The sequence below is a fragment of the Uloborus diversus genome, chromosome 4 (assembly GCF_026930045.1).
Source record: "Uloborus diversus isolate 005 chromosome 4, Udiv.v.3.1, whole genome shotgun sequence".
Lineage (NCBI taxonomy): Eukaryota > Metazoa > Arthropoda > Arachnida > Araneae > Uloboridae > Uloborus > Uloborus diversus.
Window position 1 is genome coordinate 126,083,295 of NC_072734.1, and position 144,179 is coordinate 126,227,473.

The window sequence follows — 144,179 nt, forward strand, 5'->3', positions numbered from 1 at the left end:
TTTATTTGCACTTATTCTACATTTCGTTTTGTAACGAGCAATAACTGAAATTTAGTTCAATTCTTAATACAGCTTTACAGATCAGAGCAAGGAATATACAGTTAAAAATTAACACATTAAAATTGCAAAAGTCTAAATAGAGACTAAAAACATGAAAAAACTTTAAAAGATAGTTTGAGTTAACATGATGCTGACACACCGCGAGAGAACCCCCCAGTCGTTTTGCAATTTGCTGTTCTATCACCATCTCAAAACCATACAGTCTTCCCTTTACTTCTTTATTTTTCTAGATTTACGTTTTTCTATGTATTCACTATTCCGCATTAGGTAAAAAATGCACCAAGTGAAATTTATAGTTATTTATAATTAATCGTATCACAAATCAATATTGTAGCTGCACACTGTTATTCTACTTCATTTTACATAGTACTGAATGATACCGATCAACAGTGAAAAAAAAATTAAAAGTTTTAAAATAGGCATTTTTGAGTTCAAAAACATATTATTAAAATGTTTTTTTTTTTTTTTTTTTTTTTCATAAGGGTGTTACAAGAAAACATAAACTAATATTTCCAGAAGTTGCAGATTTTTTTTAAAAAAGAGAATATAAATATCTTTTAAATAATTAGAACCTGCAGCAAAATATCGTGCGCTCTTCCGGAGATAAAGTGATTTAAAATGTTTTTTTAAAACCGCAAATGGGAAATGGTGCCCAGGTTACCATCTTTGGCATCCTGGATCTCGGGCTGAGATTTTCTTGGGAGGAAAAAAAAATATATGCTTACCTTTTTTCTAGAATTTAAAACATGTTAAGTTACAAAAGCTCTAAGACTATAGGTAAGATATTTTTTTTTCTACCAAAATTGACATGGACTCAATACTTTTTTAAATCTCTCCATTGGCATTTTTTTTTAACTTTTCGACTTTGTCTAGCCTTTATTTTGATTTGGAGGAGGAGGGAGCATTTTTTTACGTGTAATTCTTCTGAAGAGCTAGAGAAGTGAACAGGTCAGAAACATAAAAATTTGTAGCAACAAGGGAGACTTGGGGAGTATTCACCAGTAAAATATTTGAAAAATCATCAAAAAACGATCATCTTTTCTGGTTTTTTCCACTTTTTTCTTTCGTTTACTTTTTTGTGTAAAACCAGGATATCGGTCTCACTCGTATAAGTCACGTATTCAAAAACATGTGTGTAAAAATTATTTGGTTGTAAACATTTTTTTAAAACTAACAAGCAAAAGCAGCAAAAAAACGTAACCATATAACAGCAAACCAAAATTTTAATTTGAGTTGTGAAAATGATTTCTTTGATTTTTAATTTTATTCTCAAACTCAATCATTTAGAATCGTTTGGCTTGCTTGAGGTAAGCTTCGGATTCCGATTTTCTAAAAACAATACCGTAACTTTCCTAATATTCGTACAAAGAAATGATCGAAACAGACATATGTACAGAAATGATTTTTTTCCGTTCATTGCGCGTTATAAAGATGTTGCATACGAATTACATCGCAAAATTTCTAGTAAAGAAACTTACATTCACATGTGTAAATGAGATTGGAAATGGAATTAAGTATGTTTATATTACAGTTTTAATGTACTATATTTGTTTCTGGTTTTTGTGTCGAATTTTATTATTCAGTTTCTAAAATAATATGTTGCTAGGTAATAAAATTAAGATAACACTTGAAGAGCTATTTTATACTCTTTTTCTTTGTAACTTTTTTTTACAGTCTAATCAAAAAAAGAAATCCAAATAATTTTTATTCATAAAATAACGTAAAACTTTCACTAATAATAGTTCATTAGTAAACATTTTTTAAAAACTAACATTTACGATAGAACAAAAACTAATCATGTGTTTTCCATGAAACAATCAAAATACAAAAAATCCTCATTAACAGCATATTATTACAAGAAATAAATATGGAAACATATAACAAAAACCAGAAATATAACAAGTTATAACTCAATCTCATTTTCAATCTTAATTACATTTGTGAATGAAACTTAAGTAAATAATCTGGGACTTTTCTTTATTGAAGATCTGTGATGTGTCTCGCATGCAACGTGCGAAGATTTCAAGTTTTTTATTTTATTATTATCATTTTTACGAAGTTTTATATTAATACATATTAGCAGAAATGGTGTCAGAAGCATTTTTCATGCCGTGCACTGTAACTAGTTTGTTAATAATTAAAAATTTAACATAAACTTTAAAAACTTCTTATTTTTGGGTACTGTTCGGGAGTCCAAAGTATTGCATTAGAGCAAAACGTTTACATAAACAATAGTATTCAAGAGTTAAATTATAAACAGTAGGCCTCTTGCAGGGAAGACCTGCATATTTTTGAATTGAACAAAATGTTTTGTTGTGTATGTGGGTCTGTAGGATTTTATCCACTCAAACTTTTGAATGTCCAAGAAAAAATTTTTTGATACAACCTATTGAACATGTTATACATGCGAATGTATATAAGTCTTTGACACAAATCGTAGACAATTATAGAAAGCAGTCACAAAACTAATGTTAAAAACATATCTTTTTTTTTTTTTTTTCATTTTTGAACAAGGAACGTTTTTTTAACATAGACACTTCAAAGTTTCTATGGCCCGCTCAAATTTTTCTCCGGACTGACGCGAAGGATAATCAGTGATTTAACTGATTCTGTAGATATTTTTTCCCCCTTGTAATACATAAAGAGGGGCAAGAATTTTCTGTACATATGTTTTTTCCTTTACTGCTTTAAAACTGCGGAGAAAACCAGTTCCGTGCACTTTGTTTACTTCCTTCATGAATAAGAACTAGGACTGTGGAGTCAGAGTCGGACTGATTTTGGGGTGAAGGAGTCTGAGTCGGAGTCGTTAGAAAACATTCCGACTCCGACTTCGAGCTTCTTTTTTTCTTTAATTTTCACTTACTCTCTTTGCATTTTTAAAAAAACTGTCTACCCATTAGTTCGATTGCGTGTATAAAGGACTACTAATAAGAAAATAACTGCCGTTGGCAACCAGCTGGCTTGATTGTTTATTCAACTTTATGTATCCGTCTCCTAGTCTGCTTGTTTTATAGCTTTCTTTAACTAATAGCAACTGTCAGCAAACGGTTTTGCTGCCTAACACTTTCAAGTAATCACTTTTAAATAAAAATAGTAATATACATTTTACTTAGATCTCAGTTAAAAAATAGTAAAAGGAGTACATCCCTTGAGCGAGTCGGGATCCGTAGCTGGCGAGAAAACATCTGGTGGTTTTCTGTAAATTCAAATAAGTGTTGGCGCGAAAGCGCGAATTCAAAAGATCCTATAAAATATTTATGTTGCTTACTTCCTTTTACAAAAAAAGAAAGCATTGTATTCGCGAAAAAATTTTCACTCAAAAACTGACCTCGATTTCCATTTTATTCACCCCCAAATGAATATTGAGTTTTTTTTTTTTTTTCGACTCGACCATACGTGGATAAGTGCCTAAGAACGTATAGAAACGCAAAATATCCATAATGACGATTCCCGAGTTAATTAAAACGAATTTTCTCGTGACGTCTGTATGGGCGTATGTGCGTATGTATGTCGTGTAGCTCAAGAACAGTAAGTCCCAGAAAGTTGAACTTTGGTACGTAGACTCCTAGTGTGCACCTCCCTTTTTGGTTGCATTCGGGTGTTTCTAAACGGGTCTTTTGCCCCTTTCTGGGGGGAAATCATTGTTAATTTCGATTTAAATTCAAGTAGTGTTATAATTTGGTGGACACTTAGCAATATATCGCCAGTCTTTTGTTGCCAAGTTTTGTCGCCAACTTGGCAACAAATTTGGCGATTTTTTTCTTTTTCTTTTTTTAAAAAATATGTTTCAATTTGGTCACTGTTGGTGATATTTAGAGAGTAAACTAATGAATCACATTAAAATTGCAAGTAATGGGGAAATGACATTAAATTGGAGCAAAAGGAAGTCATGTGATGCACACATCAGCTCGTTTTAATCCAAAGACTATTTCTATTAGCATAGTTCTCACTGAAAAGTATGAAACAAGATAAGTACAAGAGTCCCTCGTATAACACGGTACTTGTACAACACTGTTTGGATATTACACGGTACGAAACATGAATTTAATACTTCATGGCTTTGATATAACACGAAAGTTATGTTTAAAAAAGATGATATTTTTCATTTTTGTTTAATAGATTCTGTTAACGTTAGAAAATAACTCTAATAGTTTTTTACTTTGTTTTATGAAACTTGGTTTTGATATAACACGGTACACATCCCTTGATTCACATTATTTCTAAGTCCTGTATAACACTGTTTCGATATAACACGAAACACGGTTTTAATGGAGCACGATACATATTGACATGATTTTTACTATGTGCATGATTAATTAGTGTAAAAAAAAAGTTAAAAAGTTATTTTTAAAAAAGTCTCGTCTAACACGGTTTCGATACTACACGGAACGTATAAACCATGTTATACGAGGGACGCCTGTATATGATTTCTTGGTTACAACACTCAATAATTGCAGTTAACCTTAAAATCTTCACATTAAGGTTGATTCTAAAGCAGCCAATAATATTTAATTTAAGAATAGAGCAAAGAAGAAATATAGATATAGTAAAAGCTAATTGTACAAAGCTGTATGCCGCCGCATTTTGCTTAAAGCTTTTTTGACGTGCATGTATCCGGCCTTTCCCCTTATTGCCCTATTTTCGTTGAAATTTTATAGATGAAGTATAATTTAAGATTTATTGTGTCAAATTTTCAAAATTAAAGTATTTATATCTTTCATAAACTCTGAAATTAACTTGTGTTGTCACTTACCAAATGGGTGTCCCCTGGGGTGGACTGCCGCCTCTTAAGAAAGGTTTTTTTGACTTAGAAAGGAAGCTTTTTTTTCTGTCATGTTACAGCTTTCAAAAATTAAAAGCGCACGATTTGATCAACATCTATTTGTTGAACATTAAAAGAGGAGCAAATTAATCCCTTTTATTTTTCTTTTAAATGAGATTTTTAAGTAATCTCACTTAAAAAATCACAACTATTGGAAAATTTGTTTTTCAAATAGAATTTCTAACGTGTTATACATCTTAGGTTTACTATAAAATACAACGCGAAAATTTTCATAAAAAGGAATTAATTATTCAACCTATGTTTAGGGGTTCCCCTTCCCCCTTCCCGTGAGGATGGAAAATTGAAAAAATAAATAAACAAATGAATAAATAAGCCGGATTTGAAGTTGGAGTCGGAAGTTTCAAAATGCAGGAGTCGGAGTCGGCCATTTTCCTTCCGACTCCGCAGCCCTGATAAAACACAAGCCATGTCTGTACATATGTTTTCTCCTTTATAAAGCGTAACGAACGGAAAAAAAATCATTTCTGTACATACAGTGGCTCCCAAAAGTGTTCGTACACCTACGACTTTCAATGAAATAGGCCCCTATGCATTGGTTAGAATTAATATTTCGAAATAGGTATTTAATTATAATATCAATGATCTATTTTTAACAAAACTACACGAAAACTTTTAATAAAACATTAAAACTTATTTTTTTTAAATCAAAAAACAAAAAGTGCCGAAAATTTTATCTCACAAAAGTTTTCGTACACTTTGAAAAAATGTCAAAAAATTAATAAATAATCTAACTTTTTACAAAATTATTATTTAGCAGAATATCATGCAGTATCAACAACAGCTTTTAAACGTCTGGGAATAGAATTCATTGGTTTTTTTTCTTTTTTTATGCAATTTCTGAATACGTGTTCAGTCGCACTTCGAGTCTTACTGTTTCTAGTTCGCTTTTCGTTTCAGTGGTGTATTTTCGTAATCCAGCCACCAGATATCTCCAAATATGTTCCATTAAGTTTAAATCTGGCGATTGAGGAGATATTTCTAAGTTTAAGGACAATTTTTGAGGCACCGAACGCAAACGTGTACTTCTTATCGTTATTTTGATAAAAAAAACAAAGTTGTTTCTGATTACCAAATTTTGGGCTAATAGTTTAAAATTGTTTTTTGAAATATTTAAGTGAACAGCATGATTCATTATTTCATCAAAAAATTCCTAATTTCCAAGTCTTTATGCTGTTATGCACCCTCACACAAGAACATCTTCACCGTCCTGATTAACTGATCCAGCTAAGTTCTTAAGATTAAATTCCTCATTTTTTCTTCTATTGACAATTATATAACAACTAGCAAAAATACCCGGCGTTGCCTGGGTCAGTAATAATTATGAGAAAAAATCGTTACTTGCTTTTGTTTTCTGTTTTAAATGAAAGAATTTAAAACACATCTTTTTGACATGATTAAAAATCGAGTTTCTTCCTTACCCATATAACTAAAATAACAATAAGTATAAAGAATAAAATAGTATTGATTTAGAAACGAAAGCACTATATTTAAGCATATACAAATTTCCAAAGCATGAAATTAATCTTCTCATGTTTAAAAAGATTAATCTGTTGATACTTTTTTTTAACATGGAGTCTAAAACCTTCTCTGTATGGCTAATGAAGTGCGAAGTGATTAAAAAAAATTAGCTGCGCTCGTAATCCCCTTATACTTGCTTTAGTTATTTTGGGAAATTTCAATCATTGTGGGCTCTTGGTGCGATTTTACCGAATTTGCGAAAGTCGTTTTGGGGTACCTTCGATGATGCTCCCCCATTCTTTCCTTATTTTGTAAAACGATATGATATTAATTTTCGTTACAGAGATATCGTCACCAGATGCTGAGATACTTTTGGTCACCATAAAATAGCGCTAAACAGTTTCATCCGAAATGTTTCCAAAATAAGTAGTAAAATTTGGTGATTGTTTGAAATTGTGCAAACAAGGAAAATTAATGGAAGTTTTTGTGCTATTTATGGATTTGCCTAATTTAGTTGCTGGATTATTTAACATAGTAAAAAAAGTCTTTTGAAAATTCTTTGATTGGCGATATTTTGTTTACATGGTGAAAGCTGAGAAACATTATGACATAGTCTTCGGCTTCAAAAACAGCGACGTTGAAAAAACTGCCAAATGCATCAGCTACGGAAATCTTTCTGCAAAAATTTTGGCGATATTTCTGCTGGTTGATTGGATAATGAGTAAGTGTTCAATCAGCATAAATAATAATAAAAACCATTAACATTGAAGTTCCGTTTAAGTGAAAAATGATCAGCCAAATCATGTATTATATGCCAATCTTGTGCAAAAATCTTACTTCAAGATTTGACTTGAGAAAAGCCTTGAACAGTCACGAAAAGCAAAGATAGTCAACAATACAACAATTGTCGCTATCGTCAGGGAGTTGAGATGATACACTAAATACTGTATTGAGTTGAGGAAAGCCTTCGAACATGGATCTAAAAAGCTCATAACTCGTTTTTTATTCTACTTAGAAATTTCGAACAGGTGCCATCTTCAGCAGAAAAATCAGAGCTTTCGATGGACATATAATGTAAATATGTGCAAGTATTTTTTCATCCCAATATTAGAGAATTTATACAAAAATTGTGTTTTATTGCCCCCCTAAGGGGGTTTTGCCCCCCATAACGGGACAAAAACTACCCTATGTGTTATTCTGATGCATAAGCTTGATGCATTGTAAAGTTTCATCAAAATCCGTTTAGTAGTTTTTGCGTGAAAGAGTAACAAACATCCATACATCCAAACATCCATACATCCATACAGACAAACTTTCGCATATATAATAGTAGTAAGATTTAAAATAAAATATTGAATTTATTTTTATCTATAAGTAAGACGTTGTTCCAAAACGTTTTGAGCTTATTTATCATTGATTCTACGACGGAAAGCGTAAGTCTACTGTTTTTCGCACGAACAAGAAAATTTCTGTGGGAAGAGGTCAACTTTAATCCAGCTAATCAGAAAACTTGGCGAACAATTTTAGGTGAAAATTAAACGTAAAATGTTTCATTCAATTCTGCAGAAACTTTTTCAGCGCTCAAATGTGTATTTTTCATATTTTTTTAACTGTTAACCTCCGATCACGCTTTGTTGACTTTGCCAGTTGACCTTTTCTTACCTTGTTTTCGATCCGATTCTTGTCTTTAAAGCATTTTATAAAGCACTTCACTATAGAATGGTATAAATTAACTAATTTAGAGACATTCGCAACTCCAACAAACTATAGGGGGCGCTGCAGTCAGTCTAATGGCGGATGAAAAAACTAAAACAAACGCACGCTGTAACGTATAATTGCTTCTAAACTTACGAAATGAGAGAAATTTTTGTTCGCATGCATGATTTTTTGTTCTTTATTCATTTGAAAAGATTTTTCAAAGTCTTTTGGTTATTCTGACCCATGTAGAAAGAGATTAGAAACCAAAAAGTATTAAGAAAGTAAAAAATTAATGCAGAACACACAGTAAGTTGTTCTGAAGCAGCCATTTTCACGATGTTGAATTCGGAATTCATAAATTTTTGGTTCGGTTCGAGCAGCATTTTCATTTTGTACCTTTTTTTCTATACATTAGTACATATTATGTCCAGTTTCGTGACATTTCCGGCATTTGTTGACATTTTTGTCACATAGTGCACATACGTGACAGACTGTCAAGAGTAGCATTTAACACTAGATAATTTATTTCTATGACTATATGATTGGATATCAAAAGAAATCATCATGCATTTAATTCATTTGTCATGGAAATGATTTAACTGATATGCGAAATCTTGTCACGATACATCATTCTTTCACACAATTTTAAAACCATAACCCTGTAAACAGATTTTTGGCGAAACTCTTCCACCGATAATGACAGCTTTTGGAGAGCAATAAAGTTAAGTTGGCGCGATATTTTAGCGATAAAAATTCCAAACTTTTATTTTTTATTGTTCAAATTCTTAACGTTCTTTCTGGATTTTTCAATCTGTTCTGCGATAAATATTTTCAAGAAAATTTATTTGCATACTGTCCATTTCAGTTGGATGCTGTAGTAACAAAGGTATTTTAAATCATTTATGTGGAATTAGGTTAAGGAAAAGAGTAATTTTTCAGCATGGTCCTAGTGTCCAGTCAATGTTGTTAAGTCCGCTTTTTTTCATTGAATTGAGAAACTGATATTTATTCAAATTCACTCAGAACAAGATAAATAAAATGTGTTCTCACAGTTTATGTCAGATATTTTTGATGTTAACCTGTTGCGGATGACGATTCCAAATGTTGAATTACGTAAATAAAAAAAATACACATAGCAAACTGTTTGTTTTGCCCAAAATGAACACATGGAACGCAATGTTTTAGTTTTTTCGGCAGTTTTGTAAATATCCGCAAGGTAGCGTATTCGAGCTCTGGAGTTGCGAATTTCAAACCAATTTATGGCTACTGTGAGGGAAAAATATCATATTTCGAATCGTGTTTTTGTTTTCTACACATACCTGCCATTTTAAAATAATAAGCAGAATATTAGGAAATAAATACACAAAAAATTAAAGGCTAATGATTTTATAGTATCATTACAATACAAAAATTATAAAAAAAACCACATGTGATAATTTTAATTATGAATTTATTCGAAAATGTTTCAGTGTACGATGACTTTTGTTGCGTATCTTTTCTCTGTCTCTTCGTTTTTTGACAAATTTCAAAAATAAACTCTGGCAATATTTTGAAAAAAAAAGTTACTGGGTTTTATGCAGAGTGGCATAGGAATGGTGTGAAAAAAAAATTGGACTTCATATTCGAATTCAGTTTTGCGTTATTTTGGTTTGACTACAAAAATTCAACGACGAACACTTTTGGGAGCCACTGTATGTCTATTTTCATCATTTCTTTGTACGAATATTAGGAGAGCTACGAGAATTGCTTTTCGAAAACCGGAGTCCGAAGCTTAACTCAAACGATTCTAAATGATTATGCTTGAGAATAAAATTAAAAATCAAATATCAATAGAATTCATTTTCACACCTGAAATTAAAATTTTGGTTTGCTGTTATGATTACGTCTTTTTGCTGCGTCGTTTGTTTGTTAGTTTGGTTTTAAAAAGCTTAGTTTAAACATTTTTTAAAAGTATTTCACTCCACGGTGATATACTAAGCCTTTCTTTATTATTAAAAGTGAATGAATTGAAATATTTTCACAACAAAATAAAGGTCGTCTGCTTTTTTTCCCGCAGTTTAATGATTTATTTATGTTTAGTAAAGCATTACAAATGAAGTGTGCCTAATGAACGTATTTGCGATGTTCTTTCTAAAATGCTAAATTTCGGAAGTACCTTTTTTATTTTGCTTTTCAAGCTAGAAAGGAATTAAAACTTTTGCTAGGCTTCTGCTCAGTTCTGTGAGCAACAATTTGTTTTTTCTTTTGTATAACTTTTATACATTTAATGAAATATTGTTGAATTATGCATAAAGTTGAAACTTCTGTGTAGTATCGGTTTCTTACTGCTGATTCTAATTTACAATGTTAAAATTTCTTTTAAAATAATAAAACGTTTTTTAATTTAAGTCGATTTCAGGAACAAATGTTCACTTTGTGTTTCATTTAAAGTATGTATAGTTTACGGTTTGGTGCTTGATTTATTATTAAACTAACAACAATACCCGGAGTTACCTGTGTCAGAAATAATTGTGAGAAACAATCGCTACTTCCTTTCGTTTTCTATTTTAACTGAAAGAACTCAAAACATATCACTTTGACGTGATTAAAAATCAAGCTTCTTCCTTACCCATTAAAGTAAAATAGCAATAAGTATAAAAAACGATCGAATATTCATTTAGAAACGAAAGCACGAATTTAAGCATATAGAAATTTGAAGAATTTCCAAAATATGAACTAACAAAAACAAAGATCACTGAAAAAACCGTACGCTTTTTTTAATTAAATAGTACACACTCAAAAGAAAAAAAAGCTCTCTACTATGTTTCTTTAAGGATGCAAAAAGTAGAGTTTCCAAATGTTTAAACGACTTTAAACTCATGTCTGCTCCGGAGAAGCCTTGATTCAAAAATTTCATTATGATTACTTTTATTATTGCTGTTGTTAGGCAACGAATTTTTGTAACAATGGGTTTTATATTCGCAACCATAGACTAATAATAAGAGTAGACCGAGCTATGGTAACCCTTTTGCTGCTCATAAACCAAACCATGTGACTGGTGGATATCCTAGCAACAGCGGGCGTTAATCGTAGCAGACGATCAATAAATAAAATAAATAGAATTGCGAATCAGCGAAATAAAATAAATAGAATTGATGAAACACGAAAGAATGATCTTTTATGGAGTCCGATTTGTAAATTTGTTATTCTAAGTTGTAAATATTTTGTTAATATAGTGAGTTTTTCGTTTAGATAGTATTGTGCATTTTCTTTTGTCAATTTCAATAACTCTCTAAGCAATAAAAGATGCAAGCGACCAAGAAGAATCAGCAAACGGTAAGATTTTTACCTACAGTTTCAATTTAAGATACCGATTAGTACATTTTTGCGTTAACGCAAAACGTTTACGCCATTTCGTTCACGCCAACGCTGACAGCTCCAAATGAAATAAAAGTTACCGAAAACTGATCAAAAACTATTACTAATGTCAAAATAATGCATAACTAAAAGAAAAACAGTTCAATCTCTGCATCTGGAAGTTTTTTTAATGAAAACACATTGTCTTAAAATACATGTCGAGTGCCAAACTATAGATAATGCTGCCATCTAGCAACCATGCTGCCAAAGTCTTCGCCAAGCCCTTCCACTAGTCACATGATACATCTATGAAACAATTTTCTTCATCAGCAAGAATGAGAAAGCTCGGTCTACTCTTATTATTAGTCTATGTTCGCAACTTCAAAGCTCGAATACGCTACCTTGCGGTGATTACCCATACTAAAGAAAAAGGTAAAACATTCCATTACACGAGTTTTCTTTGGGGTAAATTTCCGGCTTCAAGCAGTTTGTGGTGTAATGTAATTTCAGAAGAATAAAAAAGAAAGCTTCGCATAAATACGATGAAAAAATACTGTCATTCACTAAACGTCAAAGCAAGTTATAAGTTATGGCATTTGTTTGTTTCACCTTTTTTCATCCGCCATTAGACAGTGGCTGCTGCGCCCCCTATAATTTATTGGAGTTGCGAATTTAATTATTTAATGGGGAAATGATATGAAATTTACTGTTTTCCACCATGACTTTTTACAACTAAGTTTTTAAGGAATAAATTACAGCCTAAGTTGCTCCCTCATAATGTATCTATCTATGGTGAAAAAATGGTTAAAATCCGTCCAGTAGTTTTGAAGTTTACCCCGGACATCCGGACAGAGATTAGCCCTTTATGTATAATGATGAGGATGCAATTCCTAAGAAAGCAATGTCATGCTTGCTCCAGAGAGGCCTTGTTTCAAAATTTACATTATGATTACTTTTAATGTTGCTGTTGTTAGGCAACGAATTTTCGAAACAATGGGTTAAATCTTTAATCATATGATGTGAAAATTACATGACATTTACTGTTTTCGATCACGACCTTCTAAAACTAAATTTTTTAGCGATAAATTATAGCCTAAGTTGTTCCCCGATGATGTAGCTATCTATGGTGAAAAAATGGTTAAAATCTGTCCAGCAGTTTTGAAGTTTACCCCGGACATCCGGACAGAGATTATCCCTTTATGTATAAAGATGAGCGTATTACACTGTAAAAAAAAATCCGTAAAATTTACAGAAAAAAACTGTCAGCCAGGACGCCAGTTTTCTTCCGTTTATTTTACAGAAATCTTCCGTATTTTTATTATTTATTCAAGCTGATTTATTATTTTATGAAGATTAAAAGATGAAACTATACTTTCATAAATACATTTCAATATTTACTATACTACTACGAAATACATGTATACAAAGGTACATTTCCGAATATGCCTCAGTAACAGATGACAAAAAAACATAATAATAAAATATTGATTAGGATGCAATGAAATGGAAGTTGCAAACGATTAAGACTTACTCGCTTTAAATAAATATAAGATCAAAAACTCGAGCACGAGAACCAAAATCCAAACACGCGCTCGAAATTTCGAAGATTCGAAGAAAAACAAAGTATAACCGGTTACAGATTCAAAAAAACAGAGAAATCCTGTATTTTATTACGAACAGTTTTTTTCTGTAAAAAATACGGATAACTTCTTCAAAATTTACAGTTTTTTTTTACAGTGTAATGTCAAATACTATATTTCTTATAAACGAACTGTAGTAATCAGTGGTTGGAAGTAGCGCGCTACAAGTAGCGACGCTACTGCAGTAGCTACATTTTTTAGTAGTTTGTAGTGTAGCTTCCTACTTTAAAAAAAAAAAGTAGTACAGTGAGTAGTTCGACACAAAAAAAAAGTATCTTGTAGCGATTTCTGGAAAATACTTTTAAATGAAATTAAGAAAAAAAAGAGTCAAGGTTCAAATGAATTTAACGAGTGCAAATTTTATACAAGTACATCAGCTGATGGAATGAGAAAGAAGACTCATAAAAATACGAGATGACCTCAGGCATGTCATTTTGACGCCATACGTTCTATCTGTTTGATGCCATTAGTTTGTTTGCCACCGTATATGTATTGAATAGTAGAGCTTAAAGAAAAAAAGTATATGAATTAGCTATAACTGCCAATTTAGTAATTCCTTTGTTTTTTCTGACTGCCGAGAATGTCCCGTGGATGGACGTTTGCGGTTACTAAGAGATTATTGTTCCAATACTGTAAAAGCGCTTATTTTCGTGAAAATGAAGATATCGGTGGTTTCGCGAGTTGAAAATTTCATGAATTTTATATGAACAGACCGAAAGCTGAAAAACAAAATGGTTCTCGCGGAGTTAAAATTTTCGAGACTACGACCGGCACGCAAAAATTGCGAAAATTCAAGTTTCGCGAAAATAATTGATCTTACAGTATTTAAGACATACAGAAGCTACTGCAAATGTTACAAAAGAGGATGATAATTAACTGCCCTGGTCAGCTTTCAATAAATATGAGCATTACTGTGTTATATAACAGTATGATAGCGGACATTTTTGAAAAGAAATGAAGAAAAAAGAAATAATGATAATCCTTAGTAATATTCTGTGTTTCGATGAGCGATGTTTTAAGGTAAATCTTTTTTTCGTTCACTCCTTTTACGGTGTGTGTGTGTGCATTAAGGTGTCATAAAAAATTCGAAAAATAATTTTTTAAATCGCACACCCTCTTATATTTTTCCTTTTACGTCAAAACGATTGTAAAAAAAAGTTTCATATAATTTGAACAACTACAACCCGCGCCGACCTTACGTCTCAAAGTGTGAACATAAAACGTTGCCCCTATACTCCACATGCAGCACAAAAGCATTTATTCAAATTTAAAAACATCTAGGTATCCCACACTTGGACTATAAAATTTATAATTTTTTTCAAATCATTTATTTTTTTTGATGAATATTTTTAAAAATGTAAGGTAATTTTTTCGAAATTATTAAGCTGAAAAATATAAACAGTTAAATAGGTAATTAGCATTAAACATAAGTTTTTGCTCTCCTGTAATATTTAAGTCTCACACATAGCACTCAAATATATGGATGTTTTTAAGGTTAAGTTAAATTTTTCATTTTAATATATTACTTTTTTTTTAACTATTCATTTGCAAATGTTGATATGAAAATGTGTTCGCTAATATTTTTTGAACTTGATATTTTATTTAAATTTATATGTATTTTTTAAAAGATAAATAGAAAAAAATCAGTTTTTTGAAGAAATTATAAATTTTAGGTCAAGTGTGAGATATCTAAATGTTATCTACAGAAATGTCGAGTTTCTATTAAAAATTTATTTGTTCGATTTGGCCTAGCATACAAGTGCTGGTTTAGACTTTCAGACGCAAGTCAGCACGGATTGACCGTTGTTCAAATTATATGAAACTTTTTTTCACGATTGTTTTGACATAAGAGGAAAAATATGCGACTTGAAAAATCGACTTTCATTTTTTGGGGGACACCCTAGCGTGTATGCTTTTATTTACTTATTTTTTGAAAAGTAGCGATGTAGCGACTACATTTTAAAAGTAGTTTGTAGTTGCTACATTTAAAAAAGAAAGTAGTTTGTAGTTGCTATATTTTTTAAAAAGCAGTTATAATTAACTACATTTGTAACAAATTAGTTGCAGTTCACTACAAAGGAAATGTAGTTTTTCCAACCACTGGTTGTAATGAATCTAAATTCAAAAAACTGAGCAAACGTTTTTGAATCCGTTAGAGATTTTTTATTACTAAAACAAATTTTTTAACGAAGGAGTTGAAGTCATTATGATAAGAAAATATTAATAGTATTACAAGAAAGTTAATTTTGATTAGACACAAAGTTTAGAAGAATTAAAATGTAAACTGAGTATCATCTGCACCCAGTTTTCCCTACATATCTGCAGATATCCAGGAAAAAAAATCGAATCGCAGTTGAAAAACCATGGCAAGAATAATTGATTGTCTCAGAGTTAATAAGGTACAAAGGATATAAATAGTTTCAGCTCTAATTTATGGATTGCCTCATAGATATATGTGGATGTAATAGTGTAACAAACGTTTGCTTACATATTTTTGAAGCTTGCGGAACATTGAGCAACCTGGAGGTTTAAGTGTATTTATAGGCATATCATTTACTCATTCTCTTGGCTGATTAATGTAAATGAAAGTATACAGATGTCTTACAAATATCAAAGTCACATTCGGGATACAACGAGGAAATTTTTAAATATACGGACTTTTCTCAAGTAGAAATATCAATTCCTAGTTGTCTTTGAGGCTATGAATGGGCATTCTAAGGATGAATAAACTGAAAGTGACTATTTTATTTCACTCGCTTAGATGTCTTTTTAAATCTAGCTTTTTGTGGTTTGTCATTAAACCAATGTTTTAGAAACAATCTGTCTGAACGTAAAGATACGTACTTTTCCTAAAATTGCATTCAGGTAAAATGCTACATATGTCTTCTCATATCTCTTCACGGAAAAGTAACACTATGTCTTTACCAATATTCAGTATTAACATTGTTAGGATTTTTCTTTGTGACATAATTAAATTTTTATGCGCTTTTTTTTTACAGGAAAGATGGTTGACAGAAAACTGCTGCACCTCTTTTGGACGGCAATGATGTGGTCTGCTGCTGAGTGTAATAGTGAGTATAACGTTTTCACGACTGCTTCATTTCTTGCTCAAAAATACACCCATTAACATCGAAAAAAAATGACTACCAACTCAAAGTTATCATTAATCAATCTTACGCTCTTTTCTGCAGTACCTTATTAGCTCTTTAAGCAAGCGTATCTAGAATTCTGAGGACCCAATCAGAAGAATTTTCAATTCAGATTCTACCCAGGACATGTTGAAATTCGCTCTTTATAACTGGGGTAACCTGCAAAGGTAGACTCTACTTTTATATACAAATTTATTGGAAGAATGAGAAACTCTGAGAATAAACATTTGGAAATGAAGTTACCACGAGAGAGAAACACAAGACATAAGTGATAAACATTGTTTCATTCCATAAAAATTTAGCAATTTCACTGTTAAGAAAAATCACAGGAGCAGTGCAATGTTTCGGCCACTAACTCTCTAACTCTAATAAAAGCCGAATACACACTGAAAATTCCAGGTACACAGTGGAATCACGTTTGAAACACTTCAACTCAGAAAAACTCTTGCAGTTACCTGCACTAAAAATGCCTTCTGAATGTTCTCCGTTAAAAAGAAAGTGCAGTAAAGTGTGCTCAGAATCTGTTCCACATTCGTCCCACTCAGGATATCATCATCATCATCATCATCATCATCATCATCATCATCATCCATGGCGCGACAGACCAGTGTGAACCAAGGCCTTCTGTACCAGCAGGTTCAAGCCTCCTCTATTCGCAGCTATAAGCTCTTCCAGTTCTTAAACTTAAGAACAATGCAATCGTCTCCCTCAGACGTCCACACAACGTAGCTTTGCCTCCCATGTCTTCTCGTACAATATGGTTTAGCCGTGAAAACTCTCTTTAGAATGCTGCTACTGTCACGATGGATAACGTGGCCGAACCATTTTCGGCGGCTAATCTTTCTAGTTTGGTAAATATCTGAGTCTCCCTTTTCTCGAATTCCTCCAAAGATGCTTCTTAGGATTCTACTCTCAAAGGTACCGAACAGTCTTTCCTTCCTCACAGTGAGGGTCCAAGGCTCTGAGTCGTAAGTCAAAACGAGACGTACAAAAGTTTTGTCGAGAGACAACCACTTAGGATATTTGTTAAATTTAAACTTGGAAACACATTTAAATACAGATTGGGGTCTCGTTTGAAAACAAATTGGGTACGAATTTGGGCGCACTTTTGAAATCATCGCTTTCTTTTGTCCATGTTTAATTTCAACAGCGTTCCAATCAATAGAATCTCTTAATATGATGCAACTTGAAAGAATACGAATCTCAAAGCTTGATTGTTCGTGTCCAAGCGTAAGATGAGCATCGAAAATAAACGATAAGAACTAAAATTATGTAAGAAACTCTACAAAAAAAGTTTTTGTCACTGTTACAGTCGGGGTAATACCAGCATTATTATTAAATTGACTTCAGGATCGACTTACTAAGTCGACATTTTATATTTTCAATAGCTTCATTGCTGATAAAAGGCTATTCTGCTTTTGCTGAAAAAGGGTTTTTATGCTAGTATACAAACGCCCGTATTCACTAGACAATTCAATCCCTGTCAGAAGGAAAAAGGGACGGTCGAAGCTTGCTTGTAACCATTAAAATTTTAATCAAACAGCAGAAAGCACATTTTTTGATCTTCACATTTAATACATGCTCCTGATGCGTTTTTCTTTTTTAAAATAGCTAGAAAATTGCCCGTCAAGGTATTACGGCCGTCTCTTCATTTTTTTGAAAAAAATACAGTGACTTACACATCAGAACTTTTTTCGAAAAAAATAAGCTTTCTTTCTGTAAAATTTTACTTCGGTATTGAGAAAAGAGTCTACTTAAAGTAGAGAAAAAAATCCATGATTGTATCTTCAATAGATTTTCAGAAAAAGGTACATGAACCTGTGCAAATTAACATTGACGATATAGGGGGTACCGACTCCCCTTAAGCTACCGTATCCAGTTCAGCCTTGTCAAAATAAGGATTATTTTCCTGCATGTCAAACATTTCCAAAAAAATATTATCAAATTATCCTACTGTTGCGCGAGTTTCATCGTTGCTGAATCAGGAGTGTTATTCGATCAGTAAATTGGCTATTATTATTTCGGGAATCAGTTTTCTAAAGTTTAATCTAGTTGCATGCTTCAGGTACGGGTCATCTAAAGTAAACTTCTTATAATTTGCTGTATGAGTTAGTTAATATTATTACTCTATTGATATTGCAGTGACGAAATGAATTATAGGTTTTGAAAGTTAAGGCCCTAATGTAAGGGAAACATATTTCATCTGTTGAGGAATAATAACACTAGTCTAAAAAAAAGACCTTTTTTTCTGTTACACCAAGGAAAGTACCTGATCTTAATGTAGAATGATACGCTGAGTTCAAATATGCAAACGTTTTTCTCCATCACCCACACATTTTTTGTAACACTAGATAGAAGTTTGAAAGAAATGTGCAAATTCACATGCATGACTAACACTGAAATAATGACCTAAAACTTAGCTATTGTTCTTTTCTTTCTATATTTGGCATGAATAACATCCCTCTCAAGTGTCTATCATTAAACAGCAAGAGTTTATTCACTTTGAAAATGTGGGCCTCTCCAAAGATGCGATTTTTTAACTCTACTTTAATAACACGTAGAAATTCTGGTTTTAAGCGTATTCAAATTCAGCACTAGTGTTACAAAGTCTTAACAAAATTTTTAAAAAGACCTAATCTATACTAATATTATAAAGAAAGAGGGCTGATTTTTGCGTGTTTATATGTTCGAGGTAATCTCCGGAACCATTGCATCTATTTGAAAAATAATTTCACTATATGAAAGGTGCATTCTTACTGAGTGACATAAGCTATAAATTATGCTTATATGTACTTATACTAATTTTTTAACCAGTAGTTTCTGTTCGCTACCAGTTTTTGTTTCGTACTGATCAGTGGTGCACACAGGAATTTTGCAAGGGGAGGGTCCGAGATCAAAAGCCTCATTTTCATATTATACCCCAATACGTCGTCAAACATATTGACTTGGTTTTGTCGATTCGCGAGAACGGAAAACAGTAAAAAATAAACTATTGAATAAATAATTAGCATTTTGTAATGAAATATACTTAAATAAATTACCAGAAAGTAAAATAATTTTACGCTTTTACTTTTCTTATAGTTAAGAAATGGATGCAGCAAAGCAAATTCATCGTTGTAGAAGCACCATCAGAAGTTCATAGAATCCTATTTTAATCTATAAATACAAAACTAAAAACATCGTTATTATAGTGTGTTCATTTATAATCACCATTCTGCTTCTTTTAGGTCATTTGTTATACAAAAAGTGCGTAATATTTTTAAAAATCTTTTAGCATATGGATTTTATTTTTTCATTTATTAAAACTGAAATTATTGTTCGCTTTGTTTGGAAATATTTTACGTACAAAATACATAGAATCGTAATCAATCGGGGAAAAACAAAAAGACTTATGGGAGGGGTCCGGACCCCCTGGACCCCTCCCTTGTGTGCGCCACTGGTACTGATCTATTGTTATATATGTAAACACAAGCGCTGGTTGTCTTGCACTTGCATTGATAAAATAGTTAAAGGTTCCCTATGAACTGAATGCTAAGGAATAAAAATAAGTGAAACAAATAACGATGATGGCATACGAACCACCATAACCTATACATATAATTGAGGCTGCAGAGGATAAGGTATATAGCATTCTATTAGCCTTAGGAATCGCGAAAAATTTAGACACGCAGAAGAAAGTTAATGCATCAAAATTGATTCAAATGAATTGTAACTGGGATTCGCTTCCAGTAAACTAATTTTTAAATTCAAGTAGTGCAGGTAGATAATATTAATCCGTGATTCTAAAAGCTGAAATTTTGCCTGCATTTCGAGCTACCCTTTGAGGTATTTTATCGATAGTAATATTATAAAGAGAGAGGGTTTGTATTGTATGTTTATATGCTCCGGACAAGATTAATACATGATTGCAACCTACTGAAAGAGTACGTTTCCAATCAAGCAACTAAATTAGTAACCGATCAGCGACTCGCCTATGATACCAGAACGCAAATTAATGTTTATCGGCATACCTGGTGAAATTGAAAAAAGTTTAATAAATTTAACAAAAATCAACAGGCAGACTGAGGATGTGTTTGTAGTTTTTTTTAAAGCTTAATTGCAGGAATTTTTCACAATGGTAGAAAAACTGACCACTCCAGGTTTAAACTACTTTGAATGGCTCCCTTCAGAAAGACTCCGTACGTTTCATAAGAAAAAAAAACGGGCCATTTGGATAGCGTCTTCAAAAGGTATGCCGCAAAATGTATTACTGATGATCGATGAGCCACTGTTTGTGTATAGAAGCCGTGGATTCTAAATGAACTAAAAGATTAAGACAATATTGAGAGAGATTTTCGCATTTGCCGGTGACTCTTGCCGAACTATTCCTGTGGTTCCCTTGATAAACGCGTGTAGATATACTTTAAGCCTGTTTAAAGTGGTCTCCTTTTAGGGACTCTGTACGATCTCTGTATCTTAAGAATACTTTTAAGAGCCCATATTCATTCTATTAAAATATAAGGCGGTATTCCAATAATTTCGTTGTGAAACTTAAATTTGTCTTACGTATGCAATGGAACTGGACCCCAAGTAAAATAAATATAGACTAATATGATTTACCGTAATATTCTTACTGGACCAGCCGCAGGTCAGTCAGGAAATGAAGTGAATCCATTTCTTTCAAAACCTCAGAAAAACGAAACAAAAAGCGTGTGTACGAGTATATTATGATAACATGTATACCATTATATTTTAAAACAAAAAAATCTGCAAAATATATATTTAAGACAGATAATTTTTATTGAACCCGAACAAGTTCTGGACGGGCTCCTAGTTTGATATAAAAGGCCAGTGGAATAACGGGTCCAGTCTTTTTTTAAATTCTTCTTGCCATTTTAATCTCATTTGCATAGGAGAAAACAGCATTTTATTAATAAAATTTAGGAGTTAATAAAATTTGTTCAATTTAATTTTAGGCAAGAAATAATTTTCCCATGATATGTGTTCTACTAAATTTTATATAAAAAAGACTTACAAATCTCCATATGTTTCATTCATTTCGATTGAATATGCTAGTAATATCCAAGGCAACGTGTTTCAAGCATGCAATAGTATAGCTTTTAAACTAAAGTTTCGAAAGAGTTAATAACAAGTTTCATCTGTTTGATATTAAAATACAAACATATCTATTACAGAGTCAGTACCCTAAATTATGTTCCTTAGAGTAAAATCTATGAATTATTTATGTTTGCATTCAAATTAAAAAACACGGAAAAGGATTCGATTCAGGTAGCATATACCCCAAAAATGGGGTGCCATTAAGACTGACTACCATGTTATCACAGCAGTACCAGCAAACCTCACTATTTATCTCCACATTTCTTGTCTTTATGACAAAATTTTAGTTGTTAATTATGAGTTTTTATCATTACGTGATATAGGAAAACAACGCGAAAAATAAGTCACTTAAAACTTATGATTACACGAAAACTATAGGCGATGGAAAATTTTTGATCAAATATTTGAAATCAGCGTCAAAAATTACTCTAGAAAAGGCCTAAATGTTTCATTTAACAAAGTCTTTGTTTACCAGTCTATTAATTTTTATCATTACGTGTTATTGGAAAACATGGGAAAAATAAATAACTTAAAACCTATAATTACACAAAAACTGTGGGTGATGGAAAAAATCTAAGTAGATATTTGAAATCAGCGTCAAAAAACTTCCCTAGGAACATATAAATGTTTCATGTAACAAAATCTTTGTTTACCAGTGTAATTTAAATCGTTGAAAAAAATTATGTGTATTTGATCAAAAAGTAATAATTTTAAAAGGTAACGAACAATTCTTTTGCGCAATAAATCATATATACGTTTATGATTCTTTAAGCAGCAAAATTTTGCTCATTACCCGTTCATGCTAATGACATAGAAGAGTTGTCTAGCGCAAGAATAAATGACCGTTTTCCGTGGAATGGCCCTATAGGGGGTAAAGTCTTCCAATATGATGGTATTTTCTAATATGGGGCTACTATATATTTTTTATGCATGCAAATCTACGAAGAATGTCTAAACTAACTGTATAAGAGTTTATGCTTTGTGTTGTGACCAGAAGCAGTGGTCTGAACTACAGTTTGTGGACTTGTTTTACTGTTCTGAATTTTTTCTATAGTACTGCATCAGTAGTCAGATTATGCCGTTCTTATAAGTTGATAATTATAGTTTTAAAGTTATAATTTCTTCGGTGTTAACTTTACGTACATGTTTTTCAGTATTTATTAAATTTCAAACATAATTAATGCGAGTAATTAAGAATGAAAATTAAATCAAATAAGTGCATAATATGAGTTAGGGCACAATATCGAGAGAAGCAAGTTTCTTTACCTCGAAACAAGAAAGAAAGGAGAAGGGATAGTGAAGATGAAAACTCTGCTATGTGCTTTGTAGTAAGTTACCACCCAAAGCCAAGCTAAGGCAGAAATACATAAAATACACCTCCAGCTCAGTTATTTCATCCGAGATGGAATAACTGAGCCTGCGGTGTATTTTATGCATTTTTGCTATGTGTGTTTACTGCTCAAGGTCATCTTCAAATGTTCAGGGACTGAACAGTACGTTTGGTGTCAAAAATGCCCGAAATAGGCTCATATAGACTAGCCGGTAAATGAAAAGAAAAAAGCTTTATTTGTTTAAAATGCATGTATTTTTTTATGAAATTCAAACACCAGTTTTCTAATTCTGTTTTTGTTGTACTCCATAATAGGAGGTAACCCGTGTAAAACCTTTTCTGTTTTTTTTTTTTTTTTTTCAAATTTAAAGCTAAATTTTCCGTTTCACGCTTTTAAATTAATATGATCCTAATAGAAGAATCTTAAATTTGATTATTCGCTAAATGTTCTTATTTTTCCCTTATCCTTGTCAGTTGTTGGCGAAAAAGGCAAAAGGTGCACCATATTCGGTGCCTTCACCCTACACTGTACTGCGCCATCACTTTTGTGGATTCATGGGGAGGGTGGGAGTGACCGCCTTCTTCGGACTACCCGACATGCAAGAGCACCTCGGTGACCAACCTCCTGAAGATGGACGCAATTGGGTGTTTCGAAAGCACGGTAATGAAGCTATGCAAAAATAAGCACCTTTTTTTGCGTTCAGGTGGCACTGTAATGCATGCACCCCCTGGACACGCAATCTCCATTATTTAAAGTGACAGCGTGAGAAGAGGAGGAGCCAGAAAAACATGCGGCCTGCCGGGATCACGTGAGGTGCCTTTTTTTCCCCTTTCGCACTCCACTTCTGCGGAATACTCCGAGATGGAGTTTAATTAGAAACGAGTTCTCGTTTCAACTTTCATCCTCAAAAAGAGGAGATAATGCGCATTCTTTTGCTCGCATTTCTTCTTCTACGAGCGGAATATGTCCAGGTGTTTCTTGATCCGCTAGAACCGCCAGGACGGAGCTAAGAGACGGGTTTTATACATCCACACACATGTACAGAGTGACCCAATAAAATAAACAGTTTTTGAATGAGAAATTTAAATGTGACAAATAAAGTTCACTTAAGGTTCAGGCATTAATATATTCCTCATTAATGATTCGATTGGCTCCAATTTTTTCATTCATCAAATGAAACAAGAAAAATAACAAAAAAAAATCACTTTATGGGAAAATTTAAGTTTAAATTATGTTTGCCAGCAGTTTAGCAAAATATGTCAATTGGTCTTTTTAGGAACATGTTTCCCCAAAAGGTCAACTCTGAAAATACTCCAACAATAATAGGAAACTAAAAAAAAAAAAAAAAGAAAAATTGTTAAATATATTCCATATTTACTTCAATGGAAAGGAGACAGATTAATCGTCACATTCGGGGCAGTTATAAATCGATATATTCAGTTTTTGGGTTCCTTCTGCTCACAGTTCATGCACATATGTGCAGCATATGCTGCAAAGGATGATGTCCACCACCCGATCCTTTGAGGTTTTAATATGGACACCACGGTACTTCTAATACCAATCATAATCTTATTGGGTTACCGTCTACTTTCAGATTATCAACTAATTCACAGGGAAAAATGATAGAAGCCAATTTTTCTATTTGAATTCGTCACCTACATAAATTAGATTTATTAGAACAACGAAAAAAAAACCTACTTTTTTGTGCTAGTAAAGTGCAATGAGCCATAAAGGAGCAAAATGTACTGTAAAATAAGATCAGGCAATTCGGACAAGGCTCTTTTGCATGAACTGTTTCTACACTTTTAACTGTTGAAAAAATAATCGTTGAAATAGTAAGGCTGTACCATCAATTAGGTTTCTACTGAAGATTAAATCACGAAGCAACGCATTTTTGCTATCCTGCATAGGAAAACGGGGTGTTGGCCTTAATGGTCTACATGACCCTATTTGTCGTACCCACCTTATGACATTACCATTAATTTTACAGATGAAAAGATCATATGAAACCGGAACGAAATAGTGTTGCCGAAATATGCGCATCATTGCATCAATTAGACATTGAAGTGTAAAAATGTTTGCGTCAAATGAAAACAACAAAATGAAATATGCGCTATAAAAGTGTCCGCAGAGCACGCTAGAGGAGAAAAACGAAACTCTCCTGAACGGGGGATGATCCCGGAAAATGCTCTTTAAAAGTGAACTGATAAACGGAGAAACATCTGACGATGAGGGCGCGAAGATGGTGCGTGGGAGTATACACGAAGTGGAATCGATGAGGCGGGACGGGGAGGGGGATAACGAGAAGTTTCTCCATGCTTGTGGAGAAGCTGAAGGCGTTCCAGGGGAAGAGACAGCTTTTTGATTGTCTCAGAAGAGTGTCCGTCGGTTGTATGCGGCAGCACGCAGCATAAGCACGAGCGGAAACTTTTGCGTGCACTTTTCGCAGCTCTCAGGCACTTGCAATGAAAGGGAGCGACTTGGAGGATTTGCTTCCAGTCCCGTTACCCAAAAGTCTGCACATGAGGGTTAGAAATTTCCCGTGACATCGTTGAGAAGGAAAGGGGGAGAGGAGTGTCCAAATAGAGACTCTGCCCCAAGTCTCCGTTACCACAAAGGATCTAGCCGAAAATTACTCCCTGTTTTATGAGAACACTTAAAGGGACACGGTTCACTGCTAAAATTTGGGGAACTTTTATATTAAATATTACTGTAAAATGGAGTGTTCACAGTACAGAAAAAAATTACAGATAATTGTATCGAAAAACGATTGCTGTGCCGATTGATACACCACGTGACTTACAGCGCTAAGCATATAACACGGTATTTGCCATCACGCGATGTGTCCAAACTGGTATGATGGGCAGCACAGTCGCCTACCAAAGCGAAGAGCCCGAGATCGATCCTACTGCTCGCATGTTACGTTTTTCAACTCTCGTTTATTCTAACGCAAAATTCTACAAAAAAAAAAAAAATAGGATTTTACAGTAAAAGTTACTGGCAACATGATGCCTGTAACTTTTACCGTAAAGTTTCAGGAATTTTTTTTACAGTGAAGTAAAATTATGCTCATCCAGAATATACTCTTCTTCTGTTAGAGCAAGGTATCTATTCAAATATAGCTTCCTTCGCTTAAGTAGTGCCATAGATTGCAATGAAAGTACAAGAAAACTGTGTTAATACAGAATTCCGTCTTTTCCTGGTATTTCTAAAAGGATTATAACAAACGCTTCTCCAAAAGAAGCGCGGAGTGAGTGTCTAATGATGGGCTAAAGATTAACACCCTTTCACTGCAACTTTTACTGATGCTAGCAAACCGTACTCCAAGCATCAAAAACAGTGATTATAGGTGGTTAAAATTAATTTTCCACAAAAAAAAAAACTCATTTTGATTTTAAATTGATAGATTCTTTTAAAGAGCGACTACTCAAACTTTGTTCACTTTGTAAACAAACTGATGAAGCAATAAATGTTATGGATTGCCGACTCTTATCTATCAAAAAAGAAGACGAGATCATAGACTAAAAACAACGCCAAATAAGAGGAAATCATTGAAAAGATCATAATACAGTGTACTAAACTCAACTGAATTCGATTTTCCCTTACCGGGATTAAGTAAATGATTTGAGATAGAATTGTTTACTACAATTCTTACCGAAAATTTATTGCGTTAAAGGTATGAATTGGAGGCCTAAAAAGTATTACGTGTGATTAGTAAACGCCAAACTGATATTGTAAATGAGTTTAGGTTGATTCAATATCAATTCTTTAGAGGAAATCTCGGAAGCAGTAACAGCTCGTCTATTTGTACACATGAGCTCCCCAAAGAAAAGTGAAGAAATGAATTTATTAAGATAAGACAAATTATTAAGTACGCTTCCAAATTTATTTTTGTTTCCATTATAAGCTTTTTCCCTTATCGTTTCAAATACACTCCTAAGCAAATACCGAACATCTCAGCTGCTCTAAATGAGCTGCTCGGTGTTTGATTGCAATTCTCTCTGAGTTCTATCCATGGAGTGATAATTTGTTGCTTCATAACCTGGCAACTTAGCTCAGTTACTGAATTGTTCATTGCTACACTATTCTCAGCTCAATCGCAGGTGAGAAAAGAAAAAGAAAAACCCTTAAAACCAACTTCAGAAGAGATGAAGTGGACACAGGGACGGAAGGGGAATGCCACTGCTGATACTATTCTGTTCGCTCACCGTCAGTGTTAGGCAGGTCTCTGTGTTTGCATAGTATGTTCGCCAAGAACGGATACAAGGGAGGGGTGATGAGGGCGATCGCCGCACCCTTGAGGGATCCTGCTCCGATAATTTTTCCGATTTGAAGATCTAAAACGCAATTGCAGGCCATTTGTGATGACATTAAGGAAAGGAACGTATGAAGACCTTCCCTTGAACATTTCACAAAATTTCAGTTTCATCTGAAATAGTGTTAGGGGAAAGAATGGGTTCGGTAATTTTCTTCCTGTAATTTTTCGAAATTGAAGTTTCAAAAAGCGCAATTTTGGACGATCTTCGATGACGTTTGGGGGGAGGAGGGAGTTCCGAACTATTCCCTTGGAATAATTACGAAACTGAAGTTCTAAAACGAAATTTTATAAAACCTCTTTCAACGAAAAAGAGAAGGAATGGGTTCGGAGACCTCTTAGTAAGTTAAATCACTAGATTTTAGTTGTTTTAGATAAAAATGCTGTGTCACCCTTCCCCCTCATCCACAAGCACGTTTAATCAGATATGCAGTAAAAAGTAAGTTAAAAAATTAACCCACCCCTTCCTTGAAATATTTCTGGATCCATCCTTGCTGTTCGCAGAAAAGATAGATCGAAGGTAAACACATAATGGGTTGCTAGAAGGTTTGCCACTTTTGGAGATTTTATCTGGAATAATGAGAAGTAAACCAATGTTCACCATCTGTTTGGCATCCATTTGTTATTGTCTGCGCCAAACAAGTGATATACTGCACCAAATGACTTTTTTTTTAACATCTTTCCTATGAGCTCAGTATAGCTACTGCGTTGGAATTTTCAAATACATTTTTTTTTTTGTTATCTCATTTTAACTATGTATTACTAGCTGCGTTGCCCGGCAGTGCACTATCTACTTCGAAAATAAAAGTTGTATCACATGACGCGTGTTCATCAATCAGGGTTATATATTAAAAAAACTATCAAATCTCCCAACAACGTAAAGACGTAAAAAAAGAGCAATTTCGTGACTCAAAATGTAAATTTAAACCTCTTTGGGTTTCTTGAAAATTCCAAAAATGAGCATCAAAATCCTTCTGCCAAATATGGCAAAGACCCGACGAACGCTGTGTATTTCTATACTAGTGATACCCGCACGGTTTTGCCGGGAATAGAAAAATCAAAAGGTCCTTTGGTTCGCCTGTATATTTACAAATAATGTATGGTGAATTTTCTCGCCAGTTGGCTTGTACCCATCTTACGGTTCCACGATATGATAATTTCGTATCTCGCCAATTGACTTGTGCCCATGTTACGGTTCCACGTTATGATAATTTCGTTATTTACTCGTCCATCTTATGATATTTTTTTCTTAAAATTGGAATAGAAAAAGAATCACATCGAATTTTCGAAAAATCGCTTCGAGGTGCACACTAGGGTGGGCCGAAATAGACCAAAAAAAAAAATTTTTTTTTTCGAAATCAATTTTTGGATAGCGCGCAAAAGTTGCGTGATGAGCTAGTTAGCACTCACAAAAAATTTCTTGGACATTAAAAAATATCTAGCCGGCGCTATTTGACACTAAAAAACCGAAAAAAATGAGAAAAATGAATTTTTGTCAAAATTTTTTTTAAAAAACTAAATTCCAAATATTTTGCTGGAATGCACCGAAAATGTCATATAATGAGCCAGTACGAGCCCATAAAATGTTTCATTGATTTTAATGAGCATTTAACTGCTCCTTTCGGACATCAAAAAATTGGAGAAAAATGAAAAAATATTGATTTTTTTTAAACCATTGTGAAAATTATTTTTCAAAATTAAATCATAGATTAATTAATTAAATAGAACTATTAATCATAGTAATTATTATCACGCAATTATATCATACGTTGTCTAGAATAACATATAAAGATAATAAAATTTTGAGAAAGAAATCTTCAAATTTGATTTATAATATCTCATGCATAATGAATATTTTGTTTCGGAATAATATTGTCCCTTGTTATCAAATGATGAAAGTTCTTTCCTAGCTTGAAATTTGGCACGAATGTATTCATCTTGTGCAGTTTCACTACGAACTTATATTGCAGCTTCGGTTTTTAGTTTCACACAACGTTTCACGGTTTCCGTGTGACAGGGAAATTTCTCGAAAGTGAACTCTGTAGGCTGTTCTTTGCACATTTCTTTCAATTGTTGGGCTTTTAGATGCATTGTAAGAAGTGGCTCTGTTGCAACACAGTTTGCCCAATGAACAAATCAACATAATCAATAGCTTCAAAATTGAGTTTAGGACGCTTAAAAAATCGTAACCATCCGAGCTCTTCGTCTTCTTATTTCTAGAGTTCAGAATGCACCTAACAGCTAATTCCCGAATGTATTTTCTTGAGTCAAACAACATTGTCAACAGTAGCTGTTCAGGATGAGCGAAATATGCATTATTTGTTTCCTTATCCACTTTTCCAATAGCCATTTTTCTTACTGTCCTTTGATCAATTAGAAATTGTTTTTCTCTATCAGGGACTTTTGCTTTTTTTCTGCAATTACACGAATATAAATCTGCGCATTTGCAGGCACAAACGTCAATGTCGTAGCCACTGCTTTAAATTTGCTTAGCTTTGATTGTAAAAGTTGCGTCTTTATATTTTTAGCATTTTTTGTTGCGCTATTATATTTAGAATAATAAGATAAAATCATGGTAATCACTCTTCTTATCGAAACAAGGGGAAGGGAAGCACGCCCCCAAATATCAATAACTTTTTTTGAAACTACAGCGGCCACACTTGCTGAAGATGGTTGCTTACTTCCTTCTCCCTTTATTTACATCTTAGTGATTTGATAACATCTGATAATGTCCTCATTTGTTGGAAGAAATAAAGCATCGGGAGGAGATAAATCTTTTCCAGGTCCAAATAGAAGACTACATGTGCTTGCTCGCGTTACTTTCTTTTTCGCACGTTTCTACATAACAGTCGTGTTGTATACCAAAACAAAGACAATAATGCAATGACATTCGAAATGACCGGCTCCCGTTTAAAAGACTTCAGATGATTCACATTTTTTTAATACTCAAGGGTTCTATTTGTCAAACATATATAAAATAGTTATAACATAATCTTAGGAATAATAGAAGCAGTTGAGCGCCGTTTATTATCCAGGAGAAACAATTGGAACCGAAGATTAAAAAATTAGCATCTTATGTAACTATTTTTTATTTGAGTGTGTGCATTTTTTAAAATTGGCGTACAAATGTCGCATAAAATTGATTGAAATTTCACTGTTTATTCTAAGTAACGTATTGCGTAACATTTCAGTATTTACTTATTTTAAAACTACTTTTTTTTTTTTTTTTCATTTCTCCCATGTGTCAGTCTTAAAGGAGTGTAGCTAAATATTCTACGAAATGTATAAAAGTCTTTGAGGTTTTCAACTGATTCACTGACAGATACTTCTAATGTTTGCTGAAACTAGCTTCAAACTTTTATTTTTACCCCCCCCCCCCCCCATTTTCTTTTTTTTTTTTTTTTTTTTTTGAAAAAAGTGCATTTTTGGCCTTTTTTTCAGTTTTTCAAGGTCAAATAGCGCCGGCTAAATATTAAACAAATTTAGCGAAATTTTTTATGGGTAATAACGGGCCCATATAGCAACTTTTCCGCACTATCCAAAAGCAGATTTCCAAAAAAAGTTTTTTCGGCCCACCCTAGTGCACACCCCCATGCTACATACTAACTTTGTGCCAAATTTCATGAAAATCAACAGAACGGTTTACGCGCTATGCGCGTCACAGACATCCTACAGACATCCAGACATCCTCCGGACAGAGAGACTTTCAGCTTTATTATTAGTAAAGAAAAAGATAAAGATCAAGATTTTTTCCCATTTTTTAAAATTTATGTGAAAAATGGGCTTAAAATTGGAATAGAAAAAGAACAAAATCGAATTTTCGAAAAATCGCTTCGAGGTGCACACCCCCATGCTACAAACTAACTTTGTGCCAAATTTCATGAATATCGGCCGAACGGTCTAGGCGCTATGCGCGTCACAGACATCCTACAGACATCCAGACATCCAGACATCCTCCGGACAGAGAGACTTTCAGCTTTATTATTAGTAAAGAAGACCAACCTCCTATGAGGGGACCTACCCTAAATTAATTCCTGAGCATAAAAAGACCTCTGTGCGAAATTTGGAAAAAATCCTACTTAAACTGTGGAATTGCATAAAAAAATATACACACACATTCAAATAAACCTCCATTTTTATACAAATAGATTTAGAGACCTCAAGTAATTTAAGTAATTTAGGTGGTATTAGGTAGAATCAGTGCAGAACAAAAACAATTATATTTCTAAACATTGTCAAAAAAAAAAAAAAAAAGTAAAGTAAAATCTGTGACCTACTTCCCCCAATTAATTCGAATTTGAATTCCAAAAACTTTGAATTCAAATTATGTTTTTCGCAATCACGAGTTGCGACAAGACCCTACTGATTAGAGTTATTGTTTCTAGAAACGGTTCCTCCCCCCCCCCCAAGCATGTCCCTTCTCCTGAGTGGTTACGTGTGTATAGTTGTGTGGCTTACGTGTGTGCACGCAGGCGTGTGTATGTGTGTAAAGGCGTGCGTACGTAGGGGAGTGTATATGACCATGCGTGTGTAGGACAAGGACCCCACCGCTCAGCAAAAGTGGATTCCGGTGGACAGTGCTCAGGACCAGCTGCGCCGCAGCCGGTGGACGGTGGTGCTGCAGCCCTGATCCAAGCTGAAAAAGAAACCGTAACGTCAAGGACAGTCAAATGAAAGCAATAAGCAATCGTGATTGCTCAAAAAAAAAAAAAAAAAAAACAGACGAGTGGTAGTACACAAAAATCTTCCCTTACCATTGTGTTTGTAATCAACATTTAAATATATAATATAAGCAATGTTATGGTTTTATTGAATTCCAATTTAAGATGCTTTTTTTAACTGTGAGAACTTCAGCTTGCGAAAACGGAAACTTACACTCCTCAAAAGTAAAATTGCAACATCAAGAAAGAATGTACGTAATGTCATGAAAATTACAAGAGCGGTAGGGGGTGCGGTCGATATGCAAATGATTGAAAAACAGGAAAAAGTTATTAAAAATTACCCTCTTTATCTAGTATCTAATACGCCTACTACAAGCAGGTATATAGGTCTCAATCCACCAAGGAATGCTATCAATGTTTGTTTTGTTTTTTTTTTGTCAACTTAGAGCTATGCAACATCCGACTGCTGTTCACAGACCGTCAATGGTTTGTGCCAGCTGTCTTCAGTTTATCTCACATCCAATGAGATCTCACAGGTGCTCAATGGGAGTCAGGTCTGGAGAACTGCTGGCCAGGGAAGAATTTTAAATACGGTCAAGCTGCTACGAGCTCGCCGTACAGCCATAATCTTTCTGTAATACTGAGTTGAGGACGGCCTGAAACAAGGGCGAAAAATTGGCCTGCGTGACGTAACGACCTGCTGTCAAATTGGAGTCAATGTGCATCAGAAGTTTCCTGCGATTAATCATTATGCTACCCCAAATCATGATTCTCAGAGCATGATCGGTGTGCCGCTCGGGAAAATGGACTGGTTCGTGACATTCTCAGGGTCGCCGATATATATGTCGACGATCGTCATTTCTCTACGAACAGAAACGACATTAATCTCTGAACAATACTCGATGCCATTTGATGGTCCATGTATGGACGATGTTAAAATCTAACAACTGGAATAAGCTGAAGATTCAACGCAGATCTCTAACACTCATTATATTTGTGCTATTTATCATTTACGTACGAACAGAATAATATATTTTCCTTTTTGTGAATTTTTTCGCTCATAGAAAGTATCAATATTTATTTTTGGAAGTGGTGAACGCTATTCAATTGACTTTTAAAGAAAGCAAATCTGATTCCTTACTGACAGGTTGATCGTAAATTTTCTCCAAGAATTCCAACAGGATGCAAAAAGGAGGATGAGCAGTTACCACTGGAGTTTGTGTAATTTCTCATCCCACTCGAGAAAATTGCTCTTCTAACTCCCGATTTGTTAAGAAAAGCATTTTAGGATATTTTATTAATCCAGTAAAAGTGAATCCATTCGTAATCATGCCCCTCTTTAGCATGGCAAATGAACAGATGGCGTGCCATTCGTCTAATTGAATTTCGGAAACTAAACACAGCAGTTTTCTCGTTTCCTTCAACTGACAGAACAGGAAATTCGCGAGAAGGAAGGGCCCCCTCGTGTAATGAACACGAGGGAGTTTGCTCTTATTATCATCCCTACTTTGAAAAAAAAAACGGGATATTTCTTCTGAATTACAGCGATTTCTTCGCCATTCATAAACGGCGGAAAAGTCGTCATTTTTCTTTAGAAGAAGCTTTCGCTTTAAAAGGCGGCTTTCAGTTGAAATTAATTTCGGAGATTTCTTTCTAAATTTATGAAGGATATTTTCAATCATCCTTCATCTGACGTTGTTTTACAAAAAAAAGGTCTAAATTGAACTAAAAAAGAATGGGCCGATGAAAATTTTGAGCATTCCACCCCCCCCCCCCTCCATTTAACTAGAAGAAAAAAAAGATTTTTCTTAAATCTGGAGTAATAGTTGCTTTCTCAACAATCTTCCCGTTTATGTCTATGTTCAGAACCAGTATGCAGCTTCTTTTTACGCATGATTATTTTTCTTTTTTAGTTAAGATATACATAATCATTGTACTTTTCTATTAAAAAATCTAAAATTATCTAAATTTATCTTCAGAAAAAAAAATAACGAAGTATCAAACAATTCCCTTCTTTACTTCTAGAACGTTTACCTCTGAGGTGTCAAACAACCGGGAAAAATAACTAGTGTGTAGCAGCGGCACTAACCTTCGGTTAATATCTCGAACGAACCGGGTGCTAATTTCATCGACCTTGCTGCAGCTGAGCCCGTGATAACTTGCCCAAATTTGAGCACGGGTGAATAGTTTGGTAATTAGTCACAAGCGTAGGTCCATGTCTCAGGAAGCTTTAATTAGTTGGATTTTTCATGTTGAAAAGCATTGAAAAACTTGGCATGTATCATTTATTTCTTTTATTTTTTCGTACCAGAATCCCTGCCCGAGTTTCTAGCCGTCCTGGGCTCCCAGGCTCATTTACCTTGTGAGGTTCCCCAGCGACCACCAGCCAGTGGCATCAAATGCATCTTCTGGTACAAGGACGACGAAGTGATGTCAGTGTACACAGTGGACGCCCGTGAGGGCGGGGCCAATTCCCTTCACGTCCCTTCTGATCGGCTCCGTAGTCGCGCACACTTCGAGCCAAGTCCATGGCCACCGCTGCTGAAGCTGGATCAGGTGAAAGAAGGAGATGAGGGCGTCTATTACTGTAGAGTCGACTACCGGTGGGACAGAACCTACATGTATACCGTCGTCCTTAAAGTTGTCGGTAAGTAATGTAGTTTAGTTTACTGTCAATTTGCTTTTTCAGTAATGCCTCGAGTAACTTGAGTCATAACGCATTAGGCTCTCCCTGGTATCTTAAACTCCTATTGTAGGTGGCATTTTGGTTTGTGTCATTACTGAGAACTCTCTTCCCAATACATTCAAAACTTCATGTGATGGGTGAAATAAAAATGGTGACGTCATGTCTACAAGGATTCTCAGTGAAGTCCACTCTCCCTCTTCGGAAAATCAGCAACCAAAAGCAGCTTTTTTCTTGGAAATCCCAAAAAACTGCTAGAACTTAGGGTTTCTTCCTTGAGGAAAAACAGCTAGCTCTTCGGAGCATAGGCAGTTCAGTTTTTTTTTCTTGCGTGACACCAACTTCAGACTGTTCATGGTCAGAAGTGCAGAATCAACGTTTCTATACCATATGTTCTTGTTAATAGTAGACAATCCTTGTATATATCGTTGTGTCATAATGAAGAACTTGATCAATGAACTTACTGGCTGGCATTTTATACGAAAATAATTTTAAACTACAAGAATTTTCCTTTTGGGCATGTATTGTGATTCACTTGTTAAAATAATACAGTTTAAAAGAAATAAATACTACAGAATTCTTAATCACTTTCTAAAAGTCTATATTTGATCATAAGTATCAGGTTGCAATGCTGTTTCGAGAACCTGATGTTGCACTGGCTCACGGAGCCTGGTTCCTGTCCCGAAAACCTGAAGAAGCTCAAAAATCCATACCTGTGAAATTACTGAAATATTTATGTATTAGTGGCACCCGCACGACTTTGCCCGTAGTAGAAAATTAAAAGGTCTTTTGGTTCGCCTGTATATTTACAAATAATGTATGATGAATTTCTCGCCAATTGGCTTGCCCATGTTACGGTTCACGTTGTGATAACTTGGTAATTTACTCGTCCATCTTATGATAATTTTGCTCAGGAAAATGTTCTTAAAATTGGAATAGAAAAAGAACAAAATCGAATTTTCGAAAAATCGCTTCGAGATGCACACCCTAATGCTACAAACTAATTCTGTGCCAAATTTCATGAAAATCGGCCGAACGGTCTAGGCGCTATGCGCGTCACAGAGATCCTGATAGACAGAGATCCTGACAGGCAGAGAGAGATATCCAGACAGAGAAACTTTCCAGCTTTATTGTTAGTGAAGATTAGTATTATTTTGAACAAAAGCTCAAAATCAGTTTTATACGAATATCTAAACACTACTTATTTTGAAATTTAAATCAATATCTGCAAAGAGCAAATAAAAAAGTAAAACACTAAGCGAATAAACCGGAGGTTGAAATGTTCGTTTGGGGGGGGGGGGGGGGGGTCGGCCGAACAGGAGGCTCATGTCCTGGTCCGAAGCTGATCATACCAAGTCCTGGTTCATTCTATGCAGTGGCATTATACCTTATCCCAAGGTGGCAATGTTCCAACGGGACCTTTACCACGTCAGTTAGATACCAGTTCATACGGGTCTTAATTTTTACTTTCTTCTATATCTAATATATAGAAGAAAGTATTGGATTGGACTGCAGTCCTCGGCTGGAATTGACTGAGCTGGCCGTGTATTTCATGTACTTCTGCCTTAGCCCTGGCTGTAGGGCGGTAACTTATTAAATTTACTGAATATATTGGATTCGTGCAAATTTTCGAATTTCAAATTTTGATGGGTTCGAACTTTTGAGGTGTGTGAGTCTATTTCGACCATTTTTGGAAAATGTCTGTCTGTCTGTGTGTCCGTGTATGTTTGTGTTTATATGTGTGTGAACAGTTTTTTGTGACCGCTCCATAGCAAAAACTAGCGCATGAAATTGAACAAAAATTTGGTACACATATGTGCCCCTATGTGAACGTGTGCCCATTGTTTTTTTGGCACAAATTCCTCCAAGGGGGGTGGAGCAATGGGACGTTTCTTGAGTTATGCGTGCATGTCATTCCCCAGGAAGTAACTGGCGAAATAAAACAAAATTTGGTCCATATGTTGCCCTTAACAGGTACAGGTGCTGATTCAATTTTGGTGTCAATAGCTCAGACGGGGGGTTGAGCTATAGAACGTTTTTGTCGTCAATTGTGACTGCTGTATTTCAAGAAATAATGAACGGAATCAAACAAAAATTTATCGAAAGTAGTCCTTAGAGGGTATAAGAGATGATTCGATTTTGGCGTCAATACCTGAAAAGGGGGGGTGGCGCAATCGAACGTTCTTTTTCTTCCATTGTGAGTGCCATATATCAAGAAGTAATGCTACGTTCTGGGTAAAATTTGGAATAAATGTGAATCCATATGTAAACAGGCGTTGGTTCAGTTTTGGCACCAATCGCTCCATGAAGGGGCTGATTTTTTTTTTTTTTTTTTTTTTTGTGAATAAAAGTAGCTTTTCTAATTCAACAATAAGAAACATAAATCGTAATAGACTGCCGTCTACGTATTTCGCATGATTTTAATTGCAGGAAAAGGACCAGAAAATCGCGATGATTTAAATTTTTAATTGTTGCCATCTTGTGTTTGTTAACAAATAAATGTTTGAAAGTATTTTAAGCAAACGCTTTTAAAATAATTTTTAATTTTCATTCTTTGCTTTGCCTTTGAGATAAATCAGAGACTGGGATGGTCGTCAAGTGTTGGCGTGTATCATTTTGCTTTTGTTGGGAATATTGCTCCCTCGCCAAGCATGGGGAGGAATCAGAATTATAAGAAAGATATAGAAGAAAGTTTCGTGATAACCACACCATACTAGTTATACTTTCATGTTCAACCCGGACGAGTCAGTTCTAAAACTTGCCTGTTCGTTTTAAGGGAGGCATTGAGTAATTCAGCAGCAATAGAACAAATTTTCTTTAATTGAGTTATAATTTATAGAGTGGAGCACTTTAGGGGAGAGATATCTTCCTGGAAACCTTCTAAATATGGCTATGCCACATTGATAAACTTGGCAAAATCAATATTTGACCGTGGTTAAGAGAAAACGTTGGAAATTTATTCCAAAAGCCATTAAGATAAAGAATTATTTTTTTAATGAGTAGAAAAAGAGATTAGCTCGTAAAGGATGAAATAGTTTGAAGAAATGTCGGCAAGCAGGCAGAATAACAATCATTTCATACAAGCCACGGATTCGGGAAAATTATGAAATCTGCGGTCATCAGATTAATGTGATAGTCATGCCTAAAGTACACCGTTAAAAATAAAAGTTTAACCTTACACAAAGATTCCATTAATACACGAAATAAAGGATTTTCTCTGAGTTGCTTGAGCTGTATTGGTCTGCAGAAACCGGCTTCAGTCGGTTAGGGACCAACGCCACCTTGCCGGACAGATTAACTTAAACTATAATTCTGAAAATAACATAACATTTAAGGAATCTACATTACGCAACTGGTATCCGTCGGAATAAGAGTTAGTCGCTTATTAGAGTATTAATTAGAAAGGTTTACTTTAATGAAAATCAGAAGTCAACAAGTAAGTTAATAGTACGCTCTCCCCGCAAAATGGTTTGAGAAAGCCACTTTGGAGAGAAGAAATATTTTAGAACGAATTTCGTGTGAGATGGGTGTGAGAGATTGAACGGTAACGCGAACGCTCATTAAAAGCAACGAAACCAACTATTATTTTTCACCATCCCTGCTAATAGGTCGATTGTGCCCCCCCCCCCCCTCTCTTTCTGGTGGAGCTGTTTCAACCATACCTTGGGCTCTCGTGTCGGGAAATATAAATCGGATTTTTCTCGCCTCTTCCTAATTTAAGATCGAGTTTTCTTAATTAAGATGATCACGAGCGATCTAAGGCCACGTTCGTGATCTCTAATCATTTTCAAAAGTTCAAAATATTCAAATGGCTTCGAAATGTTTTGTTTTCTTTCCGAAAAATAAAAAAGATTTTGACGATCAATTATCACCCCATACTAATTATCATTCTTTTCTGAATAACTCTCGCTCTTTTTGAAGTACGAGTATGATAAACGGATATTATAACGATGAGTTGATGTTTACTGTGGTAAGCGTAGAACCTCTAGATTATATTAGCAATAGTCAGGGCTTGACTATCATATTGGTTTACGGGCCGTGAGCCCTGATCACTATCTCTGAAGGGAACTACAAATCGCTACAAATAAATTAACTAAAACATTTTGTTATTAAAAAAAAGTTCAGAAGCATAGTCATACACTGTAAAAAAGATTCAGAAACGTTCCTGGAAAGTATTGGACAGTTAATGTGCCTATTTTCTTCCAGTAACATATCTGGCAAAAAACAGGGAAGTTCCCACTGAAAGTCAATCACCTTCCTGAAATTAAACTGGAATCTTCCTAAAGAATTCAGACATTTTCCCAATGAAAACTAGTCACTTTTTTGTAATAAACAGGTAAAGTCCACACGTTTATAGTAACAGCTTGCCTTCATCCTGATTGACCAGGAAGCTCTCCTGAAGCATTTGAGCACCTACGGTCAAACCTAATGCAGAATTGCAAACAAATATCTAACACCTTATTCGTCTGTATTTTTTGCACAGTTAAAGTATAAATACTGAGACTGCATTACGTCCTTTTTTTTTTTTTTGGTTTTGTCAATCTGGTAGGCCCGTAGTTGAGCTGAAGATGCAACGTTTAATAAAAACTGAGTGTTTTTGATACTGGTAGCTAAAAATATTTTTCACAAAATTAAATAATACAATTTGTAGCAATTCAGGAAACTTTTTCACAAAGATACTACATTTTAGCAGGAAACTGGTGGACACCAGTGAAATCCTGGAACGTTAACGATATATAATGTGACGTTCCTTAATTTTCTTATAGTGTGCCTAATTATATTTTTTGCTTTCAAGTTTCAATAATTACCAGTAAACAATAAATAAATTAAAACTCTAGCGATCTAAGCAGCAATCCAGACCGAGATATCGTTTTACTGGAGGGGGTGGAGAATCTTGAACTGTTGTTCAGGTCCTGATCTAAAGTTCATCATGCTTAGGCCGTGGTCATAATGCAGAATGAAGTCCAGGTGTGTACCTAACTCACTAATCTAAAAGCCACTAGTGTTTATTTGCCTGCATTTAGAAAATCAAGGTTGTTTTAAGATTACTTATTTGTGCCATTCCTTCGTAAGGAATCAGTACATCAATGCTCAAAATTGTGTCAGTTTTCTACAATAACCGCATCCAAATTCTCCTGCTTGAAAGTTTGAGCAATCCTCGGGCCAGCTTGCAACAGTTGCATCTTTACTCAGTCATCATATATAAGGGTAATATAAAACACTGCTACTGTATTTCAAGTTTGGGCAGACGTCATAGTTGTCAGGAGTTTCTTCGTTAACTCAAGCTTTAATTTCTCAGTAAAAAAGCGTCGCCCCCCCCCCCCCCCCCGCATCTTACTTTCCTAACTACCTTAGCCATTCTTTTTTCGTAATGTGTTTTCTTTTTCAATCGACAGTTTTTTTATAGATAAGTTTTTTACACACATATTGTTCTTACGTGTTTTTACGTGCAAACCTTTTAAGTTATGCAAGCGGAGCAATAAATTTTTCACTTTCAACATCGTTCCAAATAAATTTGTAAACTGGTTCTTTTCACTGCCTCAACAACATTTTTCTTTAACGCCAGAGAATCGAGAAGTTCTGTTATTTTTTCCCCGATTTAGACAGCTACATTGATGACCAAAACTGTTTTAATGTAAGCATTACTCACGTGCTCAATAATATTTTTATCAATTATAACCAGCCATGGATAAAAGTCGGTCATAAAAATTGCATCAAGTTTAACAGTAATACGCATTGAAAAACTCAGAAAAATATACATTTAATGTAGACAAAACGAAGTTCAGAAAGAGAAAAAAGGAAATAATTGTTATGTTTTAAGTGTATTCTACAGCTTCTTTTAATTGCTACTTAATTGAGTTCCTTGCGGAAAAACGTCATCATTTGTGTGTTCCTATTAACGCAAACAACACTCATACAAATGACGCAAAAAATTACACAAATTACCTGTCGCTGTTCCGGTGAAACATTGACGTAACTGCAAAGTTAATTGAAAATGAGTAATTGTCGTCACTGGGTCCAAACCTGGTTACCCCCATTCGGAGGAACACTGATAGATTTCTTTTTCAACTTTTTGCCACCAGGGTTCACTCTCAACTATGTTTCATTGCATGAGGTAATGAATAAAATAATTTTGTACGTGGATGTATGGTTCTCCTGTAAAATTACACTTTTGCAATGGGGTCGTTTTCCAAGATTTAAAAAGTATTTTTTTCTAAAAGAACATGCTTTAAAAAAATACGATCTAACTATTTTTAAAATAATTTGTTTAAGTTTAATATTTTTAAAAAGTTACTTAAATTATTTTTAAAAAGTTACTTAAATCGGTGCGCTTTCATTGCCTACATTTCTTGCCGATGACATCACAAATGATGAAATAGCATTCTGTGTTGCCATTCACAGAGCAAAATATTTAATTCCCATCTTTACTCACGTGTATTGGCAACGATATGGTTGATAGCAAGCATAGAGCACAATTTTAATTCGCTTCTTGATTATCATAACGTGGAAACGCGGTACAAAGATGCGCCAAAGAGCATCATTTGTGACGTCATCAAGACCACTCCTTGTTTGAAAAATTGGACAGTTTAAAAAATTTATTAAAAAATAACTGTTGGGAAAATAAAAGAATTTTCTGGGTCCATGTTATTATTATTATTTTATTATTTTTTGCTTGTTCTATCAATTTCAGTGACTAAAAGTAATACTTTTGACTGAAGGAAACAACCCCATTGCGTCAAAGTTCCACCGAAACAGCGATATGCATTCAGCTATAAGCATTTCCATACTATTCATACAAAAACTACATATTTACTTATTGAATCAAATACTTATTTCATAATTCTTCGGTGACACAGATTTATCCGTAAATGCAGGCTCAACACCAACAGGCCCGGTTATACATATGCTTCCACGAAAATTTAAAACAAAGTGGAAAATGAGCAAAAGAAGGAACACGTTGCAAAGCAAAATTTCGTTGGCATGTTATCTTTATTTCCCCGTAATCCTCTTGTTCGAGCGCGGATCGTTTTTTGGCCTGTCAGGTAATTAGGAGCGTCCGGCTACAAAGCCGTCCAACAAAAGGACACGCGCTCGCTTTTTTCAGGAAAATCATTTTTTACCCAGCGTCTCGGATTCCGTGCTCTTTTTACAGACACGCCTAATCTCTTTTAATCCAGCGTTTAAAATCACTTCACTCAAAGTTTTTTTGCTTTTTTTCTTTTTCTTTCCAACTTCATGATAAAGCTTTAAGATGATGAAGAGCCTCTTCGGCTCTCTTGCCCGTCGGAACTCTTTTTCTGCTCTGCAGTTCTATTTTTGGGTCGGATGTCAAGTTACGCCCGGCAAGAGTACATTAGAAGTATCGCGAGCAAACCTGAAATATTCCCTTTTTATTGCCCATAATCAATTTCATGTTGACTGGTAATAAATTTATTACTCCATTTTACTAGTTTTGAAAAGGGGAGACCGACCAGCGATGTAAATAGGTAAATGAACAGCTCGGGTTTTATTTTTGTTTTTTTAAATAGGATTGCAAAAAACTTTTTCCTCTACAGTGAAACCTGTGTAAGTTAAACACTTGCGGTGCAGTAGGGGAGGGCGGGGCTAAAAAGTTCCGCGAATAAGTAGTTCCCTTTGAAATAGCTAAATGAAGAAAAAAAGATAAATTTATTTTGTAAAAACCTGGTAAAATGGAATGTTGCAGCGCACCGATGGCAGTCATATCAGCCAGGCCAGTGGCGTCCGGTACATTAAAAGCTGAGCACTCGCATCACTGATCGACTTTTGAAAATATTTTCGTTTTTGAACTTTTTGGTCTTTTTCACGAAATTTAAATGATAAAGTTTAGTTCTTTGGTGTTTTTTTATGTAAATATCGATTGTGCATTCTAAAATATTGCGCTGAAACGATTTACGTTTCGTTATCTAACCTAAAATTTAATTTTTCAAGGCCTTGTGCTTGTGGGGCTAGTTGTTCCTTCTTTGTGGGGCGAGTTGTTTCGAGGAACAACTAGCCCCAAGAAACTCCTTGCCCCAATTTATCTATAGCAGCAGTGCAGTAAATAAAAACAGACATAAATAAATATTATATGTATATATTCGTTACTGTAAAATACAGAAATCGGAGAATATCGACTATCACCGGTGATTCATCGAAAATATTTGGTTGTTTACTTATAGACAGATAGAAAAATATGAAGTTTTTTTAAGATCAAAAAATCTTTCGTGCTTTCATATGAAAATATGAAATTTGCAAAATTTTTTGTTCTAGAGCCTGATTACGCCGCCTTGCGGTGGTTTGAGAAAGTAGCCAAAGAGGTAAAGCGGTTCAAAGTTGCTCAGACAAGACAGATGTCCCATTAAACAGATCATATCCTACGCAAGTGGATCTGTCTAGGCTTTACCTGTTTAGTCGTCATTTGCCTGGGACTGTAGCTTCTCCTTTGTGAGTTTAGCCTCCTGGTAAAACTTGTGCAGGATTTTCATTATCATTATGTAAATTAAAAACGCAAGTAACCTTCCTTTTCGTAATCCAGAGAAAGGCAGTTGCAACAGTCGCTGAAAATGGTAGTCAGAATATCATGCATGTACAATAAACTTCTGGTTACCCGTGGAATAGCGTGCCACGGTAACCGCGGATAAACGAATTTGGCGGATATTTGTTTGATGTTGCACAATAGGTAAATAAAACAACACTAATAAATACAAGAGCAAATGAAAATCAAGAGCACTGACATACATTTAAGCTTACAAAACAATGCTAGAGGCAAACGATTAAACTAGTAACACTAAAAGTGTTCATTGTACTATGTAGAAAATGTACGTAAATGGAAAAAAAAAATTGCTCATTACTGCAAAAGGACACAGAAAATCCTGCAAACAGATCAACCAAACCAAATAAACTTAGGTTACGCCAAAAACGTGTAAAGCAGGAGAATTTTTTCTAGCAAAAACTGGCTCGGTCACTCGTTTACAGGCGTATGGGTTCGGTGTCAGGTTTCGGTGACCGAGGAGAGTTTGATGTCTTTGGTAAAAAAAGGTAAAGAAAGAAATTGGAGTGTCTAAAAATAGATCTTACACATGTTAAGTTAAAATGGGCATTTTCTAGACATATTCAGTAATTTACAAACGCAAAATAAATAAATAAGCAAATCCGCAAAAACAATATCTGCCCGTGAGTAATTCGGAGTTCATTGTTATCTTTTGCACTAACCTCGTTTATGGATCGTCTGCGAAGTATCGTATCAGTTATAATCAAAGATAGTTTTCTGTTATGGTTGCAGACTGAAGTAGTTATCGTAGCTTATTAGCTACAGAAGCTGTTAAATATTTTATTTCATTTTACTGCATTATTTTATTCCTACTATATTTTACTATGCTAATACGTTATAATGCTACTATACTTACTAACTGTGCCTTAATTTATATATTCGTATTTAAAGGGTAATAATTGAACCTACAAATTATCAATGCTAAAATGTAAAATAAGTTAAGTTTTTTTTTTTTTAGTTTGAAAAAACATTCGATTATTCGGACGATATTGATTATTAATCTCTAAACAAACACTTGTTTTTAATCAACAATTTTTTTAAATCACAAATTAGACCTTTAACAAATTACTTGTCTCGAAACAATGTTCACCTCGAAATCATCATCGTTTAACATCGTCCTTGTTGATATCGGAACAACTAGCCCCAAGAAGGGGCAAGTTGTTCCTTCTCGACCTTTGGTACTATAAAATTAGTTCTAAAAATAGCGTACGAAATACTACACAAAAAACAGTTGTTACATCATACACTGTAAAAAAAATCCGGAAACGTTTCTGAGTATATCGTGCAGCTGTGGTTCATGAAAGTTTCAAAAACGTTTCGGAGTATTTCGGAATCCTCTTTCTGTAATGTCCAGAAACGTGTCTGAGTATTTCGGAATCCTCTTTCTGTAATTTTCAGAAACGTTTCTGAGTATTTCGGAATCCTCTTTCTGTAATGTCCAGAAACGTTTCTGAGTATTTTGGAATCCTCTTTCCGTAATTTCCAGAAATGTTTCTGAGTATTCTGTGCAGCTGTGGTTCATGAAAGTTTCGAAAACGTTTCCGAGAATTTCGGAATTCTCCAAACAATTTTCAAAAACGTTTCCGAGAATTTCGGAATCCTTTTTCCGTGATTTTTTTTAAAATATAATTCTTTATTATAGTATTGCATACCATATCAGTTTCAATTCTTTCATATCTAAGAGCAATAATACAAGCAATTTTAGAATCATTCGTGGATTTTTTTTTTTTTTTTGAATTTCTAATGACAAATAGCATGGTTAACAGCATAACATATGCACAGTTATAAATTTTTGAAAAATTATGAAATAATCTAGTAGTTTCATTCCTAATTACAAAATCGTCGGGGAATTGGAGGGGGGTACCTTCTGAAAAGTGGGGATTGTTTGTTAAACAATCTTCAACTTCAGTTTTTCTCTCAATATTTTCAAGACAAAACTATCAACATATTGTATTTTTAATGCAGAACTTAAAAACATATCTTGTATCAAACTTGATAGCTTTTATCTTCGGATAAAATTTGACAGGACTTACCTACCCTTCGCGTTCCGGAATTCGTTCACCTCAAGTCAATTTCTCTGACAAACAAAGTGTAACGAAAAGTACCAACAGAGAAATTGATGAATTTAAATATGACACCAAGTCCTCCTGCTGGAACCATTCGGGTTGATTCTTCTGTTCTTGCCCTTTTCCAGCTCATCACAAATATAAATACTTATTCAAAATAGGTTACTGATTTTATTTTTACAGTGTGTGCAAAATGCAATATATGTTTTATTTATTAAAATATTGAACTCTATTACATGATTATTCCATTTCATATATACGAGAATCCCCCCCCCACCATAAGAGTGATGGTGCACCCATAAAATGCTATGAAGCGCCCACCCCCCCCCCCCCTTGAAAAAGCAACCCCCTGAAAATGTCAATGGCACAGTCTGCGTGGTGAACGCCCCTCGTCTTCTCCCCATAATGTACATTGTATATTAATAACATAGTTTTTAAAAAATGATCACTTTTAAAACAATGACATGAAATAATATTACTTTTTATTTTGGCATGTAAATGCAGCTGTTCCATTTTTGCCACTGACTCATTCCTCCTGACTGTCCTACATTAAACTAGTATGCATGCAGTAGGTACTGTCCTGAGGAAGACAAATTATAGGGACTTGTTTCTTAATTTAGCCGAGGTAAAAAAACCCTACTTTTAATTTTAGGTTTAAGCTCTTGTTTACTGCATATAGTTTAGCATATGGCGCGTTGGGCCCAATGTAATGCATATATTAGAGCTTAAACACTCTCTATTTAGTAAATAGTTTAATATCTTTTGGTCTTTTGACCATATTTATCGAATCTTCCACGGCTGATGAGCTCCGAATTCAACCTTTCAATTTTATTCTAATAATTGCTACTTTTAATTTTCTTTTTCTCATTGCTATTCATTGCTTGTGTATTTCATATATAACACAAAAATATATTATTGAGAAATAATTCTTGTTTGTTATATTTGCAGCTTCTTTCCCTTAAGAGCAGGTACATTGCAACTAAAATAAATCGTACTAATGAAGCTCTGCTGAGATAAATAATATTTCATTTATAATATAAATTATAAATCAAAGTATCATATACATTATAAATCAAAGTATCATATAAATTATAAGTCAAATACTTTAATATGGTGTAAAAATACAAAATTATTTTATTAAGTCTTTTTTCTTTTTTTTTTTTTTTTTTTTTTTTTTTTTTTGGTAAAATTGAGGCTCGTAAAACGAAAAAAATGAAGACACTTTTAAATACATATATGTATCTATTTGTTAAAGAAATTAATACACATTTAACTAATTTAAAGCGTTTCGCTAATGCAAATATTTAAAGAGATATCGTCATTTAGATAATACTGAAGCACTATGTTCCTAATTACAAGAGATAGTTTTTTTTTACTTCATACAATCTAGCTACACTGTTTACAAGAGAATGAAAACATGCAACCTTAAAGACGAACTATCAAACCTGACAATTTGCATATTATAACATTTAATTCATAATGCTTGATACATAAATGTTCAGCCAAATATTAACTGAGATTGACACATAAAAACAAAGTACACAATAACACTTATTTAAAGTTTTTTATAATCTTCAATTCATAAATTTTACAGAATAAAACTAGACACACTTGCACTTTAAATATGTGTTCTATGTAATGTAAAATATTTTCAAATTGCAATAGTTCACAACGAAAAAATGATACTGAGAAAAATAGTTTTTTTCAACGAGATTTATATGAACTAAATCACTTTTAAGTAATAGAGTTGCAAAGCGACTTACCTATTCGTCGGTGGTGGTCTTTTGCAGACTTTGGTCACCAAAAAGGTGATTTTTATGACAGAATAAAATTCTGCCTACAAAAATTACCCATTTGGTAGAAAGAAGAAAAGTATCCAAGAAAAAAGTAAATTACCTACACAAGTTATGCGACGCAACGAATTTACATGGCGTCCTCACGGCAGTTATTTGGTTTTTAATTTCAGTTTGTATTCCTTCCACGAGCATGCGTCGAGAATTTGCACTTCGTACTTAAAAATAAGTGACATAGCTTCATATTCAATCTCATGACGATACATAAGCAAGAAATATAAGACTTTAAAATTATCTTCAGTGAATTCATGCGAGGAACAAAACTTCTACTAATCCCCTTGATTGAGTGTTACTTCGCATACATGAGTCAGCACTTGTTTTCATTGCGTGCTTTCGAAAGTTTCAGTTTAGATTTGCTGCTGGACTATAAAATTGCCGTGTGAGCTGCGCATGCGTCGACTCTTACTTTCTTGCTAAACGGGAAATGTTTTTGATTATAGCAGAAAACTGCTGAGGGCGTACGAATCTGTGTATTACGGAAAACTTTTTTGTATATTAAGAGAGTTTTCCGAGATTTTTTACAGTGTAGGGGCATATAATTACTCTATTTAAATCTCAGAATAATAATTCTAGAACAACGTTTTCATAACAGATTTTTGAGCTTGTTTAAAAAAGGGAACTTCTATCCCGCTCTCCTCTACTTTAGTATTTAACTTAGGCAGGAGGTTAAGTTTTAGAGCTTGATATCCACATATACTGTCTCAAAAAGATATATGCACCCAAAAGAAATTGTGCCACAATCAAAAAACTCGGTAATAATGTAGTTTTGTAGAAAATATACAAATTATTGGAATTTCAGCGCCTTTGAGACAAGGGTAAGCACGCTATACGCACATATGCGCAGCTAGGAAAATTTTAGAAAGTCATTGCTCGTGCCGTCTGGCTATTCAAACGAATTGGATAGGCGGTATGGTCAATAGAGATACCAAAGAATATAGATAAAGGAGAAGAACTTTCACTTCGAGACCGGTTTGTAAGCTCCGCAGAGAAAATAAATTACTAACGAAAACATGTTTTGGGACAAAAGCCGACATTTAGGAACAAATTCGTCGCCAACGGTGAACTGGCTTGGCGGAGGGTTGCCATTTCCTCGCGGGAGTCGGGGAGACACACCCCCCATGGAGATTCTAAAGCCTTTTGTATCTGAAGATTTGAAGAGTTCCAGATGTTCAATCGTTCTTCTCTTTTAACTAATGTACTCATTTGCTACTGTTGAAAAACCGCAACTGATACCGCGATTTTTCTCTTTGAGTGGGCCTGGAAGAAGTGTCATCGCGCCGTTCGACCCCTGAGCGTTGTGCGAACTAATGCATCTACTACTCAGAATGAATTCGCCCTAAATTTCCCCTTTTACTGATCATTGAGGGAAGAAACATTATTATTTATTTCCACTTTTGCTGATTTATATCATTGAGGTTGTAAAAACAAAATAACCTTTTTGGTCTGCTACGGGAGTTGTTTTAGGGGAGTATTCTTCTTTTTTTTTAATTTAAAGAAATGGTTTAAACGAAGAAATAAATTTAAAAGTTTCTCTAGCAGCTCTAGTTTGCCGAAAAATACAATTTTTAATTTTTGCTTCAGTAATTGCTCTTAATTAATTTTTTATGTATTCAAAAATTTTCTCAGCTAAAACATATGCGAAAGCTGATCACTATTATTCGATTAACCGGGGAAATTGTTCGATTAAGCGGGATCCCTAACATTGCGAAATGTCTAACATTAGGAAATATTTGGTTCCTGGAGATTTTATTCGTATAAGCGGGGTTTTCGTTTATCCGTTACGAGATAAGGCGGGGCTGACAACATTGTGTTTCCATTACGATCCAAGTGCGCAGAACAAAAATTGACTTATTTTGTAAACAAACAAATAACAGAATTTTTTAAAAAATACCAAGAACTTTTCATAATGAACTCAAAAAGTACAAAATAATTTTTTTTTGGGTCACAAAGGACAATTTAAGAATTCCTGTAGTTTTTGAAAATGACACCACAAACGAAGAAAAGTGCGGCTCATGTCATGAAGAGGATTTATTATTATCTAGCTTTCAATCATAACTTTGAGTGTTGAAACATGCATATTTTTGTTATTGGGAAAGTTTGGTTTGAAATGACTAGAACCGCACTTTTCTTCATTTGTGGTGTCATTTTCGTAGAATTTTCGAAAAATACAAGAATTCTGATCTAGAAAAGCTATTTTGTCCTTTTGAGTGCATTATGAAAAGTGCTTGGTATTTTTAAAAACATTCTGTTCTTTTATTCTTTTTAGTGTAAATGTATTTCAGAAATAGAATAATTTTACCCTCACGTTGCTAATATAAATGCTCCCCACTAAAAGGGAGAAAACCTATGTACGTGTCTAAAACTTTAAGCAGTAGGCACTAAAATTTAATCCTTGTTCCTCTGTAGGATTTATGTTTGCTAATTTCATGATTGCTTCAGAGGAGCCTTGATTCAAAATTTTCATTATGATTGCTTTTAACATTAGTGCTGAAAGGCAACAAAATTCGTAACAATGGGTTTTATATTTAAACATTTAATGAGGAAATTACATGAAACTTGCGGTTTTCCATCTTAACTTAAATAATTATTTTATTTTAGAATTTTATTTTTTCAGCGCTAAGTTGTACCTTAAGATTAAGCAAATCATTTAGTGAAATCCCGAAGTCTCTAAGTAGTCTAATAGCAGAGATATAAGAGAAACCAGGCCTCAGATTTCTCCGAGACAATCAGGCCAAGTATAATAAAAGTGCTTAAATAACAGAATTAAAAAAAAAAAAAAAATACTAAGCACTTTTCATAACGCACTCAAAAGGACAAAATAACCTTTCTGGGTCAGAAAGGACAATTTAAGCATTCCTGTAGTTTTCGAAAATTCCAAGAAAATGACACCACAAACGAAGAAAAGTGCGGCTCAAATCATGAAGAGAATTTCTTATCATTATATAGCTTTCAATCATAGCTTTGAGTGTTCAAACATGCATATTTTTCTTATTGGGGAAACGCTTTTTGTGTTCTCAAGAAGCATTATGATATTGAATGCAAAATAAACCTAATATTTACTCTTTGTTAAGCTTTAGTAGTTCAAAAAAAAAAAAAAAGACTCTTAAAAGTGTTACATGACGTTGTGTATTTATCTCTGTACTTTTTTGAAAAACCTTCTTCATATAAAAACGCTGTCCGAAAAGGTGATTTTCAGGAAAAAGTTATAAAGGTCACTATATATGTGTCGTGGAAAAGGTCTGCGGACTGATTTCTAGTTGATAAGGATACAATGCGAACATTTATCGCTTGAAATCTGAAGACTTTTATTGTCTTAAAGTTAAAATTGCGGAATAAAACGCAAATGCGTATATTCACAAGGAACGATAAAATTAAAAATTTTAAAAACCTCCGATTGAGTCGCAACTGCAGAATCAAGAGGGAAAATTGAAAATCCTTTTAAAAGTCTTATATTATTTAAAATCAAAGTCAAGTATTTTTTTTTTTTTTTTTGCTATTAAATTGAAACTGGCAACAGATAAAAACTTTAAATCACTGCTTTTAATTCCCTTGTTGGTCAACAATGAATGGGGTCGTTTCCAAAATTTTAAAAGTATTTTTTTCTGAAAGAGCATGCTTAAAAACACAGGATCTGACAATTTTTTAAATAATTTGTTTAAGTTTAATATTAAAAAAAATGCTAAAATCTGCGCGCTTTCATTGTTTACATTTCTTGTCTATGACCTCACAAATGATGAAATGCCAATCTGTGTTGCCATTCACAGAGCAAAATATTTAATTCGCATCTTTACTCACGTGTATTGGCAACGATATGGTTAATAGCAAGCGTAGAGCTCAATTTTAATTGGCTTCTTGATTATCATAACGTGGAAACGCGGTACAAAGATGCGTCAAAGAGCATCATTTGTGACGTCACCAAGACCACGCTTTGTTTGAAAAATCGGACATATTAAAAAATTAATTAAAAAATAACTGTTGGAAAAATGAAAGAATTTTTTGGGTTATGTCATTTATTTATTTATTTATTTATTTTTGCTTATTCAATCAATTTTAGTGACTAAAAGTATTACTTTTGACTGAAGGAAACAACCCCATTCGGTTTTCAATCGCGTGAATAAATGCTTAGCGGTTATTAAAATCTGCATTAAAAAACGTCATAATTCGAATTTTATGAAAGATAGAAGCTCCAAACACATTTTATCAGAAGGCGGAAAAAATTTCTCTTTATTTTGGTATTAAATTTTAAAATTTTTAACTATGTTCTCACTGCAAAAATCGCGAAAAACATTTCAGAGGTTTTTAACTAATATCTTCGTTATAAAGAATAAATACCTTTGTGCTGAAAAATTAAAAAGTCAGTAATCTAACGTTATTAAGCACAAAACTTGCAAATGATTGCATAATGCAATCATTTGCAAGTTTTGTGCTTAATAACGTTGGATTACTGACTTTTTAATATCTTCGTTAATTAATGTCATCCAAAAACACAACCTAGCTAAAAACACTCCCGATCAACTCCCCTTTCGATTTTTTTTTTAATTTTTTTTTTTAAATAAAGCTGTCCGTCCATTTTGGCGCTAGAGTGCGACAGACAGATACACACACATAACGGGAGCTCAGATTTTAAGAAAATGCATATATCTTGAATAATTGCAAATTGCTTATCTCTACTATATCAGTGATATAATTGATTCACGTGCTTTAAGAAGTACTGCGGAACTTAGAATTGGATATGGAGAATGTCCATCCGTCTCAATTTTTCAGGCTGGCCAAATTGATTGAGAAGGTAATTCAATAAATGAATTACTTTTTTTCGAAGATCTTCTAACAATTGTTTTACAACAACATGAGGGGTATTTAGCACGTTTGGGAACAAATAACAGACGTGTTTAGCGTTTATCAAAAGTCTAGAACATTTTGACTGCAAAAATCCACAGTGAAAAACACACGAACACAATGAAAAAGTATGTTTTGGTTTTTCCAGTAACTGAAATAAAATATTTAGATTTCGGATGTTTAGTTCTGATGTAAATTAGTATGCTAATTAATTAATATGTTGAAGTTTGCTGATCGTTTATTTAGTACTTTTGATATAAAGTTATCTTACCAACCCACTAGTACTCTCATTTTAGAATTAAGAGAGGGGGGGGGATATGTAAGAGGTAAAAATGTCGCGTAAAAATGAATAAGTGAAAGGGAGGGGGGGGGGTTCACAAGCGGTTTCTTTATAATATCTGATACCAGGGTCCACCGACTGATGACAGGCCCTGGTGTTAAGCAAATTGTGATTTAAAAAAGGACAAAAAGAAAAAAAAATTCGAAGTGAAAAACAACGCATGTTTTTTTTTTTCCGGCAAAATTAATTTATTTTAAGGATTCAAAATTTTTACTCGTTTCATACTTTTGCGCCATTCTAATTTCGCCCCAATTCTTTTAAATCACGTATCGCTAACGTAATAACTTACGCTTGACCATTCTACAATGACTTTTTTACTACCCTTTAGCAATGAACCATCGTACAAATGAGGCTTAATTACCTCCCTTTCAGCGCTTCCGCAGAGGGGAGAGAAGAGAGAAAACATCTTCACCTCCGGATTCGCATTGCAAATACAGCGACATCAGCATTGGCAATTTAGTGCCTTTTCGATCATTCAAGCACGCTTTTTCCCAAACTTGTCTCGCCAACCTGTTTCTTAATGTCGGCTTCTTGGTCGAACCACTTTTTCGTCAGGGGTCGAAAGGAAGGTTACATACGTTTCTACCGGAGTGGAACATCTTTGCGTGTGAACTATCTTTGGAGATACTTCTGAGAAGCGGGAGTACGATCAGCTGTCGAATTTTGAGAAGAGGCCTGTAGTAGGCATCAGAAAAGCAGGTTGTTCGAACAGGCGTATTGGAGACCAACTCAATCTGAGCGACATGGTAATTGCTCGGTGTTGGTGACCATGAACCAGGGAAGGAATATCAAGCCACTCAAAAAGGTGGCGTCCCAGGAACATAAAAGAATTCAAGGATAGCGCAATCATTACAGCGGGCACTTCTGCACCAAAAAGTCACTAGCTTCCGTTTGATGCCATTTAACACTTCCCAGAAATCCGAGTGTGGGAAGGAGACCCTTCAGAGATGACTAGCCGACGCTGTTATACGGAGTCGAACTCCATTAAGGCACCTACCACTGACCCCACATCATAGGCAGAGTCGATTCGGATTCGCCAAACTTGGACTAGCTGGAGTGTGTCCTCCTGGAAGCAAGATCTTCAGCGATGAATCCCAATTCAGTCTGAGTTCTAATGACCAGTGTATATATGTGTAGCTGCGGCCAGGAAGGCGATCCGATCCAGTATTTGTTGTTGAACTGCATACTGCAATTATACAAGGTGAGTCAATGTGGGGGGTGATCTGTTGGGACACACGAGATCCTCTAGTTGTCTTTCAAGACATTATGAGGGTTCTCAGTTGCGTGGAAGACATTTTAACGCCGGTTTTACCGCCTATGCTATCAAATTGCCCAGGTGCAATTAATCAGCCAGACAACAACTCATCCACAGACTTTACGACTTTGTCTGTGGCTGTATCTTGTCAGGTCACCAACTGATAAGCAAATAGAACGGGTTTGGGAGATGCTTGGAAGGCAACTGCAGCCGTCCTGGAATACTGGTGAATTAACTGCGAATATCAAAGATTATGGCATGATCTTTCGTAAAAATAGCTCGTTTCCTTCTGGGTGCATATATTTTTTCATGTGACGAAGTGTATCTGTAGAACTTATTCTGTACCTGACAGAAACAGACAACTCAGGCAGACGGTTAGCCCTTTTCAGGTTTTACTGTACATGAATATGCAGTTGTTACTTCCTTCCATACAATTTCAAGGAGAAAAGTACCAGAAAATATTGTGTTTGTTCACTGATTGAGTGTTCGCTATTCATTTACTGGGTTACTGTACTTTTATTTCATTTAAACACTCCAAAAAACCCTTACGCCGAACTGTAAAAAAAGTCGTATTTTTTAAAAAGCAATTTCGGATATCAGTTAAAATGGTTTTAATGTCGCGTGGCACAAGCAAGAGTTTTTAGCAATCTTATGTATTTTTGAAAATGAAATGCTGTTAAGGGGCTGTGCAGTCCACAAATGATATCCCGCTTAGAGGGGAGGAAGTGTGTTCGTGAAATTATGGCAGTTTGTGACAAGAGGGAAGGTGTGACATCACGCTTTTTTTAAGAACATGTTTATGAAAAAAAGCGTGACATATAGCAAAGGGGAAAGGGGGAAGGTGAAGTTGGACATTTTGTAAGAAAAAGGGAAAGGGAGTCGAAATGTGGAAAAAAAGTGTGACATCATTTATGGACAGCCCCTTAGGTATTCATTCGATCTACCTATTATTTACAGCTGTCAACTGTTAATGTTTTTCTGCATTTGCGTTCCTACATGCCTACATGTGTATTTACCTCTAACTCACTAATACTCACTTTCGAGGAGTATTTGCTGCTGCCTCTTCACCTCTCTAACCAAATCAAATTCTTCTTTCATTTCCCGCCTCACAGTGCCTCCTAAGAAGCTGTCCATCCTCAACGAGCATGAGGAAGAGATCACTCAAATGGCAGGGCCTTACCTTGAGGGTCAGAACGTTCGGCTCACCTGCGAAGCCATCGGAGGTAAGTCAAAACAAGTTCTTGACAAAAAGGTTTTGATGCAAGAATGCAAAGGATGGAGGAACTGTTAAAAATGTTTTATGAGTGGTTCATTCAAAAGAAAAACAACAAGCTATCTCTTCTTGTATAATCAACTGCAGAGAGTTAAGCGTTTCCAACATTTGATGACTCAAAAATCGACACCGAAAACGACGACATGCGATCGAAATTAATGATCCCATACAAGTATTTCAATAATAAGATGTAAAATATTAAGCTTACGATAGTGCCGTGGGCAGGTAAGCATCAGCTTCAACAAAAATGAGTTTTTGAGGCATTTGAAGAAACATGTTTTTGATTCCCTACAAACAACAGTAAAATGTTGAAGATGGATCTTCTTTTAGTGCCTAAATTTTCAGCGTAAACCAAATATGCAAGTTGTACAATGAAGCTTTAGTAAAATAGTAGAAAAAATAGCAAAAGAATTAAAAATGAAACGAATTTAGACAATGAACTCAAGACAATATAGGTAAATCAAATAATCCTACGACAAGGTCTTAATTGGAATCACCTAAACAAATTCAATAGTTACCATGGCTTTAAGGTGAAATACTTTGCACAGTTTTTGAATCTTCAGGCACCCAATTAGGATTCCAAAAACCGAAAAACAACATAAATTTGGAATGAAATTTCATCAACTCGTCATTAAATTTTATCTCGCCTCCCATCTAACATAAGCTCAAAATCAAAAAACAGTTGGTATCAATCCTTCAGAACACATGGCTTCAAGATTTACTAGCCAATCCCTACATAAGGCGTTGCGAAAAGGAAGTTTGCACTCAACCATTGGTTCTTCCCTCTCATCATCTGGATTAGGACCCTTCAGAGAATCTCCAGGCATACTTTCCATGTTGAGCTCGCTCTTCTTCTCCTCTCAAAGCACAGAAACAATATTTCCGAGCCGGTGCCAAAACTTGAAACTGCTGCCCTTACCCATCTTCCTCCCAGTTTTGTATCAAGTACCAACGAAAAAACACAAAAATGAGGTGCATTTACCCCCCGAGGCAAGGGCTTCAGCTTGAAATTGTCCTTTACATTCGCATCGTCTCATACAGGTGTGCTTTGAAGTACATATGAGGCAGTAAGAAGTAAAGGAGTGTAGTGGACATTTTCAAGATTCTGTATAACAGCACCTACCAGAATTATTAGTACTCGGTCTCTTGCTCCAAGACCGAGGAGATGTTCACCAACCATGTGTACTGGTAATCTCCAAATTTTTAATTTCGTCACTTAAACCCCTTTGCTTCTCACTGCATAATAAGGATTGTTTATGAACCAGATTCCTCCCTAATTAACATTACCGTTTGAACCTCTGTCCCCTCCTGAACAAACACACACAAAGATATTCCAAATTGAAAATTTAAGTATGTACTTGAATTTTACTATCACTCTTAAATTTTACTCTCACTCTTGACAGGCAAGCCCAGTCCCATTCTATCCTGGTGGCGGGGAGAGAAGATTCTTCTGGACGCCACTCCCACTCACTCACTTTCGCAAGGCCAGGTGCGCTCTGATTACACATTCGCTCCTACGAGGGACGACTATTTCGCCAGCATCCGTTGCAAAGCCACCAACCATAACGGGACGGGCCAGTCAAGTACGGTGGCAGTACAGATAGATCTGTATCGTAAGTACCCTCCTTTTCTGATTACAGTATAATCTCTCGAATTTCTTAGAACAGGATTACAGCTGTTACTTGAAGTAGAGTGATAATTTCAACTGCAATTGTGAAACTTTCCGAGTTGGTCAAAACGTCGTAATTTCAGAAGCTTAAATAATATTCTTCATTTCTTTCGTGAAGTTTTACTGAAAGTCGAAGAAAAAAAAAGCTAAAAAACCCAAGATCAACCCCCATGTTGCCAAGATGATTAAATATGTGATTTCTAAATGCTGCAGCTATATTTAATAATCTTTCATTACTCTCCTTTTTTTTCCATTCCTCGCAGAAGTTCAAATGTTTTTATTCGTCACATTTTGTCATTCTTTACTTATTTTTTTCTTCATTTTTGTAGTGAAGCCACTAGACATCCACCTGACTCCGCAGCCAGCAAACCTGGGGGCGGGGCGTAAAGCCGAAGTCCGCTGCCACTCCAGTGGGTCCCGCCCGCCTGCCCGGATGTCTTGGTTCCTTGAAGGTGAACCTCTCTCCAACCACACTGACCTCCTCTCCGTGGACGGTAATCGGACCACCAGTGTCCTTTCCTTCTGGCCCTCGAGGGCGGACCACCGGAAGAACCTTCGATGCAGGGCTGAGAACTTCCTGCTCAGCGGATCTGCCCTCGAAGATGGATGGGAATTGAACATCACATGTGAGTCCCAAAATGTTTAGTAAAAGGTGAAATTTTTAAAAACAAATTTTGAAAAGCAGTGCTAATTTAAAACTGTGTATAAAGATGATCAACAGACCTTGGACCCGTGATCTTAATGTTTTTTCGCCCAGAAATTTTGCCAAAAATTAAAACAAAAACGAAGCTACATATGAAACATTGTGAAGCGTTTCTACTTCCGTTACCACTTCAACACGTCATTCAGTTATATTTAGACCTTGAAATTTTATTATTACAACTTAATGTGCATATCATACTCTAATTGAATTCCATCAGCAAAGTTTAAACGTTTACTTTTAACTTAGAGTAAGAATGCCTCGAGTGGGTTACTCACTCACTACGCTCATTTCCTTCGTATGCTCCTGGACGAGCTGCAATCTACCTGAATGCGATGCACTTAATTATTAAGCTCAGTTAATCTTAAAACTGGTAACTAAAAATAGTTTTCACAACCGTGAGCATTCTTGCAACTTGTAGCAGATCAGGAAATTTTTCCACAAAAATACTTGAATTTCACAGGAAATTGATGAAAACCTGTGAAATCCTGGAACGTTGTCCGAAACTAATCTGTAACCGTTTCGGAATTTTCTCACAGTGCAAAAGTGATGGGTAAGAAGCATGTGATGATTACGGAACACGTTCTAATTTGTAAAGTAATAGCACTGCTGATAAAAACAGAAGCTCCTGTTACCCATTTAGAGCTCATGGTTTTAAACCACATTACCAAACTTAGTGGATAACCTGTAAGGACTGCAGGCAGATATAAGATCTGTATGACAAAATCACCCTCATTTACGAAGAGAGTTTTGGCGCTAGCAATAACAGGGGAGGAAGAACTTAAAAATTACGAAAGCTCAACGTAAGTTTCATGTTTAACACGTGAAGTAGGCACAATAAATTACTCTGTAAAATAATTCAGAAACATTCCTGGAAAATAATGGGCAGCTAATCAATGCGTCCAATTTCTTGCAAAATATCTTGCAAGAAACAGGAACGTTGACCGGTAAAATTAAGTAACTTTCCTGAAATTATTTTGGGAATCTTTCTGAAGAGAAGAAATCGTCCCGGTAAAAGCCAGTCATGTCTCGGGAAGAAATCAGGAAGATACACTCTCAGGAAGTAAGAGACACTCACTCAACCGTTCAATAGGCTCATAGATATTGAATGCGTACTCTGGTTCAATTCCTGCTCTTTACCTTATTTTTCTTCTTCCTCTACAGACGTACCACTGGTGAGTTTGAGCTTGCGCAGCAGCAGTTCTTCCAAGCAACAGCAACAGGGTGCCTTCTTGGAGGGCGAAGACGCGCGTTTCAACTGTGAGGTACGGGCCAATCCTCCAGCCACTCAGGTGGGCTGGCTCTTCGAGGGCAGGCCCCTCCCTGAAGCCGATCCGGAGGCCGTGCTTGGTTTCCGGACCCTCCTCCTGAGGCGTGTCAGAAGGAAGCACCGTGGCAGGTACCAGTGCTATGCCAACAATAGCGAAGGCACCGGGTTCAGCCGGATCGTCGATCTCAGAGTCCTTTGTAAGTATTATGAGGCCACTATCCAAGAGGACTTATCCGTCATTCTGATTAAAAAAGTGAACACAATATACCACTAGTATGAGTGCAGTGAACTCCCGATTATTCGCTGAATAGGGGGCACGGTAACCAAGGATAAGCGAAAATGATATTAGTGCATGCAATAGCTTAATAAAACCAATAGCACTTGCATACATTTAAAATATATCTAAACTAATAACAGTGTGTAAAAAAAGTATGTAAAAGCAAAAAAAAAAAAAAGGATCGCTTATTATTGAAATGAACTATACACATATGCAAGTGTAATTTTGCGAGAGTAACACATATATGTGAGTGTCAGTTTCGCACATAAATGTGCAAAAAAAGTCATAGTAACTGTTACGTCAATTGCTTAGCGAAATAGAATCATCAGATTCCAAGTGACGAAGCGGAGCCAAGCAGCCAAGTGCTTTCTCCTGGTAAACAGACAATACTATTTGCATAATTCTCTATCTTCGGGATTTCTGATTTCCAGACTCTTCTGAACTTTAGTATTTTGCTTGCTGCAAAATTTATCTGCTCTCGCTTTGCAAATTTATCCGCGTGATATTTATCTCTGGATCAAGTATATGGTCTTCTGCTCCCAAGAGAACGCTTGAATCACTTTTAGACAAATCAGTTTTCGTTGTAAAACATTGATACTCCAATGCATCCAATTGCGTTTCATTCCTGAAATTCAATCAATACTTTATGAATTCGATCAATACATTTATGGAGAATTTCCATAGACTTTCATCCTTTATTTTTGCAACTAAGATACTATTGAGTTGTGTCCATCAAACACTGTTTTTAGATGCTCCGGTGTGCCGTCCGGGCTTAAAAATGACGTATGCAGCTGGACCTGGAGAGCTGTCCCGGATCGAGTGCCAGGTGGATGCGGATCCGGCCCAGCTCGAGTTCCGATGGAGCTTTAGCAACGCTCAGAGGTGGCGGCACTACGACGTTCCCCACACTTCGGCTGGGCTGAGATCCGTGGCCAGCTACGTCCCGCGGGCTGCCCACGACTACGGTGCTCTCTACTGCTGGGGAAAGAATGAGGTCGGGGAACAGCAGACGCCCTGCATCTTCACAGTCATACCTGTCGGTAAGTGTGCCGCCCTTTTTTTCCCCTCTCTCTCCTTATATTGGTTATGATCAAATAAAGTGTTGAAAGAGAAAACTATCAAGTAGTTCTTTGCTTCTTTACAAAAATACGCATTTCTCAAAACTTTCGAATTTTAATATAAAATTTTGAAAAAAAAAAACAAAACAAACAAACTTGGAAATCGTGATACACAATTTCAAAGTATTCCTTAATGAGTGAAAAAATACGAAATACCTTGAAACAATTGATTAGTTCAATATAACTTCTTTCTACATAGAGTTTGTGAGCCCACAGTGCCTGCTGGTTGCTTTTTGTCAACCCATACCACACAATGTCTGTCACTTACCGCCGCTGGAGGAACGTATTAAGCTGGACTATTATAGCTCTTAGTCAGATATTTTATAACTGCAATACTGTAAATTAGGGTAACTTTGGGACAATTTTCAAACTTTCACCTCGTTCCTATTTTTATTTTCAAAGTAAAAAAGCGTAAAAAGTCATTAATTTGTCAATTGAGATTCTTCTTACAAGATATGGCAAAGGAATAACTCTAGCTGCTATGGTGTTTTATACATAAAAAAATGATTTCAACTTATCCCAATTTTACCCCGTTGATTGGGGTAACATTGGTATAGTACCATACCCCTATTAAAAACAGTACAAAAAAAATTTTCGTACAAAACCTTACTCCACTATTATTATATAGGTGCATTATCTACATTAGAAACAACATGGGAAATGAGTTTATATCAATCCTAGAGTATTGTGCTTAGCAGGTCATAAAAACAATACATTATAATTGATGGATAAAACTCAAGATTACGGATATTTTTTAAACTGTGCTTAAATTCCATTAAAAGCAATTTATTAGTGTTCTTACAGCGAAACAATGAAACAAAAGACAAAGAGGAACATCATTCTTGGTCTTGTTCTTGGGAAGGTTCATGGTCTTGTAAACAGAGTCATACAATACTTCTAAGCTCATGGTAGGGTTTGACTTAACATGTGTGAAGCACCTGCCCTGGTACATTTTAAAGAGTGAGGGCAGGGGCGTAGCTAAGGGGGGGTTTTGGGGACAAACCCTTCCCCCCCCCGAAAGGTTAGTCTCAAAAAAAAGAGAGAGAAAGAGGGAAGAGAAAGAAAAAAAAGAAGAAAAAGAAAAAATCAAAACGACTTTTTTCTGAGTAACAAAGATCAAAAATTCACTTCGCTCCCCCCCCCCCCTCAATGCCATTGAAAATCTGCTCCATGTGTGACCCTCAAGCATAAAGACGCCTCCCTCTGCTGCGGCATTTTTTTGATAATTGACTGAAATTTGACACTTCGCTTTAGAAATGAGATTGAACTGTTAAATCCACGTATATGCAGCCTTTCTTTGTCATAGATTCTGCAAATTGTTAAATATGTTTAATTTTATGAGCCGCTCAGTGGGAATATTGCATACAATCGAATCTGTATATTTTGAATTTCACATTAAAGAAAAAAATCAAGATAAAGAGGTTTTGAAATATGGGGCTTTAAGAAACTTTTTATAGAAATTTGAAATATGATGGTGAAAATTTGAAATCGATACTAAAGACAATATAGGCTCTTGATTAAAATTCCTCTTTATTAGTTTTGTTAAGTATTTATTCTATTATTACATTATTAAGTGCTTTATTGCGAGTTTAAGGAACCATTTTGACAGTAAAAGAAACTTCAAGCATATCTTTTTCAAGAAAAGTCTTTGCTTTTTGGTCAATGATTTTTTTTTTTTTTTTTTGGATTCATTATTTATCCTCTTGAGGTTAGCAATTGCAGCTAATCTAACTTGGCCAGTATTCTACGATTTTCCTTTTTTCATCACTTGAAAAAAACTTGTACTTTCTTTTCACTCCTATCATTTCGGTTTTCTAAGGAATCACAATTTTAAGAAAGAGAGCAACCAAAGAACAGTACTAATTCAGATAACAGAGCGAAATGGCTTTTAACTTGAATGACCTTTAACCATGAACTTGTAATATTCATCTTAACATGTCAAACCTGTGAATTTCACCCCTTTTCTCTTCTTCCAAGAAAGTGCGCGAAACGACTGTCCTTTGGTTAATCTTCCTGGAAAGCCTATATTCGTGGAACGCATTACTCCCTTTTTTCCACTGCCTCCTCAACTTTTGAAGACAATTCCTCTGTTTTTGAGTTGAAGAAAATGTTTTTGTTTGCTGCTTTAAAGATCATTGGGCTTAGAATTCGAAAATGATAGCATAACCGGAATTCGAGATGGTAGAGGTTTTTGTTGGTCTGGTCTCCTGTGTGTCATAGGTCATAGTCAAAACGACCTTTGCTAATCAGAGTATCCATTGCAATCACATTGATTTTTCAGTCAGTATTTACTGCGTATTCTTTTGAAAACGTACAGTTTGTTTAAAATAGTACATTCTAAGTGAAAGTTGTTGCATAATGAAGCGAGCAAGACCGATAACAAGCTTTTTTCAATCCAAAGAAAAAAATTAAAATGACGAAAAGGATTGCTCGAAAAAGAGAAAGTTAACGTCGTCTGAAGAAAACGAAGTACAGTCTGCAAAGCAGCATTAGTCCCATCGGACCCTTCTGAAGGTAATTTTATTTTAATTCAAAAGGAAAACTGCATAGCATTACATGAATAAAATGTTTAAAAACGAGATGAATATAAATTATTTCTCTTAACTTGGTTTTGATTAAATAGTAGAAAATAAAAAAGACTTCTGTTTATAATACCCGAAAATTGCTGTTGCTCTCTCAAATAGATATTTATGTAAATTCTAAAGTAGCTAATAAAATTAAAAATAAAGACTTGAGAGGAGAACAGATGGTAGGAATTTGAGCGAATAACTTTCTACCGCCTATATTTTTTCCCTATTTTTTTTTACTCAAATTTTATTAACTGCTTTAGAATTAGCATAAATGTAAATACATAAAAAAATAACATATAAATATAACGATATGAAAAGCAATTTCACTTTTTGCAGGTTATAATTCAAGAAGTCTTTTTTTATTTTATTTGATACTTTTAGTGCAAACCAAGTTAGTAAAAATAGTCTTTATAGTCTGACCACCGATGAGATTGAAAGTCAAACATCCAGTTTACAGGCGGAAATGGAAGTATCTATTAGCTTTCAGGGATGCCAGCTTTTGTAGATGTGTGTTAGCCTCTAAATTAAGCAGTCACACTGAAATGAATGGAACACGCTCATCAGATATTTGATTTCCCCCTGCTTTGGATAGACTGGTTTTGACAAGACATTGCTAGAAAATTTCACTTTAAATTAAATGGAGGGAAAAGAAAAAAAAGTTAAATTTTCCATAACATTAAAAAAATAAAAAATTCTTTGCTTTTGTTTTGTTTGACACAAGTATTGGAATTGGGGCACCCCATTCCAAAGTATGTAAGATTCACCTCTCTCTTATTTTCTTTAATACTAAAAAAATTTACACACACACACACACACACACACATATATATATATATATATATATATATATATATATATATATATATATATATATATATATATATATATATATATATATATATATATATATATATATATATATATGTGTGTGTGTGTGTGTGTGTGTGTGTGTGTGTGTGTGTGTGTATATATATACATAATAGAAGACCCCCCCCCCTCCGGAAGTCGGATCTAAATACGCCTCTGAGTGAGGGGTCATTCTACTAACATTTCAGGCACAAATATTGAAAACTCACTTAATATTAAATATTACTCATGTTTTTATTGAAATATGTAACACACTAATGAGCAGAAAAAAAGAACGTTTAATAACACTGAAAAACAAATTTTAACGAATTTTCTCTTCCTGAATGTATTTTGGGTGTTTCTTATAGATTTCGAAGTGCTGAAAAGAATATGTTTGCAAAAATTTTCTATCACCCTCCAATTTTCAGAAATTTCATTTATAAGTTTTGGATTATATAATATGCTATCTTATAGTAGTTTAAAGTTTACTATATGTTCCTTTGAGATGCATTTCATCAATAGACATCTATTTTTTTTTCTCAATATAGCGATAGAACATGTAACAAGAGAGTAGAAACCGAATTCACTTTGATAAGTTTTATGTACATGACCTTGAGCAGATGGGGATAGGCTCCGTATCATTTCGGTTTCACGCTAGATCACGGTAGTTGAAGTTGTCACAGCAGGTTGGAACAGCAGGGCAATACATGAACATTATATCAAAAAAAAAAAAATGGCAAGAGCGCAAGCAATATATTGCACCCCCCCCCCCCCCCCCCCCCGTGAAAAGAAAATATATGCAATACGTTTCTCTAATCGAATAAAAAAAATATTCCTTCACCTTTACACATAAAGTTGGGATTTATGAAGAATTTCGCTAAATCAATGGATAAAAAGAGTGTGGAATTCAATATTTGTAGGAACAGTTCCTATCACTCATTTATGCAAAAAAAATAGTTGAGTATTTTCATTGAACTACAGATAAGAATGCTTATGAAGAACCAAAATTTTGTAGCTACTTTAAGTGATTTAAGAAAAACAGCATGGATTGATTTTTAAAATGTTGTGACACAGTTCTTAGGAAATAATAAATATCCTAATTATAAAAAATTAATTTAAGACATGTTTATAAGTTACAAAAAAAGTTATGATGTTCAATGACACTCAATTTTTTTTCCCCTAAGAAAGTATGGGAGCTGTGAGTGACGAGCATGGGAAGCGCTTCCACCGGGATATTTCTGCAATTTAAGCGAGATATTAGCGACAGTTTACTCCTAATATGTTCGGGATTACTGTTGGAATCTAATTAGAATATAATATCTTAATGCCAAGTTTGTGTTAGTGCCAATTATAAAGCATCCGCAGTTAAGGCAATTACAAATACATTAAGTATGAAATTTAGGAAATTTTTTTCACAAGTATCATTATTAATTTCATAAAAAATCTCTTCCAGTCTTCTACAACTTTTTAAACGCAATATATTTTTTGTGTTTTGTACTAGTTTTAAACTTTGTAATTGTTTTTACTTTCTTCTATATCCAATATATAGAAAAAAGTATTGGATTGTGCAAATTTTCGAATTTCGAATTTTGACGGATTCGAACGTTTTGATTTAAAATGGTAAGTGACAAACATATTGTACATGTATTGAGTAAATGTCACTAAATTGAGATTTTAATGATTTTGAATTTTTCAAAAATCTGTGTGCGATGGAATATTTTTATTGTCATATTCTTTTTCAGCACCCCCTAAAACATAAATGACACCGCTTACTTAATGAGGAACAGAAACCTTGTTTACCAGTGTAATTGGAATTTCACGTTAAACTCTGAAAAATTGCGTTATTCTGCCGTCTTTCGTTTGTATATGAGGTGACAGACGAACATTTGCGTCTTTGCTCCCAGGTCCACCAGAGGCTCCACGGAACTGCAGCCTGGCCGATGCAGGTCCAACGTCCGTGACCATCTTGTGCAGCCCCGGCTCGGACCCAGATTCTGGCGATCTAAGATACAACCTGGAAGTATTCGTGTACCGAAGCCACGAGATGGCACTGCAGGCTAGCAGTCCGACACCCCGCTTTGTTGTCGAGGGCTTGACTCCAATTACAGAGTACCTGTTTGTGGTTCGCGCCATAGACCGAAACGGAAAGAGCGACCCTGCTGTGGTTCGCGCTTCCCACCCCGAGCACTCCCAGTGAAGAAAGAGGTGAGAAAGTGGTTTCTTATGGTTCACATAATTTAAAGCAGTGGCAGTGAACGTTCAACCCGTGGGTCAGACACTGTCCCGCTATCTCGTTCCTCACCGAATTCCCCTTATACATATCTTCTGTTCTGTTATAGTGTATCGCGAGAAGGAGAGCACTTCGTCCTCGTGGATGGCACCTGGACTTCTGATCGCTGCCTCCCTGGCCTGTTTCCTACTCTTCTCCAGTGCAGCTCTGTGGACGCAGTTCCGAGGAGGACCTGGATGTCAGAAGTGTAAGTTGCAGTGTTTCTTTTTTTTTCTTTTTTTCAAGAACCTTTTTAAAACTACACTAACGATTCAGAAACGTTCTTGGGAACATTGGGCAGCTGATGTGCCCAATTTTTCGCAGTAACATATTTTGAAAAAGCCAGGAATGTTTCCCACTAGAATTCAGTAACCTTCCTGAAATTATCCTGGAAGCCTCCTGAAAACGTCGGACATCTTCCCGTTTAAAGCCAATCATGTCTCTGAAAATTTAGAGTTAGCTTTGGGAGGTATAATATAATAGCTTGGCACCTTCCTGTTTGGTCAATAAAGTTCAAAATCAGTATTTGAAACATGACCAAACCTAAGACAGAATTGCAAGAAAGTGTCAAGAATTTCACTCTCCTGCAAAGCTATGCAATCCATGGACTTTTTCGCTCCCTTTGGAAGCTTAATCAGGTCCGGACGGGCCGTAACCGAATTGAAGCCGATACACTTTATAAATCCGCTCAGTTAATCTTTAAACTGGGAGCTAAAAATATTTTTCACAACAGTGAAAAGTCCGCATTCGTGCAACTTGTAGCAATTCAGGAAACTTTTTGACAAACGTACTTGATTTTTCCAAGAAGTGGATAAAAACCATTGAAATCTCGAAAAATTACACGGAAATAATCAGTAACGTTTCCGAATGTTTTTACAATGTACTTTTAATGTAATGTATATAGGATCAAGGGCGCCCATATGGGGGTCAAGGGGAGGCTCAAGCCTCCCTCCCCCCCCCCTTTGAAATCAGATTTTTCTCACTTTTAGTACCTTTTTCTTTGCAAAAATTTAAGAACATTTCTTCACCAGCAATTAATGAATAAGTTATTAAAAATGTCACATATTTCAATAACTCTAATCAGTACTGAAATCGGTTTTTATGGGGAAAATATCCTGCTAAAACATGTGGGGAAATATCTGAGCCCCCCCCCCCCTAAAATTTTGGATATGGGAGCCCTTGTATAGGATATCAAACTCCTTCTATACCATACCAGTCGAAGTTTCTTTCAATGCAGAGCATTTATGGGGGTTAATGTGTAAAAATCGTATAATGTAGGGAAGATCGGGGCAGGTTTTCCAACCTTTTTTGTTTTTTGTTTTTTTAAATTTTTTATCCAATCATTTTGTTAAGTTTTGTTTACGCCTTGAATTCTTGTACTTTAGGCTAAGTATTAACATTACTAAAACATAAAAAAATTAAAAAACTTTCAAAGAAATTTATATATATTTGCTACCAAGTCACGTTGGAAAACCAACCCGTAGCCGGGGCACGTTTTCTAACATATAAAATTGGGTCGGGGCAAGTTTTCCAATTAGTTTAAATGGTCTATAATAAAGGTAAAATAAACATAGAGTGTAACGTAAAATTTATATTCTAATTCATTGGTATGTACAATGGGTACGTTCTTAAGAATTTATTACATTAAAATGCATTATAACAATAATCAAAGTTAGTCAGAGTCATCTTCCATATCACTATGACAGTTAATGCAAACAAAAAACAAAAGAGTCTTCTTTTTTGACGCACGCTACGGGAGCCCATTTCTTGCAACGAATACACTGGATCCACTTTTCTTTTGGCTTTGAGTTAGAAAAGGTGTCAAAGCAATATAGGCAAACACAATCTTCATCTTCTTCCTCACTTGATACATTGGCATATTTAGTTTTATTTTTTTCAAGCCAGCGAAATGTCTTATTCTCCCTTCTTTCATCAACAAATAGCTGAGGCTTCGCAGTTTGCTTTCCTTTTTCATATTTTTCAAAATGACCGTGTTGGACTTTTTCTTCTTTTTTTGCTTCTTGCTCTGTTTAAAGACCGTTTTTGATAGGAGTATCCGTTACAATGGCGGATTTTCGATTTTTCCTCCCCTTGCCTGTGCCTTTCCTCGGGGCAGCCTTTTCAAATGGTCTGATTTCTTCGGGGGATGGAAAATACTGATGAGGCAAAGAACCAGCTATCGACGAGCGAGATGGTTGTGAGTTAGGCTCACCTTGGATGTCCTTAGATGTAGAAGGAACACCTTCTGGAAGCCCTAATTGTGGTTGACATGGTTCATTGAGAATAAATGAAAATGAACTGGCTGGATGATTGTCCGAAGTGTTAGTAGTTGGGCCTACATTGTTTACTTCATCTGGAGCTGATCTGTCTGTGAACAAACAGATGGGGACAAACCTTCAGCAGGAACTCGTGCTGACGGTACATCAACTTGTGACATTTGGGTTGTAGAAACTTCGGCTTGATGTACTTCGGCCTGTGGCATTCCGACTTGAGGGCCATCAGCTTGAGGCACTTCGGCTTGTGGTAATTCGGTTTGAGGCACTTCGGCTTGTGGAACTTCGGCCTGAGGCAACCTCGACTTGAGGTACTTCAGTTGGAGCCAACTGAACATTAATGAACTTGTGGCAGCAGTTATTTAATGTTCTCGTGTTTATATTAAAGTCTATAGAAGCTTTCCTAACACTGCATCCATGTCTTATTGCTGCAAGCACTGCATTCATTTGCGAATGCGTGTAGTTAGTTCCCTCGGTCTGACTTCTTACGGTAATTGCGCACCATTTTCAGTCCATCTGATGTATCACATTAGAGAATGAAATTCAGTTTCGGATATAACTTGATACTATTAAAAAAAAATCAGATCATTTAATAGTTATCCAAAATTTAATTTTAAATATTTATAATTGTGGTTTTATGCAGTAATTATAAACTGTATTGGCTAAAAATATAAAGTTAAACGGTAAAAAAAACATGAAAAACATTCATGGAGAGCCCGGAATTGGAATACGTGCCCCAACGCCATATTTAATTTTTTTTTTTTTTTGTAATATTTAACTATTAAAATGAAAATTATTTGCCAAAGCAATCACGCCATCAGAACCGTAATGAAATATAGTTTAAAGTTATGTCCTGACAATAAAACAAAAACAGTATCATACATGTTTTTTTTTAATGAAAAGTAAATTCTTGTCAAGTTACTTACCAGAAGAAAAACCACAAAGGTAGGTTGTCTGTCTCATCAAGACAAAGCCAGCTAATGAGCTGAGGATCACGTGGAAGGCGTGCGCAGTGCTGCAGTTTCACACTGTCCGGTAAGCGTCGCTACCAAGCGAAAAACACTTAAACTAGGGCGCGTTGGAATACGTGCCCTTATAGAACATCTGCCCCGGTCTCCCCTACATTTAAAAATATGAAAACCCAAAGTAAGAAGTGATGCAGTTTTTCACTTCATTTAGTCTAAAGTATTATTTTGTAATTGCACTGTCTTTATTCAAAATTTTAAAAATGTAACCTTGCCAAGAAAATAATAATTTAATAATTAGGTTCAACAATTTTTCTAATGGTGTCTTATATTTACTCTTCCATTTATAAGTAGGAGAAATTTTTCGAAACAACTTTATTTTAAGCGCATGTTCGAGAAATGGGATATAGCAATTGAGTCAGGGAGAAACAAAGGACTACTAAGTGCCAAAATTAAAAATTTCGAGATAACCTGTACAAAGGGTAGAAAAACCTCTCCTCTGCGTTGGTGCAAGGGGTGGGTACTAGTAGCCTGGTAGGTGTTGCTACACAGCATGGTTTAGAAAATAATTTTAGTGATCTAAGACGCCTACCTATGATCTGAACTTCAAAAGCGTTTTTCTAAAAGCTTAAAAAAGTCCATTTACATCCCTTTGCTTCTCACTACCACAATTATATTTTTCACTATATTAATTTGTGTTTATATTCGAGGCATCTCAAACGTCTCTTGACATTTTCATGTGAAAACATTTTTTGTAGAAAATTTGTGGAGCAAAAAATACAATAACAATAAGAATAATTCACCCATACTGGTTTTTAGTAGTAATTATTCCTTCGTTTTCTAGGTTATTTAGCAGCAATATGAGGGAACATGTACCGTGATATGCAGCAATTTTTTTACAGCTGGAATTGGAGACCGATGGGATAAAAAGCATAATTTTTTGCAGTAAAACAATGTCGCGGTTCAAGAAGATGGCGGGCGTCACATTCTCCTTACTTAATTCCTCTTATTCTTCTTTTTAAACTGCACTACAACGTACAACAGGCTAATTCCGTCCACCTCCCAAGATATGATAGTCTTGAAAAGAACATTCCGAAAATACGCGAAAATGCAAATACGACACGTTTGCTCTTTAACGGCGAAATATTAGGTAATAGAAATGCAAGTCTTGCAGAAATATGCTACTCATTCATGGCAGTAGGGCTAGGGCTTCAAAAGAAATCACATTGATTATATCCGGTACTTTTTATTTGCACTAACAAGTTCGGTAATAAAAGCTTTTTTCAAGAAAACGTCGAGAGAGTTTTGAAACCCAGTGTATAAATAGCAGACATTTTAAACGTTATGTATTGTTGACCACTTTCTATTGTCTTCTTTTTTTTCTAAGGTAAAGAACTTCCAAAGCGAATAAACCTGAAGAAAGATCTCTCTAAAGGCATCAAAAGCAACAAGAATTACATAGGTAAGGAAGCAATTTTGTACTGTGGTTTAAATATTATGTATTCAGCTTTTGAGTGTCGTCGAATGGATGCTCAGCTGAATAACGGTTTACGTTTCTAACAGATATTCGAATTGATATTGGTAATCATGTCAGAGATTCTAGTATGAAATACAACAGAGTAGGTAAGGCAAAAAGTACGTGATCCATTTTCGACAAGATATGTACTGTTTTTGAGTGTGGAGAAAAACAGATATTTTTCTGACATAGTTCTGCTTTTTCGCACTAAAAAATCTGTATCCGTTACCTCAATGACAAGAGCGTGAAATAAATCTCAAAAATCTTAAAAGTTATACTTTCACACCGTGGAACCATGATTAGTGCGTATAAAAAAAAAGAGCTTTGTGTACATTACTGTACAGATTTACTGCCTAATGTTATACTTTGTGGTTCACGAAGAGTTATTTTTTTTTCAAATAATAATAATAACAGGAAGAAGAATGAATAAATAATAATAAATAAATAATAACAATGATAACAGTAGCAATAATAATAATATAGTAAAAATAATAATAACAAAAGTAAAAAAATAACAACAACAACAATAATAATAATACTAAAAATGAAAGATAATAATTGTAACAATAATAATAATAATAATAATAATAATAATAATAAAAATAATAACAACAACAACAATTATAAAAGTAAATACACTAACAATAATAGTAATAATAATAATGGTAATAAAAAAGAAAAACAACAATAGTTATTATTTTTTATAATAATAATAATAATAATAATAATAATAATAATAATAATAATAATAATAATAATAATAATAATGAAAACCAAAAATAGTAACAATTATAAAAGTTAAAATAAGGACAATAATAGTAATACTAATAATAATAATAATAATAAAAAGGAAAAACAACTAAAAATAATAACTACAATCAAAAATGAATAATAAATAGTATTAAACATAATTAATGAATTATAGTTAATAAATAATAATAATAATAATAGCAATAATAGTAACAATAATAATAATAAAAAAAAAATTGTAGCAATAATAAAAGTAAAAATAAAAATAATAATCATCATGACAACAATAGTAATAATAATAATGATAATAATAAGTAATAACAGCAATAATAATTTTTTATAATAATAATAATTTAAATAACAATAACAATAATAATAACAATGAATTATGCATAATAAATAGTAATAATAATAACAATAATAGTAACAATAATTAAAGTAAAAATTAAAATATTGATAATAATTACGATAATAGTTATAATAATAAGGATAATAATAAGTAATAAAAACAATCATAATTATGTTTTATAATAATAATATTAATATTAATAATAATAAAAATAATAATAACAATCAATAATGAATAATAAATAGTAATAATTATAATACTAATAATAATGATAATAATAATAATGATAGTAATAATAATAAAAACTTGAATCGTACCTTCTTGCCATTGTTCGCAAGTATGTTAGTATGTGTTCAGAGTGGTGTGTTACACTCTCCTTTACTAAGAGGAGATTGTTCGTCCGGTTAAAGCAAAACTACATTGGCACGTTGAACTCAATACGCTACGTGGCTGCACAAAATGTACACCGGTGTGAAGAACATAAAAATGAATTTGTGAGTCTTTGTTCAAAAGTTTAAAAAATTAATCCAATAGTGAATTAAATATTTTGTACTAAGATCCTTCTTAGGGACTAAGAAAATACAGTTCATGATGTTTTTTTTAAACCATTCTTAGTATGTATTTATTACTATTGCCTTGTTTAAAAAAAAATATTACGTCTTTTACAAGGCGAATTATGTGGGAGGGGTACAGAATAGCTTTTTTCAATTTTGGTAAAAGTGCATTTCTTTAAATGTTTTTTAAAACGAAAAAAAAAACTATTTTTCATTTATTTAATCTTAAATATTATGTGTAAGATTAGTTGGTGGTGTTACATGAATAGTTTTGAAATAACTGGTCGCACCATATGATACTCAAAATTAGACAGGGGGACGAAATGTGGTACCTTTAACCTAGTAATTCCTTCTCCATATAGATATTTTTCCCTTTGCCTACGAATAAATGCATCTCTCTTTTTATCAGAGCCATACTGTAAAAGGGCGTTCATTTTTCTGTACACAAGCGTCTAAATTAACTTTTTTATCTTCTCGTCTTGTAGATCGGCTTCCAGAAGGCTTCGAAAAGCGGACGCCATGCATCTGAACCTCCATTATCCGTCGTCGCATTTCCCGGCTAAGCGGTTGATCTCTTTTTCGTTCCTTGAAGACCAAGTATTGAAGTGGAAGAATGATTTGCCCTACGTCATCTTTCTCGAAAAGCAGTTTCATTGTAGTGCGAGTCAAACATGCTCTGACAAATGTTTCACGTTGTTGTCTTCTTTCTTAATGTCTCGTTTCCGTTTTCGAACGTTATTTTCCCGGCATTTATGTGGAAGAATGATTCCTCCTCTGACCCCAACATTCTTCGATTGTCGTGGATAGTAGTCGTTTGAATTAATGAACTCGAGAATAAATGAGCTGTCCTTTAACCTAAAACCATTCCATTCTAGACGATGGAATGTTCCAGAAAGGAGCACGACGGAGGCGAAAGAATGTCGTATTTTATTTTTTGTTGATCAAAGACGACATATCAGTCGAAATGTTTACGACATTATCTGACATGTGACGCATAACTGATTGTTTACTATCAAACATAACCTCAGTGCTACCACTTTACTGCTAAGGCTGCTGGAAGTTATTTAGTAAGCATTTTTGCAGAGCGGGTATCAGGAAAATATGCTTAAATTTCGACTTTAGAACGATTTTTACGTTCCTGCTACTTAGGTAATACCGTAGAAGAATTACGAAGGAATTATTACGAAAAAGAGAATTATATAATTAAGAAGTTACAGTAAAACCTGTAAAGTTGACCACCCTTGTAAGTTGACCACCTGCCTATGTTGACCGCTTTTGTTGGGAACGGAATTAGTCCTATCTTATATAATGAAGGAAAACCTTTGTAACTTGACCACCTCTCTATCTTGACCACCTGTCTATCTTGACCACTAATGTACACCAAATTTGGTTTGGACTAACGTAAAAAACCCTTTGTAAGTTGACCATTTAGTTTATTTTTTAAAACTTAATCAAGCATTTTTTTTTACTTTGTTATTATTTTTTATAGCTTTCCATGAATAATTGTTAATGTTTTGATGCACGGTTGCCAGCTGCTCCGCACCTCGCGGAGTTACTCCGCAAAAATAGCTACACTTCGCAGTTCCGCAAAAAAGTTATCTTGCTCCGCATTTCTCAGTCGAGCGTTTTTCAAGCATGGCATAGTGTTTTAAAACTGTTTTTTCTTCTGTTGTTCTATTTGAGATTACCTTTTGTACCTTCTGTTCAACACTGTAAAAACGATTCAGAAACGTTCCTGAAAAATAATAGGCAGCTGATGTGCCCAATTTCAACCAGTAACATTTCTTACAAAAACCAGGAACGTTTCCCGATACAAGTGAGTAACCTTCCTGAAATGCTGGGAAATATCCCCTGTTAAAACCAGTCGTGAACCTTCTACAAAAATTAAATAGGTTTACTGTATTTGATTAGAACCTTCCTGGTTTACCAAGAAAGGTCCCAGGAGCATTACCGCGACCGTGGCCAAAGCTGCGCGAATAATTGCAAGCAAGAACCAACCATATTTCTTGCCTGCAATTCCTGCCTCGCAAGGCTGCAGCTAGCCAGTGACTTATTTGCTCCCATTGGGAGTTGAGTCAATCTGGACGGGCCGTGATCAAATTGAAGCCGATACATCTTATAAACATGCTCAGTCATTCTTTAAACCTGGTAGCAAAAAGTATCTTTCACAACAGTGAAATGTCTGCATTCGTGCATCTTTTAGCAATTCAGGAAATTTTTTTGCGAAGATACTTGATTTTGCGGGGAAATAGGTGAAAACCTCTGAAATCCCGAAACGTTCCACGGAGATAACCAGTAACGTTTCGGAATTTTTTTACAGTGAATGAAAACAGGTGTCAGTAGAAAAGTACAAAGTCTTTTCTTCCAGTTGCAATATTTTGTGGCAACACTGGAATTGTGCTGAAGAGTAAAGTTATTTATTTCTGGTACAAAGGGATTAGATAGAACATTTTCATTTTCAACTGCTGTATTGAACTAGGAGAGTCCAGCTTGTTGCTCTTTGTGTTATAACTTTTACATAAAATGGCTTCAAAAAGAAAATTAGATGAACTTGAGATTTATAAAAAGTATGAAATATTAAAGTTAATTGAAAAGGGGGAGAGCAGGAGAAAATTGACTCACACATATGGAATTTCTAAAACTACAGTGTCTAATATAGTAAAAAAACAAAAATATTTGAATAACATTTTCAATTATTGTTTCAAAGTAATGTTAAACAATGAAAGTGAGTTGAACAGAAAAAGTAAAGTGTGAATTAGTCAAAATGCATGATGCAAAAAAAAAAAAAAAAAAAAAATCAGCACCACCCTTTATAAGTTGGCCACCTGTCTAAGTTGACCACCAAAGTACTGCACCGCAGGTGGTCAACTTACACAGGTTTCACTGTATTATGAAAATTAGTCAAATTCAAATTCAGGATGAATCAGGGGCGTGCACAGGGGGGGGGGAGAAGGGACACTGTTGGCCCGGGCCCGAGCTTGAAGGGGGCCCAATATCTTTAAAAATAGGGGTGAATGATAGAGGTAAACAATATGGAGGGAGGCTCGGAAAAGTCATTTGTGACGGGCCCCAAAATTTCTGTGTCCACCCTCAGGTAAATAAATGTTTAAATTAATTTAGAAACACCGACACTAAAAATGATGTGAAGTTTTTCAACATCTATATTTGTAAAAAGTATTTTTTAAGATGTCGTTCGTGTCTATGTTATGCCGGTAACGGTTTTTAAATATACACTGATGGGGGGAGGGGCAAATTTATAGATCCGAGCTTGGGTTCCTTTAAAACCTTGGAGCCCGTAGACAGCCGCCTAAGTTGTCTATTTTGTAATTGTAACCTGAGGATGGCCCTTGGCCAAGAAATCTTTTTGAGGCTCCCATGCAGTCAAACCTTAGGGGAGACCGGGTCTAGTTGATACACTTTTTACTTTGTGATTTTTGTAATTTTTGTTTTTTGTCGTACTGAAACAAATACAGCATTATGATGCTATTTAACTTTTTAGCTATTACATTCCATATAAAAAAAACCTTCTATGAAAAAGATTTTAGCATAAGAAAAATATTTTCTAAACTTAGCAAGATGTATCAATTTAACCCACCCCGAGTCAAGTTGATACACTAATGGGTCAAGTTGGTACGCATTTCAGTAGAATGGAAAATCATTGGAATAATTAGCAAGTCATACATTTAAAAAGAATTTTATTGTTACAAAATTATAAAACAGTAAAAAGTACTTGAATGGGTTGAATTAAGTTTTTAATATTCTTCTAATAAAGTCATAATTTCTTAGCAGTCATTCCGTTTCTGACGAGAGGCAAACGTCTGATTCGCAATTTTTACAAGTGTAAAATTTACAGTCTTTTGCGCAGGCTATGTGAGCCCACTTCTTGCAGGAAATGCATTGAATCCAATCCTGACCCGGTTTGGAAGACGAATAAGACTTAAAACACACTAAACAAAAGGACTCTCCATCTTCATCAGAGTCTGATTCATACTTCTTTTTCTTGGGTTTTCATTTTTCTTGTCTTTAGCTCTTTTCATGCCCTTATCATGTTTTTTTAACTTGTCAAGGTTAATTTTTTCGCTGTCAAATAATTTCCTGATTTTTAATTTGTTTTTTTCTTCCTTAATAGACTTTTTTCTTTCCCTTTCCTCAGTTTCTTGTTCTATTTTGTCTTTTATAGGCGTATCAGTAAGTATACAAGATCTTAAGGGTTGCCTGCCTTTTCCGCTATTTTTACGTACTCCTGCTTTTGGCAAAGGACGGATTTGTTCCGGCGTGACAATTGAAGACATCATTCCCCTTGATGTAGAGGGCTGTTGATCTTCGGCTGATGTAGAGGGCTGTTGATCTTCGCTGACGTAGAGGGCTGTTGATGGTCTCCTCCTGACAAAGAAGGTTGTTGATCTTCTGCGTTCGTAGAAAGCTGACGATCACTTACAAAGCTTGACAAGAAGTCGTCGTCAGTAAAAACATCTGGGTTGTATGGGACTATCCTGGAAGCTTTAAATCCTGCTACTATGTTGTGTCATAGCATTTAGAAAGGCGCAATTGACCAGGTTAGGAATGTCATAAATTGTTACGGTTTTACCAGGGTTGCTAACTAGCCAGTTGTCAACAGCTGCAAAGTAGTATCTTTTAAATGGTCCATAAACAGATACATCTAGGGGCTGGAGGCGATGTGAAGTATGAGGAGGAAAAGATAGCAAATTATTCCATTGTCTTTACAGAAGTTTAACACTTGTATAGACAAGTGGGAATCATGATTGTCTAGCAATAAAAGGCAAGGTTGATGAAGTGTTGACTTTACGTGACTATGAAAGTGTCTAATAAAAGTGAGAAACGATGACCCAGTCATCCAACCGGAAGGGTGTGCAGTGCCAATACACCCTTGTGGTCCTTCCTTTATGAAATAGTCTTTAAAGAATACTCTAGGGAAAATAAAAAGTGGCGGGAGAGCATTGCCAATAGCATTAACAGCAGTTCCAAAGTACGGTTTGTCCTCGCTCGGCAGAAGTAGCTTTTGCAACTTGACGGACTCCTTTCTCAGCAATAACTTTGCCTGGCCACTGAACTGTCTGCATCCCAGTTTCGTCCGCCATTCCACACATCTTTGCTTTGAAATTTGTATTTTTCAAACACCTTTTTCAAGTTTTCAAAAAGCTCCCAACATTATGCTTATTAAAACTAGTTGCTCGACTTAAGCTTGTCGCTTCTGGCTCTCTTAAAGAAAGAGTGGGGTGCCTTTTTAAAAACTTGTAAAACCACTCTGATGTTGCCATTTTGGTGTTTATCCAGGTATCAGGCATTTCCAATTGATTTGCAAGTCCCAACTCATAAGCCAGTTTTCGAACATTTTTAGGAGTTAATCCATAATAAATTTTAGCACTTGTTAAAATGTATTTACTAAGCTCGTTTTCTAAATCATCATTTAATATTTGACGGTGCTTAGCATATCCCATTTTTACTTCTTTTTCAACAGCGTCAGGTGTTTCAAGCTGTTTTTCCTTTTTATTTTTATATCTGTAAAGCGTCATTTTGTCTATAGAAAATGTTTTTGCTGCTTCCCTGATAGACATCCTTCCATTTTTTTTTTTTTTTTCATCATATGCCCTTTCAAACACATCAATAGGTATTTCACCTCTCTCAGTTTTCTTCTTGTAGTTTCTTGGCATTTCTGAAATAAAAAACCACATTAAAAACTACTTGTGGGTTGAGTTGATACACGTATCAACTTGACCCAAAAGAAGCGTATCAATTTGACCCAAACGACGCCATTACTTTAAACTTAAATTTATGAGAAACAGGAAGCAGCCGAAATAACGAGTTTAAGTTAATATCCTTACCTGGAAGTTGACGAATCCGAAGTACTGTATTTGGGTTGATCTACTACCTCACACATAAAATATAAAACAGGTCAAAGTATCAAGCAAAATTTTACTTTTCTCAGTCAAAAACAGTTTTTTCCAAAAAGCACAAAAGGACAAGCAACCTCCTCCTCAGGCACTTGACAGGTTACTGGCTATCGGCGGGGGCCATCGTGAAGGCAGTCGGTTTCCCTCTTTCTACCGGGCCTGCTTCAAGATTTAATTGCGCAATCCACGTGATCCCATACTTTTAAGCGCTTCATCCCTTCTCTTCAAACTTACAATTCGATATGGAGCACGAAAGTCTTAAAACTTCAGTATCTTCAGTTGATTTTGACATATACACAGCAAACAATAGTTCTCATACATATTTCATTGAAAAAAAGATCAGAAAGCAATATAAATAGTGCAATGGTATTTTTGATTATCATACATTTAAGTATTTAACATATGTACTTTTTATGTTTTGAATTGTAATTATTCTTTTAAATTTTAATTGAGTGCGACAAAAATGCTGTAAGTTCAGATTACTGCCGTCAAAACTTAAATAAAGAAAACAGATTATTCATTACATTTTTGAAATTTGTGAGATACAATAATCTGAAAATAAATCTTTTGGTAGTTTGATCAGTTTAAATTTGGTGTTTAAAATGACCAACTTCCGAAAATTCTCAGACCTTTTAAAATTTATTAACATTTTAGAAGTAAGATCCTGATTTTACAAAATTTCGTCTTTTTGCTTATGATTATGTTAATCTTATTTGGTCGAAATAATCTGAAAATTTCAACCAGAACGTTCAAGAATAGAGTAAAATTCAGTGAGAAATTTTTTTTTCAAATAATACATAACACATTTCGAGAGTACACACTTTATATACAAACATAAAAAATAGCATAAAACAGCTTTAAAAATTGAACAAATTCAGTGATAATCTGTTACTAACGATGCGACAAAACTAATAAGCACAAAAGTTACTAATGTACCCATAAGCTACAAACTAAGGGTTTGTGTTCTCAAGTTTTCAAAAATTTGAATATTAAAATAATTATGCTGTGTAAACCTGTTGGCTTATTATGATTTATATATTTAATAAATATATAACCATTGTATATGTTCATATTTCATAGTAAACTCAGAAAAATTAGAAAACGCATTTTGATCAGTTTAAAATATTTGATATCTATTAGGACTTTATTTTTATGAATATATTTCAAAATCACCCCCTATCGATTTGCGTACATTCAACACAGTACTTTAAAACTATTGAAACTGAAAAGGTCTATTTAAACATACTTGTGCTTTAATGTATAGGGTCTGGTGGGGTAAAGTGGTCATAAAATCGTAGGTTTTCAACTTATGTGAATAATAGATACAATAAATTCTTTAAACATTTAAACTTTTTTTGCTTTTATTTTACATTGCATTATTAAAGAACACAGTACACTGAGTTTTAGGAAAATAAATATTGATTTAAGTAGTGTTATAACACTTTTCGTTTCCCTTTGTATTTATGACCACTTTACCCCATGGGGTGGGGGAAAGTGGTCATAGCATGGGGTAAAGTGGTCATAGTTAAAAATAGATGCAAAACCATTATAAACAACCCTAATATTTGTATATTTCTGTTATTTTTATAATTACAAGTATATGCACAAGCATATGTTTGTATACACGAGTATATACGTGTCGTGTAAACATTAATAAACACGTTCATACATGAGTAGATACATGTATGCATCAGATACATGCATGCACCGGCCTACTCAAGTATATACGTGTATACACCAGTATATAAGCATGTATACGTGATTACCTACAGGAGTGAATACGTGTCTACACGAGTATATACGTGTCACGTGTACGTACGAGTATATACGCGTGTAAATGAACATCATATGCGTGTATGCACTTGTATCTCGAGTACATACCTGCATACCTGAGTTTATACTTGTACAGTAGATGCATAAACGCATATAATAAGTGTACATACACACATATACGAGTATACACGAGTTAATTCGTGGATACATCCAGGTGCGTGTTTGTACGTGTCTACTCACATATTTATATATATATTTTGAAGCACGAGTTGTATGTATATGTATGCACGAGTTGTATGCACACGTATGTATATGTGCAAACACGATTATATACCTGTATAGACGTATATTTACGTGCATACATCAGTACATGTATGTATACATGAGTTTTTAAGCTTATATACATGTATGCTTACAGATCCAAGCTCTTGGGTAAAAATCTGAGGAGTGTGAGGGGGAGAATAAGAAGCAAAGAATTATAAGGAACTTACGTTAGCTGACGCGCTACATGCACACAAAGCCAGAAACTGATGAATGCAAACAAATCGCAATTTTGCTACACAAAGATGATTTTACCCAACATTTTAGTTTTTAAGAAATATTTAGAGCAGTTGTTAAAAGTTACGACCTGTAGTCGCAACAAAGGCGCAGTGACAGATGGAACTTTTTCAAAAGTCTCGTTATTGCAACAGAGAGTGCTTTGTGATTGCGACGCACATGTATTATAGCTGCAGGCTGTAAATTTCATCAATCGCATTAAAACTTTCTTGAGACCTAAAATGTTGTGTAAAATTTTCTGTGTGTAACATAAATTTATGATCTATTTTGCATCCATCAGTTTCTGGCTTTGCATGCATGTAGCGCGTCAGCATTGTGTTTGTGACCATATGTTCCTTATGATTCTTGCTTCTTATCCTCTCCTCTAACACATTTTAATAATTTGTTCAAAAGTTTAAACTCACCCTGTTTACTTGTATATCATATGCTTGTATGTAAGTGTCTACTCGAGTACGTATGCGTATATTCGTGTCTACCTGAGTATATATATATATATATATATATATATATATATATATATATATGTATATATATATGTATATATATATATATATATATATATATATACGAGTATAAGTGAGTATATACGTGTATAGTCGAATGTATATCTGTATAGATTAAAAATACTGGCAGATACCCATATACGTATTTATTGGTGCGTTTACGTGAATACGTCTATATATGGGCCTACACGAATATATGCGTATGCATATGCATATACTCGTATATTTAACCCTGTTTACTGTAAAAACAATACATATTAAGTGAAATTAATATTTAATGTATATCTGCCTTATACTTAACGATTAAGTGACATTAGAATAACAATATTTGTTAAGCCTAATATTATGACCACTTTACCCCATCTTACTTAAATTGTTGTAAAAAATTATCTAAAAGAGATTCAGCTAACTGCTAATGAGAACGAGTTCTTGAGACATGTATGAAGCTTCCTATGCAGTCAATCTGTTCATAATTCTAACAAACAAAATTTCCCAAGGAAGTTAAAAGAGGTGTTTAGATTTTAAAACTTATCATATTCATACAAAATATTTTTTTTTTTACCAAATAAAATTTTGCCAGTTGTAAAATTTTGAATTCAAAATGTAGTTTCTAACTGCCCTACTCTATAACAAAATTTTCACATTCATTCGAACATTTATTTCCAAGCTATAGCCATTCATTTGACGAATGACCACTTTACCCCATTGACCACTTTCCCCCACCAGACCCTACTATTTACACATCGTGTCACACAGGTATCTTTTTTTAAAATCTTTATAACAAGCATTAGCAAAACAATCAGTTGCTCATTAAACAATTCAAATTAAAACTTTCACCAAGACAAATACTGAATCAAGTAAATTATTTTTTATATTTTTTATCAAATGCGTACTATTCTCTTTTTTTCTTTTTTTTACTTTTTCACATCACTAGTATTTTGATGAACTAATAAAAAAAAAGAGAAATATATCTTTAGATAATATGTATTTGTTAAAGTTAAACTTTTATTTCCAGGATTAATTATATCATCAACAAAATTTACGATCTGCAGTTTGTGAAGGAAAATAATCTGCCAAATATTAATTCATCAAAATTCTTCACATTAGAATTTCGTCCCTGAATTTAAAATTTAACTAAATCACAACATTAATTTGATTAACAAATGATAATAATCAGAATTCTGAACGATTTTTAGTACATGTAAATGTAGTCACTTTTTTGTGATTCAGACTAAACTTAAATTGCTCTTTTATTAACAGGCAGATACCCTCACACGTTTTTTACGAAATATAGAATAAATAAATTAAATAATACTATAAAAAGAAAAATATTACTTACTCAATTTTTAAGGCATTATCTCCTGTTAGAATTTTGAATTTTCTAATTCTCATCCAAGTCTGCATGTCTGTAACGGACAGCAAACTCGACTCGAACTAAATGCTCTTTGTAAGCAAACGCCGTTCTGTCGATAGCCGCTGGCCGTAGGGTTGGGGACCATGGGATCACTTGGATGACTCATCCCAGGAATTCGCTCGCTTGACGCAGGCCCGGTAGAAAGAGGAAACCAACTGCCTTCACGATGGCCCCGCTATCGGCCTGACCCTCCTATACTCTGCTTCCCGCTCTCATACACATTCAAATTTAAAAATTATTGGGATTGTATCAACTTGACCCTGTATCAACTAGACCCGGTCTCCCCTACACATTTAATCTTTGTCTAAAACAATTTTAGCCACTTGGGCGCCCCACAAAAGCAGGGGCCGTATGCCACAGCATAGTGGGCCTATTCAGTAATTAGACCCCGATCCTGGCAAAATGTATAAGGAAGTGGATCGAAAGAGTTACAAGGAAATCAAATAAACTGTTTTATTATTTTTTTGAAAGGAAAGCTATTTTACCAAAAAAGTAGTACCCCAACGCTGTACGTTAAAATACCCCCCCCCCCCCCAGTGTACTTATATGTATTCATGTGTGTCTGCGTTTGTGTGTTGGAAAAAGAGACAAGAGGTTTTGATCAATTTAGCTACGTATACAGTACGATATCCGATAAACAGGAGTGTTTCACCAAAATGTTTTTATTCGTGTAATGCTCCAAACGTATCATTTAATGGAAATATAAACCTTTTTTGTAATGTGTTACAGAAGATTTTTTTCTTTGCTATGTTACATTTTAATATACTGAGTGGGAATGATTTTCATGAATGGCTGAAGCAAAATTCCTCCACTTTTTTGTGACAAATAACTAATCCGAGATTTCGCCTCCGCCGCGCTCTTATTGGTCTCATCAAGTTGCTGTAAAATTAGATGTAGAATGATCAAATCAATAAATAAAATTTTTCAATTATGTTTCATCTTTCTATCTTTTTTTTTCTTTCTTCACACCCGCGTAGGACATTCATGTGAAATGCTCAAAATGTGACAATGGTTAGGGAAGGGTGGGGCACAGTGAGACGCAGGGTACATTAAGACAAAGCTATTTTTTTACTTACTCATGATAAAGATCCAAGTATGTCTCTTTACTTAGCCCCATTATCGATTATTGGCATGGATGAGAGTAGAGCCGCTATATACAGTGGCTCCCGAAAGTCTTCGTACACCTACGACTTTCAGCGAAATAGGCCCCAATCCATTGGTTAGAATTAATATTTCGGAATAGGTATTTAATTATGAGATCTATGATCAATTTTTAACAAAACTGCATGAAAAGTTTTTAAAAAATATTAAAACTTAATTTTTTAAAAATCAAAAATCGAAAAGTGCCGGAAATTTAATGTCTATATATTATTGACTAATCTAACTTTTGATTAAGTTATTAATTAGTAGAATATCATACAGTATTCATAACACCTTTTAAACATCTGGGAATAGATTTCATTCTTTTTCTTTCTTTTTTAGCGTAATTTCTGAGTAAGTGTTATACCACACTTCGAGTATTGCTATTTCTAGCTCTATTTTCGTTTTAAAGCCCTATTTTCGTAATCTAGCCTCCAGATATCTCTAAATACGTTACATTAAGTTACAATCTGGAGATTGAGGCGGTATTTTCTAAATTTTAGGACGATTTTCGAGGCACTAGGCGCAAACGTTGAAAACCGTGTGCTTCTTATCGTTATCTTGATAAAAAACAAAGTTGTTTCCAATAACCAAATTTTTGGCTAAGAGTTCAAAATGGTTTTTAAAATATTTAAAGGAACAGCATGATACATTATTTCTTCAAAAAATTACAAACTACCAAGTCCTGATGCTGATATGTACCCTCACACTAAAACACCTTCACCGTCCTGATTAACTGATTCAACTAAGTTCTTAAGATTAAGTTCCTAATTTTTTCTTCTACTTACATTTATACAACAATTTAACTAAAAATGTTAAATTAATTTTTATCTGTAAGTAAGACATGATTCTAGACTGTTTTTAGCTTATTTATCATTGATTTTGGGACGAAAAGCGTAAGCTTTCTGTTTTTCGCTCGACCAAGAAAATTTTTGCGGGAAGAGGTCCCATTTAATCCAGCTAATCAAAGAACTTGGCGAACAATTTTAGGTGAACATTAAATGTAAAATGTTTCATTTAACTCTGCAGAAACTTTTACATTACTGAAATGTGTGTTTTTCATAAATTTTTTAACTTTAAATCTACGATCACGTTTTGTCAACTTTGCCGGTTGCCCTTTTCTTACCTTGTTTTCGGTCCGATTCCTTTCTTTAAAGCATTTTATCAAGTACTTTACTATACAAACAAATAAATTTAGGGACATTTTAAACCAATTTACCACTACTGTGGGGAAAAAAATCAAATTTTGAATGGCGTTTGCGGTTTTTTACGAATACCAGCCATTTTACAGTAATAAGCAATATATTATGGAATAAATAAACCAAAAAATAAAGCCAAATGACTTATAAGGATCAACACAATGCAAAAATATTAATAAAACGGCATATGATAATTTTAATCATGAATTTATTCGAAAATATTTAAGTGTACGATGACTTTTGTGGCGTGTTATTTCTCTGTCTCTTCGTTTTCTGACCCATTTCAAAAAGAAGATCCGTCAATATTTTGATAAAACCAATGGGTTCTATTTAGAATGACATAGGAATGATGTGAAAAAATATTGGACTTTATATTCGAATTCAGTTTTGAGTTATTTTGGTTTTACTAAAAAATTTCAAAGTGTACGAACACTTTTGGGAGCCACTGTATATAGGCCGACGCATCAGCTTAAGTTTAGCCATTTTGGATCGGATTTTTCGTTGTTGCGCTGCTTGGGTTACCACAGCAAAGGTTCGGATTTCGCCAAATTTGCCAAAAATAATTCTTTATTTAATAAATAATTCACGTGCCGCTAATAATTGCTCGCAGTGAGAAATCACCAAAAGCGATAACTTGCCAGAAAAGACAACCTCTCAAACACGCGTTCCGATCCAAAATGGCTAAACTTAAGCTGATGCGTCGGCTCGTATATATAGGAGCCTTAGATGAGACTAATGATAGTGAAAACATGTGCTTGCTCCAGAGAAGCCTCCATTCAAAATTTTCATTTTGATTACTATTAATATTACTGTTACAAGGAAACGAATATTTGTAACAATGGGGTTTTAATCATTGAATAGGGAAATTACATAAAATTTGCTGTTTTCCATCCTAACCAAAATAATAATTTTATTTTAGAATTTTAATTTTTCAGCGTTAAGTTGTACCTTAAGATTAAGCAAATCATTTAGTGAAATCCAGAAGTCTCTAAGTGGTCTAGTTGCTGAAATATAAGCAAAAGCAGACCTCAGATTACTCCGTGACAATCGGGCCAAATATAATAAAAGTGCTTAAAATAGCAGTTTTTTTTTTTTTTTTTTTTTTTTGAAATACTAAGCACTTTTCACAATGCACTAAAAAAAAAATACTTTTTCTGTCAGAAAGGACAATATTTAAGTATTCCTTTAGTTTTCAATTATTCCAAGAAAATGACTCCACAAACGAGGAAAAGTGACCGCTCAAGTCAGGTAGAGAATTTCTTATCAGTATCTAACTTTCTGTCATAAATTTGAGTGTTGAAACATGCATATTTTTCTGGGAAAGTTTGGTTTGAAATGACTTGAGCCGCACTTTTCCTCGTTTGTGGAATCATTTTCTTGGAATAATTTAAAATACAGGAATACTTAAAAAATGTCCTTTCTGACCCAGAAAAGTTATTTTGTCCTTTTGAGTGCATTGTGAAAAGTACTTCGTATTTTTTTAAAAAATCTGTTTTTTATTCTTTGTAGTGTAAATGTATTTCAGAAATAGAATAATGTTACTATCACGAAATTTCACCTCTTTTTTTTTCATATAAATGCTTTATACTAAAAGGAAAACAAACTATAAACGTGTCTAAAACTTGATGCATTTGGTTTGCAAAACTAATTTTACAACATACAAGTTTCTCGTGATAACGATCCTAATATGAGTCTTAACTTTGCACCGTTTTCGATTATTGCCATAGATGAGGATAAAAGTCCTAAGTAACCAATGATAGTTCCAGAGAAGCCTTGATTCAAAAACTTTATTATGAGTACTATTAATATTGCTGTTGTAAGGCAACAAAATTTGTAACAATGGGTTTTATATTTAAAACTTAATGAGGAAATTATACGAAAAATGCTGCTTTCCATCCTAAACGATTTTTTTTTAATTTTAGAATTGACTTTTTTTTTTTTTTTAGCTTTAAGTTGTGGCTTAAGATTAAGCAAATCATTTTATGAAATCCCGAAGTCTCTAAGTGGTCTTGTTGCTGAGATATAAGTAAAAGCAGGCCACAGATTTTTCCGTGACAATCAGGCCCAGTAAAATAAAAGTGCTTAAAAAGCAACTGTTGATTGGGATTAGTATTCCCTATTGATTATTATGAAATTATTGATTCTTGAAAAAGCTTAAATCTTGCCTAAAAGCTTAAAATTTGCATAAAATTTAGAAGAAATTCAAGAGTTCAGCTCCAGTGAGCTTCCATGTAAATTAAACCATGGAGAATACATATTCAATTTCGTTTCATTGGAAAATTAAAAGTGACAGACTTCTGTCCATAAACAAAAGAGGATACGAAATATAGTTTGTGAAAAAACTTTCTCTTCTCGATTTTTCGATCAAATGGTAGGGGAGACTGGGGATACTTGATCCCTAGGGTTACATGATCCCATAGCCAAAAATGTACCAAAATCATAAAGTAGAGATTTGAAACCTGACAATTATATTACAGTTATACTTATACATAAAAACTGTGCAACATTTTTTTTTTCCAGCCATTTTGTTTTAGCTCAAGAAATGATTGAATGTGTCAAGGGAAACTTTTTTTTTGGAAAGCATTCTGAAGTTTACATTATCCAATATATGCAATTTTAAAAAATACCGAAGTGTAATGTTAAAGTGAAGACAGTCTTTAATAATTGAGACATATTTTTAGTAAATTGCCGCTGATTATTAATAATAGAACAAGTACAATGTTTATAAAAATCGCATATTAGGGATACTTGATTCCTTCGTTTAGAGAGATACATGATCCCATGGATCAAGTATGCATATCACAATATAAACACAATGAAAACAATACAACTGTTGTTTACTTAGTTGACATTAACTTTAAACATTCAAAACCATGTTCACATAATAAAATGTGTCATAGTATGAGGGATAGATTTAAACAATCACTGCAGTAAATATGCTAAACAATTAAAATATCAGTTCGCATTTGTAACCCACATAATACCTCAAACATCTAAGCGTAAACTAATTCTAAGTAGTGTAAAAAGGCCGGTTTCACTGCAGCCGGCGGCTCTCCGGCTCATAGCCGCCGTCCAATTCCCTCTCACTCCCCCTCTGACCTTGGGTTGATCTTCCTCCTGATAGCCGCCTCCCAGGGCCGCCGCGAGAACCCGTAGAAGGTAACGAGGTTATTTTGGCGCGTTTTTGAATATTTTCGCGCGGTTTTTTTTTATTTATTTACAAACATACTGGACTTTGTTGTTTTTTTTCTTCGTAACCTTATACGAAGGTTTTCGCATGACCACGTTTTCGCGCGCCCACGTTTTCGGACTTAGAATATTTTTTGGACTTTGTCGTTTTTTACTTTTAAGAACGTTCGTGGCGCCATCTATTGGAACTTTGAATATTTTTTTCCGGACTTAGAATAGTTCCGCGAATTTAATTATTTTTATTTTACAGAGTGTCGGGAATCGAACACCCAAACTTTGAGTAAGCAAAAACGTATGCTAACCACTATGCTATATTTTCTATTACACTTTCAGTCTTAATGTGAATCTGTACCATGACAACGAATATTACAACTAAATTAATTTTAAAACCATCAGTTAATTCACTCTTTAGTACTAATCATGGCATATCATTAACTGTATTTCAGCTCATAATTGAAACTATCATCATTATTATTATTTTTCATAATAACAAAGTTTTCACTTAAATAAAGATTTATTTAAATACAACCCATTCGAGATTTTAGATTTGGTTCAATGCTTTGTGGACTTGAAATATATTTTAAACTTTGATTTTTTTTTTTTCATGCATTTCAAACTTTATCATTTTTATTTTTTCTAACTTGTTAAATTTTCTTAACTAATTTCTTTTTTCTTTGTCAAATTGACAAATAATTTTTCTAACTTGTAAAAATTTCGAAGAAATAATTTTCTTAACTAATTTTTTTTTTTTTTTTTTTTTTTTTTGACTTTCATACAACAAAATATTTTTTCTTACTTGTTAAATTTTCGAAGAAATAATTAACTTAAGTATACTTTCACACATTTTGAACTTTAACGTTTTTTCCTGTCATTTAGAACTTTGATTTTTTTTTTTTTTTCACTATTTTAGCGTTTTTCGGTTATTTTCAGTCTTTAACTATTTTCTTACTTTTTAGTCTTTAACTAATTTCAAGCATTTCAGACTTAGATTATTTTTTCGTGATTTCGATTTTTTTTAAGTATATTTTAGAGTTTGATCACTTTCTCGCTTGTTTTTACTTTATCGTTTTTTTCCCTGATATTTTTAAACTTAGAAATTTTTCACAAGTAGTGACAGGAATCGAACCTTCAAATTTTTCGAAACGTTATCATGTCTTCAATTTTTGCAATCATGTCAAACTTGCAATCAATTTACTCGTAGTAGTAATTAACACTTATCATTAACAAATTTTCACGGATTTTAAAAAATCAACTTAATTAATTTTTTCCAGTAAGCAAATTGCGCACTCAAGTTACATTCCAACACTGCATATACGTTTCAAGAGTTTCATTGAATTTATCACATTCCATTTAATTAACTCTAATAATTACTTTTTCATTAATACTTAACTCAATCATTTTATCATACATTTATTCCAGTTACAAAATTATTCTTAAAAGTTATTTATTTTTCTTAGCACAAGAGATTTTAACATGTTCCTACTAAAATGCTTTTCACTCTAGTTTGAGTTTACTAAAATAGCAACTCATTTACGATTTAGATTCATTTAATCGTCTTTGATTCTTTTTCATTGTTAATATTTCACATTATCACATACGTTATTATTTTTATACATTTATCCATTTAATTTTCCAAAATCTACAATCAATTTACTTTTCGTATTAATTAACACTTATCACTATCAAATATTTTCATGAATTTTAAAAATTATCTTCTTAAATATTTTTTTACTGTAACCAAATTTCCCACTCAAGTTATATTTTATCACTACATATGCTTTTCATGAGTTTCACTTAATTTATCGCATTTCATTTAATTAACTCTAATAATTATTTTTTATCATCAATATTTAAGTTAATCATATTTTCCTTTCTTTATTTTTTTTTTTCATGCAAACACTCTTGATGGAATAAAACAAAATTTTCAACTTTCATGAATTAAATCCCCTCTGACTATTTTATTTTACTTTACCATACTTTACTATTTTACTTACTGCGTTTTACTATTTATCATTCATTACAGCTTTTCCAAAATATTACTTTACAACCAACTAATTTCATTAACAGAATTTTCATTACAATTTATAAATTTCACTTTTATTTAATTATTTTTACCTACGGTAAAATAAAACTCTTGAAAAGCATATGTAGTGATAAAATGTAACTTGAGTGCGAAATTTGCTTACTGGAAAAAAATTAAATAAGTTGATTTTTAAAATCCATGAAAATTTCTTAATGATAAGTGTTTATTAATGCTAAGAGTAAATTGATTCCAAGTTTTGAAATGAATTTCAGTAGAAGTTATTTTTCGGTAAGTCTATTTTTTAAATTTGCTGACATGAAGTTTTGATACTCGACTTATAATTTTAACATTTCTTGGGTTCTTCATTGATGTTTAACATTTTTGTTTTATGTGTTTTATTTTACCGTATGTAAAAATAATTAAATAAAAGTGAAATTTATAAATTGTAATGAAAATTCTGTTAATGAAATTAGTTGGTTGTAAAGTAATATTTTGGAAAAGCTGTAATGAATGATAAATAGTAAAACGCAGTAAGTAAAATAGTAAAGTATGGTAAAGTAAAATAAAATAGTCAGAGGGGATTTAATTCATGAAAGTTGAAAATTTTGTTTTATTCCATCAAGAGTGTTTGCATGAAAAAAAAAATAAAGAAAGGAAAATATGATTAACTTAAATATCGATGATAAAAAATAATTATTAGAGTTAATTAAATGAAATGCGATAAATTAAGTGAAACTCATGAAAAGCATATGTAGTGATAAAATATAACTTGAGTGGGAAATTTGGTTACAGTAAAAAATTATTTAAGAAGATAATTTTTAAAATTCATGAAAATATTTGATAGTGATAAGTGTTAATTAATACGAAAAGTAAATTGATTGTAGATTTTGGAAAATTAAATGGATAAATGTATAAAAATAATAACGTATGTGATAATGTAAAATATTAACAATGAAAAAGAATCAAAGACGATTAAATGAATCTAAATCGTAAATGAGTTGCTATTTTAGTAAACTCAAACTAGAGTGAAAAGCATTTTAGTAGGAACATGTTAAAATCTCTTGTGCTAAGAAAAATAAATAACTTTTAAGAATAATTTTGTAACTGGAATAAATGTATGATAAAATGATTAAGTTAAGTATTAATGAAAAAGTAATTATTAGAGTTAATTAAATGGAATGTGATAAATTCAATGAAACTCTTGAAACGTATATGCAGTGTTGAATGTAACTTGAGTGCGCAATTTGCTTACTGGAAAAAATTAATTAAGTTGATTTTTTAAAATCCGTGAAAATTTGTTAATGATAAGTGTTAATTACTACTACGAGTAAATTGATTGCAAGTTTGACATGATTGCAAAAATTGAAGACATGATAACGTTTCGAAAAATTTGAAGGTTCGATTCCTGTCACTACTTGTGAAAAATTTCTAAGTTTAAAAATATCAGGGGAAAAAAACGATAAAGTAAAAACAAGCGAGAAAATGATCAAACTCTAAAATATACTTTAAAAAAAATCGAAATCACGAAAAAATAATCTAAGTCTGAAATGCTTGAAATTAGTTAAAGACTAAAAAGTAAGAAAATAGTTAAAGACTGAAAATAACTGAAAAACGCTAAAATAGTGAAAAAAAAAATAATCAAAGTTCTAAATGACAGGAAAAAACGTTAAAGTTCAAAATGTGTGAAAGTATATTTAAGTTAATTATTTCTTCGAAAATTTAACAAGTAAGAAAAAATATTTTGTTGTATGAAAGTCAAAAAAAAAAAAAAATTAGTTAAGAAAATTATTTCTTCGAAATTTTTACAAGTTAGAAAAATTATTTGTCAATTTGACAAAGAAAAAAGAAATTAGTTAAGAAAATTTAACAAGTTAGAAAAAATAAAAATGATAAAGTTTGAAATGCATGAAAAAAAAATCAAAGTTTAAAATATATTTCAAGTCCACAAAGCATTGAACCAAATCTAAAATCTCGAATGGGTTGTATTTAAATAAATCTTTACTTAAGTGAAAACTTTGTTATTATGAAAAATAATAATAATGATGATAGTTTCAATTATGAGCTGAAATACAGTTAATGATATGCCATGATTAGTACTAAAGAGTGAATTAACTGATGGTTTTAAAATTAATTCAATTGTAATATTCGTTGTCATGGTACAGATTCACATTAAGACTGAAAGTGTAATGGAAAATATAGCATAGTGGTTAGCATACGTTTTTGCTAACTCAAAGTTTGGGTGTTCGATTCCCGACACTCTGTAAAATAAAAATAATTAAATTCGCGGAAATATTCTAAGTCCGGAAAAAAATATTCAAAGTTCCGATAGATGGCGCCACGAACGTTCTTAAAAGTAAAAAAACGACAAAGTCCAAAAATATTCTAAGTCCGAAAACGTGGGCGCGAAAACGTGGTCGTGCGAAAACGTGGTCATGCGAAAACCTTCGTATAAGGTTACGAAGAAAAAAAACAACAAAGTCCAGTATGTTTGTAAATAAATAAAAAAAAACCGCGCGAAAATATTCAAAAACGCGCCAAAATAACCTCGTTACCTTCTACGGGTTCTCGCGGCGGCCCTGGGAGGCGGCTATCAGGAGGAAGATCAACCCAAGGTCAGAGGGGGAGTGAGAGGGAATTGGACGGCGGCTATGAGCCGGAGAACCGCCGGCTGCAGTGAAACCGGCCTTTTTACCCTACTATTCTACTGTCAAGTTATCTTCTGATCAGCCAAATGAGCTTGAACAAGTTGAAATAGATGTCAAATCTTTGTTTGAATGAAAAAAAAAATTATTTTGCTATAGTTAGATTTCCAACAAAAAAATAAGTTGCCCATTATGTTGACCCATTAACGGATAGAATGCAAAGTTTGATTTCTAGAGTTTGAAATAAGTTTTCTCTGAAGCAAAAGGTAATATGCTTAATCAATCTATTTTTCCGGAAAAATTGTCAAAATTTGTTAAGTTGCACACATCTAGTTGAGTTGAGCGGACTTTCAAGAACATACAACAAACGAATAGTTTGCATTTTACTTTTCAGGTTTTGAAAACATATGCTATGCTTTATTTTCTTTTTTATAAGTACACTGATACTTATTTTTTTCTTCCATCTTTTTTTAAAATTAATTCAATTGATGAAGCTCTTAATAATATTATTACAAGACAAGAAGCAAATAAGATGATTTTCGTGCTTGTCATCCTATTTTTTTATTTGTTGTAATTTTAGCTTCATTACGCTACTTTTTAAAAAAAATTTAGTTTTATTTATAAAATATATTGTTCACAACTGTATTGGATAATAAGTAACTGATCAAAAGCATCATAAGTTCATGAAAGTTGCGTACATTTTTTTACAAATGTCTAGTGAAAATTGAAACGATGTTATTTTGTGTTCACATTATCTATATATATAAAAATGGACTTTGGTAAATTTGTTCCCTAAGATCTCAGAAACTACCCGGCAGATTTGGCTGAAACTTTCACCGTTTGTTCTTTTTGGTACTGGGGAGGTTTGTAGACCAGTTCGAAAAGAATCCGATTGATTGTTCCTTTTTTATTCTAATTTGTCCAAATTTTCGCATAAATGCCCCAATATGACGGTGAAAAAATACGTGCACATATTAAACTTATGTGTCCATCGAAAGCGCTTTATTTTTCTGCTGAAGATGGCATCTGTTGGAAAGTTCTAAGTTGTATAAAAAACGAGTTATGGGCTTTTTTTGTTCCATGCTCGAAGGCTTTCCTCAACCCAATTCATTATTTAGTGTATCATCTCAACTCCCAGTTCATAGTTAGCATTGTTGAATGTTTTTGTGTTTCGTCTGACTGTTTGAGGCTTTTCTCAAGTCAAATCTTAAAGTAACGTTTTTTTTCCCAAGATTGGCTAATGATAACTATAGATTTGGTTGATTATTTTCCATTTAAATGGAACTTTAGTGTAATTAACGGGGTTTTTTTTAAATTATTTGTGCTGATTTGATTTTTTAATCATTATCCAATCTAACAGCAGAAACCTCGCCAAAATTTATGCAGAAAGATTTCAGTAGCGGATGCATTTGGCAGTTTTTTCAACTATCGCGGTTTTTGAAGTCAAAGACTACGTAATAATGTTTGTCAGCTTTCACCATGTAAACAAAATATCGTGAATCAAAGAATCTTTAAAAACTTTTTTTACTGTAAAATAATCCAGCAACTAAATTAGGCAAATCCATAAGCAGCACAAAAACTTCCATTAATGTGACTTTGTGCACAAATTCAAACCATCGCCAAATTTTACTACTTATTTTGGAAACATTACGGATGAAATTGTTTAGCGCCATTTTATGGTGACCAAAAGTATCTTAGCATATGGATAAGAGGTCTTAGCAATCATAGGCGTCGGAAGCGGGGGAGCTGGGGGAGCTTGAGCTCCCTCTATAATATTTCAGACCGACTCAGCTCGCCCGGAAAAATTCTAACCGTATAGCTTTTTGCAGTACATTGTCTATCTCAAACCTGATTTCAAAAATGAGATGTACCTTTTTTAGGAATTTCCACATAATAACCAACAAAGAAAGGGGAGAGATTGAGTGATGGTCAGTACGGTCAGTACATTTGTGTTTCCCTCTTTTCAAACCTCTCGATTCCCGGAAGAAAAAAAAGTATTAAAGACAAGTTATCTACATAGGGGTGTTTTCCGCCCCCTCCACTTTGAGCTCGTCTTTCGCAAGTGTATTACACATTACACTGTAGCTCAGTTTAATGTTCTTAGTTTTCCATGCCATTTGTATCTCACACTTCCACTAAAAAGAGATAATCGTGAGCCAGTTTTGTATTTAAATATGAAGGTGCTCCAGACACGTATCAAAAAGAGGGTTTCTAAGGTAAAAAACATCTGACCTTCCGGATGCTATTTAAAGAATCTCCGGCGAGTCCTTTTAAATTCGTTGATTAAAACAAACTTGCAAAATATGAAACGAAAGTTAAATTAAAATACTGAGTGGTCATATAATATTTTTGTTTGTTGCAATTATCAAAAAAAAAAAGAAAAGAAAGAAAGGAAAAAAAAAAAAAACTATGCAGAGGAAGAAAAGAAAAAAGTCCAATTTACAAACAAATTTATTTAGCATTTTTATCCATCGTTTCTTTCTCTTTTTTATTTTTTTCATTTCTTCATAAAAAGTTCAGCCCCGATCAAAGAAAATTCTTTAGCGAGTTCTCAAAAGTTTAGCAATGTAGTTATAGAACAAAAAATAGTTCTAAACTAATTTTCGAGGGATTATGATCGTTTGTTTCGGGTGTTAAATTCCACGTTTCGATCAAAAGATACGATCAGATTGCAAAAATATCATTATTCGATGGTCTATCGAAACCAAAAGTGATCTTCTGTCAGGGGACATAGACTAAAAGCCTGATATACATATTCTTCGAACAAATTTTTAAAATTCTATAAAAGTTATATTTATTATTTTTGATTGAAAATATTGTCAGAAGAAACAACCTAAATCAGTAACATACCCAGAAATTTCTTTTGCGGATACATATCATTGCTGTGATTAAAAAAAAAAAAAATCCAGAACTATTCCACGGTAGAAACTAAAAAAAAAAAAAAAAAACTTTTTATCCATTATTTTGTTATATTTAAACCATGAGGGATTGATTTTTTCATGAAGTTAAAAATTTGCAAAGATAAATATAATTTAAAGAATTCTAAGGTATATTAGGTATTTATAAGTTATTCTAAGGTAACAACACAGAAACAAAAATTCTCACTAATCAAAATCGGTAGTGAAATCTCCATTAGAATATTTATAAAAAAAACTTTAATAATTGTAAACACTGTTACGATGTTAAAAACTGCGAGTTTATTGAAAACAAAATTTTTTTTGAACATTTAGACTTTATGAAGTTACATTTATTCTTATTTTTTTGTTTTCTCAAAATTAAGGGTCTTTTTTTTTTTTTTTTTTGTCACAGATATGTTTTCATGCTAAAAAAAATGCATGTGGAAGAGAGCACTTGAGCACTTCTCAAAATGTTTGAGGTTCTGGGAAACTTTTCATATCCATTTTCACGATTAAAAACGTTCCTTTTCACTTATTATTGTTAGAAAAAAGCACCAACAATATTTCATAGTTTCTCTGAAGTACTTTTACTAACATTTCTCTGCACTATACAACGAACGTTTTATTTTAACACATTTCAGGCGCACTGTTTCTCTTCTCCTCTGTTTCTAGTTCTCATAAAAGAAAGTCTTCTAAATGCTACGCTGCAGAAGCCCTCCCCTACCTCCTAAATTATTAAAAAGCGTTGCAATGTTCGTTTTTAGAGAGCGATGTCCTGAAAATTCGCGGAAGAGAACCCATGACTGAACACCTTGCCCTCTACAATATGATAGATTATATAATATTCCGTTCAATTTAAAACATTGCTATGCCTCTAACATTAACAAATATGATCTATCTCGAATAATTTTCGGAGAGCAACACCCGAAACTCCTATCTGATATCAAAAAAGAAGGATGAAAATTCAGTTTTTAAAACTACAATTTCTAAAACTTTAAGGGGAAGGAATCTTTTCCAATAACCTCATTGAGGAACGCTCTCTAAGACTTCAATTTCTAAAAAAGTCCTGAGAGCCCTAGAACCTCCCCCTTTCCCTGACATCATTGAAGACTGTCTTCAATTGCGTTTTTGGAACTTCAATTTTGAAATATTGGGAAAGAGATGTAAATCGATTGAGGACAATCCTTGAGTCATATCATTTTCCCTAACGTCATAAATATGGTCTGAATTCGCGCTTTAAAGACATAAATTCCGAAAAATTTCCAGGGAGGGCATTCGAATATTTTCTCTCCTTAACATTACCAAAGACCGTCTAAACTACGTTTTTAGAACTAAGATTTCGGAAATTTTCCGGGGCTGAAGCCCCAGGACCCCCCTATTGATATGTGCTCATCTTCGAGAACTGACCGATCCCCTTCCAAAAAAAACCAGAAGATTTATCACCTCATTCTCTCCATATACTATTGAGGCGGTGAGAAGCAAGAGGATGTAAATGGCAAACTTAAAAATTTGGAGATAACCAGTACAAATAGTAGAGGAACCTTTCCTCTGTCTTGGGATGAGAGATAATACTAGTAGCGCTGGTTGGTGCTGCTGTACAGCATGATTTAGAAAAAATATCAATGAAGGCTTACCTGAGACGTTACCTTTAAACGCGTTTTACTCAAAACTTGAAAATATCCACTTACATCCCTTTGTTTCTCACTGCCTCAATTTATATGTTAGATATGATTGAAAACATTACTGGGAAAGGGAGAGGAAGACGAAATAATGGGCAATCATTTCAAATAAGAAAATTTTTTCAAGTGCTCCCCCCCCCCCCTCCCCTCCCTTCCCCACCAAAAAAAAAAATCTGGTGGCGCTACTGCTTTTGTCCCTTGAATCCCTATCATAAGCCCCAGCTCCCCCTACGTTTATATACTTCCTACGCCTCTGTTAGCAATATCTCTTTAACAAAAATTAGTAACATACCGTTTTACAAAGTAAGGAGGGGGAACATTATCCAAGGTATCCCAAAACGATTCCCGCAAATTCGGTAACATTTTAAATCGCACCAAGAACCCACAATAATTGAAATTTTCCAAAATAATTAAAGCAAGTTTAAGGGGATCACTGGCGCGCGGCTACATTTTTTTAAACAGTTCGTTCTTCAATAGACATACAGAGAAGGTAAGACTCCAAGTAAAAAAAAAATTAACTGATAAATCTTTTTAAACATGTGAAGTTTAATTCCATATTTCGGAAATTCTTCAAATTTGTATAAGCTTAAATTTCGTGTTTTCGTTTCTAAATGAATACTATTTTGCTCTTTTTACTTACTGCTACTGTAGTTTTTTGAGTAAGGAAGAAGCTAGATTTTAAATCACGTCAAAAAGGTGTGTTTTAAGTTATTTCACTTAAATCAGAAAACAAATGCAAGTAACGATTGTTTCTCATAATTATTGCTAACCCAGGCAACGCCGGGTATTTTTGCTAGTTGTAATCTAATAAAGGAAATTAGAAATAGTTATATTTTTTAGAAACATTATGTAGAAAACTAAAATCCATAAATAAATTTTGGATCTAATGAAAAGTCTGTGCATTTTCTCAGTGGGATCAAGTATCCCCCATAAAGGGATCCTGTATCCCTTCATGTGGGGATACATGATCCCTTTATGAAATTTTTAAAAAAAATTATTTTACCAAAACTATTTGATTAATTTCAACTAAAAAAATACTGTCAGATAGAGGGGAAAATTACCTTTGCTCACGTACTTAAAATAAAAAAAAAACTGATAATTTGCAGCAGAGAAAAAAATTGAAAACTAAAGTGGGGATCAAGTATCCCCAGTCTCCCCTATAGCAGCAAGAAGAAACAGCTTCTATGCCACTGTTATTTAAAACTCAGAGATCTTTTAGAGTTTTAGTCTTAAATAAAGCCAATAGATGGCGACACTAAAAAATAAATTCTTGCAATAAAATGTAGGTTTTTTTTGAGAAGTGCTCAAGTGCTTTAACTTTTTTTTTACTACACCTGCAGTTCTCAACCTGAGAGGCACGCATATTTACGGGTTCGTATAAGAATTTTAAGTGAAGGTGAAGAGTGAATTTACAAGATAAAGTAAAAAATAAAGCAATAATTACTTCAAATTTATGGTGACATGCGAATATTAAATAACAGTATTAGCCCTCTCATTAATGTCGTGAAAGTAACTAATGAGCATGCCAAGTTCACCTAGATCCTACATCGTCTAAAAAAATTATAGTTATTTCTTTGCTTCTTGGATTTCATGGGTTCAAAAAATGATAAGTTCAAAATAATGTTTTGTGCAGTAATACTCAATTTTGTGGATGAAATTATCTATTTTTTACTTATCAACAAATTTTAGATTTACTAATTAGCTCCAGTTTCTTATTGTATGTACAGCTTGTATTAACTAGGTATGAGGGTGAGGGGGAGGGCGTGACTTAATGCTTGTATTAATCACAAATAGTGGGGAAGTGACCTCAAGTCAGCGTTCAGGGGAGGCGGCGCAGAGCCTGAAAGCTTGAAAACTTCTGTACTAAACCGTGTTTTTAAAAGTACCACCCAAAAATATCAATTTGAATTTGGGGCTTTGATGTCTCTGAAAATGTAAAGTATTTTTAAAAAGATTAAAGAAACGATACTGACGTTGTCTATACAATATTTTATTCACTTAAAGAACAGCAACATTTATTTCACTAAAAGTGCATGACATTTGAAACAGCACAGACATTTTTACATAGTTTTTGAAAGTCAATTTAGCTACCTGGTGTGCCACAATTCATGTATTAAATGTAGTAATATATTTAAATCAGCATGGCTTAGTGTTCTTACGATTGAAGAAAGAGATGTGTGTATAGTTTCATTTTCGAAAAGAACATCAACTATCTAGGAAAACAACAGTGCTTCTGTCTATAAGAAAGAAAAAAACACTTGCAATGAAATAACTAGCCCCTAAAAAAATAAAGTATAATGCTAAGCACTGAAATTTTTGGCTTCAAATCCCGTCGACGTTTTCTTCAAATTAGTAATTTTTGAACCAATGCAATTGCTCTTACATGTTCAGCAAACATTATCGATAAATGCCAAAATCTTTTAGAAATTTGATTAGTTCGCTTCATTCGAGATTGGCATGTGTTCAAGAACTTGAAAAAAAAATCATTTTGATCCAAGTTTTCAATGACATAAGTTTTTCGTTCAACTGTTCTCATAAAATAATTTCCAAAGTCACGTGGTTTTAATAACAAAACTGTGCTCTCTTACCTCTTTTCCGCAGTCTATCAAATGCTAAAAAAATTATTCTTTTTGGCCTCAAGAAGCTTTATCCGGTTTTTATTTATTTCTTAACCAGAACTTGATATACTCAGGCAAAAATCGCCTGCCATTACTAGTCGTAAACTCAAAGGAATTTGTTTTTCTTATGGTAGGAAAATGATTTTCTTCCGAGACGCCTGTCAACGTAGAGTTGGAACTTTTTTCCTCAGTTGATTTTCCCTTCAACTCATCCTTTTTTCTAGATGGAGAGCTATCATTCCCTAAACTGACGTCTCTCGGGTTCTCAGGATTGCAAACATCACTTGTTGTACCACACAGGCACGACAATGTAGTAGACAAATTATCATCTTCATGAATACAAACTTCTTGACTATCGCAATGAGTGACAGGTAAATCTTTCAAACACTCAATCGTAGGTTCTAGTTTATTCCTGTCCTCTGGTCCACTCTCCTGGCGCAGTTTCTCCTCAAATTGATCTCTCTCTGGCTTAACTGTTTGTGCCTCGAAATCATAATATTTTCCTAAGATGCGTCTACACACTTTGCCCTTAGAACCACTCGAAATTTGGATTTCTGAGCAATTGGATCTGCACAAATCACAATTAGACGAAGCATGAGAGGAAAAACATTCATTAGTAGTACTGCTATCATCGTAACTCACACTTTTAACTACGTAATGTGATGGCAAGTGTCCTTCAGCGACAGGGCTCAAAGAATTGAGGGTAGATCGGATTTGCTTGTCAATATAACTTGCCATATTGTCCATTCCTTCTCTATTTAACACAGGCTCGTAATGTACCTGGTGACATGAACTTAACATGCTTTCGTAATCCCGTGAACAATCCATAACTCTTTCCCATGAACTGCATTTTCCCCCTGCTTCTATATGGTTAGATTCATCACCGATGTCTTCATGAATTTCTTCTTTCCGTATTTCACATTCTGCTGGCTGTAAAAGGGGGAAATTTTTGATTTCTTCGTCAGTTTTTTGCCAGGCTCTTTGAAAGTTAACATTATCCTCTGTTAGTACTTCTTCTGTCGTACAAGAATCCTCTTCGAGATCGCTAGGTTTTCCTTCAAACCCGTTTTTTACATGAAAATCAGCGTTGTCCTCGTTTAATTTAGTAATTTGATCAGATATCCGTTCTATGCAATTACTCACTAATCTAAAGCAGCAGTCTTCGTGAAAGTTAACAGTTTTGCATTCGTTTCCTTCACAACTTAGTCTGCAACTGTGATTACCCATCACCAAACTTTCATTGCTCTTGCCATCGTCGTGACTGATATGCGTTCTTTCGTAAAAGTCATTTCCACAGCCTGATTTTAGACTTCTTTCCTTCAGATTACATTGCATGTGTTCTCGTTTCGAGCCAACCTTGTCTGCTTGACAAATTTGCTCGGAAACATCAGCGTTTGTGTCTGAAATTCGAATTTTGTGTTTCACCCAATCGTCCCCACTAGCTTTGGAGGTCTGCTCCCTGCTCAGATAATTGCCACCTTCTGGCACGAAACTTTCACAGTCCAACCCATTTTGAATATTTCGTTCTTTCACAAGGCTGGCATGCTGTTGGAGCAGAGCTTCTTTCTTCTCTAATCTTCGTGCATGTCTCAACATCTGCTTCCACCTTTTCTCGAGAACCTCCTCCCACTCTGCCAGGTGTCTCTGCCACCTGAGCAATTCGAGCTCTCTCTGTACCACATCGGCTCTCCTGTCGTTTAGAGCCTTGGCGCCTTCCGCCAGCTTATGGCGTCTGTAAGCTAGGCATCCTCGAAAAACACCCATTCTCTGTTGCTCTTGTCGCATTCGGCAGAAATTCGAATTTAGATGTTGCAGGACTTCCTTTACTCGAGAATGAGTGACTTTTATGCTTCCGTTGGCCGACAAACCTGAAAGGGAAAAAAATATGTTTCATCCTTGCTTTTTAAGATTCTAAATATGCATTCATCAGCTCAATTAATCGCGGAGTGAAATTTAAAAGTCTTATGTAAGCACCGCAAGACTTTCTTCCCTTTACTCTCATTAAATAATAATTTTTTTTAACTACTAAGAAAAGATTTTTTCATTAAAGTTAGAAAACCGAAATCTTTTTCGATTACAAAACTTCTGTGATTGCATGTAATGAAGTAAAACTTATATAACGGGTGTTTCGTGTCACTGACATACGTCAAGTAAATAGAGATATCCATTTCACTTTTTGAGATGGAATTAGGAATGTCATCAATGAAAATATAAGTGACGAAAAATGACTGGATGCGAATTTTGCCTTCATGCAAAAACTCGAGTTAGATTTCCAGCCGAAACATTCGATTGCAACAGAAAAGGACATGTTTGACTCTATGTTGTTCTACATACACAATTTCCACACTCTGCAATTAATTGTATTTGAATCACGCAAGAGGTATGTATACAAATATATATATATTCCCTCAGACAAACGGCCACTTGCTACTAGAAGAGATTCTCAAAGTTTGACGTTATCAAGATCCTACACACAAACTTTCAACATTCTACACGAAATCGTTGTTGAGTTATGAGTGAAACCTACGTACATAAATAAGTACAGACGTCAGATCAATACAGAAGTGGTAGAAATAGAGGATTCGGAATCCTGAATAGATCTTTCAAGTTATATGCAAAAAAAGAAAAAATAAGTTGAAGCTAAATTATTAATCTGCAAATAAAGGCTAAGTTCAGACTTTCAGGTATGTAGCATATAGTTTTTATCTATACCAAAAATGTCTACAAGCAATAAACTACCGCCCTAAGCCAGGAACAAGACAAAACTACATGCATGTAAATGTCTATAGATTTCATTTCCTTCGAAGTTTCTAGATTTTTTTTAAATTCATCAAAAAACGCCACCTCGACATTTAGATCGTATGAGAAAAATGGAGTACTCTTTTAACCGTTAAGTTTCTTTAATGAAACCTTTGTCTTATGCAAAGCTTTTCAGCCGTCTCAGTTCATTCGAATGAGGTGGCTTTCTGTACTTTATGCAAGACATTTTTACAAACACATTTTGATCTGTTGTTCAGCAGCTTGCCGTTTGGTTGCAGTAAAAGCCTGAATCGTTGAATAAGTAGCGACGTGTCCACCATCTTGGGGCTAAACGATACTTTCTTCCTACTATATCTGCTATGGTAAAGTAGCGTGTTTTGCTTCTTGATTGTGGTTTCTTACTAACCCCATGTTAACCCAAAATCAAGAAGCAAAACAGGCTGCTTCATTGCATTTAGCCCCAAGATGGCGGTCTCTGCTTACGATTCAAGGCTTCAAGTTTCAGCACGGAGGAACAAATTATTGGCTTGAAGCCAGTTCGAACTGTTCCAATAAATGTCATTTAAAAATAAAACTGCTCATATAAAAAAGATTTTTAACATTATTTACTACAGTGATATAATGTTAAGTTTCGTTGCTGATTGGTTACTTGGTTCTATAGGTTTTTATGCCACAAGTACCTCATTAGGCTATACTGATGAGAGTTTTAAAACGGAAGTTTCATTGACGTACCTTCTCCAGACTCCACTTCATTCTCCTGAAGAACCGTATTCACCTTGGCATGATCTTCGGCAACAGCCTCGGTTTCTTCCTAAGGGCAAGATATTGTACTCAGTTTCTAAACAGATCAACTCACCAGAAACAACCTCGTTTTAAAATTACTTTGAAGAAATCTGTCAAATTATTTGTCATTTATTCCTTCGGTTACAAATATGGGATAAAAATTAAATACCCTCGGTCTCACAGGCCCATCTGGTCAAAATTTGAAGGGTACAATACAAATCGCAACACAGATTCTTCCGATTATCAATACTTTAATAAAGCAAAAACAATGCGAAATTTTTCCATTATAGGATTGAAAAGACATAAGTCACTATAGTCATGTGAGTTTAATATATTGTTTTTTTTTTTTTTTTTTTGCTTTAATTACTGATGTATTTTATATTATCATTGTATATCATGTCACGGTCATTCTGTTTCATTCTTCAAAAAATATATACAGAACTATTTATTTGTCTTTGGTTGATGTTGATTTATTTATTTTGCTAGTTTTAGCCCACATCTCTCTAGAAAACGAATTGTATCATCGCAATCTCCATCCTTACTTTTCATGTTTCTGCCAACACTGTCTATTCCTCATATGTATGGTTCCCCCATTTTTATGAAGTTTTTGATGTGACCCTCGGTTAAAGACTCCCTACTCTAAAAGATTGGTTATGATTCGGTAGTTTTGCTCGTTACAGAAGCAAAATTTAATGTATAGGTATGCGATTTTCATGAGAAAGTATGTTGCGCACACTCAAACTATATTGCATCAGTTTCATGTAATGTAAGTACTAGATAAGAATCCGTGTAACAGTGGAAGAAATAAGCGAAAGTTTTGATTTTAACAAATGTTTGAAAAATAATACTAAGCGTTATGATCGAAAATTATCTGGAGTTTCAAACTTTGTACGGGATGCATATTCATTTTGATCATTATTCATTCTGCTGCATTGTACTAAATTAATTCTCTTCAAACTTCGTCGACTAACGAATCGGACCTATATTATTTTTTGTGGAGTCCATTTAACGCTAAGAGAAAACAATTTGTTCTACTATTGTTGAAATTTTTGCTTACTACCTTCCTAGCTAAGAAAGATATGTCTCAAACTGTTAACTTTTGTAATTAAATCTAAATGTTTGTTTCTCTTTCTTGAAAAGCTACACAATGGGGGTGTTTCCTTCAGTCAAAAGCACTACTTTTAGTCACTGAAATTGATAAAATAAGCGAAAACATAGCATGGAGCCAGGAAAAACTTTCATTTTCCCAACAGTTGTTTTTAGTTTCTTTTTTTAATGTTCGATTCTGCAAATAAGGCGTGATCTTTATGACGTCACAAGTGGTGTCCTTATGGGCACGCTGAATGTTGACGCATTGTTATCAATAAAGTTTGCCATTAAACACTAATGTTAATGGTAATCATTATGAGAATTTTGAATGAAGGCTTTTCTGATGTAAATACGAAATTTATTACTATCATTGTGCTATGATATTTTTATCTTTATCTCTCGCCAAAGTCTTTATCGAGTGGCATTTTATAACTTGTGATGTCATGCGCAGAAGAGTAAAACATAAAATTTTAATCTGCGCACCGATTAAAATAGTTTTTTTAGAAATATTAAACTTTGTAAACTTTAAAAAAAAATGGTTAAATCCTATGTTTTTAATCATGTTCTTTCAGAAAAAAAGACTTTTAAAATTTCGGAAACAACCTAATTTCAGTTCTAACAATGAACGAACTCGACATCTACTTCTACATTTTCCTTCGAAGCAGTTCAGGTGACTCGAATTAACATAGAAGCTTAAATTTTTCTGGTAAATGTGGTGACGCCAATCTATTGGTCATAGCTCTAAAAAACGTACAAGAGACTTCAAAGTGTTGAGTAATTGTTTTATTTTTAAAATTTTGGAAACAATCTAATTTCAATTCTAGTAATGAACCTAATCGATTTTTCTTCGAAAAAGTACAGGAGACTCGAATAGCATAGAGGCTTAAGACTCTTCTGGTAAATGTGGTAATGCCAATCTGTTGGTCAATGGTCATAACTCTTAAAAACGTAAAAAAGACTTCAAAGTGTTGAGCAATTGCCTTCTTAGATGGTAGCCAAACTCGAATGAGATCACAATGATTTGGCTCGTAAAAATTCTCCATGAATTTACCTTCTATAAGAACTGCCTTCTATAAGAACAGAAGTAATCAATAAAAAAAGTGGCTCTCTTATCCCTATATATTTAATTAAAAAAAAGTGATGTCAGAGAAATTGTGGAAGGAAGTCCGTGGCGGGCCTGCGTCCAGGAGACCCCATAGCACCCCTACAGCTTTGAAATTTGGTACAAAATTACTTCAAGCGCCGGGGTAGGCACCTGGGGGGTTTGATTTTAAATTTCAAATTAGTTTTTTTTTTGTAATTTATTTTTAAGCTAAAATTTCACGTAAATTGTCAATTAAAGGAATGAAAGATTTTCCACAACCCTAAACGTTCTATGTCGTTCAAAAGAGATTTTTTCTGCATCAAATAAAGCTTGTTCCAATTTTCTCAATTAATTAGAACAGCTAATATAAGGATTTCTATTTCAACCGAAAATCCTAGACTCATCTCAATTCAAGTCCTTAGCTAAAGAGCGAAATACACAGGCCTCAAAAAGTTAAGGTACAGCATGTTTTTTCGAAGCTCACCATAAAAAATGGCCGTGACAATAAAATGCATAGTTTGCATGAATGATAATAACGAACTTGAAAACCATTTATGAAAAAAAGGGTGCTACCACTTTTATTTTATAGAAATGAACATATTTTTACAAGTGAGAAAAAATATGCAAATATCGAGCTTTCGTACTTTTGTGTGTAAGATGTGTTGATTTTCAACTGGTGTTGGCAGTTTCGGTGACAATATTCAATCGAGTTCAGAAAATGTCTCGGAGACGTTGTTTACCCGATTCGTTAAGGTGGAGGGCAGTTAGATGGATGGAAATGGGATTGTCGCAGGCTGATGCTGCTAGAGTTCTCAATGTGTCTCGTAGTGTTGCTCAGCGACTTTAGGATCAATACCAATCCGAAGATTCTGTGTCCAGAAGATCTGTTCCAGGTCGATCACGAGCTACAACACCTGCAGAAGACCGTTTTCTGGTTCTTTCGATCCGAAGAAGAAGAACCGCTACTGTACCGCAGTTCGTTGCAAACCACTTTGTAGCATCAGGAAGAAGATCTGTGCTACTACGGTGCGAAATCGTCTTCACAATGCAGATATCTATGCAAGACGACCAGTTGCGTGGGTTCCTCTCAACCCATCACAGCGAAGGATCTGCTTATGCTGAGCAAGAGAACATGTTTCCTGGACCCAGCAGCAATGGATTTCTGTGCTGTTCACAGAGGAGTCCAGATTTACATTGCAGAGTGATTCAGGGCGTCTACTGATCTAGAGGGAACAGCGCAATAGATACCATCAATCCAACACTTTTGAAAGACCACAGTTATAGCGGTGGTGGAACCATGGTCCGGGCAGGGATCTCGCTCGGTGGTCACACTGACCTGCATGTGTTCCACGGAGGAACTATGACTGATCTGAGATATCGGGATGAGATCCTTTATCCATATGTCCGCCTATATGCTGGTGCTTTGGTAATGACTTCATTCTGATGGATTATAATGCACGACCTCACCGAGCTCGAATTGCTGAGGAGTATTTTGAGGATCACGGTTTGGGACGAATGGAATGGCAAGCTCGATCTCCAGACCTGAATCCGATAGAACACCTTTGCGATTATCTTGGCAGACAGGTTGATGCTTTAAATCCTCCTCCAAGGTCGTTGAATGAGCTAGAACAAGGCTTACTCTGTGTCTGATCTTCGCTTCCAATTCCGGTGTCGGATAACTTACTAAACAGCATGGAAAATCGATGTCGCAAATGCATTCAAGTTAGAGGGAACACATTCCGTATTAAGGCCCATTTTTGTATTGTTTCTCTGACATTTTATTACATAACACTGTGATGTTCTGGTTTTTTTTTTTTTTTTTTTTTTTTTTTTTTTTTTTTTTTTTTTTTTTCCAAGAATGAACTTTTCCGCAAAGATTGCTTTTTTTTTTACAAATTTCTATGACGTATTCAATAAAAAACCATGTAATGCACATATCCTCCAAATTTTTAGTTTCTACATTCATTCATTTGCAAATTAGACGCAAAAAAAAACGGTTGTACCTTAACTTTTTGAGGCCATTGTATGTTACTAGAAGCCACGAGTTGGAAAGTCATTTTTCAGGAGCCCCTTAGCACCTATTGCTCTGCAAGTTAGTACAAGTTAGTTTAAAATCCATTAAATGGGTGCTTAATGTTCCAAACGGAACTCCTAATGCGTTTTTGATCTGATTCCTTCCAATTGACGATTTTAATCAAATCATTTTAATTTTGAGAATCAAATAAGATTGCAAAGCAATCTTCGGGGGGTGGTGCGCGTAAGCGAGCAGGCGGCGGAGACATTAGTAACATAAAAAATAGGTGCATTGAGCTGATAATACACTTAGTATTAGGTGTAGTATTATCAGTTTAGTAAACTGATAGTCACTCACTACATGGGAAATTACTCACCACTTGGGAAAACAAGTTTCGATCAGGAGACTGTAACTCATGAGATTTGAGATTAACCTCCTTCTGAAAAAGAAATGCCTCTTGTCAGAGCAAATGATACCACGTTCAAAACGTCAGAAAGTTGAATTGTTGGAAAGAAAGCAATGTTAGCAGTTATAAATTAACGAAAGAAATGGGTTTTGCCCTTTAGGATTCATTGACGAGACCGAATTACGAAATGTCTGTGATTTCACACCTATATGGGTCATTCTTCAAAAAGTGTAACTTTTCCGACACACGCCTTTTTCCTTTTACAGAAAAAACGTTGAAGAATAATTCATTTAACAATGATTTTTAATTTCATCAAAAATATATCTATTTAAACCTGCCAACAATTTTTTAATAATAATTTTTATTTTAGTATATTTTTGGTTCATAACATGTGAATTCTCACCTCCGTGGCATGTCACACACCTTGTGTGACTGTTTATGTTGCTTAATAACTTGTTCAATTAAAAGTATATACTTATTTATTTGTTATTCCTTTCACGAGTGTCTCAAATAGTTTCTTTTATAATATTAGATATAGGAGAAAACAACATGGAAAGAAAAATGTTTTACGAGAAATATAACTGGGCGTAAATTTTGAAACACATAGAAGCATAATGTTTGACGAATTATTGGCCAATTTTCCATGCGCATGCAACATAATTAGGTCCTCAAGAAGTGAGAGATAAGTACACGGCATTAGTTTTGAAAAAATTTAAATGTACACTTTACCGATTTCTCGTCACCTTGGAGTCCTTCCAGAATGTTCTTCCCCGTCTCAGGGTCAATAATAGGGAGTTGCTTCTTACGAACAGGTGTTCTCGGAGTCCTAAAATCTGCAAACGAAAAGAGATACATCATTATTCATTTATTGAGAACATAACTACTTTTTTATAAGGCAACATATCCATAAACGAGGACTGTTATCAGAAAACGTTCTGTATTTCAAAATGGAATAAACTCAAGAAGGTTTTGGTTTGGGTTTTTCTATTAACTTATTGCAATGTTATCTGAAAGCAATTCAATGGCAGTGCAGGTTACACGCACTTATACTTGTAGTTACTTGTTTTTATAATGGTACTTCCCTTTGAATTGATATTAACTTTGTTTTGTCGCACAAAACGAGTAAAAAATCATTTTGGAACATCGATTCAATCCAAAAAGGGAGGAGGGAGGTTAAAATGGATGCTTCGGTTGTCCATACGTTTGCACGTACAATACGTGTACGAACGTACCGAAAAAACTAATCGAAATTTGCTTAAAGGTGACTCAAATGGGAATTTAGTTTGAAATTTGAGTAAAAAAAAATTTCGTTTAACTCATATGATCTTCTTTCTGATTTATAGTAACGCAAAGAACATATTTAGATACTCCAATTGCAAGTTGTAAAATGCATCCCAGTTAAAAAAGCACATTTAAAGCTTTTACATGAACACTATATAATCACACAATGGTAGATCTATTTTGCATCATTGCAATAGCGAAAGATTTAGTATGAAATACAAAATTCTGGATCAGGGCCCGATTAGTATATCAGGGGGCCCTAGACCAAACGCTTTTTTGGGGTCCTAATGTAGTTAAACCTTACAATTTTAGCCATTGCATAAAAACAATATTACCCATTTGAGGCTCCTAAAGAGCTTGGGCCTTAGACCATGGCCTAGTTGGCCTATTCATTAAGCTGGCCTTGTTCTGGATGCGTCTACCATGACGTGCTCTGCAGAATTTCATCCACTTGATGAAACTTTCGATCAAATTGCACCATCGATGCGATTGATAACACAACTTTGAACTTTTTCTCTCACATTTTTCGGAGAGTACTTGCACTGACTTTTGATTTCAAACACCTTCAGAGAAAGTAATCACAAGAAGTATAAGGGCACGCACCCTGGCTAATCAGTTCTGACCATCATTGCGAGACGGAATGAATGGAAGACACAGATAAAAAGTGTTGCAAAAATCAATATACAAATCGCTGCATTTATCAAAAATGGCTATTTTGAATCGAAACGTTTTCCAATTGAATTGATGTAAAAAACTATTTTATTTTTTTCATTTATAATATTTTTTAGACAAATTTAGTGCAGTCATTTTCTTAGGAACCTTTGTATGTGTTTTCAAAATTTGTCACCCTAAAGGTACCCCTATTTGACTTGCACACCGAATGATCTCTGTGAATAACTTTGTCCTCCACTGATACAGTTGACATTCAATTTCACGTACCTCTTATTCAGTGCTTCTCAACCTGTGATCCGCGCACTACTTGTGGTCCGGTGGCATAACCGGACTTTCGGTATTATTTCGGTATTGATTTTCGGACTTTCGGTATTCGGTACATTCGGTATTGTTTATTTGGTATTATTTGATTTATTCGGTATTCGGTATTATTCGGTATTATTGCATGTACTAATTCTGCCTTAAACCTGGCTAAAAGGGCGATAACTGCTTAATATCCAAGCTTTTTGCCTTTAATTGACGAGTTGAATTTTACCATTGCTGCGGACTCTTGCTACAGTATTAAAAAGTGAGTTTTAAATTTACTTTAGCAATTAGTTTGTTGGCACTATCAGCTTCAATGAGATGCTATCTGCTTCCAACACGGTTATTATCTTTTCCAGGCAGATGCAAGGGCGCCCATATAAGAGGGCAAGGGGGGGGGGGCTCGAGCCCTCCTTAGAAATTAGAACTTCCTTGTTTTTAGTACTTTTTTTCATTGCAAAAATGTAAAAATATTTCTTCTCCAGCCATTAATGAATAAGTGATTAAAAATGTCCAATTTTAATGACTCTAATCTGTCCTGAAATTGGTTTTCATGGGGAAAATATCATGCTAAACCATGGTTAAAATATCTGAGCCTCCTCCCCTTACAATTTTGCATATGGGCACCCATGGGCAGATGTGTCCATAACAAGGCCGAAATCGTTTTTTTTTTTTTTTTTTTTTTTTTTAATGACATAACCAGGCTGTCAGTGTATTGCATATATTTGAGTTAACATTAAAATTTCATAGTTGTAATTAAATTTATATTAAAGAAAACTTTCGAATTCATCTCATTTCACTTAAATTAATTGTTCTGAAAATGTTATTTCTATCGTATGTGATCCGCTTAATAATCGGATGAGTTCCAAGTGGCCTTCAATTCAGTAGTGAAAAGGATGAGAACCACTGGACTAAATAACAAACACTTCCGATTTTACGAACAACTTGCTTTTCCAAAATGTCTTTTATTGAAACAATGCTATTTCTCGAATTCGAACTCTTGATATTATGAACACTCTTTGCTGTTCCAACCGAAACAGTTCGTAAAACCTAGCATCATCTGTATAAATGATTTGACATAATCTCACGCCAAGTTGTAACATGGGTTAAGAGTATTTCTTGATAAAACTTTTTTAAAAAGTGAGTAAAATTTTTTGAAAAATAAACAGAGCAAAAAGGTTTGTGCAGGTTTTTTTAAAAACTACTTGCGTTGTGTTTAAAAAACTACTTTCGTTTGAAAATGGATATCAACACTTACTGTATGCATGACTTTCCCAGATTTCTTTACGACAAGGATTCTAAAAGAAAGCAAAATATGTACATAAAATTCAAGAAATCTTAACACTGCTCCAAAACGATCGCTATAGGAAGGAGAAAACATGCTTTTTATAAGGATAAAATTACTCGTATTTTGCAAAGATGAGTTTAATTAAGAGCGACGGATTGTGCAAGAAACCACCTCACACGTGAATGTACGCGGCGACATAGGCGAGCATTGAGACATAACAGTCTCGTACGATGTCCTATGTCATATCGTACCACCCCTGATTTGATCAAATTTGCAGCTCTCATACCGTCTCAAGCGATTCCAGATGTGTTCGATAGCAGGCAGCAGAAGGTGATAATATGGAAAAGGAAGTCACTTGACATCTTTGCTGTGTGTGAGCTAGCTTTGTCCTGTTGAAAAATGGTTTCTGGGAGCCCTGCTAGGATTGCTAACACATGTGACTGAAACGTAAGACAAACGTGCCTGTTTCAGGCTGTTATGCTGCGGTGGATCAATGTTTGGGGTGATCACGTTTAGCATACGATAGCATTCCGTTACGTCACTCTAGTTGTGGGCTCGTTTTGCCGCTGAAATGCAAAGGCACTATTGGGGTATTCACACAGTCGCCTTCACTTGGGGTAGTGTCAAGCTTGACGGGATTGGGCTACAAATGAATGGTTCCAGATCGTCTTCAGCGATGAATCCAGATCAAATTTGGCAATGATGACATCTATATACGCTTGTGGAGAACCTGTTGTGAAATCCCTAACAGTGCCTTTGCTGTTCAGCGGCCCACCGTTCCCACGGCTGGAACGAAGTTATGAGATGCTGTCGCATACAAAACATGGTCACCTCTATTATTGATTCACTGCAGCATGACACCGTAGCGCAGGCCCGTTTGTGTCGTGATTCAGTTACATGTGTTGGAACTCATGACGGGACTAATTTTTAATTAGGACAATATTTAGTCTTAACACAACAAAAGTGTCAGGGGACCTCCTCTCCCACATTATCATCTACTCTGGCGAGCATGATACCCTGATTTGTCACAAATCGAACATATCTGGGATCACTAGACACGGTAAGTTAGACAGTCTATGAGTTTGATCGAATGAGTGGCGCGTTTACAGTAAGTGTGATGCGTAAGGACACAGGACATCAAACGAGACTGCTATGCCTCAATGCTCGGCTTTGTACGTTCACGTTAGAGATGGCTTAATAGGGTATTAATCTCTATTCATTTGGGATTCTTTTAGTAATAAATAATCATTTTGCTTTTATTTTGTAAACCCTTTCCAATATCAATGTTGCCCTCACGTATGTAAAATTTCGTTTAATTCTGATTACCTTCTTATAGCACGTCGATGTTTTTGTTATAGAGCGTACATTCGTTGGAACAGTTCTTTCGGAAACAAAATTTTATCCTGTAAACTATTTCAGTTCAGCAAATCCTAACGCAACTTTTTATTTTAATAAATAGTAAATCATTAAACCTGAAAGCATTGTTTTGTGTCAAATGCGAAAACTGCACCGATTATATCTCGTCAATTTCGATAAAAAAGATTCTATACGAATTGTTTTCGCTTATGTGGGAGTTCTTGGAGAGCAAAAAATGGAAATGAAGTAAGATCTCGATATACACCGTAAAAAAATATTCCGAAACGTTACTGGTAATTTCCATATAACTTTCCGAGATTTCACAGCGTTTCCCAATTTCCTATGAAAATTAAGTATTTTTGTCGAAAAGTTTCCTGGATTGCTCCGAGTTGCCCGAGTGCAGATTTGTCACTGTTGGGGAAAATATTTTAGTGACCAGTTTAAAGATTAACTGAACATATTTATCCCATCCAGATTGACTAAGCTCCCAGTGTAAGCGAATAAGCTTCTGGATTCCGCAGCTGTGGCAAGATTTGCAAGCAAACGAGCGAGATGCTCGTTACTTGCAATTCTGTCTTATTGTTGGCCTTAGTTGCAATAATGCTTTTGGAGCCTTCTTGACAAATCAGGAAGGCACCAAGCTACTATTTAAAACCCACTTAAGTTTTTTCTTAAGGTTCTAGAAATATGTTTGGCTTTAATTGGAGATATTTTTGTATTATTTAGAAAGATTTGAGGAGGATTTCAGGAAGGTTACTGACTTTTAGCGGAAAACATTGCTTTTTTTGCAAAATATATTACTGTCAGAAATTATGCATATCAACTGCCCATTATTTTCCAGGAACTTTTCTGAGTTATTTTTAGTGTAAGGCCATTTTTCTAAAGTCTTGGCTTATTGAATAGGAATTCTACGTTAGGTATTATCCAATACATAGTCAGGTATTAAATAATGCGATCTTTAAAGTAAGATAAAATTGACACTTATTTTGACTAATAATTTGGTCTAAATTTCTTTGGGTGTTTTCACATTAAAAAAAATATAGCACAAAAAATTGAATCAAACTTTCGATAATCCTGTATAATGAACTGTTTCAATCGGATTTTTTTTTTTTTTTCTTTACATATTTGCTTTTCTTGAGCATATTTGTATGTAACTTGGTTCCAAATGTATTTTTTTTTTTTTATAATCTCGTAATTTCTTGTTTATTCCATTGATTTTCTTTGTTTTAACTCAAATGGAAAATTATAAGCTTTAATAAACTGATGTTTTTAAACTATTAAACTGATGTTTAAATTTCACAAAGAATTATCCTACTTATTTGCTTGCTCATTTATTAACAAATATTCTTAAAAGGTTGAAAAATGATAAGGTCACTTTCCTCAAGTCACGATGCGTGACCGTATTTCGAGATTCGACTGTAATTACAAATGTGCCCGAGATTAAAGTGAAACAGCCACAGTCTGACCAACGAAGACGTGGAATCTGAAAAGCAGTCAAGTTAGGACGATTCCAACTGAATTAATCTTGACGGGGAAAAGGTAAAATAGCGATGGGATTTTGATGCACGTATTTGTTATTGTCACTACTGGCTTATTAATTTATTGCATTCTCCAAGTTGAAACTGAGGAGAAACAAGAAGAGTTTCCATGGAAACAATTTAAAGAAAATAAAACGTTTTCATTTTGTCCGGAAATGTAAAAGCAAAATATTGTAGCGAGAATATTGATCGAATATAGTTTAGATTTAAAAGAGGATTGCCGTGAACAAATTGTCATTCGTACAAAACTGCGTCTAAATAACTAAGAGGCAAAAGCGTACATCTGTAACGAACAAACTACCACCCCTATAAACTAATAGTTGCGTCCATGCAATATTTGCCTTCCCATATCATCAGTGGTCAGACTGTATGTTCTCACACTATAGCTGAGGCAAAGCTAACTTGGCAGCATTGGGAATTTGCAAGTGCATTGGGAAGGCTTGTTGATCATAGAATTATGTACGCTGCTAGATTGGCGTTGCCACGACAACTATAGGCACTACGGTGGCATAGATGTCTTCCAAAATCCCATTCTCTTCTACTTCGTCTTAAAAAATAAGAATTACGGAGGCGAGGTGAAAAGTAAAATACCTTTCAAGCTTTGAAATATTGATCATTTTTGGCGATGAAAACACTATCTCAGCAATGAAAAACAAAAGAAGAGAACTTCATTTTAAAGACATTTATAGCTCAAAACTTCTAGCACACGTCTTCACAAAATAACAAGAGCAGACTGCTGTAGGAAAGCAAAATCCTTTTAGAGGTACAAATGCTCTATTGCAGTTCTTTCGTAGACGACAGTTAATTTTCATGAATAAAGAATTCATGAAATGCACTGAAATCTGATCGATGAAAACAAAAATAATATTTTGGATTTGGGAGAAGTAAAATGAAAAGAAAAGTAAAGGGAAGTGTGTGTAGAAGTGCAAGTGGGAGAAAGAGTGGAGATCTCTTTTCTTTTGCATAAGCGAGCATTGAACCTGACATACCAAAACAGCAGACATTCTATCTACTCACCCAGGACGCGAAATTCCTCCCGAAAGTTGATTGGAACAGCAAATTAGGAAGGAAGGGGTCCCGCTTCGGAACCTGTAAAACGAATAATTGAAAGCACCGAGATTCTTCTTTGCGCTAAAATACTCTCCAAAAAAAGAAAAAAGCTCGCTTCTAAAAAAAACTAATCTGCTTATTCAGTTCAGCGAATTTAGGTTTTCTTTTGTATTTAATCTTTGACCAATTTGGCACAATTTTGAAGCATTCGAAACTTTGTTTTGGTTACCAGTTTTTCAACAATGAAAAATCTGATCCAAACTGCATGGTTCGTCGGCACATACTATATTATTGTAAAAGACCGAAATTCTGTAAATCACCGGTATGAATGTTGATATTTTCCAATTTCTATCTTTCATAGTAATGTATATATATAGATAATGAGTGGCTTTTATCTGGTGTTATTCATTATGCTGCCATGCTAAGCACAAAATTAATATCTGCACTTTTAATCAAAATTGAATTGTTTGCCATCAACTGGGTTTTTGTAACGTATTTGGGCCATTCCACGAAAAAGTCAGCCGCTTGTCCCGCACGTGACGGTTCATATATGTCCTTAAAAAGTAATAATTTTAAAAGGTAATGACGAAATTGCTTGCTTAAGATCTCGCACATACTTTTGTAATTTGTTAAGAAGAAAAATGTGCTCATTAATATTTTAAAGTATTATATGAGCCGGCACGTGCGGGATAAAATGACCGTTTTCCGTGGAATGGTCCATTTTACCTAAATACAATGTCTTGCAGCCATTTGCGAATAGGAAATATTGTTAAAAAATTTCGGAAAAAGTGACATCTGAATCAAATATTAAAACTTTTAAAAGCAATTCATCATTTCGGGCTCAGCTGCAGATATCACTTTTACAATAAGCACGGTAGTAGAGCCAAAAAAAAAAGAATACTCACATTGTACTCGAGAGGCTGAGCAATTAGTGGCAGTCCATCGCTATCGCCCGACTCCTTCACGTTATGAAAATTAAGCTGTAAACAGAAGAAAGTTGTTTCAGATCATTCTAGAATTTGTGATCTAGAGGGGGAGGGGGTAAGAGATCCCCGAACTTAATTTTTTCAGAAGAGGAAATTTCTCAGTTTACTAAAGGAAACAAAGAATTTCATTTTATATAATTAAAAACTGAGCGTATTTATCTAGGTATGTACCTATGTATTTATGTAGTCATCCATGTCCAAGTTTCTTCTCCCGAACGACAGTGAACTGACCATCGAACCAGGTATCGATGGATTCGTAATCTCTTTATGTTTGGCTATTTAACAAAATCCTGCGATAATAATTAGCGGAGATATATATATATATATCAATTAAAAACTATTAATTATAACACTTAGTTTCGAAATAAAATCCCTATTTTTTCGAAGGCTTTCGTCCATTCAAATTATTATTCAGCGCTTCATCTCAACTTTCCGCAACAATGCTTTCATTAAAATTTACAGCGTAAAGAAAATAATTGATCTGTTAAGATCTGTTGCCATTTTTTGTCTCGAATGTGAGCAAATAAAATTCTGGGTTTTGTTTTAAAGGCTTCTCCTGTAATCGGGGGATTTAAAATGTTTACCTTTTGGTTATTTTTCCGAAATCTGCCGCAAAATTTTACTGATTTTTTTTTTTTTTTTTTTTAAATCCTGATTGTTGAATACGCGTCACTTGACATAAGTTTTTTTTTTTCGAATGGCGGATGAAAAAGGTAAAACAAACAAATCCCGTAACTTATATATAACTTGCTTTAAAGCTTAGTGAGTGACAGTTAAGTTTCATTTTGTTTGCGGGAAGTTTTCTTTTCGATTCCTCTGAAATTATATTACACCACAAACTGTTTGAAGCCAGTAATTTACCCCAAAGAAAACACATGGAACGGAATGTTTTACCTTTTTCGGTAGTATGTTTAATCGCCGCATGGTAGCGTATTCGAGCTCTGGAGTTGCGAATTTATAACGAACCTAATTTGTATTGGAGGGGGGGGGTGCTTAAAAATATTCGCCCTAAGCACCATCGTCTCTTAGGACCGCCAGGCAAATTTCTGAATTCTTCAAAAAGATTACTGGATCATTTCAGAAAGCTTACTGGATTTTAGTGCAAAACGTTCCTTTTTTTTGCAAGGTATGTTACTTGCAGAAATTGGATATATTAGCTGCCCATTTTTTTCCACGAACGTTTCTGAATTGTTCTTACAGTGTGTCAGTATCTGTTTTTAGAGAGTATTTTGGTTTATAAATTGAACAGAGAATGTCTAAATTCTTATGCAAGTTGCAAAAATGTCTACATAAAATACCTACATATATGTTTTTTTTTTTTTTTTTTTTTTTTGACATACCGCCAACTAATATATCGTTTTTGATGTCTACATAAAAATCAAGGTGTTCAAAAAATGTTCAGCGGTGTTCCAGCCTCCTAATTATTTTCCTAATTTGCTCGATCTGCTCTTGGGAATGCGAATAAAAGATTTAGATAAAATTTACCTTCTCCTTGACAATATCAGGGATGCAAGGTAGATGTTGCGGTCTCCGTAGTGAGGAGCGGCGTAAACGTAGGGACAGTAAGATGTCACGGCTATACTTCATGCCTCCTGAAAAAAATGCAGCGAATAAGAAAAACACCGATTAAGACTTCCATTGGACAAACCTTCAATCATTGGATGTGTAAGAATTTTCCCTCTGTGGTGAAAAAACCTTTGTCGGTTTTAGGATTTCTTCGCTGTCAAAGAAGATAAGTTTAATTGTTTAGTTAAGTAATCAGTGCTCAAAAACATAATCGAAAAAAAAAACCGCATACATTGAATTAACTTTAATACGAGGTGTATTTAAAACCCAAGGTCCATTTAGTCATAATAAAAACAATAAACGCATGAGAAAATTTTTATTCTGTATATCTCGTATATCTTTATAGTGGCTATCTGGCAACGCTACTTGGAGCAACACCACACCAAAGACAATCTGTGACCACACTAAAGGCATTTATTATCAGAGGGCGCTGGTTAGGTTTGCCCCAACTATTTCAATTATTAGTTTCTGTTCTCTAATATTGTGTGGCTAAAATGTTTAAATCAATTTTAAATTCTACGATCAGACAATGATAGAGACGGTTTAGTTGACGACGATGGTAAATTTATTCAGTCGATAAAATTGGTTTAAAAAATAAACTGCACGATAACTAATATTGTAACCCAATAAAAAACATTCTGCCTTATTTATATTTCTATGCATAACATAAGTTCAATGCAAGCAGAATGTTTTTAATGTGGTAGTATAAATATATATCATCATTCATATATTCCTCTCAAATGAACTGGAAACATATAACCGATTACATATATATATTAGTGATGAGTCAAGCAGAAATAAAAACACATATATGCTAAGAAGTTGCAACTCAACCTGACATTTTCAACACTGTTCAGTAGTACGTTCAAGGCCTGATTACTGAATAGGCCAATGAGGCCATGGCCTAGGGCCCCCGCTCTTGAGGGGGCCCCAAAAGGCTAAAACTGTTTTGGCTAACAACTTAAATTGTTTTAGCTAATGCATAAAACTGTAAAGTTTACCAGCAGGGGTCCCCCGAAAAAGTGTTTGGTCTAGGGCCTCTTGATATCTTAATTGGGCCCTGAGTACGTTTTGGAAGGTTTTTTTTTCTACTCTTTTGCAGGATCACATTTTTCGACTGTAAAGGGTCTTTAAGGAACAAAAAAAAAAAAAAAAAAAAAAAAAGATTTTAATGCAACGTCATGAAATTAAGGTTGTAATAAAATTACAGATTCTAGCACGTTTTACTGAAACGAATTAAATGTACCCTTTTCCTCTATTTGAACGAAGAAGGAAAAGAGAAATTGTTAATTACTGTCTGTTCTCGAACTGCGCTACTAGCAGCTGCGTACAGTTCCCGATGCAGTTTTGCTTGCTAGTTACTTCCTTCTTGCTATCACCCCTGTTTTGATCAAATCAGAAGAGACCTGACGCATGCGCAAATTCGAGTAAGGTTTCGCATTAAGATATCAGACATTATTTTCAAGCATTTAGTATTTTGTTTTGCATGTTTATTTTCTCTTCCCACTGAACAAACGTGCTCTTACTGAAAACATTCAGATTAAACCAGAGTAGCAAAATATATCAGTACTCAAGAGACCCAAAAATATCATTTGACAGACGTGTTTCATAATTGTTCTGAGTTAAATAACATTTATTCTTACATCTGGTATTTACTCCTCGAATTTTTAAATAACCAATCAGCTGGGAAGTGAAAATGTAGTGTTTGGCTAACCACATCGAATTATCAAAATAAATAAGGGATCTCAAATTTCATATGGCTATCGAAAAATCTTTATTTTTCCTGCAATTTACTTAAAGGGCGTCCAGCGAAGGTTCTCCCTGATTTCAAAATTAAACATCTCGAAAACAAAGGACGATTTTTTAATGAAACAAGCAGTATGTTTATTGTGAAAGCCGTAAAAATCATGTACAGAATTTTGAAATTTAGTACCAAAAAGTGCCAGAGGTGGAGCTGCACGCAGTACAGAGTTTCCTAAACCAGAACAAACGCAAACATGTCTTGTAGCTTCCGTTGGAATTGAGTGTCTTTAGGCGATGAACGTGCGGATAGTTTTCGGGTCAGTGCAGCCTGTAGGAACACTATGCTGTTTTTGGAAACTTCGCTTTGTTGCCGTAGGACTTTATCCAAAACTGCAAAATTCCAGCACCAGGTAGCACTCGTTGTTCAATGGTATACATGTTAAAATCTCGTTTCACGTTTCAACGCTAGAAATCATCGTCTAACCTTTGAAGCACTATTTATAGGGACTCCTATTGCAATTGCAGCTTGCAGCGCCACCTGTTGGCACTTTTAGGTACTAATTTCCAAATTTCTGTACAGGGTTTTATAAGCTTTCACAATAAACATACCATTTATTTCATTCCAAAATAGTCCTTTGTTTTCGAGATATTCAATTTTGAAATCAGGGAGTCCTCCGCCCTGCACACTGATTACATTTTCTCATGCATGGATGCAAACAGCGCCCAACAACAAAGATAAATAATCCCTTACTATTCTTTTGGAAGTCACTCCGTGTTTTCCCTTCTTCATCTTCAGTTATTTCAACGCCTGAGTCACTACTCATCATCAGTCTTCAAACAAATCCCTGCGAAATCAACGGAGATCAATAACACTTGCAGAAACCTCCGCAAGAAATCGAATCGAGAATCACAAAACCAATATCTAGTTACATTCAATATACCAGACAGCCCAGTTATCACATTCTGAGACTGACTGCGGTTTCTTTCTTATAAGAACTCCTCTATCAGAAATAGTGAATAACCTAGCTGGAGGCAGATGTCAACCGCATCATGCTGCAGAAACTCGCTGGTGAGATAAATTCCCTTTATCTACCAGTTTGTTGGCACTCTCAGCTTCAATGGGATGACATCTGCCTCCAGCTTGGTTATTCACTATTCCTGACTGAGGAGTTTTTACAAGAACGAAACTGCAGCCTCAAGATGTGATAACCGGGCTGTCTGGTGTATTCCATGTAGTTCTGCCTTTGTCCTGGCTCAGAGGCGGTAACTTACAGTTCAATATCTAGTTAATTTCTTTTTTAAAATCATTTCCATTTCCCCACTAACTTTTTTTTTTTTTTTGAGCAATAACGAATTACTTCTTGCACTCACTTGATTGAAATTGATGTTCCGAGTTTTTTTAAAGTCCACCGGCCTCCACGCGCGGGTGCTTCTCCTGCGTGGTGGCGTCATTGAACGGTGGCGACCATCATGTCCCCCTGAATCGACTTTATATATAGTTGCCTCAGAACAACAGTAGGATATCTTAGTGTTATGTCTGGGATCAGATGTCTCATTGTTGCTTTGAGGCTACGATATATCCGACCCTATCGACTTCACACAATCCTCTGTAGACAAAAACTGCATCCAGTATGAGGGCGTCCATATAGAGGGGCAAGTTGGGGCTCAAGCCCCTCCCCGCCCCTCCCTTAGAAATTGGAAGCTCCATGTTTTTAGTACTTTTTTCTCTGAAAAAATATAAAAACATTTCTTCTCTAGCCATCAATGAATAATTTATTAAAAATGTCAAACTTTAATAAGTCTAATCTGCACTGCAATCGGTTTCTATGGGGAAAATATCCTGATAAACCATGGGGAAAATATCTGAGCTCCCCCCTTAAAATTACGCATATGGGCGCCTATGATCCAGTACACAACTTCCAGCATCCAGCACACAACTTCCAGCATCCAGCGCACAACTTCCAGCATCCAGCACACAACTTCCAGCATCCAGCACACAACTTCCAGCATCCAGCACACAATTTCCAGCATCCAACAAATTAATATCCATCATCCAGCACACAATATCCATCATTCAGCTTCCAGCACACCACATCTATAGCATCCATCCCCTGGCATTAACCGTAATTGTGGCGTCTTGCAACCAAATTATCTTGACGTCATGAATTATTTTACATTTTAATGGAACTATTCCTTTTGTTTAAATTTCACCACCACCACATTACCATAACTGTGCCGAAAAGTTGCTGTCATCTGAAAAAAATGTTTACACACACACACATATATATATATATATATATATATATATATATATATATATATATATATATATATATATATATATATATATATATATATATATATACACACACTCTGCCGCAAAAAAATATATGTACCCAGAAGAAATTGAGTTACACTCACGAAACTTGGCAGGCATATCTTAATATATAATATATATATATATATATATATATATCAACGCACAGCCAATACAGCTGAAGCCTCAGACTTGAAATTTGGCAGGCATATCCACATGATTACGAAAGTATCCACTAAGAAAGGATTTTTCGAAATACCAATTAGCTCGGGAGAAATTAATTAAAACCCGTTAATTTCTGTGAAATTAAAACCTGTCATTGAAATTTAAATCCCTTATTTTAAGAGGCTTCCCTCCATTCAAATCATTATTCAGTACTTCATCTCAACTTTTGGTCGAAAGCGAATTTTAAATTTGATATTGTTTTTAATTCTCACGTGATTCTTCGAATCTTTTCTCAAGTCAAATAATAATATTTCTGTCTTTTGCTTTCATTTTTTCAAAACTAGAAACGAAGTTTTTAAGAACATCATCATAGGCGGACTATCCTTTTGAATTTAGAAGAGTGCAGTTTCCTGTAAAAGTTTGCTTTGCAATAACCGTTAATAAGTCACAAGGACAGACATTAAAAGTAGCAGGGATCAATTTAAAGAAGAATTTTTTTTTCACACGGCCAATTTTATGTAGCTTGCTCCAAAGTCTGTTCATCAAGCAGCTTAATAATTTTAGCACAAGAAAAAAAAAAAAAAACCTAAAAATGTGTTATACAAAGAAGTTCTTGCTTAAACATAGGTATAACAATAAAATGTGGATGGCCTTTGTTTGCAAAGATAATCAGTACTTTAAAAGGATCGTTAATAACAGTTAAAGATCGGTTAAGTACAAGGGCATATACATAAGGAGTCCAGGGGCCCCGGGATCCTTCCAAAATTAGAAAAAATATATATAGGTAATAAGTAATTATTACAGGGGATTTTCGAAACTAGGTGCCCCAAACACTGTTAACCCTTGCTAATTCCATTACCCGAGCAATGCCGGGTACGGGAATGCTAGTAGTGTATAAGATAAGAAGATGATTAAAAATTCAGAATAAAAGATAATTTTATTAAGCAGTTACAGCATGCAAAAGGTTACAATTCAGTAAGTAGTAAAGCCATCTCTGGCAGCTATACAAGCCGAAACACGATGTGGCATCGAATCAATTAGGTCACTTATGAACCCTGCGGAAGATCATGTCATAATCTTTGCAACTGCGTCGTTAATTCCCCTGTATCCCGGGATGACACCAGTTGGCTTCCCCGCACGTACAGACATGCTCTATTGGCGAAAGGTCTGGTGCCCTGGCAGGCCATGGGAGTACATCATATCCCTGAAGACAATGTTAAGAGAGACGCGTAGTATGTGGACGAGCATTGTCCTGCTGATAAATTGCATCTAGGCGACTTGATAGCATGGGCATAACAATCGGCGTCAAAATGCTGTCCATGTATCTGCGAGCTGTAAAAGTGCCTTGGAAAACAACTAGAGGTGATCGTGTGTCACAAGAAATCGCTTCCCACACTATTACACCTTATGAAATGGCTGTATGCCGCTCGACAAAAAATGCCGGATCGGAGCGCTGGCCGGTACGCCTCCACACACGTGTACGGTGATCATCAGCACTGAGACTGAATCGGGATTCATCGCTGAAGATCACACGCCTCCAGTCTGTTACTGCCTGAGGTCGACAGGTTCCAAGCTGCCTGAGGTCGGCAAAAATTCACTCGACACTGCCTGTGATGTAGGGTCAGTGGCAAGCGTCTTAATGGACGTCGGCTCCTTAAGCAAACTTCGGCCAGTCGTCTCCTAATGGTTTCCCTTGATACCACCGGATTTCTGGAAGGCGGTAAGTGGCGTTGAATCGATGCTAGCGACGTTGTCGGTGCCGACGTGGCCGGCACCGACAACGTCGGCGCCGGCAACGTGGCGTCGGCGGCTCTCTTCCGTGATCCACTGCTGCCAACACCGAGCAACTACCATATCACTCCGACCGAGGTGACGGCCGATACTCCTGTTTGACCAACCTGCTTCTCTGAGGCCTATTATACGGCCCCTATCAAACTCCGTCAGGTGTTCGTGCTGCCGCCGGTTACGTCTTAGAAGCCATCTTAAGTCACAATACAGTCTGCTAAAGGCAACAGATTCGATTGAATAGCTTTACGGTAGAAGTACTCATGCTTTTAAACTCTCCCACCTGCGCAATTCACATGCTCATAGCGCGCTTAGCCTTGTTTCATTGGCGCTGAAATTTTAATCATTTGCATATTGGCTACCAAAGTGCATTTGTGCCGAGTTTCATGATTGTGGCTCTAATTCTTCTAGGTGCATAAATTTTTTTGCGACAGAGTGTGTGTGTGTGTGTATATATATATATATATATATATATATATATATATATATATATATATATATAACATCAGCCCCTGGCATTCATTTGAGTTTTGGCGTCTCTAATTTCAATTAATTTTTTTTCACAATCACAAATTGCGATAGGAACCTGCTCGTTGGGTTTCTTGTTTCTACAAATGGAATGAAATGAAACTGAATTAGAAATTCGCACCCGTCGTATTATGACTAGTGGTTTTCTAGATTAGGTTAATTAGGTTATACGCGAATTATCCATAACATTCGGACGCGGTAATAAAGATACAGATGTTATGACCAATACTTATCATAAAGATTATATTTACAGCTTATACGGATATTTTATTTTTATTTTTTATGAACCTTAAATGATGGGAATTAGTAATCTGGAAATTTTGTATTTAAATGAAGTTTTGCTCTGAATTGATCGTACGTTAAAAAATACGTTTTTCCTGCAAAAACGTATTTTTCAATGTAAAATTTGCTTGAGTTAAGCCTTGAATGAAGTCAGACGATTTGTAACCTTGACGATGAAAATTAATCTCTCTAAATAAATTTTAAAAACAACGAGTTCCACTTATTCTTGTCATCATTATAATCTGAAAAATCATAGGAACACCAAAAACAGTCAGATGAGGAAAATAAGCAATTCGTCATTATACTCACAAAAAGCTTGATCGAACTTAGCTTTCTACGCTTACCTTGGAAAGATTTCTGAAGTAACTGAGATTCTTGGCTATTTTTTCAATGATCGTAAACGTTTGTGATGCCAAAGTTCATCCGCTAGCGCCTTAGCCTGTTTCCAGAATGGTGCAAACGCGAACATTACCCAAAATTTGGCGACCGTGCAAAAATATCGACTGGATTATGGTAACGTGGTTTCGTAGCAAGATTGGGGATAAATAAAGAAGCACAATTACTTTGCAACTTTTAATGAAATTTGATGTTGTTTTTCTAATTTATTTATTTATTTGGCGGATTTTTACAAGTTTTAATGGGGATTTTAACGAAGTTTTATACAGTAATTTATTTACTTGGCGGAATGTTTCCATTTTATTGAAAATTTTGGAATTGCCGTGGCATCAAGATTTTTGAAAACTCACCACTATCAGGTGACCGTAACTCCGCCCTAATCACACTTATAGAAACAATCTTCTAGCCATTATTGGTAGACTTGGTATTATTCCGCAATATTTTTCTGGTTTTGTGAAGGTTATTAGTAAGGTTTTAGTAATTTACATTGATTTCATGTGAAAATCATCAAGATCCTACGGATTGCTTACATTCTTTAGGGGTCTAAGGACCTTTAACCTTCAAATTTTTTGACTTTCCGGAAAAAAGATATGGGAACTACTTTGATATACCCCCCCCCCCCCCCCAAATAGAAAATTTGGCGACTTTTCTTTCTCGCCAAGCAAAATTCTTGTTTTATGGCTCAAAATTCCCTGAAACTTTTCAACAACACTACATACAGTAGGCATATTGAAAGCTAAAAGATAAAAATGATTAATAGAAAAAAATATAATTGGAAAATACAACCAGATTTGCAGCAAAATACAGCAAGTCAGAAATCTGCTTGATCACTTCACAAAGAAATGGCGAATGAATGAAGTGGCGCAAAAACATAATGAAATCCAAAATTTGTTGCCACAAAACTTCTTTAAAAAAAAAAACTCAAAATATGGTACAAAATACAAGAAAATACTAAATTTGGAAACAACAAAAACCTAAAAGCTGAAATAAAAAGCCTAAATTGGCAACACCAAAATAAGAAACAGCAACCCTAAACAGTCCGTAGGGAGTGCCAGATTTGGCGCGTAATTTTTGGGGGGTATATCAAAGTTATACCAAGATATGTTATGCATAATTCAATTCTGAACAAACTGATACCTCATTTATTACCATACGCAATAAACTTTTCAAAGTATCGTAAAAATGAACTTTCCCCACAGATATTCATGTTAAGCTGCTGTTTAAGTCTCTTTTTCTCAGGTGCCGATTCATCGTTTTGCGTGCATAATATTTCAAAAAGTTTCTTAAATATTTCCGTAAAACGTTTCATGCATGTTTGACTGATTTATTTTTATGATCAGAACCTAAATTTTAACAAAAAATAAAAGTTAATATGTAAAATATTAATAAATATTTATATATTCGCCCAAAAATTTTGGAAAAAAATTGATATTTACTTATAAAATTTTTAAAAAATAAATAAATGATTCAAAAAAAAAAAAATAATAATAAAATTAGGTTTAGGCCATAAAAATAAACCAGACAAACATGTTCGAAAAGTTTTACGGAAATATATAGAAACTTTCTGAGATATCACGCACGCAAAACGAGAAACCGGCACGCCGGCACCTGAGAAAAACAGGGTTAAACAGCTGCTGTTAAGATAAATCTCTATGGGGAAATTTTACGCACATTTCCGATAACTTGAAAAGTTTTTCGATTATGGTAAAAAATAAGGTATCAAATTGTTCAGAATTAAATTATGCATAACATATATTTCTTCCAGAAAGTCGAAAATTTCGAAGGTTAAAGGTCCTTGACCCCTTAAAATACTGTATACAGCTAAAACGCAGCTGGTCAACTATTTACTCGCCTTTATTATTCATAAAAGCAACTAACATTGACCATTTTACTTTAAATCCAAAACATTTTCGAAATTGCAAGTGAATTTAAAATGGGAAAGATATTTCTTCACCAGAAAATGCTATATATCGCATTGGTTGCAGGTTGCAGAAAAACTTCCTAAATAAACCAATGCTCGATTCATACGTAAAATATAGGTTGGGTTTCTACTAACGATTCACTAAAATAAATAATTGGATTCTTCAAAACTTCTCTAAGGTAAAATGCTTTTAAACTTCACTTACTTTGAATTCTATCATTCACAAAGCATGAAACCTAAAAATGAAATAAAATCCTGTATATTAAAGCACACACTACACGAAAAATGCTCTCATGTTGTTCGCAGAACAGTTGATTTTCTCAATAACCAGAAAATATAAATACTGTCCTCTCAGAGAAAGACATAATGCATAGGAAAATAAATGAACGAATTAAGCACGAGAGCAGATTAAAATGTTACCAGTGGAGCTTCCATTTTAGTATCGGAGATTTCGGTTACTAATGGCACACAAAGACAGACATAATTTGTTCCACGTGTAAAATCAAAGCTCGACTAGATCCAGTAAAGCCTTGGTAAAATGATCAATGAGAGCAGCCTTTATCACTGCAAAAGCTGACATTCACAGTTGATTTTCAAGGCTTCTCTCTCGAGAAATTGCTATAACACTAGGTCTAGGTCCACTTTCCAGACAATTTTCAACTATAACACTAGGTCCATTTTCCACAAAATTTTTCAATTACTTTCTTTTTAAGCAATTTGGAGGAAGTTGCCTTTGTTGCTTATGAATATTTTACTGTTATTACTTTATTTTAAACTAGTGTTACCCGCACGGCTTTGCCCGTAATAGAAAATTAAAAGGTCTTTTGGTTCGCCTGTATATTTACAAATAATGTATGGTGAATTTTCTCGCCAATTGGCTTGTGCCCATGTTACAGTTCCACGTTATGATAACTTGGTAATTTACTCGTCCATCTTATGATAATTTTGCTCCGGAAAATGTTCTTATAATTGAAATAGAAAAAGAATAAAATCGAATTTTCGAAAAATTGCTTCGAGGTGCACACCCCGATGCTACAAACTAACTTTGTGCCAAATTTCATTAAAATTGGCCGAACGGTCTAGACACTATGCGCGTCACAGACATCCTACAGATATCCAGACAGAGAGACTTTCCGTTCTATCTTCACTAATAATAAAGCTGAAAGTCTGTCCGAAGGATGTCTGGATCTCTGTGACGAGCATAGCGCCTAGACCGTTAGGCCGATTTTCATGAAATTTGACACAAAGTTAGTTTGTAGCATGCGGGTGTGCACCTCGAAGCGATTTTTCGAAAATTCGATGTGATAATTTATCTATTCCAATTTTAAGAACAAAACTGTCATAAGATGGTCGAGTAAATTACGAAATTATCTTAACGTGGAACCGTAACATGGGCACAAGCCAATTGGCGAGAAAATTCACCACACATTATTTGTAAATATACAGGCGAATCAAAAGACCTTTTAATTTTTCTATTACGGGCAAAGCCGTGCGGGTACCACTAGTTATTAGTAAAAGAAAAAGATTAAGATTCATTGTGCGTATGCTAATTGATTTTCTTTTTAATTAAAAAGTCGCTTGGCGAATTTCGCGATGAATTATGGAGTTTTTTACATTTGAAAGCTACTGCAAATGTAATTTTGATGCAATTTGTTTTTCTTCAATTCAACGGATTTTCTTTAAATTTTTAGCACAGGTATCACTGTGCGGGTACTGCTAGTGCCTTATATACGTTGATGCAAGAAATTTTGCTAGTAGGGATATAGAAAAATGTATTGGATTCGTGACAATTTTCGAATTTTGTTGGGATTTGCACGTTTTGCAGTGTGCTGAGTCCATTTCGACCATTTTTGGATAATTTCTGTCTGTCTGTGTGTGTGACCGGTTTCTTGTGGCTGGCTGCTCTAGAGCAAAAACAGCTGCATGAAATCGAGCGAAACTCGGAACTCATATGTGCCTCCCACGTGAATTGGTACCTACTTAGTTCTTGGCGCAAATTCCTCCGGAGGAGGGGGGGGGGGCAATTGGACGTTTTCTTTCGTTATGCGTGCTTGCTATATCTCAAACAGAAATGAGCGGAATCAAACAAAATTCAGTTCATATATGATCTTAAACAAAGGCGTGTGAACGAGGGTCACCAGGGGTACCGCGGTACCCCCATTATCTCAAAAAAGAAAAAGAAAAAAGAGACGAAATTAAAAGTCCGGAGCGCCATAACGTTTTCCTGTTATATGCAGCTGAATGAAATGAGAATAAGGTGGCTGTGGCTGACAGGCAGCTTCTACAAACCACTTCAGCTTCCACATCACACTCGGCTTTCATCATTTCTTCTTCTGGTATACGCATTTCATTTATGTTATGATAAAAGTAAACAAAAGCAAAAATTAATTTGAATTTGGCATCTTGAATTCAAATTATGTTTTTCGCAATCACGAGCGTGTGTGTTTGTTTAAGCGCATGTGCGTGGGTGCGTAAGTGTATGTATGCATGTGTGTGAGTGAGTGTTGTGTACGTGCGTGTGCGTGTAGGCGTTCGTGTGTGTGTGTGTAGGCGTTCGTGTGTGTGTGTGTAGGCGTTCGTGTGTGTGTGTGTAGGCGTTCGTGTGTGTGTGGGACATGGACGTCACCGCCCAGCAAAAGTGGATTTCGGGGGACAGTGCTCAGGACCAGCCGCGCCGCCGCCGGTGGACGGTGGTGCTGCAGGCCTGGTCCAAGCTGAAAAAGACACGGACGCCAAAAACGGTCAAATGAGAACAATAAGCAATCGTGGTTGCTCAAAAATAAAATGTTTTCATGAAACGATGCTGCACGGCTATGTTTCGCGATAACAATTCAGGTTCTAAATTTGAATGGGAACTCTTTTTAACACCCTTTAAATTGATTTTAACCCCATTTTTACACGAATCAACTCATAACATTTTAACATTTAGTAAAAATATCAAGGAATATTATGATTTTTATGAAATAAAAATAAAGATGATCGTGAGAAAATTTAAGGTGCTCAGTGGCGTACCTATGGAGTCTATAGAGTCCTCGGTGAACTCTAAGGATGGCGCCCACACCGTTTCATGGAAATTCAGTAGTGAAAATATCGTGTAGCAATTTATTTTATGAAACAGTCGTAAGTAAATTATTCACGTAGAAGTAGGGGGATCCGGAGATTTCTCCCTTAGAAAAGTCTCAAAATTGTAGTCGTAAAAACGCAGTTTTTTAGACCGTATCTGATATTGTGTAGGTCTTGGGGAATGAGATGTTCTGGATCCCTCCCCCGGCAAATTTTGCAATTGAATTTCTAAAAACGCTGTTGTAGATCGGCTTCGACTACTTTAAAGAGAGAGGACTACCCCCCCCCCCCCACGCACACCCTAATTTTTGAAATTATAGCTCGAAAAACGAAGTTTTAGACGATTTCATGTGATGTTTAGAGGGAGGAGAGATTCAAGGAACTTTTTCTCTGGAAACTTTTTTAATTTGAAGTTCCAAGAATGTTTTTTTAGCCTTAAATATAATTTTTATGATGTTAGATGAGGAGTTTCCAAGGACTCTCACTCGGAACATTTATGAAATTGAAGCCAAAATGTAATACTATCTTGCATGATGTTTTGGCGAGAGAAGGAGCGACAATCCCCAAGTTGTCGCTTTAAAATCGCAGGTTTTTAGTCGATATTTTTTAATATTTCTGGGAAAAGTTTGCTTCTCTTTTGATTTTTGATACATATTGTATCTTATTTGATTAATGTTTCAAAATATTTATTTTCCCAATCAAAGTTAAAATACCGCCGACTTTTCGAAAAAGAGGGATTAGCCGTTCCTCACCCCTCCCAAATACGCCACTGCAATGTAGAAGTATGAAGAAAACCCAGGAAAAAAATGCGCCATTAAGGATTGCCTCTTTCATCCTTCTAGCTCTATTGTAACTAATTTTCTTTGAAAAAATAATTAAAGAATTTAACTTTTGATATTTTTTCGAAACAATCTTGGCAAATTACGGCCCCTTTTCTTGTTGTATCCTTGGCGAGAGTCACTCCTTTATCACTAAAAGGTACACCACATTAGACAAAAATATTAAAGGTATTTTTACTACTCAGACCGCAAACGCTTGTATTTCGAACAAATAAAAATATCAGGCGGGAAATAGAAAATTTCATTATTTAAAAGGAAAATACTCAAATGGTTTTGGAGAAAAAAAAACTCGAGAAAGGGTTTCCACAATATTTATATCAATAATAGACACAAAAAAGAAGATAGGGACATAGCAAAGAAAGGGAAGGAAAGGAAGTCCCCGAAATGTATCCTTTCATTTTACGTTACCAAAGGTAATATGGAAGAGGGTTTTTGAAACTTTGATTTTGAAAGAAGTCCAAAGGAGAGTTTCCAAGCCCCCACCTTTCCCCTATCGTAATCAGAGATGGCCTACAATCACATATTTAGGACGTCAATTCCGAAAAACTTCAAAAAAAAAAGAGAGCTACTACTAAAATCCCCGAGAAACGCCCAATCTAAATCCGCGAGAAACGCACCCTATCCATCATTAATGACTATCTAAACTTTCGTTTTTAAGGACATTAATTTGTAAAAATTTTCTGACATCCTCCGAACCATCCTTCAGCTTAATATCATCAAAGATTATCTAAAATGTCGATTTTAGGGCTCCAATGTTGAAAAAATTCCCGGCTGAAAGCACCTGAACTTCTTGATAACATCATTGAAGATCATCTACAATTGCATTTCTGGTATTTCAATTTCGGAAAATACCGAGGTTTTCACGAACTTTCCTAACACTAACATTACCAAAGATGCTCTAAAAACTTTGTTTTAGTAGCTAATTTTAATCGCGTTCCAATAGTTAAATTTCGAAAGCTTTCCGAGGGAGAACCCCCCGAATCTCTCTCCTCTTCATCGTCAAAGGTCGCAAAAATTGCATAATTTGGACTACAATTTCAAGCAATGCAATTTCTGGGATAGAGCTTCCCAACACAATCGGTGATAATAATTGCGTTTTCAAAAGTTCCAATTTGGAAAAATGGATGAGGGAAGCGTCCCAGAACCGATTCCCCTTAACATAACCAAAAATATTCTAAAATGCATTTTTAAGACTACAATTTCTAAAAATTCTCTCATCCTCTCATTTCTGAGTGAACATTATTTTAACGATTAGGTTTATATTCTTAATACTTAGGTTTAGTTTCGACTCCCTAACTCAATTTTGAACCAGAAATTAAATTCTCTCTCTATATTTAAGATACTTTTTAAAAAAATCAGATGCCACCAGACACAACAACGTAAATGACGTAAACGGACAACGTAATGAGTAATGGTGCATTCCCATTGCACCATTACGTTGCAGTGGGAATAGGGGGGAATAGAGGGTTTAGATTTTAGGTGCTTTTGGCAAAAGCACCTAAAATCTAAACCCTCTATTTTTGAAAGGCAAAAGCCTTTTGCCTTTCAAAAATAAAGCGCGGTATATTTTACTATAGTGCCTAGAATAGACATTATAATTTTACTTCTTTAGGAAAGGAGGCATTTTGTTTTGTTCTTCTACAATGCTTATTTTAATTAGTTTCTTTCGGAGGTGTGCACCTCGCAGAGTTTTGTTTTTAATTCACGAATTAGGAATCTGAAATCAATTTCTTAATTTAAAATTTCACATTTTTCGCCTAATAAATGTGAGACTCATTTTCATTTCGATCCAGTTGCATAATTCGAATTTTTCGTAAATTCGTATTTCCTTAGAGGATGGAAATTATTACTTGATTCGTGCTGTAATTTGAAAACAACTTTTAAAACACTTCTTACAGTCGTTTTCTACATTTAATAGCTCTTCGAAATTTCAATGAATTATACGCCCTGTCCGCTCAAGATTTTAGATGCTTCACCATCGATGGTTTTACCTCTTTGGTAATTTCCTAAATCATCGCAAGACGGCGTGTTCAAACTCTGCGAAAGGGTAAGGGGTCAGGGTTAAGGACTGTTCTAATAAAAATAATGCATGTTTTAATGAAGAAATTTCATAATTTTAGTCCATTTTAAAAGCATGATGGTGAATTAAACCCTTTTTTTAACACGCTTTTATTAGCTTCACCTGTATGTATGTATGTATGTATCTTGTAACGGAATCTTGCAGCTCAAATTTCGCTCACTTCCTGCGATCGGATTCTTTTGAAATTTGGCACGCGACCTCAGAGCCGATGACAATACAATATTCTATAATTAAATTAATTAATTAACTCTTTTAATTGTTAGTTTCCTCCAATTTTAATCAATATTTTGACATAAATCCAACAATGTGAAAAAGAAAAAAATTTAAAAAATACATTAAAAAATGCTCGCAAAAATTATTTAAAAATATCTACAAAAACCTTTAATTTTTCTGCATCAGACAAAATTTGTTCCAATGTTCCAAGGTAATTAGAACATGAAATATAATTGTTTTAAACTAATTTCATGCCAAAATTTAGGTGAGCCTTCAATTGCTGATCAGACCATTGTTGAACAAAACTTTTATTTAAATGCATCTCAAATTTTCAAATATAAATATGATTTCCGCAAACATACATCAATGACTCACAGTAGCTTCCCATCAGAGTGCCCTTGTCTTAACTTTAAGATATTACCTCGCACTCGTTTTATAAATAATTTCGTCGCCTGATCATTCTCCAACATAAGACTAAAAAACAGAAAAATAAAATAATAGTTTAAAAAACTAAAAAAACACGCTTTCGTAGCAAAATGAACTAAAAAGTGAAAAATAATCTTTGGATGATAGTAGTTGACCAATCACTTAATTTTAATGTAATATAAAAAAGCGTGGGGGGCTTCTTATCAGTTGTCTTGAATTTCTTCCATCTGTTGTCCAAGCAAAAATGTAAATAGACAGCACCCCACGCTTTTTTGTATTATATTAAAATGAAGTGATTGGTCAACTACTATCATCCAAAGATTATTTTTCACTTTTTAGTTCATTTTGCTACGAAAGCGTGTTTTTTTAGTTTTTTAAACTATTATTTTATTATTTCACAAATTATTTATTCTATTGTTACAATTTCGTCAAAAATGCTTGTTATTCAAGAAAGCAGTTTAAAATGTAGATTTGAAAGTGAAATACAATGTTCAGTATTGAAAAAAATAATGAAGTAGGACAAATTTTGAAATTAGCTCTTTGGGGCAAAAATATTTCAGAGAAAAATAGTGGAAAAATGGGAATATGTACTATAGAGTAATCTTATTATGGAGATGAAATGGTGCGTTTGTTCTTGAACCGCAGTGGGTTTCTCTCTGCGCTCTCTCTTTGCGCTACTTGGCAACGATATGACTCTATGCCACAGGGCTTAAATGAAGTCTTAAAGGAGCACTTGCGATGAGTCAAAATAATTCTCAAAAAGGCAAATTTCAAGGTTTTCCGGGCAATCAAGCACGAGGTAAAATGCATTTTTTTGTTATTTTTTGTAATCGCGTCCAAAAATCGGATTGTGTTGTGATTGATAGTTGCAATTTTGAAAAACCGACTCACGTATAGATCTATTTAGTCTTGCACACGATGTACTCGTGTGCTAATCGGTGGAGTAGTTGATCCTTTTTTTTTATCTAAAATTTGTTTCTAAGTTTATTTAATGATGTATAACTAATTTATTTCATGTCTATTAAATCCTTTTTTGTGATGTACATATTCTCTCATGTGTTTCAATCAATTGCGCAAAATATGGGATTTTCCTTGTTAAAAATTTAACTAATGAGGAATTTATACTGTTGAAGAATTTAAAATGTATTTACTTTTAAAATGCTCTATATTCCGCTATTGATTTCCATAGTTCTAACATACCCTATGGTTTTGATCTGTCTGCACCTTTACATCCTACTAGTCATTTTGTGCTGCACTTTTCTTAACCGATTTCAATATGTGCAGATAGAACTACTCTTTCACCCATAAAAATAAAGGCAGGAGGGACAGCTGTATTTTTCCCTTTTAGTTGGATTATGCAAGTGATCTTTTCTCTTAAACTAATATAACTGGCTTATATAGTTTTTTTGATTGTATACATGCGTGCATGTAGAATCTTCTTCAATTTTATGAAACTTTTATTTGAGGATTTTTATAGCCATGCAAACAAATGTAATGTGGTGTAGTCAGAAATTGTGTTTTGAATAGGGCTAAGGTTAGTCTCAGTCTTTTTCTATGATGTAAAGAGGAAAATTTCAAAGTGTGAGAGGGAAGGAGGGGGGGGGGGGTCTATCCCAAAATCCCTTTTGAATATGCGACATTATCCCTGTATATCTCTGCATAGCTTAAAAATTAAAACAGATAGGGAAAATAGCATTCTAGAGTAGTATCAACACTTGAACGATCCAAGAGAAAGGTTGCAACCCTTCCCCCTCCCCGGCGTTATACCAGAATACTTGATCCCTCAACATCCTCTAAGATTATCTTTTGGTTTAGGGACTTCCATCCCTGCAAATTTCTACAAAAGAGTCCTGAATTCACTTCCCTCTAATTGTCCAAAATTTCGTTTTTGGCACTTCAATTTCGAATAATTTCTGAGAGATTCTCTAAACTCCATCCCTTATCCCAAAAGATGTCTTGTAATTGCGTTTTAGGACTTAATTTTGGGAATATTCTGAGAAGAGTCCTGAACCGTATCCCATCTTCTAACTTTATCAAAAATAGCCAAGAAATGAGTTTTTTGGATTTTCAAATCAAATAACAATTTCAGAGGACTGCATACTGTCCTCTTCACATAATTAAAGATCATATAGCATTCCGTTTTTAGGTCTTACATATTTCAGAAAAGAACTCCGGGAGAAGGTTCTCCAAACATTTTTCCTTGTCATCAAAGTTAATCTACTATTATGATGTTTTAAATCATTGATGGTTTTGAACCTCTTATCATGCCCTAGTGAAAATGTTTCAAAAGCATTTTACACTTATTTTTCTGATGCTAAATGTTCTTTGTCAAGCGGTCAGAGGTGCAAGGCGATAGCTTGGTAGGATAGAAAGATAGAAGGTAAGAAACTTGATTTACATGTCAAGTTACTTCAAAAAAATTTTTAATGGGGAAGAAATTCACAATTCACACATCTTACTCATGACCCAGTACTGTCTGAGGGTTAAAGCCTCAAATTTCCAAAAAAATTCCTTGGGAGTATCCCTTATTCTTTCTCCCTCCACATTAAAAAAACTTGTCTAAAATTTCGTTTTTGGATTTTTCAATTCCGAAAAAAATCCAACAAAGGCTCGGAATCGCAACCTTATCCCTAACGTTAACATAGAAGGATTATAATTGCATTTTTAGGATCTCAAATTTAAAAATTTTCTGAGGAGAGGTTGCCCGAACCTCTTGTATTTCTAAAATTTCAACAAAGATGGTCTACAACTGAGGATTTTTAGGATATTTCATTTCCATTTTTGAACAAGAAATTCTGCCTAGAACTAGACGAGCCAACTTTCCCGTATACCCATACTACTTTCTAGTACCTGATCAATATTCTCAAAAATAGATAAAATCGCAAATTTTTTCAAACATATTTTTAAAATACTTTAAGCTGATTTCTAGGAATAAAATATTCCTCACTCATCTAAAAAAATTAAATGCGTAAAAAAAAAAAAAATAGCAGCAACACATCATATCAAAAAAAAAAAAAAAAAAATCGTTTCTTTTTCCCCTGTTGCCAAAAACAATTTTTTAAATGAATAAATGCACTTACCAAAATAAATAAAAACAATAAAATGTCAACTTAAAGAAATAATTTTCATTGTCAAAAAAAAAAAAAATCGTCTGCGCATATCTTTATGTAGAAACATAAATGACTTCGAGTTTATTCGTCGAAAACTGAATATCTAAATAAAAACTTTAGCGTAAAATAAAAACAAGTCAAATCAACAATAATTATTTCACAGTCAAAACCATAGCTGCAGAGTCGGAGTCAATCTCATTGTGGGGTAAAGGAGTCGGAGTCGAATATCTAAGAATCTGAGTCAGTCATTTGTCCTCCGTGTATAAATTTTTCCCAAAGCTACAAAGTCAGAGTCGAAGTCGGGGAGTCGGAGTCCGATTAATTGTCGGGCATAGGAGTCGGAGTCAAGTGCCCCTAAATTCTCGGAATCGAAGTCTGTAGCTTGGCGTCAAGAGCTATTCCAACAAAATTTTTTTGAAAAAAATCCGCCTTCAAGTACGGAATCTACATTGACTTTCAGTTTCCCCGTAGGCGCTAATGTTGAGGGATTTGAACTGTTCAAAATTGAACGGAAAATTGTTCAAATCCAAAAGATATTTTATATGCAAGTTTTTCATCAAAAGCTTTTTCCTACGAAGTTTGTTTGAAGCAAATTCGCCTCGCAGTTCGGAATTGCCTTGAATTTCCTCGTAGGCGCTAATGTTAAGCTTTTTTGAACTGTTCAAAATTGAACAAAAAAAAGTTCAAATCAAAAAGTGAAATATGGGAATGAGGTGTCCTCGCCGAGATCTTTCGAACAAAAAAAGTTTGTTCGAATCGGACCATTCATTCAAAAGTTATTAGGAGGGGACAGACAGACAGACATTTTCCCCCATCTCAATACCCTACTTTCCAATTTTTAATTTTTCAATATTTATTTAATTATTTTATTTATTTTTGACTTTTTTTTGTTTTTTGCAATATTTTTAAGATGCATTAAGCCTTTTTTCATGCTTTTTTCTTCTTTTTCTGACTTTTATTGGGAAAGTAGGCTAAAAATTAGAGAGCATCACCAATTCTTCTTTCTCTCTTGTTAAAAATCATCTTCAATATCATTTTTTGGACTTCATATTTCGAGAAATAAGTCGGAGCCTGCAAGCTTTAAACCTTCATAAAAGACTTTAAACCTCTCCTCCTCTTCCTAACTTTACCCTGGGGTCTGTCCAAAATTTTTCACAAGGTCCGTTTTTTGTGAAAAATCAAATAATTTTGCAAAAAAAAAAAAAATTTTTTTGTTAAAACAAAATTTTAAAATTTAGAGAAGGCACAAACTGCATCATTTAACCTTCAAGTTGAGTGTTTTCCTCTTCTATGTCGAGAATGTCATTCTGGAGTGTTTTTGTAGTATTTGGCGGAGGGGGAGGGGGGCATCATCGCTCTCTCAAGTATCAATATTTATCTACCGTTCTACATTATGTCAAATTATACTAAAAATATTCTGTATTCATCTTGCCCCAGTACTGGGGCAAGATGACAACACTGAAAAAGTTGGATGTATTTTATGTTTTGAATATGTTACTTAGTTTAACAAATGATAAATGGGTTTTTTCATCTTAAAATGTATCAAATTAAGCGTAATACATTGTAGCGTTATGTTGAAGTATTAAGTTGTGCAGCTAACAATAGGCACGACACAAATAAAAATGCCATTTTCAAAATTGGAACATTCCTCATGCCACCACTCTTGGCTTTTACAGCAATGGATCCATTCTTCTGTTGGATGGTCACAATATTCCTCTTGATAAGCAGTGTATATTATAACATCCTTTGAAGTTGATGCAACTGTATTGCTTGACTTGAATTGTATAGACTTAGGCCAACAGGATCTTAGCTTGAGTTTTTTTACTCCCTCTCTTTTTAGCTTCACGAGCTTATTTTCTATTTTAGAATAATCCTTTTTCTCCTTCCGCTTTGCTCCTTGTTCTGACATTTCTTAAATGGGTGCCTTTTCTTTTTTTTTTCTCACATTGTGTTGCTTTCTACGCATTGGAATTAGAAATACTAACAGGCTTCTTTGATGCATCGGAATCAGCATTTGCCACATAAGTTCTGCTTTGTCTAGAGGGTTTATATGTTGGTTTTCCACTGCCAAGGTCTGAGGATTAGCACTCTTATTCTCAGTTTCATCGCTGACACATCACCTTAGTCCTTTAAAAACAAAATAATTATGAGTTCGATCCCACATTCTTTAAACCCTTTATCGGCATTTCCAACTGTAGCTGCTTTGAAGTAAGTGGTGCTCAAAAGCTCACCAATATTTGTGTCTGTTATAGTTTGTCCTAGATGAATGACCATAAAGTTGTCACATGCTTGGCTATAGTAGGTTTTTAATCGGCAGAAAAAAGACTCATCAAGAGCTAGAGACGATGCAATGTGTGGGATGGCAACCCAAAAATGTAATGTTTGTTTTCACTGCGATATAAGATAGCCTGCAAATTTATGTGAGACTAGCAAAAATACCCGGCGTTGCCTGGGTCAGTAATAATTATGAGAAACAATCGTTACTTGCCCTTGTTTTCTGTTTTAAGCGAAATAATTTAAAACAAACCTTTTTGACGTGATTAAAAATAGAGCTTCTTCCTTACTCATTAAACTAAAATAGCAATAAGTATAAAGAACAAAATAGTATTCAATTAGAAACGAAAGCACGACATTTAAGCATTTACAAATTTGAAGAATTTCCAAAATATGAAATTAAACTTTACATGTTTAAAAAGATTTATCTGTTAGTACTTTTTTTTTTTTAAATCTAAAACCTTCTCTGTATGGCTATTGATGTACGAACTGCTTTAAAAAATGTAGCCGCCCGTGTTCCCCTTATACTTGCTTCAGTTATTTTTGGAAATTTCAATTTTTGTGAACACTTGCTGCGGTTTAAAATCTTACCAAATTTGCGAGAATCATTTTGGGACACTTTCGATAATACTCCTTACTAATTTTCATTTAGAAATATTGTTGCCAGATGCTGAAATACTTTTGGTCAAAAAAAAAAAAAAAAATGGCGCTAAACGGTTTCATCCGAAATGTTTCCAAAATAAGTAGTAAAATTTCGCGATTGTTTGAAATCGTGCAAAAAGAAAAATTAATGGAAGTTTTTGTGCGGTTTATGGATTTGCCTTATTTAGTTGTTGAATTATTTTACACAGTATTTTTTTTTTTTTTTTAAGTATCTTTGATTGGCGATATTTTGTTTATATGGTGAAAGCTGAGAAACATTATTACGTAGTCTTTGGGCTCAAAAACAGCGACAGTGGAAAAAAACTGCCAAATGCATCAGCTACTGAAATCTTTCTGAAAAGATTCTGGCGAGCAAGTGTCCAATCAGCATAAATAATAATAATAAGCCATTAATTACATAAGCTCCGTTTAAAAGTAAAATGATCAGCCAAATGCATTTATTTTTAGCCAATCTTGTAGAAAAACGTTACTTTAAGATTTGACTTGAGAAAAGCCTCAAAAAGTCAGACGAAACGCAAAAATATTCAACAATACAGCAATTCTTGGGAGTTGAGATGACACACTAAATAATGACTTTGATTGATGAAAGCCTTCGAACAGGGAACAAAAAAGCTCATAACTCGTTTTTTATATAACTTAGAAACTTCGAACAGATGCTATCTTCAGCAGAAAAATTGGCGCTTTCGATGGACATATAATGTTAATAAGTGCACGTTTTTTTCCACCCCCATATTGAGGCATTTATGCGAAAATTGGGACAGGCCGAGGAGTCAGTCACTTTTCTCACCTTTTGTCACCTTTTGAAAATTTGGTTACTTTTAGTCACCTTTTGCAACTTTTGTCACCTTTCTCACCTTTCTTGAAATGCGTCTTAGGATTTTTTTTAAATAATTAAATCTTTGAAAAGTATCTGAATGATAGCTTTAACAGTGAAATTAATTGAAAAATAGCCTTAAATATGCCGCCCCCCTCAGCCTCTGTCGTAAAGTGAGTTGATTTTTTAAACGTAGACACGGATGAACTGTTTGCAGTTGGTAACAGACTACCTCTTAAAGATCTCGTTGTTAGTGGAGAGGTGACAGATGAACTGTCAAAACTGAAAGAAAATGAAAAGGTTATGTTTTTAAGAGCTGTTAAAAAGCATTGTGTGACTGCATGCAAGTATGTAATAGAAAAAAGTTGCACATCAAACGGGTTACTGAAAAGTTTTAAATTTTTGGATCCAAAAGAGAGAAGTAAATTTAGAAGCTGTAAGGATTTGATAAAGGTTGCCAAAATCATGCCTTTTAATGTTTCACTCGATAAGTTGCAAGATGAATGGAAACTTTTGCAGCTGGAAAAAGATGATGAAGCATCCGAAAACAAAACCATTGATATCTACTGGCAGCAGCACATTTCAAAAAACGACTCAACTTCCAATAATCTAATGTTTCTAAGGTGATAAAAACTTCACTTCAGGGTTGGGTTTTGGACTGTCCAAAACTGTTTTAGGACAGGACAGGTGGTTTTTACCGTCTAAAACTGTTAAAAAGTGTCCGAAACTGCCTTAAACTGTCCAAAACTATGTTAAAGTTAAAGGGGTGTAATCTAATCAAATCGTTTTCACTGCAGTATTCATGATGCATAAATAAAGATATTAATGAGGTTTAATTAATCTGTATTTGATAATATTTTTCTTCAAAATGTTCAGTTAAAAAACATTTTACTTAAAAAAAATTGCCAATAACTTTTTCACAAAAACTTATTTAACAGTTGGTAGAGTTTTGAAAGGAAATTCACAACACTACCAAGACAACTAATTTCAGTTCCATTCATAACACAAAGGAATATTATTAAATGTACAATATTTAGGTGCAAGAAAAGAGCTAAATTTTTTAAATGGTTTTTGCAAATAAGTTTTACATGATTTTTTAACAAAAATCATTTTTAAATCTTAGATTAAAGAACAAGAAATTGATGATTAAACACTTATATTATAAAACTTGTGCTATTCTTTTTTTAGTTTACGTTTTTAATATACATTCTGTAACTAAAAAAATCGTAATTTATTGCATTTAAGTCAATTATTGCACTATATTTTGAACACTTTCTTTTGCACACATGCATAAATATAGGGAAATTTTGTTCCTATTATCAAAAATAAATAAACTTATGCATAAAAATTGAAATTTTTATCAAGAATTCAACTCCTATGCGACTAGATTAAAATCAGCTGCATAAGTAAGTTGAATGTTCTCATTGAATAAATGTTCAATATAAAACATTACTTTGATACATTTTATTCTGTTTTTTGATGTTTTCTCACACAATACTATTTTTCTTAAAATATAGTTTTGGACACTAGGGTTTTGGACAGGACGGTAAAAACCATGGTTTTCACCATGGTTTTTATCATAGTGTCCAAAACCTTGCCAACCCGGCTTCACTTGCATTATCACATGGTAATGCTGACATTGAAAGACTATTTTCTATTTCAAAGCACCTTTTTGGTGAAAATAAGACAGCAAGGACTGAAAGATTTTTAAACAGCACACTTATAGTTAAAGACGCTGTAAAAGAATATCCTCATTTGCTTTCTTTACCAATTGGTCCAGAAATAATTAAATGTGCGCAACAAGCACACGTAAATTACACAACATACATGGATGAATGTGAAAGGAAAAAGAATTTGGAATTGAAACAGAAGCAAAAAGAAGAGCAAAAAAGAAAGGATTGTGAAGTAAAAACTAAGAAAATAGAAAAAATTAAAACATATATTGAAAGAGAAACTGTAGAAATCTTTACAAAAAGCATATAGGCCTATTTTGGTAAAAGTCAGTAAAAAGGGATAATCCTTTTCTGTTTTTTGAGTTCTTAACAAATTGCTTTTGGTCACCTTTTAGTTACTTTTTTGTCACCTTTTAGTCACCTTTGTTTTCAAATTTGTCACCTTTCTCACTTTTTTCAAAGGTCATCAGCAGTCCTCGGCCTGTTGGGACTAAAATTGGAATAAAAAGGGAACTATCAGTCGGATATTTTTCGAACTGGTCTATAAACCTTCCCTGTACCAAACTGAACAAACGGTGAAAGTTTCAACCAAATCTGACGGGTAGTTTCTGAGATCTTAGGGAACAAATTTACCAAACTCCATTTTTATATATTAAGATTTATGATTGTTAATAATCAATAGAGCAGAAGATTCTTTGCTTGGTTTCATTCAGTCAATTAGTCATTTGCTCAACTAGTTTATATATAACCTCTGGTCATCCGCTTTCGAACGACACCTCCCTTGATACAATGCATCCTTTAGCCCCAGAGGAAATAGAAACGCAAGGTTGCATAGACAAACACACAGACAAATAAGAGTTTACAGGATGTAATAGAATGAACTACTTAGTTAGTTTAATGAATTCAGCTCGTCATCTTGCTCAACTCGTCATCTTACCCCGATCTCCACTACATAATTAAAAGACGTAAGGAACATCAATTCCATAACTATTCATTATTTAAGTGAACAATTAAATTTACACCCTTGGCAAGTAATAAATATAGGCATGTTTAAGAAGGTTAGTCACATCATAGGAGAAATGTGTCATAATTCTTTAAAAATATGTTTTGAACATTGTAAATAGCACAATATATAGTTGTTTTTATAGTTTTATGCGCACAAAATGAATTTCAAATTAAATCAAAGTACATTACTTATTTTCTAATTCAGTTTTAAAAATTATTTCAGTTATTGTAAACAGACATCCTATTTACTTTAATTATGCATTAAAATATGCAACATTATACATACAAATTGTATGTGCATACGTATTAGTGTGCTTTTATACAATACAGTTTTGGCCAGCACTATGGTGGTTAAATCCAGTTTTTACCAGTTTTAACCGGTTTCTGCCAGTGGCATGGCCAAAATAGGTTTTGTCCGGTAAAAAATACAACCCTGATAGAACAGTCAACAGGGTTTTTTTTTTTTTTAAATAGTTGGAGGGGGTCTTGCAAATCAGTATTTTGCCCCGGGTCTACATGGAGCTCTTGTCCGCCCTACTTGTGAATGACCAATTATGGCCACTATGCGAAAAATTGAAATATAAATTTTGTTTTTGTAGCATAAAAATAATTCAGAAAAAAAATCCTTATTAAACTACAATTTAGCTGAAAAGTTTTTTGCACATTTGCGTCAAAAGCAATGAGGATACGGGCGGATACAGACAACCATTTTAGTGGGGAGGGGTTATTTCATAAAGTGCTTGGTTGTCAATAAAAAGCACAAATTCATTCAGGAATAGGGCTGTCAATAGGCATAAACTTTGCAAATTAATTTCATAAGCAATTAAAAAAGTTTCAAAAATAATTAATGAATTGAAAAGAGAACTGATTTACATTTTACTCATACAGTGTTTGAATTTGAACACAATGTATACGGATACTATTGTCGATGGTTTGGGGGGAGGGGGGGGGGGAGTCATGACCCCATGAACCTCCCTTGTGTCAGCCACTGAATGAGGATAAGGTAAAATTTTAAATACGAAACTTTTCACTTCTGAGAAAAATTATTTAAAATAAGCATATTTTGCGTTATTTAGCATATTTTGCATTATTTTCATTAGTTTGCAGTTAAATAAAACGTGCTATTGCTTTGAAATTCTGCTTTGGAAACTTAGGCTCTGAAGCAACTTGTCTAGTTCCTTCTTGTGAATGACCACATATAGCAGCTATGTTTTTAATATGTAGCTGAAATGCTTAAGTATTTATTGCATTTACGGTTCGAAAACAATCTTCCTCGATCGATCCTCTGTCCTCTCTTTGTGTTCAAGCATATGCTTTCAAAGAGAAATTTTCTTCCACTCGTTCAGTTGGTGCATGACATTATTCCTGTTCCCCACAGGAACTTTTTTCTTGGGAACTATTTAGAAAAAAAAAATGGCAACTAAGGAGTTTTTTTTTTTTTTTTTTTGTCGCCACTTTTTCAAACTAGGTTGCCACTTAGTGAGTGGCAACTGTGAATCTTAAGCTTTACCCGAAAAGAGCAAAATGTTCAATTAATTTTGTTTTGAGAAATAAAACACTCAACATTCAACTATGATCCAAATTTATG

At 34.3% G+C, this 144,179-nt stretch overlaps 1 protein-coding gene across 1 annotated transcript; it reads left to right on the forward strand.

The window, feature by feature from the left end:
- The first annotated feature begins 20,774 nt into the window (after window positions 1-20,774).
- LOC129220825 (B-cell receptor CD22-like) lies at window positions 20,775-72,100 on the forward strand. Its single transcript, XM_054855256.1, is given in 12 exon segments — window positions 20,775-20,811; window positions 33,900-34,235; window positions 54,285-54,395; window positions 55,849-56,058; window positions 56,444-56,740; window positions 57,979-58,281; window positions 59,111-59,401; window positions 64,800-65,071; window positions 65,073-65,100; window positions 65,235-65,372; window positions 69,790-69,864; window positions 72,057-72,100. Coding segments are annotated over 12 exon segments (2,142 nt in total).
- The last annotated feature ends 72,079 nt before the right edge of the window (window positions 72,101-144,179 follow it).